We start from the raw sequence: 111,970 nt of genomic DNA on the forward strand, positions 1-111,970 counted from the left end.
TGGGACGGGGACGTCACCCCAAGGAGGTCAGGTACGGCGGGGGGGGGCGGGGGGGGGCGGCTTGGGGACAGGGTGGGGGACGTTGAGGGGGTCTGGTGGGGACGTGGGGTGGGTTGGGGAGGTGAGAAAGGGGTTGGGGACACGGTGGAGGGGACGTGGGATGGGTGGGGGACATGGGGGGACAGGTTGGGGACATCATGGAGGGGACGTGGGACAAGTTTGGGACATGGTGGAGGGGACGTGGGATGGGTTGGGGACATGGGGGGCAGGTTGGGGACATCATGGAAGGGATGTGGGACAAGTCTGGGACATGGTGGAGGGGACGTGGGATGGGTTGGGGACATGGGGGGGCAGGTTGGGGACATCATGGAGGGGATGTGGTATGGGCTGGGGACATGGGGACAGGTTGGGGACATCATGGAGGGGACGTGGGACAAGTTTGGGGACATGGTGGAGGGGACGTGGATGGGTTGGGGACATGGGGGGCAGGTTGGGGACATCATGGAAGGGATGTGGGACAAGTCTGGGACATGGTGGAGGGGACGTGGGATGGGTTGGGGACATGGGGGGCAGGTTGGGGACATCATGGAAGGGATGTGGGACAAGTCTGGGACATGGTGGAGGGGACGTGGGATGGGTTGGGGACATGGGGGGCAGGTTGGGGACATCATGGAGGGGATGTGGTATGGGCTGGGGACATGGGGACAGGTTGGGGACATCATGGAGGGGACCTGGGATAGGTTTGGGACATGGTGGAGGGGACGTGGGATGGGTTGGGGACATGGGGACAGGTTGGGGACATCACAGAGGGGACATGGAATAGGTTGGGGACATGGCGGAGGGGACATGGGATGGGTGGGGGACATGGGGACAGGTTGGGGACATCAGAGAGGGGTTGGGGACATCTGAGAGGGGACATGGGACAGGTTGGGGGACATCAGAAAGGGGACAGAGGGATGGGTTGGGGACATGGTGGGGACGTTGGGATGAGTTGGGGACATCTGAGAGGGGACTGGGACAGGTTGGGGACATTGAGGGACACGGTGGGGGCGTGGGATGGGTTGGGGACATTGGGACAGTCTGGGGACACCACGGAGGGGGTGTGGGATGAGTTGAGGACATCGTGGAGGGGACAGGGAGACAGGCTGGGGACATCATGGGGGGGGGGGAACACGACATTGAGAAGGAACACGGTGGGGATGTGTGACAGGTTGGGGGGACACCAGAGAGGGGGTGGGGACATTGGACTGGCACGTGAGGACAAGTTGGGGACACTGATGGGGACCAGGGAGAGGGGCAGGTTGGGGACGTCATGGAGGCGATACGTTGGTGCCACAAAGGTGGACATCAAGTGACTGGGGACACGGAAGTGGGGACAAGTTGGGCACATCGAGGAGGGGCTGGGGACCAGGGGACATTGGGGACACCAGAAGTGGGTACATGGGGCCGGGTTTGGGACGTTGAGGGGCCGGGGGACGTTGGAGAGGGGGACATGGCGCACCCTGGGGAGCCGGGGACACGGGACCAGGATGTGCTGGGGACATCAGAGAAGGGACCCTTCGCCCTGGGGACACGGGAGCCGCAGCTGGCCGGATGTCCCCGTCCCTGGGGAGCCGCGCTGAGGTGGAGCAGGGACAGGGACACGCTGGGAGGGGATGGGGACATCGGGAGGGGTTGGGGACGTGTGACGCAAGTGGTGACACCGTCCCCATCTGATCTGTGTCCCTGCTGGTCACCGTGTCCCCTCCCCATGTCTGACCCATGCCACCACGGTCCTGCCTTTGCCCCACGTCCCAATCCCCACGTCTTTGTCCCCAGCCCTGTGTCCCTTGTCCCCACGTCCTAGTGTCCCCATCTCAACACTCCTGCTGGTGTCCGACCCGCCCACGTCCCCGTGTCCCTGTGGGTGGCAGTGTCCCCTGTGATGGTGCCCCTGCGGGTGGTGGCATCCCTGTGAATGACAGTGTCCCCGTGGCTGGTGTCCCCATGGTGGTGGTGTCCTCAGGGGTGAGAATGTCCCCGTGGTTCTGTCCCCATGAGTGGTGGCGGCCCATGGACGATGGCGGGCCCCATGGTGATGGTGTCCCCATGGTGGTGGTGTCCCCCATGAGTGATGGCGTCCCCCATGGTGATGGTGTCCCCACGGTGGTGGTGTCCCCCATGAGTGATGGCGTCCCCCATGGTGATGGTGTCCCCCATGGTGATGGTGTCCCCATGAGTGATGGCGTCCCCCATGGTGATGGTGTCCCCCATGGTGGTGCTGTCCCCATGGTGGTGGTGTCCCCCATGGTGATGGTGTCCCCCATGGTGGTGGTGTCCCCATGAGTGATGGCGTCCCCCATGGTGATGGTGTCCCCCATGGTGATGGTGTCCCCCATGGTGGTGGTGTCCCCATGAGTGATGGCGTCCCCCCCTGGTGATGGTGTCCCCCATGGTGGTGCTGTCCCCATGGTGGTGGTGTCCCCCATGGTGGTGCTGTCCCCATGGTGATGGTGTCCCCCATGGTGGTGCTGTCCCCATGAGCGATGTCGTCCCCATGGACGATGGCATCCTCATGGCGGGTGGCGTCCCCATGGGTGACGTCCCCATGACCAACGAGGTTCCCCATACCCTCCTGTCCAGCGGTGTCCTCCGTGCCCGCCGGTGTCCCCCGTGGGTGACGGTGTCCCCCGCACCCCACCACGATGCCGTTCGGGGCGGTGCTGGCGCAGGTCGGGGGCCTGGGACGCTTCCAGTCCTGCAGACGGCGCTGCTGGCGGTGCCCATCCTGCTCATGGCCAGCCACAACCTCCTGCAGAACTTCACGGCCGCCGTCCCCCCCCCACCGCTGCCGCCTCCCCAGTGTCACCCCTGGTCCCGGTGCCACCCCAAGTGTCCCCAGCACCACCCCATGGCCACCTGGAGCCACCCCTGATGGCACCTCGGCGGCCTCTGATGGCAACTCGAGGCCCTCGAACACCATCCCGAGGTCTCCTGGTGGCACCTTGGGGTCCCCTGGGTGGGGGCTGGGGGGGGGGGCACCCTGAGGTCTCCTGGTGGCAACCTGGGGTCTCCTGGTGGCACCCACGTTCCCGGTGCCACCCACGTCACGCTTGATGGCACGCCGGCATCCCCTGATGGCACCCGTGTCCTGCCCGATGTCACCTTGGGGTCCTCCAATGCCACCCTGGAGCCTGCTAGTGCCACCCTGGGGTGGGGCCAATGGCACCCTGGTGTCCCCCGACGCCGCCCTGGGGTCCTGCCGGCGCTACGTGGCCTCGTCCCCTGCCAATGGCAGCGCCGGCCCCCGGCCCCACCGAGCCCTGCCACGACGGCTGGGACTACGACCGCAGCATCTACGTGGCCACCATCGTCACCGAGGTGGGGACGGGGACGTGGGGGATGGGCGAGAGGGATGGAGGGCGGGGAAGGTGACCACAGCGGCCATGTGGCCACCGACAGCTCCGAGGTGGGGCCGGGGATGGAGATGGAGCGGGATGGAGGTGGTGGGACGGGGGTGGACTGACGGTGGGAAGGAGGGGACGGGTCATCCTCACGTCATCCTTGTCCCCATAGTGGGACCTCGTCTGCAGCTACCGGCAGCTCCGGCAGATGGCCCAGTCCATCTACATGGCCGGGGTCCTGGTGGGCGCCCTGGTCCTGGGGGGCCTCTCCGACAGGTAAAGGCAGCCGAAGCTCCCTCCCTCTGCCTCAGTTTCCCCCCGGGGACATTGGCCAGGCCGTTACCCAACGGTGCCCGGTGCCCCCCCCACCGCTGCCTCCCCGTTGCAGGTTCGGGCGCAAGGCCATGTTGATGTGGTCCTACCTGCAGCTGGGGGTGATGGGGACGTGCACGGCCTTCGCCCCCAACTACGCGTCCTACTGCGTCTTCCGCTTCGCCGGCGGCATGGCCCTCTCCGGCTTCGGCCTCAGCATCGCCTGCCTGGGTGAGAGGGAGGGGAGGAACGTGACCACGGGGACCTGGGTGGGGACAATCGGCGTGGCCGTGGATGGAGACGGCCTGATGGCTGTGGGGTGAGGATGACCCAGTGGCCATGGAAGGGGATCACCCGATGGCCTTGGATGGGGGACAACTTGATGGCCTTGGATGGGGACAACCCGATGGCTGTGGATGGGGACGACCTGATGGCCTTGGATGGGGACGACTCGATGGCTGTGGATGGGGACGACCCAATGGCCTTGGATGGGGATGACCCGATGGCCTTGGATGGGGATGACCCAATGGCCTTGGATGGAGATGACCCGATGGCCTTGGATGGGGATGACCCAATGGCCATGGAAGGGGATTACCCGATGGCCTTGGATGGGGACAACCTGATGGCCTTGGATGGGGATGACCCGATGGCCTTGGATGGGGATGACCCGATGGCCTTGGATGGGGACAACCCAATGGCCATGGAAGGGGACGACCCGATGGCCATGGAAGGGGACGACCTGATGGCCTTGGATGGAGATGACCCGATGGCCTTGGATGGGGATGACCCAATGGCCATGGAAGGGGACGACCTGATGGCTTTGGATGGGGACGGGCCTATGGCCATGGGTGGGGACATCACGGTGGCTGTGGAGAGGGATTGCCACGGCCATGGATGTGGATGTCCCCAGTGGCCACAGCTGGGGACATCCCCCTCTGTACAGATGATGACGTCCCTATGGCTGCTGGTGGGGACATCCCCGGGGTCACCGATGGGGACATCCCCGTGGTCACCGATGGGGACATCACCACGGCCATGGCTGGGGAGGCCACGTTCCCAAGGAGGGTCATGGAGATTTTGGGGGGGGGGGATGACGACACCAAGTCACGTGTCCCCGTCGTCCCTTGCAGTGGTGGAGTGGATCCCCACGCCCTACCGCGCCGTCACCGTGGCCATCACCGGCTTCGCCTACACCCTGGGCCAGATCCTGCTGGCCGGCATGGCCTACGCTGTCCCCCACTGGCGCTGGCTCCAGCTCTCCGTCTCCCTCCCCTTCTTCATCTTCCTCCTCTACTCCTGGTAGGACGCTTGGGGCCCTTGGGGAAGGCCAACGGGGACATGTTGGCGAGTCTCTTTGTGCCTCAGTTTCCCCCTCCTTGACTGCAGGTGGTTGGCCGAGTCCGCCCGTTGGCTGGTGCTCTCGGGGAAGGCCGAGAGGGCCGTGAAGGTCCTGCAGCGCGTGGCCAGGATTAACAAGAAAAAGGAGGAAGGGGAGAAGATCACGGTGGAGGTACGGTGGCCCCCATGGTGGGGACGGGTGTTGGTTTCCTGCCCCTGTCCCCCACCAAGTTCTCCCGTTTCCCCCTCTCCCAGATCCTGAGGTCCAACATGAAGGAGGAGTTGGCTGGGTTGAAGTCCTCCTACACCATCTCCGACCTGGTCCGGACTCCCGTCATCCGCCACATCTTCTTCTGCCTCTCCATCGTCTGGTGGGGCTGGGCTGGGCTGGAGAAGTCTGGTGGGGAAGAGGAGGAGGAGGAGGAGGAGGAGGGAGGGGTGAGGAAGTGGAAGGATGGAGAGGTGGGTGGAGAGTGGGAGGGCTGGAGGAAGGGTTGGAAGGATGGTTGGAGAGATAGATGGAGGGATGGTTGGATGGATGGAAGGGTAGATGGATGGGTGGTTGGAGGGATGGCTGGATGGTTGGATAGGTGGTTGGACTGTTGGAGGGATGGAGGAATGGTTGGATGGAGGAAGGGTTGGAGGGATGGTTGGAGAGATAGATGGAGGGGTGGTTGGATGGTTGGAGGGAGAGATGGATGGTTGGATGGAGGGAGGGTTGGATGGATGGTTGGAGGGATGGTTGGATGGATGGAAGGGTAGATGGATGGATGGTTGGAGGGATGGCTGGATGGTTGGTTGGATGGCTGGAGTGATGGGAAGGATGGTTGGAGGGATGGTTGGATGGTTGGATAGGTGGTTGGACCATTGGAGACATGGAGACATGGATGGATGGATGGAAGGGTAGATGGATGGATGGTTGGATGGTTGGTTGTGACGGTTGGAGTGATGGAGGGATGATTGGACGGATGGTTGGAGGGGTGGTTGGATGGTTGGATAGGTGGTTGGACTGTTGGAGGGATGGTTGGATGGATGGAAGGGTAGATGGATGGATGGTTGAAGGGGGTGGGTTGGATGGATGGAAGGGTAGATGGATGGCTGCTTGGAGGGTTGCTCAGACGCAGGGGTGGACGAATGAGAAGATGGGCAGCTGGACGGACCACCAGCGAATCCAACCATCCAACTGCCCTCTTCTCCTCCGGCTGCGCCCCCCGCCCTGGCCCACGCGGTTGGTGACAGCCAGGGAGGTCACGCCGCCCCAAGGTCCCTCCCTCTCTCTGCCTCGCTCCAGGTTCTCCATCAGTTTCTCCTACTACGGGTTGGCCATGGATCTGCAAAACTTTGGTGTCAGCATTTACCTCATCCAGGTGATTTTTGGCGCCGTTGACTTCCCGGCCAAGGTGGTGGTGACCGTCTCCTTGAGCTACATTGGCCGGCGGGTGTCACTCATGGTGACCCTCTTCTTGGCGGGGCTGGTCATCATTGCCAACATCTTTGTCTCCACAGGTGGGTGTGCTGGGGGGATGGGGATCTTCTGCACTTCTCTGTCCAGCCACTGGTGTCCCCACCAGTCCCTCACGCAACTCTGCTTTGCTCTTCACCCATCTGTGCCTTCTCCAGCCGTTGAATTAAGCACCTCCCCCCCCCCTCCCTCCATCCACCCACGTCTCCAACCATCTGTCCCTGCCTCCATCCATCCATCCATGTCTCCAACCATCTGTCCCTGCCTCCATCCATCCATCCATGTCTCCAACCATCTGTCCATGTCTCAAATCACTCATCCATGTCTCCAACCATCCATCCATGCCTCCAACCATCCATCCATGTCTCCAACCGTCTGTCCATGTCTCAAATCACCCATCCATGTCTCCAACCATCCATCCATGCCTCCAACCATCCATCCATGTCTCCAACCATCTGTCCATGTCTCAAATCACCCATCCATGTCTCCAACCATCCATCCATGTCTCCAACCATCTGTCCGTGCCTCCCTCCATCCATCCATGTCTCCAACTATCCATCCATGTCTCCAACCATCTGTCCACGCCTCCCTCCATCCACCCACATCTCCAACCATCTGTCCCTGCCTCCCTCCATCCATCCATGCCTCCAACCATCTGTCCATGTCTCAAATCATCCATCCACATCTCCAACCATCCATGTTTCCAGTCATCCATCCACATCTCCAACCATCCATTCATCCACGCCTCCACTCCACCCACCCACCCACCCACGGCTCCACCCACCCACCCAATTACTTCTCTCGCCACCCAGCCACCCCTCCCTCCCTCCTCCCTCCTTTCTCCTTCCCACCATCCCCCCACCCCTGAGGTGGCTCCTGCCCGAACGCAGTGGCCACCCCGCCCCCCCCTCTCTCCGCCCCAGAGCTGCAGACGGTGCGGACGGCGCTGGCCGTCATCGGCAAAGGTTGCCTCTCCGCCTCCTTCAACTGCGTCTTCCTCTACACCACCGAGCTCTACCCCACTCCCATCAGGTGAAACCCTGTCCCCATGACCCCCCAGTGGGGTGGGTTGTTCCTCCCCCCCCACCGCCACCCACCCGTGACATCCCCAGGGTGGTCTCCGCCCCACGTTGACCCCCCCCTCGCCTCGCACGGCACCGGCAGGCAGACCGGGCTGGGTTTTGGCAGCACCATGGCACGCGTGGGTGGCATCGTGGCGCCGCTGGTGAAGATGATGGATGAGTACTACCCCTTCCTGCCCCCTGCGGTCTACGGGGTGGCCCCCGTGGTGGCAGCCGTGGCGGCCGGCTTCCTCCCGGAGACCCTCAACACGCCGCTGCCCGACACCATCGAGGAGGTGGAGAGCAGGTGGGTGTGGGGGAGGAAGGGGTGGGTGGGTGGATGGATGGTGGATGGACGGAGGGTGGGTGGAAGACGGATGGATGGACAGAGGGTGGGTGGAAGACGGACGGATGGACAGAAGATGGATGGAAGACGGAAGGAAGATGACTGGAAGATGGACGGAAGACCGACGATGGAAGGAAGCTGGAAGATGGATGAAAAATGGATGGAAGATGGAAGATGGATGGACGATGGACGATGGATGGATGGAAGATGGACGGATGGACAGAAGATGGACGGAAGATGGATGGAAGACGGATGGAAGATGGATTGAAAATGGATGGAAGATGGAAGATGGATGGATGACGGATGATGGACGGACGGAAGATGGACGGATGGACAGAAGATGGACAGAAGATGGACGGAAGATGGACGGAAAACAGATGGAAGATGGATGAAAAATGGATGGAAGATGGAAGATGGAAGATGGATGGATGATGGATGGAAAAGATGGACAGAAGACGGAAGACGGAAGGAAGATGAATGGAAGATGAATGGAAGACGGCTGGAAGTTGGAAGGAAGACGAACAATGGAAGGAAGCTGGAAGATGGATGAAAGATGGATGGAAGATGGATGGAAGATGGAAGATGGATGGATGATGGATGATGGATGGATGGAAGATGGATGGAAGATGGACGGATGGACAGAAGATGGACAGAAGACGGATGGAAGACGGATGAAAAATGGATGGAAGATGGAAGGAAGATGATGGCAGGTGGACGGAAGGTGGACGGAAGTCGGAAGGAAGACGGAAGATGGATGGATGATGGAAGACGGACGGAAGATGGACGGAAGATGGATGGACGATGGAAGACGGACGGAAGATGGACGGAAGATGGATGGACCGAAAGACAAAGGGGTTTTGGATGGAGGGACAGACGGGCGGGTTGAGGGACAAGCGGACGGGTGTGTTGACAGAAGAACGAGTGACACGAGTGGCTGAATGGCTGGCCAGGTGGATGGACACGTGGTGGCTGACCCATCCTGCCATGCCCTACGCACCCTCCTCCTCCTCCTCCTCTTCCTCCCTCCAGGGCCAAGCGGAAGAAGACGGATGAGGCCAAAGAGAAGATCCTCCTCCAGCCCCAGGACAAGGCCCCACAGAAGGAGGCCTGAAGGACCACGGGGGGTGGGGGGACAGCACCCTACGCCTGGCCACCAGCAACCGCCCTCCCCCATGGGTCCCTGCGGCCTTGGTTTGGGGGCGGGTACAAATTTGTCGCTGGTGACCTCTGTGTGGGGCAGGGGAAGTCCTTGGAGGAATAAAGCCGCTCTGGTGGGGACAACGTCTCGGGGTGTTATCTCAGGTCACCTCCAACGAGACGACACCCAAGAACCATGGCCGTGGTCACCTCCAGTAGGACAAGAACCGTGTCCTGGAGGTCCCCTCCGATAAGATGGCTCCCCAGAACACCTTGGAGGCCGTCTTCCACGAGGTGACACCTCATAACCTTGTCCCCGAGGTCACCTCTGATACGATGGTGCCCAAGAACCCTACGTTGGAGGTCACCTCCGATAAGATGGCACCCAAGAACACCTTGGAGGTCATCTTCCATGAGGTGCCACCTCATAACCTTGTCCCCGAGGTCACCTCTGATACGATGGTGCCCAAGAACCCTACGTTGGAGGTCACCTCCGATAAGATGGCTCCCCAGAACACCTTGGAGGCCGTCTTCCATGAGGTGACACCTCATAACCTTGTCCCCGAGGTCACCTCTGATACGATGGTGCCCAAGACCCCCACGTTGGAGGTCACCTCCGATAAGATGGCACCCAAGAACACCTTGGAGGTCATCTTCCACGAGGTGACACCTCATAACCTTGTCCCCGAGGTCACCTCTGACAAGACGGCCCCCAAGAACCCCAAACCTCCCCAACTCTTGCCCCAGTAGAGGAGTCCCCCAAATCCCAGTATGGGGAGGGGGGGAAAGGGCAAGAACCTCCCCCATCCCACCCCAGCCCCCTCGGTGCTGCCGCCATGACGCCCCTTCCCCGCTACCCGCCCTCCCCCCCCCCCCAGGCCACCCCAGCCCTTACTCCCACTGCCAACGTGGCCCTTGGCCCCACCCCACCCCCCCCCCCCATCCCCCAAGGAGTCTGACCCCATCAAAAATTAACCCCCCCGGCGGAGGAACGCGCTGACCCACGCAGGGCCACCTCCGTCAGCACCTTTCGGTCCCCTTTCGACCACAAAAATCGCTAAAATTTAACCCAACGGGGCTGCCGGAGGCCATAGGGCCCCCCCAGCCAGGAGAGCCTCCCCCCCCTCCCCCCGCTGCCTCCGGGGTGTCCACCTGAGGGTCCCCCCCGAGCTGGGTGAAGGAGGTTGGTCCCAACGGGCCCCCTCTCCAAAAGCCGCTTTTTCCCCTCAAAAAAAAAACAAAACCCCCCAGCCACGCTGGAAAATAACAAAAAAATTAATTATTTCTTTTCTTCCCGCCACGGGTTGCTCCGGTTTTGCCCCAGTTTTTGGGGGGGCTTTTTGCTCCCACGAGGAGGGGAGAAGTGCCACCCGTGGATGCGGCTCTTGGCCACCATTTGCCGCCACGCGGTGGCCCCCTCCCCTCCCCCCCAGGACACCTTTGCCCTGCCCCGGCCTGGACTTTCGCCTTCTCCTGCTGGAAAAATCACCCAAAAAAACCCACCCCGGGCGTCAAATATTAACCCAAACCCGCCGTCGGGCGGGTTATATAGGAGACCACCCCCGGTGCTTGGGGAGCGAGGCCACCGCGGGAGCGGGAGACGTGGCTTTTTTTGGGGGTGAAATCCCTCCCTTTCGGGGCTCTGCGCGCGTGGGGCGGGTGTGCATGGCTGCGGGGTGTTCCCGGGGTCTCGCGGTGGCAGCATGGCTTTCGCCAGCCTCCTGGAGCACGTGGGGGGCATGGGACGCTTCCAGGTGGCCTCGGTGCTCCTCCTGGCCCTGCCCATCCTCATGATGGCCAGTCACAACCTTCTGCAGAACTTCACGGCCGCCGCCAGCGACCACCGCTGCCGGCTCCGCTGGGAGGCCAACGCCACCGGCCTCGACCCCCGGGATCTGCTGAGGGTCTCGGTCCCCCACGGCGAGCGGTGCCGGCGCTTCGTGACGCCGCAGTGGTGGCTTCTGGAGGTCAACGGCTCGGCTCCCAACAGCAGCTGGCCAGAGACGGAACCCTGCCACGATGGCTGGACCTACGACCGCAGCGTCTTCACCAGCACCATCATCACCGAGGTAGGACGGCGGCGAGGTGGGAGCCGGGGCTGGTGGCACGTTTCGCCCCACCCCCTGCGCGGTTCCCCACCTGGCGGCGCCAGCGGAGGGTCCGCTGGCGTCGTGACGTTGACGTCTTCCAACCGGAGCATCTTCCCCGCTCAACCCTTGGTTGGAGGCACCCAGCGCCGTGAGCGCTCAGGACAAGAAACGGGGGGGGGGGGGGTGGTGAGGGAGCTGGTGGCCATCACGATGGGGGTCCAAAAGGGGCCAGATGACCCCTGGAAGGAGCTTCCAGCCATCGGGGTGCTGGGAAGGGTGGGCAAGCGGCGCCATCTTGGTGTTGACGTTGGCCAGCCGTTGGCCGTTGAGTTGGATCAACCCTACCAGCCACCACAGCCAGTTTCGGAGGGGCAAGAGGGAGACCAGAGGGGACCTGTCGTGTGTGTGGCCCCCCCCCCCCCCCCCCCCCCGATCTTTGTCCCACCCCATGTCCTCGTCCCTCGGCAGTGGGACCTGGTGTGCAGCTCCCGGGGTCTCAAGCAGTTGGCCCAGTCGCTCTACATGGCCGGCATCTTGGTGGGCGGCATCGTCTTCGGGGGTCTCTCGGACAGGTGAGGGGGGGACGACACCCCCCCCCCCCCCCCCCCATCCCCACGGGCAGGTGGTGGGGCAGCGTGATGAGGGTTGCCTCACCTCCCCTCTTCCTCCTCCTCACCTCCCCTCTTCCTCCTCCTCCTCGCCGCCCAGGTTCGGCCGCCGGTCGCTGCTCACCTGGTGCTACCTCCAGATGGGCGCCATGGGGACGTGCTCCTCCTTCGCCCCCACCTTCACCGTCTACTGCCTCTTGCGCTTCCTCACGGGCATGGCCTTCTCCGGCATCGTCCTCAACAGCGTCTCCCTCTGTACGTGGCCACCACCAGCCCCGTGGCACCGGCCCCGGGCACCTCCTTGGGCTGCTCCACATCTCCGTGTGTGTCTCGGCAGCTTTGGAGTGGATGCCCGCTCGCACCCGGGCGCTGGTGGGGACCTTCATGGGTTACTGCTACACCACCGGGCAGTTCCTGCTGGCCGGGGTCGCTTACGCCGTCCCCGATTGGCGCCGGCTGCAGCTCGCCGTGTCGCTGCCCTTCTTCTGCTTCTTCCTCTACTCGTGGTGAGGAGGAGGAGGAGGGGGGCGGGATGGAGCTGTGGGTGGTGGGATGGACGGAGGGATGGTGAGAGGGATGGAGAGGTGGAGGGAGGGGTGGAGGGAGGGATGGATGGATGGTGGGATGGATGGTGGGACGGATGGTGGGATGGATGGTGGGATGGAGGGATGGTGGGATGGTGGGATGGAGGGAGGGGTGGAGGGAAGGGCGGGATGGGGGGATGGAGGGAGGGAGGGATGGAGGGAGAGATGGTGGGATGGATGGTGGGAGGGATGGTGGGAGGGAGGGATGGATGGAGAGATGGTGGGATGGATGGTGGGAGGGATGGTGGGATGGAGGGAGGGATGGAGGGAGGGATGGAGGGAGGGATGGAGGGAGGGATGGAGGGAGTGATGGAGGGAGGGATGGAGGGAGGGATGGAGGGAGGGATGGAGGGAGGGATGGAGGGAGTGATGGATGGATGGGGGAATGGGGGGATGGGGGGAGGGAGGGATGGCTGGAGGGATGGTGGGATGGCTGGAGGGATGGATGGTGGGAGGGATGGAGGGATGGAGGGAGGGGTGGAGGGAGGGATGGACAGACGGCGGGATGGACGGGACGATGGAGGTTTGCACGGCTGGGGGGTGGAAGGAAAGGCGGGTGCAAAGACAGACGGGCGGAAGACCAGAAGGTGCAAAGATGGCTGGAGGGTTGGATGGGTGGAAGAGCGACGGCCGGAGGGGCAGCAGGGCAGGTGGCTGGTGGCGTCCCCCCGCCGTCTGGTGGGACGATCGGGGGGGGCTCCCGTCCCCATCTCCCTCCCCCCCAGGTGGTTGAAGGAGTCGGCTCGCTGGCTGGTCATGGTGGGGAAGTCCCACCAGGCCCTGAAGGAGCTCCAGAAAGTGGCCAGGATAAACGGGAAGAAAGAGGAAGGGGACAAGCTCGACATAGAAGTAAAAGGCTCTGCCTGGGTGCCCTGGGGCGTCTCCGGGTGGTTTTATACCGGGTGGGGGGGAAGTGGCCCCGTTCTCCTGGCCCTCATGTTGAGGGCCAACAGTGGGGGGTCCCCTACACCCATCTTTCCAGCTCCTTAACCACCCAGCCCTGCAGACAACGGGCCATTCGTTGCCATCTGCATCCACCCATCCCCTCATACAACCATCCACCTGTCTGCCCATCCATCGCCCTCCCCATCATCTCCATCTCCCTCCCCAACATCTCCATCTCCCTCCCCAACATCTCCATCTCCCTCCCCAACATCTCCATCTCCATCTCCCTCCCCAACATCTCCATCTCCCTCCCCAACATCTCCATCTCCCTCCCCAACATCTCCATCTCCATCTCCCTCCCCAACATCTCCATCTCCATCTCCCTCCCCGTCATCTCCATCTCCCTCCCCATCATCTCCATCTCCCTCCCCATCATCTCCATCTCCCTCCCCATCACCTCCATCTCCCTCCCCATCATCTCCCTCCCCATCCATCCCACCCCTCTCACTACCACCCACCCACCCACCCACCCACCCACCATCTCCATCCAACCGACCATCTGTCCATCCATCTCTTCCTCCATCCACCCACCATCCCTCCTCCCACCCTACCCAGACCTTAATCCCCACCCCCAGCTCCATCCTGGTCCCCTTCTCTGCTCCTCCCACCGCTGCCCCCCCCCCCCCCCCCCAGGGAGAAGAGGAGCCACAGCGCCCTGTTCCCACCCCAGAGTCCCTCTGCTCTCTCCCTCTAGGCCTTGAGGTCCTACATGCAGAAGGAGATGGCATCATCAAGGACTCACCACACGGCGGTTGACCTGGTCCGGACGCCCGTCCTGCGCCGCATCTCTTGTTGTCTCTGCTTCGTGTGGTACGCTCGGCCGTGGAGGACATCAGTGGGTTGGTCGTCCAGGCGTTGACCCATCCAGCCTGCTACTCACCCCTCCTCAGACACCCACCTTAGCTGGAAAGGGAAACTGAGTCACAGTGCAGGACTCGGTCAATGGAAGTCTCTTGGCCCACACATGCTCCAGGAAGGGACACGGATCTCCTGGTTGGATCCCACAAGCCAGGGGATGGTGTGTGACCCCACCCCCCCCCCTCCAGTTGCCACCCTTCACCTCTTCTTGGCCTAGGTTCTCCACCAGCTTCGCCTACTACGGGCTGGCCATGGACCTGCAAAACTTTGACTTCAACATCTACGTGATCCAGCTCGTCTTTGGGGCCGTGGACATCCCGGCCAAGCTGGTCTCCATCCTCACCATCACCTTCGTGGGGCGACGCTTCACCCAGTCTGTTGCCCTCCTCCTGGCTGGCTTGGCTATCTTGACCAACATCTTGGTGCCACGAGGTGAGGGCTGGGGGTGGTGGCAGTGGCGTCCCCTTCATCTCCAGCCCATAAGGTACCACCTGGGAGGGCCAAAACAAGCTCAACCCCTTGAGGCAACTCACAGGCAGAGGGATTTTAGCTTTTTACGGGCGATTTGCCCAAAATCCTGGTGTTTCGGGGGGGTCTCCTCTCTGCATCACCCACCCCAACTCCAACCAGTGCCACCAAAGTGAGCCCCAGACGTCTCATCTCAACCCCCACAGACCTGCGGATGCTTCGGACCGCCCTGGCCGTCTTCGGGAAGGGTTGCTTGGCCGCGTCCTTCAACTGCGTCTTCCTCTACACGGGTGAGCTCTACCCCACCGTTATTCGGTAAGGAGCGGGGTGCAGGTCGGGGGGAAGCGATGAGGTGGCTGTGACTACGCAGGTGGGTCCCTCAGGGCCTCTCGGTGTCCCACAGGCAGACGGGCATGGGGTTGGCCAACACCATGTCCCGTCTGGGCAGCATCATGGCCCCCTTGGTGAAGATGGCGGGTGAGGCGTTCCCCGCGTTGCCCTTCATCATCTACGGGGCAGCCCCCGTGGTGTCGGGGCTGGTGGCCATCTTCCTGCCGGAGACACGGGACACGGCACTGCCCGAGACCGTGGAGGAGGTGGAGGGCAGGTGGGATTGGAGGGACTGAAGGGCGAGATGGACGGGGGAGGCCACAGGGAGGGATGGTGGGAGAGAAGGATTGGTTGGACACGGGGATGGAGAGGTGGGGGGTCAGTTACGTGTGGGGATGGGCGGGCAGGAGTGGCGGGGAGGGCAGAGCGAGAGGTGGGTGGACGGATGGGAAGATGGGTGGGTGGGTGGATGGATGGATGGATGGATGGGAAGATGGATGGATGGGAAGAGGATGGATGGGAAGAGGATGGATGGGAAGATGGATGGATGGGAAGAGGATGGACGGGAAGAGGATGGATGGGAAGAGGATGGATGGGAAGATGGATGGGTGGGAAGATGGATGGGTGGGAAGATGGATGGGAAGAGGATGGACGGGAAGAGGATGGATGGGAAGAGGATGGATGGGAAGAGGATGGATGGGAAGAGGATGGATGGGAAGATGGATGGATGGGAAGATGGATGGATGGGAAGATGGATGGGAAGGTGGATGGATGGGAAGATGATGGATGGGAAGAGGATGGATGGGAAGATGGATGGGTGGGAAGATGGATGGGTGGGAAGATGGATGGGAAGAGGATGGACGGGAAGAGGATGGATGGGAAGAGGATGGATGGGAAGAGGATGGATGGGAAGATGGATGGATGGGAAGATGGATGGATGGGAAGATGGATGGATGGGAAGATGGATGGGAAGGTGGATGGATGGGAAGGTGGATGGATGGGAAGATGATGGATGGGAAGATGATGGATGGGAAGATGATGGATGGGAAGATGATGGATGGGAAGATGGATGGATGGGAAGGTGGATGGATGGATGGATGGGAAGGTGGATGGGTGGATGGGAAGGTGGATGGGTGGATGGGAAGGTGGATGGATGAGAAGGTGGATGGACGGATGGGAAGATGGATGGATGGATGGGAAGAAGAGTACGGCAACGGGCGGATGAAAGGACGGCCAGAGAGATGGCTATGAAGACGCTGGATGGGTGCTGGCCGGACGGGTCGATGGGGAAGGAGGGGGAACAGCAGCACGAAAACCCACCTAGCCCTTCCCCCAACACCTCCACCTCCATCCTCCCTCTCCCACCAGGACCCGGCCCCAGAAGGACGAAGCCCAACACCTCCAGGTCCCACTCCAGCCCACCCAGCCCAGCGGCACCACGGGACCCTCCTAGCGCCCACCACACTGGGGGACACCCAAAACCCCCCACCCCCCGCCCCCAGACCCCAACGTACCCAGCGGGCGAAGGAGGAGGAGGAAGGTTGGGGCAGCAAAGGGACAGCGATGACCGTGGCCGCCCTCTGGCACGGCCAAGGAGGGGACCCGGGCGCCCCCTTCTCCACGCAGGGGTGGGGGATGGGGCGTCCCCTCCACCCGCCGCTTTCGCAGGGACGGTTTCTCTGCGCTGGAATAAAACCAAGAAAAGCAAAAATCGTGTGAAACGCGGCCGGTGGGAGGGCAAGGGGGTGGGGGGTGGGGCTGGGGGGGGGGTGGGGGGTGGAGGTGGGGGGGGGGATGTTGTTTTCCCACAGCCGCGGGGGGTCCCGCGCAGCCTGGCCGTCCCGCCCCGAAGGCAAATATGGGACCCGGCGGGGGGGCTGCGGCCTCGGAATCACGTCCACACCCACCCCCTGTCCCGTCCCCCCCCCCTCCGTCCCCTTCTCCCTTCTGCCTGCCCCGGAGCTGGGAGGGAGGGAGAGTCACGCTCAAGAGCGTGGGGAGGACCCAGCGATCCCGAGGACCCAGCGATCCCGAGGACCCAGCGATCCCGAGGACCCAAGCGATCCCGAGGAACCAGGCGGCCAAATGCCCAGATGTCCAAAGGACCCAGGGATCCCAAGGACTCACGTGTCCCAAGGACCCGGGTGTCTGAGTTCCCAGGGATCCCAGGAATCCAGGTGCCCAGACGTCCTGAGGACCCGAAGATCCCAAGGACCCAGGAGTCCAAAGGACCCGGGCTTCCGAGCACCCAGGGATCCCAGGAATCCAGGTGCCCAGACGTCCCAAGGATCCAGGGATCCAAAGGACCCCTATGTCCATATGCCCAGGGATCCCAAGGATCCAGGGATCCCAGGAATCCAGGTGCCCAGATGTCCTAAGGATCCAGGGATTCAAAGGACCCCCATGTCCATGTGCCCAGGGATCCAAAGGACCCCCATGTCCATATACCCAGGGATCCCAAGGGCCCAGGGATCCCAGGAATCCAGGTGCCCAGGGATCCCAAGGACCCAGGCGTCCCAAGGACCCCCATGTCCATGTGCCCAGGGATCCCAAGGACCCAGGGATCCCAGGAATCCAGGTGCCCAGACGTCCCAAGGATCCAGGGATCCAAAGGACCCCTATGTCTGTATGCCCAGGGATCCCAAGGACCCAGGGATCCCAGGAGTCCAGGTGCCCAGGGATCCCAAGGACCCCCATGTCCATGTGCCCAGGGATCCCAAGGACCCAGGGATCCCAGGAATCCAGGTGCCCAGGGATCCCAAGGACCCCTATGTCCATGTGCCCAGGGATCCCAAGGACCCAGGGATCCCAGGAATCGAGGCATCCTGGTGCCCGGACGTCCCGAGGACCCACAGATCGCGGCACACAGTGCACCCTCCTCTCCAACCACCCAGGCAGCGAGCACCCAGGCGTCCCACCGCCCCCCTCTCCCCCCCCAGTCCCCCCGGTCACTGCCCCGTCCTGCCTACGCTCCGCTGCCTCCCGCTGCCCTCCTGCCCGGGGTCCAAGGGGCTCCCGGGGATCCGGTTCAGGGCCCCCGGGGACCTTCCCTCGTGAATTATCCACCACGGAGGGTGGAAACGAGCCGGAGGGGGCTGGGGAGGGGGGTGTCCCCATCCGCGTAGGGGTCGGGGGCTTCCTCAGCGAGGAGGAGGATGGAGAGAGGATGTGACGGGAGCCATCAGGCATCCCTGGTTGGGGACCGGCACGGCCGGCGCCGGCATTTCCGCCTGATGATCGTCTCCACCGACCCATAGCGGGATCTGGGGTCACCGGAGTCAAACGTTAACCGGGACCGGGGGTGGCTTTAAATAGGAGCAGGGACAGGGACGGGGACACGGCCGCGGCCATGGGCAGCCGCGGGGCCGAGGGGTGGTAGCCGCCGGCAGACGGCTCTGGGGAGCGGGAGTTGGTGCTGGGAGAAGCCGGGCGATAGCTGGAGCGACGGGCAGGTGAGTGGATCAATGCGGGGGATCGACGCGTCGATCGGGAGAGAGAGCGGCCGCTGGGCTGGGCCGGAGCGACATTAAAGCCCAACAGCTCAATCAAGAGGGAGAAAGACGGATCGATAGAAGGATTATAGGTCAGGAGACTGATTGTCAGAGAGATTAAGATGGAGACGTTGATCAATAGACAGATTATATGTCGATAGGTCGATCAATAGGGAGATGGAAGCTCAATAGATCGATCAATAGGGAGATGGAAGCTCAATAGATCGATCAATAGGGAGATGGAAGCTCAACAGTGAGATCAAAGCTCAATAGGTCAATCAATAGAGACCGACAGACCAGTCAGTAGATAAAGATCGCTATATTGATTACTAGATTGTGGTCAACAGGTTGATCAATGGAGAGAGACCAATAGATCAACCAATAGAGGGATTAAAGGTCAACGAATCAACCAAGAGAAAGATTATGGGCCGACAGATTGGTCAAGAGAGATGCAGACTGATCGATCAAAAGATTATGGCTCAATAAATGGATCGACAGATCAATAGACCGATTGGTGAATCCACAGCTCCATCAATAGAAAACTACAGACCAGTAGATCGATCAACGAGTAGTTACAGATCAATTTATCGGTAATAGAGACACACAGACCACCAGGTGGATCAATACAGACGCTGTAGAACATCAGATTGATTGACAGATCAACAGGCTGATCAACAGACCAGTAGATTGATCAACATATTGACCGATAACTAATAGAGAGATCGCTGATGGACTAATTGATGAGCGACGCGATATCGGTAACAGAGATCAATAATTCCTCAGCAGAGAAAGAACTCGCTGGGCTGATCGACAGGGAGCCCAGCAGATCGATCAATAGGGAGGGGGAGATCAATAGGTTGATCACTAGACCTACATAGATCAGCAGACAGATCGATTTATGAGCAGGGTGAGGAGCCAATAGCCGGGCGACCCGAGCCACCGGCCGGCTGCTGGCTGGCGTGGCTGATGGAGAAGCCCATCGATCGATCGATCGATCGATCAATCAATCCATTGGCTGGCCGAGGGGCGAAGGAGGGCCAGAGGGAGAGCGAGTGGGAGGGGCGGAGGGAGGGAGGGACGGGGGGAGGGACAGAGGGACAGCGGGTGGCCGGAGAGCCTGAGCCGGAGAGCGGCAGGGAGAGGAAGAGGAGGAGGGAACCGGCGGGTCGGGATCGATCCGTCGATCGCGGGGGCTCGTCGCTGGGAAGAACCCACTGAGAGACCGGTAGGACAGAAGGGAGAGGGGATTGATTGATGGATTGATTGATGGATTGATCGATTGATTGATGGATTGGTTGATGGATTGATCGATTGATCATGAGGGGGAGGCGGGAGGGGGAGGGAGAGCAGCGAGGGGCAGAGCAAGAAATAAATGATCAGCGATCGACAGGTCGAGAGCGACTGAGATATTGACAGAATGATGGGCAGATGGATCGACAAGATTGATAATCGATCGATCAATAGATTGATAGACACAGAGGGTGACAGACTGAGCGACTGACACAGCAACAGAGTCCCTGACAGATCAATAGAGATCGATAGATCTCCATCGAGTGATAGACCGGTAGGTAGATGGATCAATGAGATCGACAGATTGATGGATCGACAGATTGATGGATCGACAGACAGACAGATCGACTGATAGGCTGATAGATCAATAGACACCCCGATAGATCCACAGAGGCTGACAGATCGATAGTGACCCTGATCGAGCGATCGGCAGATCAACGGACCGATCGATCGATCGGTAGGGGCACTGATAGATCGATGGGGCAACCAAGAGATCGACGGGAAGCCTGATAGATCGGTGCGTTGATCGACTGATCAACCAACCTCCCGGGGGCCCGACACATCGATGGGCAGATCAATTGATCGATCGATCATCAGACCCCTCGCCCCTTCCACCAAACGGCCCCTTGGCCCTTCCTCCTCCACCCCTTGGCCAACCCCCGGATCCATCCGCTGATTGATCACCCAAACCACCCCTTGGCCCTTCCTCCTCCACCCCTTGGCCAATCCCCGGATCCATCCCTCGCCCCTTCCTCCAAGCCACCCCTTGGCCAACTCCCGGATCCATCCCTCGCCCCTTCCTCCTCCACCCCTTGGCCAATCCCCGGATCCATCCCTCGCCCCTTCCTCCTCCACCCCTTGGCCAACTCCCGGATCCATCCCTCGCCCCTTCCTCCAAGCCACCCCTTGGCCAACTCCCGGATCCATCCCTCGCCCCTTCCTCCTCCACCCCTTGGCCAACTCCCGGATCCATCCCTCGCCCCTTCCTCCAAGCCACCCCTTGGCCAACTCCCGGATCCATCCCTCGCCCCTTCCTCCTCCACCCCTTGGCCAATCCCCGGATCCATCCGCTGATCGATCACCCAAACCACCCCTTGGCCCTTCCTCCTCCACCCCTTGGCCAACCCCCGGATCCATCCCTCGCCCCTTCCTCCAAGCCACCCCTTGGCCGTTCCTTGCCCATCAACCTCTTCTCCTCCCACCCTCCAGCTGACCTGGAACCCCCGCCACCCCCACCCCCCTCCCCACCCCCCAGCTCCATCTCTCATCCCGCCATGACCTTCGTGGAGCTGCTGGCCCGCCTGGGCGGGATGGGCCGCTTCCAGGTGACCTACGTGGCCGCCCTGGCCATTCCGCTGCTCATGCTGGCCAGCCACAACCTGCTGCAGAACTTCACCGCCGGCGTCCCCGAGCATCACTGCCGGCCTCGGCCCGCGGCCAACGACAGCACCGGGGACGTCCCCCTCCTCGTCTCCATCCCCTCCGACGGCCACCGCCGGCCCCAGCGCTGCCGCCGCTACGTGGAACCCCAGTGGCACCTCTTGGAGGCCAACGGCACGGCCAACGGCACGGCCAACGGGGCGGCCACCGAGCCTTGCCGCGACGGCTGGGCCTACCGCGACGGCGTCTTCGCTCACACCATCGTTACCGAGGTGAGGGGCGCCCCACAGCGCCCCCCCCCCCCCCCCCCCGCTCCCCGCCCCGTCTTGGGGACCCACGGGTCCGGGTGTTGACCCCCACGTCCCCTCCTGGTGGCAGTGGGACCTGGTGTGTGAGTCCAAGACGCTGAGGCAGGTGGCCCAGTCCATCTACATGGCCGGGATCCTCCTGGGCTCCGGCCTCTTCGGGATCCTCTCTGACAAGTGAGTGGCCATACCAGAGCTGTACTGGATGAACTGGGAGCTGGGAGAGGGGAGGGGTAGGCGCAGGGATAGCCTTCCCCTCCCTCTGGCCCCTGGTGTCCCAGTGTCCCCAGTGCCCCCGGGGTGGGTCTGTCCCGGTACGGCTTGTCCCACTGTGCCCAAGTCACTCATCCCAGTATTCCCAGTGCCCATTTTCCCCATCCCAGTGTTCCAAATGCCTCGTGTCCCCATCCAGCGCCCCACGTCCCTGACCCAGAACCCCCAGCACCCCGTATCGCCACCATTCCAGTGCCCATGTCCCCACCCCAGTGGCCCCAGCACCCCCGCAACCCCCATCCCAGCGCCCCACCAGCTCGTTTCCCCCATCCAGTGCCTCCAGCACCCCACAGGCCCCATCCCCGTTACCTCCAGCACCCCCATACCCCCCCACCCCAGCATCCCCAGTGCCTCACACCCCTGCCCCAGTGCCCCAAATCAAGCAACCCAACACACCCAGCGCCCCGTGTCCCCCCTCCCAGTGCTCCCAGCGCCCCGTGTCCCCCATCCCAGTGCCCCCAGTGCCGTGTCCCAGCAGGTTCGGGCGCCGGGCGCTGCTGACCTGGTGCTACCTGCAGCTGGGGGTGACGGGGGCCGGCACCGCGGCCGCCCCCACCTTCGTCGTCTACTGTCTCTGCCGCTTCCTGACGGGCCTGGCCATGGCCGGGGTGTCCCTCAACTCCGCCTCCCTCTGTGAGCCGGGGACCCCCTGGGGGGGGGCTTGGTCCCACCACCCCCACCCCACGGGAAGCACCCGGGCAGCCACGCGCCGGCCCTGCCACCCTCGGGGGGGACCCGGGCTCCAGCCCCACCACCACTGACCTTTGGGGGGGTCCCATGCTCCAACCCCACACCGCTGACCCTCGGGGGGGGTCCCACGCTCCAGCCCCCCCACCGTTGACCCTCGGGGGGGTCCCACGCTCCAACCCCAACCATCGCTGACCCTCGGGGGGTCCCACGCTCCAGTCCCAACCACCATTGACCCTTGGGGGGACCCCATGCTCCAACCCCAAACACCGTTGACCCTCGGGGGGGTCCCATGCTCCAACCAACCACTATTGACCCTCGGGGAGGTCCCACGCTCCAGCCCCAACCACCGTTGACCCTCGGGGGGACCCCACGCTCCAGCCCCACCACCAGTGACCCTCGGGGGGGGACCCACACCACCACTGACCCTCGGGGGGTCCCACGCTCCAGTCCCAACCACCATCGACCCTTGGGGGGACCCCATGCTCCAACCCCAACCACCGTTGACCCTCGGGGGGGTCCCATGCTCCAACCCCAACCACGATTGACGTTCAGGGGGGTCCCATGCTCCAACCAACCACTATTGACCCTCGGGGAGGTCCCACGCTCCAGCCCCAACCACCGTTGACGCTCGGGGGGTCCCATGCTCCAACCCCACCACCGCTGACCCTCGGGGGGGGACCCACACCACCACTGACGCTCGAGGGGGTCCCATGCTCCAGCCCCACCACCATTGACCCTCGGGGGGGTCCCACGTTCCAGCCCCAACCACGATTGATGTTCAGGGGGGTCCCATGCTCCAACCAACCACCATTGACCCTCGGGGGGGTCCCACGCTCCAACCCCAACCACCATTGACCCTCGGGGGGTCCCAGGCTTCAACCCCAACCACCATTGACCCTCGGGGGGTCCCAGGCTTCAACCCAGCCACCGTTGACCCTTGAGGGGACCCCATGCTCCAGCCCCACCACCGCTGACCCTCGGGGGGGGACCCACACCACCACTGACCCTCGGGGGGGTCCCACGCTCCAGCCCCCCACCGTTGACCCTCGGGGGGGTCCCATGCTCCAACCAACCACCGCTGACCCTCGGGGGGGGTCCCATGCTCCAACCCCAACCACCATTGACCCTCGGGGGGTCCCAGGCTTCAACCCAACCACCGTTGACCCTTGAGGGGACCCATGCTCCAACCCCACCACCGCTGACCCTCGGGGGGGATCCACACCACCACTGACGCTCGAGGGGGTCCCATGCTCCAGCCCCACCACCATTGACCCTCGGGAGGGGTCCCACGTTCCAGCCCCAACCACGATTGACGTTCAGGGGGGTCCCATGCTCCAACCAACCACCACTGACCCTCGGGGGGGTCCCATGCTCCAACCCAACCACCGTTGACCCTTGAGGGGACCCCACGCTCCAACCCCACCACCAGTGACGCTTGGGGGGGGGTCCCATGCTCCAGTCCCAACCACCATTGTGCTCAGGGGGGTCCCACGCTCCAGCCCCACCACCGTTGACCCTCGGGGGGGTCCCATGCTCCAACCAACCACCGTTGACCCTCGGGGGGGTCCCATGTTCCAGCCCCAACCACCATTGATGCTCAGGGGGGGTCCCACACTCCAGCCCCACCACCGTTGACCCTCGGGGAGGTCCCACGCTCCAACCCCAACCACCGTTGACCCTCGGGGGGGGTCCCATGCTCCAACCCCAACCACGATTGACGTTCAGGGGGGTCCCATGCTCCAACCAACCACCACTGACCCTCGGGGGGGTCCCAGGCTTCAACCCAACCACCGTTGACCCTCGGGGGGGTCCCACACTCCAACCAACCACTATTGACCCTTGGGGAGGTCCCACGCTCCAGCCCCAACCACCGTTGACGCTCGGGGGTCCCATGCTCCAACCCCACCACTGCTGACCCTCAGGGGGGGACCCACACCACCACTGACCCTCGGGGGGGGTCCCACGCTCCAGCCCCCCCACCGTTGACCCTTTGGGGGGGTCCCATGTTCCAGCCCCACCACTGTTGACCCTCGGGGGGGACCCACACCACCATTGACCCTCGGGGGGTCCCACGCTCCAACCCCAACCACCACTGACCCTCGGGGGGGTCCCAGGCTTCAACCCAACCACCGTTGACCCTTGAGGGGACCCCACGCTCCAACCCCACCACCAGTGATGCTTGGGGGGGGGGGGTCCCATGCTCCAGCTTCAACCACCATTGATGCTCAGGGGGGTCCCACGCTCCAGCCCCCCCACCGTTGACCCTCGGGGGGGTCCCATGCTCCAACCAACCACCGTTGACCCTCGGGGGGGACCCCATGCTCCAGCCCCACCACCGCTGACCCTCGGGGGGGGACCCACACCACCACTGACGCTCGAGGGGGTCCCATGCTCCAGCCCCACCACCATTGACCCTCGGGGGGGGTCCCACGTTCCAGCCCCAACCATGATTGACGTTCAGGGGGGGTCCCATGCTCCAACCAACCACCACTGACCCTCGGGGGGGGGTCCCAGGCTTCAACCCAACCACCGTTGACCCTCGGGGGGGTCCCATGCTCCAACCAACCACCGTTGACCCTCGGGGGGGTCCCATGTTCCAGCCCCAACCACCATTGATGCTCAGGGGGGGTCCCACGCTCCAGCCCCACCACCGTTGACCCTCGGGGGGGTCGGGTCCCATGCTCCAGCCCCAACCACCATTGATGCTCAGGGGGGGTCCCACGCTCCAGCCCCACCACCGTTGACCCTCGGGGGGGGGACACACCCACACGCCCCCTGGGATCGTTCCCCCCTCGCTGCGCGCTGACGGCTGCCCGCAGGCATGGAGTGGATCCCGACGGAAGCGCGCGCCGTGGTGGGCACCATCAACGGCTACTGCTACACCTTGGGGCAGTTCGTGCTGGCGGCCGCGGCCTTCGGCCTCCCGCATTGGCGCTGGCTCCAGCTCGTCGTCTCCCTCCCTTTCTTCCTCTTCTTCCTCTACTCCTGGTACGGGGAACCCAGGCGCCTGCCCACCCCCATCCCGGATTTTGGGGGGGGGGGGGGGTCTACGCTCCTTGGAGGGGGTCCTCGGTGGGCGGTGGGAGGTGTAGGGTGGGAGCAGGGACACCCCCACCCCGCCGTAACTCCTCTTCCTCCCCGCGCCCCCGAGGCTCTTCGTGGAGTCCGCCCGGTGGCAGGTGATTTCGGGGAGACCCGACCTGGCCCTCGAGGGGCTCCGCAAAGTCGCCCGCGTCAACGGGAGGAAGGAGGAGGGGGACAAGCTCAGCGAGGAGGTGACGGGGGGGGGGGGTTCCCAGGGCCTCCTGGAGCCCTCCCCACCCCACCAAGATCCCTCTGATCCCCCAGATGCCTCCCAGATCCCCTTGATCGGCTCCCCCAGACCCTCCAGATCCCCCCCAGTCCCCCCTAGATCCCCTCCAGTTCCCTTGTATCCGCCCCTACATCCCCACACGGTCCCTCCCAGATCTCACTGGATCCCCCAAAACCTTCCAGAACCTCCTCGTTCTCCCTAAGATCCCCCCATCTCCTCTCAGCCTAGATCCCCCCCCCCCCGACCCCCTCTATCCCTCATAGATACTTCTGAGCTCCCCCTTAGATCCCTCCTGATCTCTTGGATCCCCCCACATTCCCTGTGTCCTTCTTAGATCTCTCCACACCCCCCCCTCCCCCATCCCTCCAGTTCACCTGGATCCCCCCAAGACCCCTTGCATCCTTCCCAGATCCCTCTGATCCCACCTAGATTCCCGTCTCGGTCCCTCCGATCGATCCCCTCCAGATCCCCTGGATACCTCCTGAGATCCCTCACTCCCTCTTCTCGATCCCACCGGCCCCACCAGCCCCACCCAGGTCCCCATTATCCCCCCTGAGATCCCTCTGATCCCACCTAGAACTGCCCCTCAGATCCCTCCGATCCCCTCCAGATCACCTGGATCCCCCCAAGAGCCCTTGTATCCCTCTGATCCCACCTAGAACCACCCCCCAGATCCCTCCGATCCCCTCCAGATCACCTGGATCCCCCCAAGAGCCCTTGTATCCCTCTGATCCCACCTAGAACCACCCCCCAGATCCCTCCGATCCCCTCCAGATCACCTGGATCCCCCCAAGACCCCTTGTATCCCTCTGATCCCACCTAGAACCGCCCCTCAGATCCCTCCGATCCCCTCCAGATCACCTGGATCCCCCAAGAGCCCTTGTATCCCTCTGATCCCACCTAGAACCACCCCCCAGATCCCTCCGATCCCCTCCAGATCACCTGGATCCCCCCAAGACCCCTTGTATCCCTCTGATCCCACCTAGAACCACCCCCCAGATCCCTCCGATCCCCTCCAGATCACCTGGATCCCCCAAGAGCCCTCGTATTCCTCCCAGATCCCTCCAATCCCACCTAGGTCCCCCTCCTCGATCCCTCCGATCCCTCCCGAGATCTCCCTCTTCTCCATCCCACCGGCCCCACTAGCCCCACCCGGGGCCGTGCGTCCCCTCCCTTCCCCCCCGGGCCCCTCCCCCCCCGGCCACGGATCCCTCCAGATCCCTCCAGATCCCGCCCGATCCCCCCTACCCGCCAGGTGTTGCCCAGGGCGCTGGCCTTGCGACGGGAGCCGCCGCTGCCGGGGGGGCCCTGGCTGCCCTGGGCCGGAGCCGCCGCTGCCGGGGGGGGCCCTGGCTGCCCTGGGCCGCACCCCGGGGATGAGGACGGTCTCCTGCGGCGTCGCCTTCGTCTGGCAAGTGCGGCCACTTTGGGGCCAAACCCCACCTTTTGGGGCAAAAAGGGTCGGGGGGAGGGGTTCAAAACCGACCTTTTGGGGCAAAAACAGTCTTGGGGGGGGTCAAAACCCACTTTTTGAGGCAAAAAAGGTCTTGGAGGGGGTCAAACCCCACCTTTTGGGGGGCCAAAAACAGTCTGGGGGGGTAAAAACTCACTTTTTGGGGTCAAACCCCACCTTTGGGGGCAAAAACGGTCTTGGGAGGGGCCAAAAACCACCTTTTGGGGCAAAAAAAAAGGTCTTTAGAGGGGGGTCGAAAGACACCTTTTTGGGGGGGCCAAAGCCAACATTTTTGTGGGCCAAACCCCAGCTTTTGGGGCAAATCCCATCTTTTTAGGGGGCCAAAAAGACCCTTTTTTGGGGGCCAACCCCACCTTTTTTGGGGTCAAACCCCACCTTTTGGGTGGCCAAAATCACCTTTTTGGGGGCAAACCCCATCTTTTTGGGGGTCAACACCCACCTTTTGGGGGTCAACAAACAACCTTTGAGGGAGGCCTTTTTGGGGTCCAAAACCACACCTATGTGGGGGGCGGCCAAATCCCGCCTTTTTGGTGCAAAACACACCTTTTTAGGGTCAAACCCTACCATTTGGGGAGCCAAACCCACCACCATTTTGGGGGCCAAACCCACCACCATTTTGGGGGCCAAACCCACCACCATTTTGGAGGCCCAAAACCCCCACCATTTTGGGGCAAACCCCACCTTTTTTGGGTCAAGAATCACCTTTTTTGGGGCCAAACGGCACCTTTTTGGTCCCCACCGAGTCATTCCTGGCGGGTTTTGTGTTGAAACGTTGGGTTTTGGGGGCAGGTTCTCCACCAGCTTCGCCTACTACGGGCTGGCCATGGATCTGCAGGGCTTCGGGGTGGACATCTACTTGAGCCAGCTGGTCTTCGGGGCTGTGGACATCCCGGCCAAGCTGGCCTCGGTGCTGGCCATCAGCTGCGTGGGGGCGGCGGGTGGCCCAGGGCGGCGCCTTGGCGCTCGCCGGCGTCTGCATCCTCGCCAACATCGTTGTGCCAACGGGTGTGGGCGCCGGGAGGGACGGAGGGACGGTGGGATGGAGGAGAACGGGACGGAGGGATGGTGGGAAGGATGGAGAGGGGGAGGGGATGGAGGTTGGAGGGGTGAAGGACAGTGGGAAGGAGGAAGAAGAGGTAGAAGGGTAGGGAAGTCGGAGGGACGGAGGCTGGGAAGATGGAGGAGGTGGGAAGATGGTGGAGGTGGGAAGATGGAGGAGGTGGGAAGATGGTGGAGGTGGGAAGATGGTGGAGGTGGGAAGACGAAGGAGGTGGGAAGACGAAGGAGGTGGGAAGATGGTGGAGGTGGGAAGACGAAGGAGGTGGGAAGACGAAGGAGGTGGGAAGATGGTGGAGGTGGGAAGATGGTGGAGGTGGGAAGATGGTGGAGGTGGGAAGATGGTGGAGGTGGGAAGATGGTGGAGGTGGAAGATGAAGGAGGTGGGAAGATGGTGGAGGTGGGAAGATGGTGGAGGTGGGAAGATGAAGGAGGTGGGAAGATGAGGGAGGCTGGAAGATGGTGGAGGTGGGAAGATGGAGGAGGTGGGAAGATGGTGGAGGTGGGAAGATGGTGGAGGTGGGAAGATGGTGGAGGTGGGAAGATGGTGGAGGTGGGAAGACGAAGGAGGTGGGAAGATGGTGGAGGTGGGGAAGATGGTGGAGGTGGGAAGATGGTGGAGGTTGGAAGATGGTGGAGGTGGGAAGATGGTGGAGGTGGGAAGATGAAGGAGGTGGGAAGATGGTGGAGGTGGGAAGATGGTGGAGGTGGGAAGATGGTGGAGGTGGGAAGATGAAGGAGGTGGGAAGATGAGGGAGGCTGGAAGATGGTGGAGGTGGGAAGATGGAGGAGGTGGGAAGATGGTGGAGGTGGGAAGATGGTGGAGGTGGGAAGATGGTGGAGGTGGGAAGATGGTGGAGGTGGGAAGACGAAGGAGGTGGGAAGACGAAGGAGGTGGGAAGATGGTGGAGGTGGGAAGATGAAGGAGGTGGGAAGATGAGGGAGGCTGGAAGATGGTGGAGGTCGGGGAAGATGGAGGAGGTGGGAAGATGGAGGAGGTGGGAAGATGGAGGAGGTGGGAAGACGAAGGAGGTGGGAAGACGGAGGAGGTGGGAAGATGGTGGAGGTGGGAAGATGGTGGATGTGGGAAGATGAAGGAGGTGGGAAGATGAGGGAGGTGGGAAGATGGTGGAGGTGGGAAGATGGTGGAGGTGGGGAAGATGGTGGAGGTGGGAAGATGGTGGAGGGTGGGAAGATGGTGGAGGTGGGTAAGACGAAGGAGGTGGGAAGACGAAGGAGGTGGGAAGACGAAGGAGGTGGGAAGATGGTGGAGGTGGGAAGATGGTGGAGGTGGGAAGATGGTGGAGGTGGGAAGATGGTGGAGGGTGGGAAGATGGTGGAGGTGGGAAGATGAGGGAGGTTGGAAGATGGAGGAGGTGGGAAGATGGAGGAGGTGGGAAGATGGTGGATGTGGGAAGATGAAGGAGGTGGGAAGATGAGGGAGGTGGGAAGATGGTGGAGGTGGGAAGATGGTGGAGGTGGGAAGATGGTGGAGGTGGGAAGATGGTGGAGGTGGGAAGATGGTGGAGGTGGGAAGACGAAGGAGGTGGGAAGACGAAGGAGGTGGGAAGACGAAGGAGGTGGGAAGATGGTGGAGGTGGGAAGATGGTGGAGGTGGGAAGATGGTGGAGGTGGGAAGATGGTGGAGGTGGGAGTTGGTGGAGGTGGGAAGATGAGGGAGGTTGGAAGATGGAGGAGGTGGGAAGATGGAGGTGGTGGGAAGATGAGGGAGGTGGGAAGATGGTGGAGGTGGGAAGATGAAGGAGGTGGGAGTTGGTGGAGGTGGGAAGATGGTGGAGGTGGGAAGATGGTGGAGGTGGGGAAGATGGTGGAGGTGGGAAGATGGTGGAGGTGGGAAGATGAGGGAGGTTGGAAGATGGTGGAGGTGGGAAGATGGAGGAGGTTGGTAGATGAGGAGGTTGGAAGATGGTGGAGGTGGAAGATGGAGGAGGTTGGAAGATGAGGGAGGTTGGTAGATGTGGGAGGTTGGAAGATGGAGGAGGCTGGAAGATGGAGGAGGTTGGAAGATGGAGGAGGTTGGAAGATGAGGGAGAGGGTGGAAGGACGGGTGGAGGTTGGAAGGACGGGTGGAGGTGGGAGGACAGAGGGGTGGGGGGGATGCTGGGGGTTCACTGGGGGGACAGCGATAGAGGTCGAAGGCTGGAGGGTCACTGGGGGGAGCTGGGGACATTCGGGGGTGGCGGTAGAGGTTGGGGGGAAGGGGACCCGTCGGTGGGTCGCCGAGGAGCCGTTTGGGGGCCCGGAGGGACCTTCCCGCCCCGCCCCCAGAGCTGCAGATGCTGCGCATGGCCTTGGCGGTCGTTGGGAAGGGGTCGCTGGCCGCCTCCTTCAACTGCGCCTACATCTTCTCCGGAGAGCTCTTCCCCACCGTCATCAGGTGGGTGGTGGTCACCCCCGGGGGCGGCCGGCACCGCGGCCCGCCCTCCACCATCCCCCTCGGCCGTCCCTCCAGCCGCTCACCCACCGGCCAGGTCACCCTCCGCCCATCAAGCCAAACCGCCCGTCCCGCCGACCAGCCCACCGGCCCACCCACCAACAGTCCAACCACCACCCGCCCACGCCAAAGTCCTGCCACGCACCAACCCAGCCGTCCCTCAACCCGGCCGCCCGCCCACCTCTCCACCCCTCCAACCGCATCTCCACCCATCCCTCGTGGAGCCCTCGAGCCCTCCATCCAACTCTTCGTCCATCCCTCAACCCCCTCTTCATCCACCCAACCCCCTCATCAACCCCACTCCTCCACCATCCCTCATCACCCAACCCCTCCCCCTCTTCATCCACCCAACCCCCTCTCACCACCAACCCCTCTTCATCCACCCAACCCCCTCTTCATCCACCCAACCTCCACCTTCATCCACCCAACCCCCTCTTCATCCACCCAACCCCCTCTTCATCCACCCATCCATCCATCCCTCAACCCCTCCATCCAACCGCCTCTTCATCCATCCAACCACCATCCATCCCTCCCTCCCTCAACCCATCCCTCCATCCATCCATCCATCCATCCCCTCAACCCATCCATCCATCCATCCATCCATGCATCCCTCAACCCATCCATCCATCATCCATCCTCCCTCCTCAACCCATCCATCCATCCATCCATCCATCCATCCATCCATCCCTCAACCCATCCATCCATCCATCCATCCATGCATCCCTCAACCCATCCATCCATCCATCCATCCCTCCCCTCAACCCCTCCATCCATCCATCCCTCCCTCCCTCAACCCACCCATCCATCCATCCATCCATCCATCCCTCCCTCCCTCAACCCACCCATCCATCCATCCATGCATCCCTCAACCCATCCATCCATCCATCCATCCATCCATCCATCCATCCATCCATCCCTCCCTCAACCCCTCAACCCCTCCATCCATCCATCCATCCATCCATCCATCCATCCATCCATCCCTCAACCCATCCATCCATCCATCCATCCATCCCTCCCTCAACCCCTCAACCCATCCATCCATCCATCCCTCCATCCCTCAACCCATCCATCCATCCATCCCTCCATCCCTCCATCCCTCAACCCATCCATCCATCCCTCAACCCATCCATCCATCCATCCATCCATCCATCCATCCATCCCTCCCTCAACCCCTCAACCCCTCCATCCATCCATCCATCCATCCATCCCTCCCTCAACCCCTCAACCCCTCCATCCATCCATCCCTCCCTCCCTCAACCCATCCATCCATCCATCCATGCATCCATCCCTCAACCCATCCATCCATCCATCCATCCATCCATCCCTCCCTCCCTCAACCCCTCAACCCATCCATCCATCCATCCCTCCATCCCTCAACCCATCCATCCATCCATCCATCCATGCATCCCTCAACCCATCCATCCATCCATCCATGCATCCCTCAACCCATCCATCCATCCATCCATCCATCCATCCATCCATCCCTCCATCCCTCAACCCATCTATCCATCCCTCCATCCATCCATCCATCCCTCCCTCCATCCATGCCTCCCTCCATCCATGCCTCCCTCCATCCCTCCACCCACCCCCTCCCTCTCCCCGGCACAGGCAGACGGGGATGGGCCTGGGGGGCACCATGGCCCGCGTCGGGAGCATGGTGGCCCCCCTGGTGCGCATGGCAGCCGACGTGACCCCGGTGCTGCCCCTCATCATCTACGGGGCTGCCCCCATCATCTCGGCCATCGCCACCGGCTTCCTGCCCGAGACCCGCAACGTGCCCCTGCCCGAGACCATCGAGGACGTCGAGAGGCGGTGAGGAGCCCCCGACGGCCACCCCGAGGGCCCCCGGCCCCACCAGATCCCCTTTTCCCCCCCCGAGCCTTTCGTGGTGGGGAGACACACGGGGTGGGGAGAAAGCCCCCTGTCGGGGCGAGATTTCCTTCTGGGGGGAACTCAGAAGGTTTTGGGGTGAGAAGGGATGAAGTTTTGGGGTGGAAAGGGACGAAGGTTTTGGGGTGAGAAGGGATGAAGTTTTGGGGTGGGAAGGATGAAGTTTTGGGGGTGGGAAGGATGAAGTTTTGGGGGTGGGAAGGATGAAGTTTTGGGGGTGAGAAGGGATGAAGTTTTGGGGTGGGAAGGATGACGTTTTGGGGTGGGAAGGATGAAGTTTTGGAGTGGGAAGGATGAAGTTTTGGGGTGGGAAGGGACAAAGGTTTTGGGGGTGAGAAGGGATGAAGGTTTTGGGGTGGGAAGGGACAAAGTTTCGGGGTGAGAAGGGATGAAGTTTTGGGGTGGGAAGGGATGAAGTTTTGGGGTGAGAAGGGACGAAGGTTTGGGGTGGGAAGGGACAAAGTTTTGGGGTGAGAAGTGACGAAGTTTTGGGGTGGGAAGGGATGAAGTTTTGGGGTGTGGAGGGATGAAGTTTTGGGGTGGGAAGGATGAAGTTTTGGGGTGAGAAGGGATGAAGTTTTGGGGTGGGAAGGATGAAGTTTTGGGGTGGGAAGGGATGAAGGTTTTGGGGTGGGAAGGGATGAAGTTTTGGGGTGTGGATGAAGGTTTTGGGGTGGGAAGGGATGAAGGTTTTGGGGTGGGAAGGGATGAAGGTTTTGGGGTGGGAAGGGATGAAGTTTTGGGGTGTGGATGAAGGTTTTGGGGTGGGAAGGGATGAAGGTTTTGGGGTGGGGACAAAGGTTTTGGGGTGGGAAGGGATGAAGTTTTGGGGTGAGAAGGGAAGAAGTTTTGGGGTGAGAAGGGATGAAGGTTTTGGGGTGGGAAGGGATGAAGGTTTTGGGGTGGGAAGGATGAAGTTTTGGGGTGGGTACGAAGGTTTTGGGGTGAGGATGAAGTTTTGGGGTGGGAAGGGACAGAGGTTTTTGGGGGTTGAGAAGGAAAAAAAGGTTTTGGGGTGGGAAGGGACAAGGGTTTTGGGGTGGGGACGAAGGTTTTGGGGTGGGGACAAAGGTTTTGGGGGTTGAGAAGGAAAAAAAGGTTTTGGGGTGGGGACGAAAGTTTTGAGGTGGGAAGGGACGAAGGTTTTGGGGCCAAGAAGGGACAAAGGTTTTGGGGTGGGAAGGGACGAAGATTTTGGGGTGGGGATGAAGGTTTTGAGGTGGGGACGAAGGTTTTGGAGCGGGGATGAAGGTTTTGGGGTGGGGACGAAGGTTTTGGGGTGGGGACGAAGGATTTGGGGTGGGAAGGGACGAAGTTTTTGGGGTAAAGAAGGGACAAAGGTTTTGGGGTCAAGAAGGGACAAAGGTTTTGGGGTCAAGAAGGGACAAAGGTTTTGGGGTGGGAAGGGACGAAGATTTTGGGGTGGGGATGAAGGTTTTGAGGTGGGGACGAAGGTTTTGGAGCGGGGACGAAGGTTTTGGGGTGGGGACGAAGGTTTTGGGGTGGGGTCGAAGGTTTTGGAGCGGGGATGAAGGTTTTGGGGTGGGGACGAAGGTTTTGGGGTGGGGATGAAGGTTTTGAGGTGGGGACGAAGGTTTTGGAGCGGGGATGAAGGTTTTGGGGCGGGGACGAAGGTTTTGGAGCGGGGATGAAGGTTTTGGAGTGGGGATGAAGGTTTTGGAGTGGGGATGAAGGTTTTGGGGTGGGGACGAAGGTTTTGGAGCGGGGATGAAGGTTTTGGAGCGGGGATGAAGGTTTTGGGGTGGGGGACGAAGGTTTTGGAGCGGGGACGAAGGTTTTGGGGCGGGGACGAAGGTTTTGGAGCGGGGACGAAGGTTTTGGGGTGGGGACGAAGGTTTTGGGGTGGGGACGAAGGTTTTGGGGTGGGGACGAAGGTTTTGGGGTGGGAAGGGACGAAGGTTTTGGGGTTTCTCTTCCCCTGGCGCGACCGCAGAGCGGGTCACCTCAAGGACGAGGAGGTCACCGTCCCGCTGAGCACCACCAAGCCCAAGGACGGCAGCACCTGAGGGGGAAGAGGACGGACATCGGGGACACCGGGGTCCCGCTGCGCCAGCGGGGACGGGGGACGGGACCCCCCGGGGGGGGGGGACACACGGACGCGTCCCCACGGCCGAGATCCCCCCCCCTGGACGCTATTTATTTCATCCCAATAAAACCCCGTCGCAACGTCGGCGTTCGAGATCGACCGCTGCCCCCCCCTGGACGGCCGGGGGGGCCCCACAACCCCCCAGGGGAGCCGGGGGGTCCGGGGACCCCCACCCTAAGCCCACCCCCCGAAGGAGGCCAAGGAGGAGTAACGTCCCCCCCCCCCACCTTACCCCGAGGGCGGGGTGGCGGCTCTCCGGCGCCGGCCTTTGCCCCAATTCGGGTGATTTAGCTGCAAAATAAATCTGCCAAGGGATTAATTCGCACGTCAGGCCGGGGCCAGCGAGTGGCAAAAGCCCCTAATGGGGCAGATTTCACCCCAAAAAACAGGGCAGCACAACCCCAACAGGAGCCCTCGGAGAAGCCACAGCCCAGCAGCTAAAATTGGGTTTATTTACCCCAAAACCCAGGGCAGCACAACCCCAACAGGAGCCCTCGGAGAAGCCACAGCCCAGCACCTAAATTGGGTTTATTTACCCCAAAAACCCAGGGCAGCACAACCCCAACAGGAGCCCTCGGAGAAGCCACAGCCCAGCACCTAAAATCAGGTTTATTTACCCCAAAACCCAGGGCAGCACAACCCCAACAGGAGCCCTCGGAGAAGCCACAGCCCAGCACCTAAAATCAGGTTTATTTACCCCAAAACCCAGGGCAGCACAACCCCAATAGGAGCCCTCGGAGAAGCCACAGCCCAGCACCTAAAATCGGGTTTATTTACCCCAAAACCCAGGGCAGCACAACCCCAACAGGAGCCCTCGGAGAAGCCACAGCCCAGCACCTAAAATTGGGTTTATTTACCCCAAAAACCCAGGGCAGCACAACCCCAACAGGAGCCCTCGGAGAAGCCACAGCCCAGCAGCTAAAATTGGGTTTATTTACCCCAAAACCCAGGGCAGCACAACCCCAACAGGAGCCCTCGGAGAAGCCACAGCCCAGCACCTAAATTGGGTTTATTTACCCCAAAACCCAGGGCAGCACAACCCCAACAGGAGCCCTCGGAGAAGCCACAGCCCAGCACCTAAATTGGGTTTATTTACCCCAAAAACCCAGGGCAGCACAACCCCAACAGGAGCCCTCGGAGAAGCCACAGCCCAGCACCTAAAATTGGGTTTATTTACCCCAAAAACCCAGGGCAGCACAACCCCAACAGGAGCCCTCGGAGAAGCCACAGCCCAGCACCTAAAATTGGGTTTATTTACCCCAAAAACCCAGGGCAGCACAACCCCAACAGGAGCCCTCGGAGAAGCCACAGCCCAGCACCTAAAATTGGGTTTATTTACCCCCAAAAACCCAGGGCAGCACAACCCCAACAGGAGCCCTCGGAGAAGCCACAGCCCAGCACCTAAATTGGGTTTATTTACCCCAAAACCCAGGGCAGCACAACCCCAACAGGAGCCCTCGGAGAAGCCACAGCCCAGCACCTAAAATCGGGTTTATTTACCCCAAAACCCAGGGCAGCACAACCCCAACAGGAGCCCTCAGAGAAGCCACAGCCCAGCACCTAAATTGGGTTTATTTACCCCAAAACCCAGGGCAGCACAACCCCAACAGGAGCCCCCGGAGAAGCCACAGCCCAGCACCTAAAATTGGGTTTATTTACCCCAAAACCCAGGGCAGCACAACCCCAACAGGAGCCCTCGGAGAAGCCACAGCCCAGCACCTAAAATTGGGTTTATTTACCCCAAAACCCAGGGCAGCACAACCCCAACAGGAGCCCTCGGAGAAGCCACAGCCCAGCACCTAAAATCGGGTTTATTTACCCCAAAACCCAGGGCAGCACAACCCCAACAGGAGCCCCCGGAGAAGCCACAGCCCAGCACCTAAATTGGGTTTATTTACCCTCAAAACCCAGGGCAGCACAACCCCAACAGGAGCCCTCAGAGAAGCCACAGCCCAGCACCTAAAATCGGGTTTATTTACCCCAAAACCCAGGGCAGCACAACCCCAACAGGAGCCCTCAGAGAAGCCACAGCCCAGCACCTAAATTGGGTTTATTTACCCCAAATCCAGGCATCCCCCAACCCATTTCTGCCCCAAACCCCTCATTTCTGCCCCAAACCGCGCTCACTTCCACACCGCTGCGGTTTTATCCATTTTTATTACGAAAAGAAGCCGTTTTGGTGTCACTTTGTTTTGCTTTTTTTTTTTTTTTTTCCGGATAAGACACAACCGTGAAGCTTTGCCGAGGGGAAATTGGGGTAAAACCCACCCATTTAGGGACATTTCACTGTCCCGCCCCCATCAGGGCACGAAAACAGGGGAAAACCACCCGTTTTTAACCAACACACCTTCATTTCCACCCGAATCGCGCTCAAGGAGGGGGAGGAGAGAAACCACCGGGCTGGAGCCGCTTCACACTCGGATCCAGGGTTGGTTTGGGTTTTTCTGGTGTGGCTGGGGTTTTTTTTGAGAGATTTTGGTCAATTTTGAGCAGTTTTGGTTAATTTGGGGCTATTGCAATCACTTGGAGGCCATTTTGGTCATTTTTGGGGGGCCAGTTTGGTCATTTTGGGGCTATTTCAGTCTTTTGGGGGCCATTTCAGTCATTTTTGGGGGCCAGTTTGGTCATTTTTGGGCTATTTCAGTCTTTTGGGGGCCATTTCGGTCATTTTTGGGGGCCATTTCCGTCATTTTTGGGCTATTTTCAAGTCTTTTGGGGGCCATTTCGGTCATTTTTGGGGGCCATTTCCGTCATTTTTGGGCTATTTCAGTCTTTTGGGGGCCATTTCCGTCATTTTTGGGGGCCATTTCCGTCATTTTTGGGCTATTTCAGTCTTTTGGGGGCCATTTTGGTCATTTTGGGGGGGCCAGTTTGGTCATTTTTGGGCTATTTCAGTCTTTTGGGGGCCATTTCCGTCATTTTTGGGGGCCAGTTTGGTCATTTTGGGGCTATTTCAGTCTTTTGGGGGCCATTTCGGTCATTTTTGGGCCATTTCAGTCTTTTGGGGGCCATTTTGGTCATTTTGGGGCCATTTTGGTCTTTTTGGGGGGCCATTTCAGTCATTTTTGGGCTATTTCAGTCTTTTTGGGGCCATTTTGGTCATTTTTGGGGCTACTTTTTCGCTCACGGGGCCGGTTTCGGGGCTGCTCTGCCACCGTCCGGTTGGCTCCTCTCTTTTGGGGGGTTCAGGGAGGTGAAATTCGGGGGGCGGTGGCAGGGAGGGGGGGTTCGGAGGTAGGTTTTTAAAGTCGATTTTTAGAAAAAACAGGCACATTCAGTCAACGGGACCCTTGGGGAGGGGGGGGAGGGGGCGGACGGGGATATCGGGGTGTCCCCAGAGCCCCAAAACGGCGTCTCCCACCTCTCCCCGTCAGCGGCGTTTTGGGGGTGAAAGCGGCTTCCCCCCTCCCCCAAATAAATCCCCCCGAACCCCAAAACAAACCCTGTGCGACCGTGACGGGGTGGGGGGGGGGGTGGGGGGCGGGGGGGGGGATGGGGGCGAAGCGTTTTTCCCTCTGCACCGTGTGGGAGCAAGGGAAACCCCCCAAATCGAGGGGTTTTGCCCCGTTTTGCGCCAGCTGGAGGAGGAGGTGGGGGAAAACCCCCAAAACGGAGGGATTTTGCCCCGTTTCGTGCCGGCCGGAGGAGGATGTCGGGGTGTAAGGCCTCGTCTGGGGCTGGGCGGGGGGGGAGGGGGGGGATCGGCCGGGCTGCGGGGAGCATCCTCTGAGGCGGGAGAGACAAGAAACGATAAAAATGGGGAGGAAAAAAAGGAAATAAAAATAAAACCAGACAAAAATCCCCCCCCCCGCCCCCCAATCAAAAAATGAACAAAAAATCAGCAAAGGAACAAAAAAATCAAGAACAAAAAAATCAAGAAAGGAACAAAAAAAAATCAAGAAAGGAACAAAAAAAATCAAGAAAGGAACAAAAAAAATCAAGAAAGGAACAAAAAAATCAAGAAAGGAACAAAAAAAATCAAGAAAGGAACAAAAAAAATCAAGAAAGGAACAAAAAAAATCAAGAAAGGAACAAAAAAATCAAGAAAGGAACAAAAAAAATCAAGAAAAGAACAAAAAAATCAAGAAAGGAACAAAAAAATCAAGAAAAAAAACAAAAAAAATCAAGAAAGGAACAAAAAAAATCAAGAAAGGAACAAAAAAAAATCAAGAAAAGAACAAAAAAAATCAAGAAAGGAACAAAAAAAATCAAGAAAAGAACAAAAAAATCAAGAAAAGAACAAAAAAATCAAGAAAAGAACAAAAAAAATCAAGAAAAGAACAAAAAAATCAAGAAAGGAACAAAAAAAATCAAGAAAAGAACAAAAAAATCAAGAAAGGAACAAAAAAAATCAAGAAAGGAACAAAAAAAATCAAGAAAAGAACAAAAAATCAAGAAAGGAACAAAAAAATCAAGAAAGGAACAAAAAAAATCAAGAAAGGAACAAAAAAATCAAGAAAGGAACAAAAAAATCAAGAAAGGAACAAAAAAATCAAGAAAGGAACAAAAAAATCAAGAAAAGGAACAAAAAAATCAAGAAAGGAACAAAAAAAATCAAGAAAAGAAAAAAAAATCAAGAAAAAAACCAAAAAAAATCAAGAAAGGAACAAAAAAAATCAAGAAAGGAACAAAAATTCCCCCCCAACGTGACCCTGGCTGGTGCGGGGCTCTGAATTTTCCCAAGAAAAGGCTGGAGGGGGGCGTGGGGGGTGGGGGGCGGGGGGGGGGGGGGGCAAGTCATTTTTTTGGCACGCCGCCTCGCCAGGGAGGCGCCGGAGCGGATTGGGGGGCGCCTCGTTTTTGGGTGGAAACCCCTGGGAACCGGCGCTGGGAAGGGCAGGGCTGTCCCGTCGTGTGTAGCGGGGGGGGGTGGGGGGGGGTGTCCCCCCCAAAAGCCGTGTCCCCTCCCCCACCGCGGGGGCGGGAGAAAGCGAACGCTGGCGCGGCGAGAAGGGAAGAAACCCCCGGCGCCCCCTCCCCGAGCGATAAAACCCCCCCGCCCCAAAAATCAACCGGGAAAAAAAAAAACCACAACGGGGAAGGTTTTAAAAATGAGAAAACGAAAGAAAAAGAAAGAAAAAGAAAGAAAAAAACCCCAAAAAAAGAAGATAACCCGCGTGAAAGGAGGGCACCGGGGAGCGCGGCGGCGGCGGCGGCGGCGGCGGCGGCGGCATCAGGAGCTGTTCTGGTTCTGGTAGATGGACAGCAGATCCAGACACAAGTGGCAGCTCCAGCTCCCTGCGGAGAGAAGGACGCGGGGGTGGGGCGGCTTCGCCCTCGTTAGGGCTTCGTTAAGGGTCGCGGCTTAATTAGACGTAGGGAGGAAGCGCGGGGGGCGGTTTGGGGGTTTGGGAAGCGTTTCGGGGTGTGGGGGGTGTGAACCCACGAGTCGCCGCCGTTGCCCTCCTCCTCGTTAACCTTCAAGCGAAGGCAGCCAGGGAAAGAGGGCGGTAATTAACCGCTGGGCTAATTAACGAGGCGCCGGGGGGTGTGTGTGTGTGTTTTTTTTGGGGTTGGTTTTGGCGGTTTTGCCTCGACGCCGTGAGTCGGCACGAGAGGAGGAGGAGGAAGGAGAGCGATTCCCCCGCGGCCCGACCGGCCGGTAACGGCGATATTCCGGGGCGTCGGCGATGGGTTTTGGGGCGGGAAAAGGCTTTTCGGCGTCTCCAGCGGAGCAGGGAAGGAATAACGAGGGGAAAGACGCGGATGGACGCCGTCGTGACAAATCCTCCCCCCGCAAATCCCCGGGGAGGAGCGGGGCTGAGGAATATTCTGGGTCGAATTCGGCTCGTTTGGAGCCGTTTGGGAGAGGGGGGAGGGCGGGGAAGGGGGACACTCACCTTCGGGGGGCTCCGACATGGGGGGGGGTCAGACAGTACATGTGGTAGCCGCGGTCGCAGTCGTCGCAGAAGAGCAGCTGGTCCTAAGCCGAGGGCGGGGGGTGGGAGAAACGGGGGGAAATTCGGATGATTCGACACGGTTTTTGGCTCGAGGCCAACGCGGAGGGGACGAGCGTCCCGCTCCGTCGTCCTCCCAGCTCTGTCGGAGCGACCGGAAAGACAGCGCTGGGTCCTCTGGGCTAAAAACCATCTTTTCCCCCCCAAAAAAAAAGGTTTTTACTATGTTCTACGGGCTATGAAAGCCCCAAGGTTTCCCCCAAAAGTCTCCTGCAGACCATCAAAAGCCCAAAGATTTCCCCCAAAACCTCCTGCAGACCATTAAAAGCCCAAAGATTTCCCCCAAAAACTCCTGCAGACCATCAAAAGCCCAAAGATTTCCCCAGAAAACTCTCCAGGGTCCTCCAGACGATGAAAGCCCAAAGATTTCCCCCAAAAGTCTCCTGCAGACCATCAAAAGCCCGAAGATTTCCCCAAAAAAAACTCTCCAGGGTCCTCCAGACTATGAAAGCCCAAAGATTTCCCCCAAAAAAACTCCTGCAGACCATCAAAAGCCCAAAAATTTCCCCCAAAAAGACTCTCCAGGGTCCTCCAGACGATGAAAGCCCAAAGATTTTCCCCAAAAGTCTCCTGCAGACCATTAAAAGCCCAAAGATTTCCCCCAAAAGACTCCTGCAGACCATCAAAAGCCCAAAGATTTCCCCCAAAAAGACTCTCCCATGTCCTCCAGACGATGAAAGCCCAAAGATTTCCCCCAAAAGTCTCCTGCAGACCATCAAAAGCCAAAAGATTTCCCCCAAAAAGACTCTCCAGGGTCCTCCAGACTATGAAAGCCCAAAGATTTCCCCCAAAAGTCTCCTGCAGACCATTAAAAGCCCAAAGATTTCCCCCAAAAAGACTCTCCAGGGTCCTCCAGACGATGAAAGCCCAAAGATTTCCCCCCAAAAGTCTCCTGCAGACCATCAAAAGCCCAAAGATTTCCCCCAAAAACTCCTGCAGACCATCAAAAGCCCAAAGATTTCCCCCAAAAACTCCTGCAGACCATCAAAAGCCCAGATTTCCCCCAAAAACTCCTGCAGACCATCAAAAGCCCAAAGATTTCCCCCAAAAGTCTCCTACGGACCATCAAACGCCCAAAGATTTCCCCCAAAAAGACTCTCCAGGGTCCTCCAGACTATGAAAGCCCAAAGATTTCCCCCAAAAGTCTCCTGCAGACCATCAAAAGTCCAAAGATTTCCCCCAAAAACTCCTGCAGACCATTAAAAGCCCAAAGATTTCCCCCAAAAACTCCTGCAGACCATCAAAAGCCCAAAGATTTCCCCCAAAAACTCCTGCAGACCATCAAAAGCCCAAAGATTTCCCCCAAAAACTCTCCAGGGTCCTCCAGACGATGAAAGCCCAAAGATTTCCCCCCAAAAGTCTCCTGTAGACCATCAAAAGCCCAGATTTCCCCCAAAAACTCCTACAGACCATCAAAAGCCCAAAAATTTCCCCCAAAAAACTCTCCAGGGTCCTCCAGACTATGAAAGCCCAAAGATTTCCCCCCAAAAGACTCCTGCAGACCATCAAAAGCCCAAAGATTTCCCCCAAAAGTCTCCTGCAGATCATCAAAAGCCCAAAGATTTCCCCCAAAAACTCCTGCAGACCATCAAAAGCCCAAAGATTTCCCCAGAAAACGCTCCAGGGTCCTCCAGACTATGAAAGCCCAAAGATTTCCCCCAAAAGTCTCCTGCAGACCATCAAAAGCCCAAAGATTTCCCCCAAAAACTCTCCAGGGTCCTCCAGACTATGAAAGCCCAAAGATTTCCCCCAAAAGTCTCCTGCAGACCATCAAAAGCCCAAAGATTTCCCCCAAAAACTCCTGCAGACGATTAAAAGCCCAAAGATTTCCCCCAAAAACTCCTGCAGACCATCAAAAGCCCAAAGATTTCCCCCAAAAACTCTCCAGGGTCCTCCAGACGATGAAAGCCCAAAGATTTCCCCCCAAAAGACTCCTGCAGACCATCAAAAGCCCAAAGATTTCCCCCCAAAACTCCTGCAGACCATCAAAAGCCCAAAGATTTCCCCCAAAAGTCTCCTGCAGACCATCAAAAGCCCAAAGATTTCCCCAGAAAACTCTCCAGGGTCCTCCAGACTATGAAAGCCCAAAGATTTCCCCCCAGAAGTCTCCTGCAGACCATCAAAAGCCCAGATTTCCCCCAAAAACTCCTGCAGACCATCAAAAGCCCAAAGATTTTCCCCAAAAGTCTCCTGCAGACCATCAAAAGCCCAAAGATTTCCCCCAAAAACTCCTGCAGACCATCAAAAGCCCAAAAATTTCCCCCAAAAAACTCTCCAGGGTCCTCCAGACTATGAAAGCCCAAAGATTTCCCCCCAAAAGTCTCCTGCAGACCATCAAAAGCCCAAAGATTTCCCCAGAAAACTCTCCAGGGTCCTCCAGACATGAAAGCCCAAAGATTTCCCCCAAAAGTCTCCTGCAGACCATCAAAAGCCAAAAGATTTCCCCCAAAAAGACTCTCCAGGGTCCTCCAGACTATGAAAGCCCCAAGATTTCCCCCAAAAGTCTCCTGCAGACCATCAAAAGCCCAAAGATTTCCCCCAAAAACTCTCCAGGGTCCTCCAGACTATGAAAGCCCAAAGATTTACCCCCAAAAGTCTCCTACGGACCATTAAAAGCCCAAAGATTTCCCCCAAAAAGACTCTCCAGGGTCCTCCAGACTATGAAAGCCCAAAGATTTTCCCCAAAAGTCTCCTGCAGACCATCAAAAGCCCAAAGATTTCCCCAAAAGTCTCCTACGGACCATCAAACGCCCAAAGATTTCACCAAAAAACTCTCCAGGGTCCTCCAGACGATGAAAGCCCAAAGATTTCCCCCCAAAAGTCTCCTGCAGATCATCAAAAGCCCAAAGATTTCCCCCCAAAAGTCTCCTGCAGACCATCAAAAGCCCAAAGATTTCCCCCAAAAACTCTCCAGGGTCCTCCAGACTATGAAAGCCCCAAGATTTCCCCCAAAAAAGACTCAAACATCTTCTATACGCTATAAAATCCCAAAGATTTCCCCCAAAAAGCCTCTCCCATGTCCTACAGACCATTAAAGCCCAAAGATTTCCCCCCAAAAAGACTCAGACGTGTTCTACACACTATAAACCCCCAAAGATCTCCCCCAAAAGGCTCCTACGGACCATTTAAACCCCAAAGATCTCCCCCAAAAGACTCTCTGGTGTCCTACAGACGATTAAAGCACGGATTTCCCCCCAAAAAAGGCCCCTGACGCGTCCTACGGGCTTTGCACCCCCCCTTCTCTGTGGGGCTGGACGAGATGACACCCCGGGGCGTCCTCAGGGGGTTCCAGGCTCCTTCTGGGGGGCACAGATGTCATTTTGGGGGCACTCCCACCGCTTTGGGGGCAGCTCCGCCGCTCCTGGGGGCACTCCCGCGATTCTGGGGGGTAATCACGTCGTTTTGGGGGCACTCCTGCCGCCTGGGGGGGGGGCGCTCCTGCCATTTTGGGGGCACTCCTGCCATTCTGGGGGGCAGTTACGTCATTTTGGGGGCACTCCCGCCATTTTGGGGGCACTCCTGCCATTCTGGGGGGCAGTTATATCATTTTGGGGGCACTCCCGCCATTTTGGGGGCAGTTCTGCCATTCTGGGGGGCACTCCCACCATTCTGGGGGGTAACCACGTCATTTTGGGGGGCACTCCTGCCATTCTTGGGGGCACTCCCGCCATTCTGGGGGGTAACCACGTCGTTTTGGGGGCACTCCCGCTGTTCTGGGGGGGGGTTCATCCCACCATTTTGGGGGGCACTCCTGCCATTTTGGGGGCACTCCCGCCATTCCGGGCGGCGCTCCCGCCATTTTGGGGGGCGCTCCCGCCATTTTGGGGGCACTCCCGCCATTTTGGGGGCACTCCCGCCATTTTGGGGGCACTCCCGCCATTCTGGCAGCGCGCTCCCGCCATTTTGGGTGGCGCTCCCGCCATTTTGGGTGGCGCTCCCGCCATTTTGGGGGCGCTCCCGCCATTTTGGGCGGCGCTCCCGCCATTTTGGGGGGCACTCCCGCCATTCCGAGGGGGCACTCCCGCCATGTTGGCGGCGCTCCCGCCATTTTGGCGGCACTCCCGCCATTCTGAGGGGGCACTCCCGCCATTTTGGGGGGCGCTCCCGCCATTCTGGGGGGGCGCTCCCGCCATTCTGGGGGGGCGCTCCCGCCATTCTGGGGGGGCGCTCCCGCCATTCTGGCGGCGCTCCCGCCATTCGGGGGGGCGCTCCTGCCATTCCGAGGGGGCGCTCCCGCCATTTTGGCGGCGCTCCCGCCATTCTGGGGGGCGCTCCCGCCATTTTGGGGGGCACTCCCGCCATTTTGGGGGGCGCTCCCGCCATTCTGGGGGGGCGCTCCCGCCATTCTGGGGGGGCGCTCCCGCCATTCTGGCGGCGCTCCCGCCATTCGGGGGGGCGCTCCCGCCATTCCGGGGGGCGCTCCCGCCATTTTGGCGGCGCTCCCGCCATTTTGGGCGGCGCTCCTGCCATTTTGGGCGGCGCTCCCGCCATTCTGAGGGGGCACTCCCACCATTTTGGGGGGCACTCACTCCCGCCATTTTGGGTGGCGCTCCCGCCATTTTGGCGGCGCTCCTGCCATTTTGGGTGGCGCTCCCGCCATTTTAGCGGCGCTCCCGCCATTCTGGGGGGCGCTCCCGCCATTTTGGCGGCACTCCCGCCATTTTGGCGGCACTCCCGCCATTCTGAGGGGGCGCTCCCGCCATTTTGGGCGGCGCTCCCGCCATTCCGGGGCGGGGTAACCACATCATTTTGGGGGGGGGGGGGACACACAACACTCCCACCGTTGGGGGGGGGGGGGGAGGGGGCGGCTGACTCACGTCGTTCTCGGAGGTGCCGCAGATGTTGCAGCACTTGCACTCGATGCACTGCCAGCGGTACGTCTTGACGGCCGCCATCATCACCGGCGTGAACTGCAGGCAGGAGGGGTGCCCTGCGGAGCGGGCGGGAGGCGGGTGAAGGCCGCGGTGAGGGGGGGGGAAGGCAGCCCACGCCACCACGGAGCTGGGAAAACATCCCCCACCCCCCCCCCGCCTCCGGGTGGGAAGAAACCTCCTTCTCGCCAGCTCTGACCCAAACCGGGGAGGGTTTTGGCGAGGGGGGGGGTTTTGGCGAGGGGGAGGGTTTTGGCGAGGGAGAGGGTTTTGGCGAGGGGGAGGGTTTTGGCGAGGGGGGGGGTTTTGGCGAGGGGGAGGGTTTTGGCGAGGGGGAGGGTTTTGGCGAGGGGGGGGGGTTTGGCGAGGGGGGGGGGTTTGGCGAGGGGGGGGGGTTTTGGCGAGGGGGAGGGTTTTGGCGAGGGGGAGGGTTTTGGCGAGGGGGGGGGGGTTTGGCGAGGGGGGGGGGTTTGGCGAGGGGGGGGGTTTCGGCGAGGGGGAGGGTTTCGGCGAGGGGGAGGGTTTCGGCGAGGGGGAGGGTTTCGGCGAGGGGGAGGGTTTCGGCGAGGGGGAGGGTTTCGGCGAGGGGGAGGGTTTCGGCGAGGGGGGGGGGTTTGGCGAGGGGGGGGGGGTTTGGCGAGGGGGAGGGTTTCGGCGAGGGGGAGGGTTTCGGCGAGGGGGAGGGTTTCGGCGAGGGGGGGGGTTTCGGCGAGGGGGGGGGTTTCGGCGAGGGGGGGGGTTTCGGCGAGGGGGGGGGTTTCGGCGAGGGGGGGGGTTTCGGCGAGGGGGGGGGGGGTTTCGGCGAGGGGGGGGGTTTCGGCGAGGGGGAGGGTTTCGGCGAGGGGGAGGGTTTCGGCGAGGGGGAGGGTTTCGGCGAGGGGGAGGGTTTTGGCGAGGGGGGGGGGTTTTGGCGAGGGGGGAGGGTTTTGGCGAGGGGGGGGGTTTTGGCGAGGGGAGGGTTTTGGCGAGGGAGAGGGTTTTGGCGAGGGAGAGGGTTTTGGCGAGGGGGAGGGTTTTGGCGAGGGGGAGGGTTTTGGCGAGGGGGAGGGTTTTGGCGGGGGGGGGGGGTGGGAGGGGGGGGTTTGGCGAGGGGGGAGGGTTTTGGCGAGGGGGAGGGTTTTGGCGAGGGGGAGGGTTTTGGCGAGGGGGGAGGGTTTTGGCGAGGGGGGGGGGTTTTGGCGAGGGGGGGGGGTTTTGGCGAGGGGGGAGGGTTTTGGCGAGGGGGAGGGTTTTGGCGAGGGGGGAGGGTTTTGGCGAGGGGGAGGGTTTTGGCGAGGGGGAGGGTTTTGGCGAGGGGGAGGGTTTTGGCGAGGGGGAGGGTTTTGGCGAGGGGGAGGGTTTTGGCGAGGGGGGAGGGTTTTGGCGAGGGGGGGGGTTTTGGCGAGGGGGAGGGTTTTGGCGAGGGGGGGGGTTTTGGCGAGGGGGGGGGGATGGTTTCCTCGCCCTTACCCGATCGCCCGCAGTCCGAGCACGACACCAACTCCTCCGGTTGCCCCGTTTTCTTGTTGATTTTGGAGTCGCCCAGGCAGAAATCGCAGTAGTTGTTGGGCAAGGCCAAGCCGTCGGGGCCTTTCTTGGCTGGAAGAGCAGAGCGGGAAGGACCGGCTCAGCCGCGGGAGAACCCTCCCACGGCACAAACCCACCCCCCCCGCCCCCCCCAGGCGCTCGGAGCGGCTTTTTTGGGCGCCCAGCGCCGGGGTGACGCCGTGGGGCTCAAACCCTCCCCCGCCGGGGGGAAGGGAGGCCGCTGGCTCGCAGCTCCGGCCCGGGCGATTTCCCGCCTTTTCCGCCGCTCTCGACACACGGAGGGGGGTTTTGGCGGGAAGCGGAGGGGGAAGGGGGGGCGTTTTACTCACATTTCTGCTCCTCCGACCGCTGCGACACGGGAGTGGGGGGCTGCGAATCGTCCTTGTCGTCGCCTTCTTCCTCGGCCAGGTGGGAATGAGCGTAGTGGTAGCTCAAGCCCGGCCGGTTCTTGTACCGTTTCCCGCAGACTACGGAGAGAAACGGGGGGGGGGGGGGGGGGGGGGAAAAATCTGAGCAAAACCCGGCAGAGCGCGAGGCCCCGCACCCCGAATCATCCAGCGTCCCTCACGCTCTGAGGGCAGACGGCTGCTCCCCCGCTGCCCCCCTCCCCAAAAATCACCTGGAATTAATGAAAACCCCCAAGGAAGACCCGAACGAAGGAGCTGAAGGCTCCGGAGCGGAGCCCGGAGAGGCGCCGCTGCCGCCTCCTCTGCGCGTCCCACGGCAGGAGGCCGAAGCCGATTTGGGGGGGCGATGGGTGCCCCCCCGCGCCCGGCTGACGACGGCAGCTCGTTTGCAGCCCCCGGGGCAGGAGCGAAACCACGGGGGGGGGGGGGGATCAACCCAAGCGGCAAAAACCAGTTGGAAAGATACTGGGAAGGGGCGGAGGGGGGGGCTTTTCCCACCCAAAAGCCACCTCGTCAACCAGCCGGGTCAGAATCGAGGGGAAACTCCTTGGTTTTGGGGGATCCCGAGGGAAAGGGCAGCGGCCACGGGCACGTCTCGGCTCCGCTCCCTCCTCGGCCCCACCTGCCCCGAGCGTGAAATCGCCCCAAACGCCGTCGTTTCGCCCCGTTTCTGCAGGGTCAGGAGTTTCCCCCCTCGGTCCGGCCGCAGGCGCATCTTTGGGGGGGGGGGGGGGGGGGAATCTCCGAGCTCCCACGGACCAGGGAAGCACCTTCCCTGCCGGGCAACGGGCTCCCAGTTCACCCTCACTGGTTTTCTGGGATCTATTTTGGCAGATTTTTAGCGGCGAGGCTCCGAGGACACCCCGAAACCCCCGGAGAGGCGCGGGGCAGGACGAGCACGACGCCGGCGCCGGCCTCGCGCCCTCCTAGCGGGAGCGGAGCAGGGAGGCCGGCCCGGCACGAGGACGGGGTGAAATCCCCCCCCAAAAAAAGAGCCAGAGGGGGATTTACAGGGCCCGGCGGACAGATCTAGCGACGGATTTCCCCCGCATCTTTCCGCAAACGAGGGGAGGGGGAAAAAAGTCGCTTTGGGACGAGATTTCCTGCGCTTGGAGCTTTTCTGGAACATCCCAGACCTTCCTGGATCCACTTCCAGGTCGGGAGGAACCCCACCGGGGCACGTTCCCCCTCTCCCGCCCTCGCCTCGCTCCCAAAATCAGGCGGGGGGGCGGGGGGGGGTAGGGGAGAAGCCCGGCTGTCTGCTCACCCCCAACAAGAGCCCGACGTTGGGGTTTTTTGGGACAAATCCGCAGAGATTCCCGCCGGGACAACGGGGTCCGGGGGGGGAGACGCTCGCTGCCGCGGGGCCCACGCTCGGCCTCGGCAGGTCGGGAACGGCTCGGCCGAGCGGGGGAGGGGAAAAGCAGCCCGAAAAACACCAATTACAACCTCATTACACCCAATCCGGCCTCGCCAGGAGGGCACGACGGGGTCGGCCCCGTGAGCAGCCGCGCGGAGCCGGCGGTTCCTTCCCTGCCCCCCCCCCCACCCCCCCCCCCGCCTCCTCTGCAGCGGGGGGGGGGGGGTGGTTTCAAATTGACCTTTTTCCCCCCCAAAACCAGGCAGGCTGCTGTCGAAACACGACTCGGGTTCCCTGCCCCGCGGCGAGGAAGAGGAAGAGTTCCGCCCGACCCGTTTCGGGGCTTTTTTTTTTTCGGAAAGCCCAAAGGTGGGACTTTGGGAGCGAGGGCGGCAGCGACGGCCTTTGGCACCTCTCAAAAGGAAGGCGGCGCATCCCGGGGGGGCGACTCGGGAGCGAGGGGAAGGGGGTTTGGGGGCGGGAAAACACCGGGGAGGGGGGGATGTGGGGTGTGTTTTTTTTTTTTCCCCCCTCCCCTGCCGCCGCCGCGGGGATGAACCTTTGTTTTCCCTCTCGGGAGGCCGCCCCGCCGGCACGCACGACCGCCCTTCCCGGCTGGAAAAGGGTCAGGCGAGCCCGGCGAGGAGCCGCCGATACGCCGGTGCCGGCGGGGAGGCCAGCTCTGACGTCGCTCGGTGGCCTTTGGCTTCTCCCTCCCGCTTTCTCCCGCGTGTGGCCCCGTCCCCTTCCCGACCCCTCGCCCCCCTCGCCTCGCGCCCCCCCCCCTTTTTGCCCCCCCCCCCCCCCCCCCCCCCTTTCCCGCAGGCTCCGGCAAGGTTTGGTGAAAAATAACAACAACCACAAAAACGTTTCAGGAGAGGAAAAGGCAGGAAGGAAATAAAAAAAAGCAGACAGAGAGTGGACTACCTCGATCGGGAGGTTTCAAGGTATGCTTTTGTTTGTAACTATCTGAAACACAGAAAGAGAGTCGTGAGAAAACACACACGCCCCAGGCCACGCACACGCACCCGTGCCAAGCGACAGACGGACTCTTAAAACAAGAAAAAAGGGGAGGAAAAACACAACTACCGGGGTTGGGGGAGGGGGTGGTGGGGTTTTGTTTTGGAAGAAGCTAGTGGCAGCTGCTGCAGGACAGGAGGAAGAAGAGAGAAAGGTCGTTTCGAAGCCTCGCTTGCCCCTTTGGGTTTCTTTTGCTCCGTTTCACCTACTAAATCGCGGGGTTTTTTCTTTTTTTTTTTTTTTTTTGCCTTTTTCCCCCCCCCTCAGCTTGAGGAGGAGGAAGCCTCGGCAACGGGCCGGGGAGGTCCGCCCTCGGAAATCCAACCCCCGCGCCTCCTGGAGCGGAGGAGGAGGGTTTGGGTTTCGCCGGAGCAGGCCCGGCGCACGGCGCCGCGTTTCGCAGCGGCCAACTCCTGAGTCGGCTCGAACGAGGCAGGAGAGCCCGAAAATCGGGGCGGAGGGAGGGGGGGAGTAAGGGCTGGCGGCCACAAATCCAACTCCGAAGGCGGTTGGGAAAACGGAGGGGGGTGGGGGGTGTGGTTTATCCCCGGGGGTGGTTTATCCCCGGGGGTGGTTTATCCCCGGGGGTGGTTTATCCCCGGGGTGGTTTATCCCCGGGGGTGGTTTATCCCCGGGGGTGGTTTATCCCCGGGGTGGTTTATCCCCGGGGGTGCTTTATCCCCGGGGTGGTTTATCCCCGGGGTGGTTTATCCTCGGGGGTGCTTTATCCCCGGGGGTGCTTTATCCCCGGGGGTACTTTATCCCCGGGGGTGGTTTATCCTCGGGGGTGCTTTATCCCCGGGGGTGCTTTATCCCCGGGGGTGCTTTATCCCCGGGGGTGCTTTATCCCCGGGGTGGTTTATCCCCGGGGGTGGTTTATCCCCGGGGGTGGTTTATCCCCGGGGGTGGTTTATCCTCGTTTCTACATGCCAGGGGGGAGGGGGAGCGGCGGCGCAGCCCTTCGCTCGGAGTGAGACGACCCTCCAGCCACCTTCGATCGGGGGAAGGAGGGCTGAGAGCGCGAGGGGTTCAAACCCACCCCCCTCCTCCCCTGGATGTCTACATCGACTTCTTTTTTTTTTTTGCGCTTTAAACCCCAAATCCCAGCAGAGAAGCGGATGGAGCCGAAAAGCAACGCGGCCCGGCCCCGGCTCCCGGGCGCCACGCGGCGAGGAGCGGTGGCTCGTACTCACTGTCGCAAGCGTAGGGTTTGTCTCGGTCCTCCAATATCGCCGCGTCCAGCTTCTTGCGAGCCCCTCCGACGCCTTTGCCCTGGGAAAAATGAGGGGGGGGGGGGAAAAAAGCCAAGGTTGAGGCAAAATTCGCTCCCAAAAGGCTCCCGGGCGACGCGGCGGCAAAAAGCGCGATCCAACAGTGCCACGTAGTGGGCGCAGCCCGAAGCGGCCGCTGGGCGCGAGCGGCGAGGACACCCACGGATCCCTCGGGATCCCCAGCGCGTCTTTCCCCGCGGGAGATCGCTCCGCCGTCCCCTCGCCCCCACGCGGAAGGTGGCTGTCGGTGACCAACGCTCGTCAGCGGTTTAACGACCGGGGGTTATCCAAGCCCCCCGATGTTGTTTTCTGCCCACGAGGTTATCCAAGCCCCCCGCGTTTTCCCCGCCACGGGAGGTTCAACACGGACAGGGTTGAGCCCCGGCAGGCGTCGAGGCTGTTTCAGCCCCGGCAACGTCTCGGATTTGCCCGGAATCGCCACCAAAACAAAGCCAGGACCCAGCCGGCCCGCCCTCACCTTGGCTTTCCCCTTCCCTCTCCGCTTCGGCGTATCTTCCTCGTAGTCTTCATCGTCCAAATCGTCCAGGAAATCATCCGGCTCGAGAATCCGCTAGGGAAAGAGGAGAGGGGTTATTGCCGATAATCCTCGGTGCAGACCGAGACGCCGCCTTGGGTCGCCCGTCAGCAGCCGAACCCCTTAAGACCGAAGGAGGAGAAAGGCTGTGAAATTCTGGGGGGAGGGAGAAGGGATCTGGTCTATTTTATCCCCCCCCCCAAAAAGCCACGGGAAGGGCCAACGTGGCGCGAAGGCGCTTGAAGAAAAAGTCATCGAGGAAAAGGCAAAAAGAGATGAGGCTGGAAAAGCTTTTCAGGCTCAAAAGCGGAGAAAAGGCCGGGAAGAGGAAAATAGGGGGTTTTATCCACGGGGGGAGGGTTTTATCCAGCTCCAGACTTCAACAGTCTTCCTTTTCCCGTATTCTGGGGCCAGAAATCTCCCTTTTCCCATATTTTGGAGGGCAGAAATGTCTCTTTTTCCATACTCTGGGGCCAGAAATGTCCCTTTTCCCGTATCCTGGGGCCAGAAATGTCCCTTTTCCCGTATCCTGGGGCCAGAAATGTCCCTTTTCCCGTATCCTGGGGCCAGAAATGTCCCTTTTCCCGTATCCTGGGGCCAGAAATGTCCCTTTTCCCGTATCCTGGGGCCAGAAATGTCCCTTTTTCCGTATCCTGGGGCCAGAAATGTCCCTTTTTCCATATTCTGAGACCAGAAATGTCCCTTTTTCCATATTCTGGGGCCAGAAATGTCCCTTTTTCCATATTCTGGGGGCCAGAAATGTCCCTTTTCCCATGTTCTGGGGGTCAGAAATGTCCCTTTTCCCATATTCTGGGGCCAGTAATGTCCCTTTTCCCATATTCTGGGGGCCAGTAATCTCCCTTTTCCCATATTCTGGGGGCCAGAAATCTGCTTTTTCCCATATTTTGGGGCCAGAAATCTCCCTTTCCCCATACTCTGGAGGCCAGAAATCTCCCTTTTCCCATATTTTGGGGGCAGAAATCTGCTTTTTCCCATATTTTGGGGCCAGAAATGTCCCTTTTCCCATATTCTGGGGGCCAAAAATCTCCCTTCCCCTGAATTCCGGGGCCAGAAATCTCCCTTTCCCCGAATTCCGGGGCCAGAAATCCCCCTTCCCCTGAATTCTGGGGCCAGAAATCCCCCTTCCCCTGAATTCTGGGGCCAGAAATCCCCCTTCCCCTGAATTCTGGGGCCAGAAATCCCCCTTCCCCTGAATTCTGGGACCAGAAATCCCCCTTCCCCTGAATTCTGGGGCCAGAAATGCCCCTTTTCCCAAATTTGGGGGCCAGAAACCTCCCTTCCTGAGAACGAGAGGAGTTTCTAACGGGAAGGGAACATCCACCTGCCTCCACGACCTCGCCGGAGGGAGCCAAAACCCAGGCCTCCCGCTCCCTGGTCGCCCCACGAAGCCGGCAGCATCACCTCTGCCCTCCCCAAACCCATCCCAAATCCTTCTGCCGCGGCTAAAAGACGCGGAGAAGACCGAGGGGAAGAGCCAAGGGGTGGAAAATCCGAGCGGCGGCCCCGCAGCCGCCTTCCCCGGCGAGGGGAAGAGCCCCCGCCGCCCCTTCCCGCCGCCCCTGCCGTACCTTCCGCGCGCGGCTGTTGGTGACGGGGAACTCGCCCAGGCTGTCGTCGTCGATGCGGGGGTCCGGGAGGGAACGTTTCTCCAAGGGGTCGGTCCTCAACAGGGCTTCCAGGCTGCTGCCGTCCTGAGAGATCAGCCCTTCCTTCTTCAGGCTCTGCTCGGCGTCTGCGCGGAGCCGGCGGGGCGAGAGGGAAGAGCGAAAATCCAGGGGAGGGGGGGACGGGACACGTCGGCACCAAGGGGTGGTGCCAAGCCCCTTCCCCCCCCAAAAAAAAAACCCCCGTGCAGAACGCGGCGGTGGGAAGGATTTACCTGGTTTGATGGAAGGGAAGGAAAGCCTCGGGTCTTCCGGAGGATGAGCACGGCGTTTCTTCCTCCAGCGGCGCGCGGGGTAGGAGTAGAGCTGCCCGGCGGCTAAACCTGTCCTCAAAAAACCCCCCAAATTATCAGAGGTGTGTTTGGGGGGGGGGGGGCTGGGGGGGATTGGGGTCTGGTTTTGGGGGGGTTTGGGGGGATTTGGGTCTGGTTTGGGGGGGATTGGGGGGATTTGAGTCTGGTTTGGGGGGATTTGAGTCTGGTTTGGGGGGGCTTGGGGGGATTTGGGTCTGGTTTTGGGGGTGCTTGGGAGGATTTGAGTCTGGTTTGGGGGGGCTTGGGAGGATTTGGGTCTGGCTTGGGAGGATTTGGGTCTGGTTTTGGGGGGCTTGGGAGGATTTGAGTCTGGTTTTGGGGGGGCTTGGGGGGATTTGAGTCTGGTTTGGGGGGGCTTGGGGGGATTTAGGTCGGTTTGGGGGGATTTGAGTCTGGTTTGGGGGGTGTTGGGGGGATTTGAGTCTGGTTTGGGGGGGCTTGGGGGGATTTAGGTTGGTTTGGGGGATTTGAGTCCGGTTTTGGGGGGCTTGGGAGGATTTGAGTCTGGTTTGGGGAGGGGCTTGGGAGGATTTGAGTCTGGTTTTGGGGGGGCTTGGGGGGATTTGGGTCTGGTTTTGGGGGGCTTGGGGGGATTTGGGTCTGGTTTCGGAGGATTTGGGTCTCGTTGGGGGGATTTAGGTCGGTTTGGGGGGATTTGAGTCTGGTTTTGTGGGGCTTGGGGGGATTTGAGTCTGGTTTTGGGGAGCTTGGGGGGATTTGAGTCTGGTTTGGGGGGGCTTGGGAGGATTTGGGTCTGGTTTTGGGGGGCTTGGGAGGATTTGGGCCTGGTTTTGGGGGGGCTTGGGGAGATTTGGGTCTGGCTTGGGGGGGATTTAGGTCGGTTTGGGGGGCTTGGGAGGATTTGAGTCTGGTTTTGGGGGGCTTGGGGGGATTTGAGTCTGGTTTGGGGGGGCTTGGGGGGATTTGGGTCTGGCTTGGGAGGATTTGGGTCTGGTTTTGGGGGGCTTGGGAGGATTTGGGTCTGGCTTGGGGGGATTTGGGTCTGGTTTTGGGGGGGCTTGGGGGGATTTAGGTCGGTTTGGGAGGATTTGAGTCTGGTTTTGGGAGGATTTGAGTCCGGTTTTGGGGGGCTTGGGAGGATTTGGGTCTGGTTTGGGGGGGCTTGGGAAGATTTGAGTCTGGTTTTGGGGGGCTTGGGAGGATTTGAGTCTGGTTTGGGGGGGCTTGGGGGGATTTGGGTCTGGTTTTGGGGGGCTTGGGGGGATTTGGGTCTGGTTTGGGGGGGCTTGGGAGGATTTGGGTCTGGTTTCGGAGGATTTGGGTCTCGTTGGGGGGATTTAGGTCGGTTTGGGGGGATTTGAGTCTGGTTTTGGGGGGCTTGGGGGGATTTGAGTCTGGTTTTGGGGAGCTTGGGGGGATTTGAGTCTGGTTTGGGGGGGCTTGGGAGGATTTGGGTCTGGTTTGGGGGGGCTTGGGAGGATTTGGGCCTGGTTTTGGGGGGGCTTGGGGAGATTTGGGTCTGGCTTGGGGGGATTTAGGTCGGTTTGGGGGGCTTGGGAGGATTTGAGTCTGGTTTTGGGGGGCTTGGGGGCATTTGAGTCTGGTTTGGGGGGGCTTGGGGGGATTTGGGTCTGGCTTGGGAGGATTTGGGTCTGGTTTTGGGGGGCTTGGGAGGATTTGGGTCTGGCTTGGGGGGATTTGGGTCTGGTTTTGGGGGGGCTTGGGGGGATTTAGGTCGGTTTGGGAGGATTTGGGTCTGGTTTTGGGGGGGCTTGGGGGGATTTGGGTCTGGCTTGGGGGGATTTGGTTCTGGTTTTGGGGGGGCTTGGGGGGATTTAGGTCGGTTTGGGAGGATTTGGGTCTGGTTTTGGGGGGCTTGGGAGGATTTGGGTCTGGTTTTGGGGAGCTTGGGGGATTTGGGTCTGATTTTGGGGGGGCTTGGGGGGGATTTGGGTCGCTTTTGGGGTGATGTGGGTCTGGTTTGGGGGGGGCTTGGGGTGATGGGGGGGTTACAGGGGTGGCTTCTGTACGAAGCCGCTAGAAGTTTCCCCTGGGTCGGACAGAGGCGACGCCAGCCGGCTCCACGACGGACCCGCCGCTGGCCAAGGCCGAGCCCGTCGGCGACGGCGTTTTTCGCCTCCGGGATGACGGGTTTAAGAGAGCGAAGAAGCGGTTGGGCAGCAGGAATCGCAGCGAGCGAGAGGGGTGAGAACGTGGGAGAGAAACCTCCCGCGGGCAGGGCAGAAGGAGGGGCAGGAGATGCTCCAGGCGCCGGAGCAGCGATCCCCCTGCGGCCTGGGGTGAAGACCCCGGTGAGGCAGGCTGTCCCCCTGCAGCCCGTGGGTGGGGGAGCAGAGGACTGCCTACACCCCGGGGAGGGCCCCCACGCCGGAGTAGGGGGATCCCTAAAGGAAGCTGTGATCCCATGGGAAGCCTGCACCGGAGCAGGCTCCTGGCAGGACCCGTGGGGGGAGAGAGCAGCCCCCGCTGGAGCAGGTTGGCTGCTGGTGACCCCGGGAGGGGGGGCTCACGCCGGAGCAGTCAGTTCCCGAAGGACGGCACCCCATGGAGGAAACCCACCCTGGAAGAGTTCATGGAGAACTCAACCCATGGGAGGACTCACGCTGGAGAAGTCATGGAGACTTTCTCCTGGGAGGGGGGACCCCACATCGGAGCAGGGGAAGCGTGTGGGGAATCCCCCCCCGGAGGAGGAAGAGGCGGCAGAAAACAACAGGGCGATGAACTGACCCCAAACCCCATTCCCTGTTTTCCCCCCTGTGCCGCTGGGGCGGAGGAGGGAGGAAAATCGGGATCAAAGTTAAGCCCGGGAAAGGAGGGAGGGGTGGGGGGAAGGTGTTTCAAGATTTGGGTTCATTTCTCATTCCTCCTCTCTGAGTTAATCGGTAATAAATGACGTTTCCCTTCAGCCGAGCCTGTTTTGCCCGTGGCGCCGAGTGATCTCCCAGTCCGGATCCCAACCCCACGAGCCGGCTGGTATTTTTCTTCCTCTCCCCTGTCCAGTCGAGGAGCGGGAGCGATAGAGCGGCTTTGGTGGCCACCTGGCATTTTGGCCAGGGTCAACCCGCCAACCCTCGTGCGCGTGTGTGTGTGTGTGTGTGTGTGTGTCCCCGCCCCCAGCCCAGCGTTTTCCCGGCGGACCTGGCCCTCGGTGCCGTTTCTCCATCCAGATGTAACAGTTGCTTTGGGCCACCCCGGTCTGGGAGTCGAGGAACGGGAGGCGGACGCTCCTCTCGGCGCACAGCCGGGCGTTGTAGTTGTGGCACTGCTCCATGGCATCCCTGTAGTACTGTTCCCCCAGGCTGGGGGGGGGGGGAAACACAACAAGAGGGGTTCAGCGCTCACCCCAAGCCACCCCGAGCCCCAATTCCAGCCCCGGCACGCGGCCGCCCTTCAGTGCCACATCCCGACGCTCCTTCAACCAGAGGCCGCGGCCGGAACGCCGGGGACGGGGACGCTGAGCTCTTCCCGCCGCGCCAGGGGACGAGCTGCGAGGCTGTTCGGCGGCTGGAGGCCGAGTTTTCCCCTCGCCGGCGCCGGGCGAGGAGCCGCGCTCGTTCCCCGTACCGATACCCCTCGATTTTGGGGCTGAAACGAGCGCACGGAGCCTGAGGAGCCCCGGAACCCCCCCACGCTCCCGAAAATCGCTCGTTTAGACGAGAGAACAACGAGCCAAAAGACGCCCCGGTTGCCTGGGAGGAAGCACGTGAAACATCCTCCCCGGAGACGGGGAAGAAACGGCTTCGTCGCGGGGTTTTCATCCCAGCGCCAGTCGGACGCGCGGGGGGAGACGGCGAGAGGAAACCCAGCGGGCGGAGAAATAACTGAAAAGCAGCAGATATTGGTCAAAAGGGAAGGTGGGGACGGCCACGCTCGTGTCCCTGACGGAGAGACGGGGCTGGGTCCCAGCAGCCACTCCCGGAGGGGGAGCGGTGGCCCAGCAGCCATGAAGAGCGACGAGAAAAGTCCCAAATTGCCTTTTTTTTTTTTTTTTTTCTTTTTTCTCCTCGCTGCTGACTGCAGAGGGAGCCCAAATCCCGGGTTCGGGGGATGGGAAATCCCTCCCGGAGCTTTTCCTTTCCTCCCAAATCCCCGCGTCGCTCCTCGAGGGCTCGATTGGCGCCCCGCCAACCGAGCCCTACAACCCCCTCGTAGGTCCAGGCGGAGGAGGATGGCGCGGAGGGGGGAAAACTTGGGGTTCCTGGTAAGATAAACCCCAAAAGAGGTCAGTTGTCCAACTTATTTCCCTCCTGCTGCCTTGATTTCAGAGCCTGGGGGGCAGGAGGGGGCAGAATGAAGTGAGCAGCCCCCCCCCCCCCCCCCCCCCCCCCCCAACCCATCACTGGCCGTGGTTTAACCGCCAAATAACGGAGGGCTCCTGGGCCGGGGGGGAGAAACGCGCCGCAAACGCCCGAGCAAAGAGCTAAGGGAGGCGGCGGGAACGGCTCTACCGAACCCGGTGACGGCTCCCGGCGGACTCGGCGCAGCCCAAGAGCCGGCGGCGGCTGCCGAGCGCGTCGCCGGCGCCCTCCGAAGCGGCTCCCAGCGAAGCGCGGCGCGGCCGAGGAAACAACCCGGTGGTTTGACGCGTCGTCGGGATGGAAGAAAACAAGGTGACTCCCTAAAAGGGCCAGGAAAAGGCGAAGGGGGAGGGAGGGGAGCGATTTAAAGCCCCCCCCCCCCCCCCCAGTTGCCGGAGGAGGCTGCGCTGTCCCAACCGCCGCCGCCGCTTGGAGAAAAAGCCGGGAGGGGGTCGGTACCAAGCTCTGCGCCGGCGGAGGTACGAGAACAGCGCAGGGAACGGCTTCAAAAAGGGGAAAAAAAAACCCAAATCCTGCCACGTTCCTCCCCACCGTCCTCGCTGGCGAGCGGGAGAAACGCGGCCTCAAATCCCGCCGGCGGCTTCTCAAAGAAACCAAATCCGCTCGCGCGATGCCGGGGAGGGAAGGGGCTGCTTCACGTCCTCACCGAGCGCTGCGGAGCCCCAGGCGCGGGGATTCGGGGCAAAAAGAGTCTGAAAAAGGTGGTTTGGGACTCGGGGTTTGCGCCGCTCTGGGAAAGGCTCCAAGAGAGGGGTCCCAAAACGGCAGCGGCACGCCGCCCCGCGCCCTCCGGCAGCGTCACTGACGCGAGATGGACGGACTCCCGGCCGTCCCGTCTCTTAACGAAGCCCAGCTCGTTAGAGGAGACCCCAGCGCCTCTTAACGAGCCCCCGTCTCATCAGAGGAGACCCGGGGGGGGGGGGTGTGGGGGTGCAAGTCGTACCCCGTTTCGCAGCGACGCCCCACGGACAAGGAAAGTTTCAGACAAGAGTGCGGGAGGGATACGACGGTGCCGGAAGCCAAGGGGTCGCCGGGTAAAGGGAGACGCCAAAAATCCGCGGGAGAGTCCAAAAAACAAAATCCTAGAAATGCCAAAAGTCCTCAGGAAAACCCAAAAGCCCTCAGGGAAAAGCCAAAAGTCCTCAGGGAAAAGCCAAAAGTCCTCAGGGAAAAGCCAAAAGTCCTCAGGGAAAAGCCAAAAGTCCTCAGGGAAAAGCCAAAAGCCCTCAGGGAAAGCCAAAAGTCCTCAGGGAAAAGCCAAAAGTCCTCAGGAAAACCCAAAAGCCCTCAGGGAAAGCCAAAAGTCCTCAGGGAAAAGCCAAAAGTCCTCAGGGAAAAGCCAAAAGTCCTCAGGAAAACCCAAAAGCCCTCAGGAAAACCCAAAAGCCCTCAGGAAAACCCAAAAGCCCTCAGGAAAACCCAAAAGCCCTCAGGAAAACCCAAAAGCCCTCAGGAAAACCCAAAAGCCCTCAGGGAAAAGCCAAAAGTCCTCAGGGAAAAGCCAAAAGCCCTCGGGAAAAGCCAAAAGCCCTCGGGAAGAGCCAAAAGCCCTCGGGAAGAGCCAAAAGCCCTCTGGGATATGCCAAAAGCCCTCTGGGAAAAGCCAAAAGCCCTCGGGAAAAGCCAAAAGCCCTCGGGAAGAGCCAAAAGCCCTCGGGAAGAGCCAAAAGCCCTCTGGGAAAGCCAAACGGCCTCTGGGAAATGCCATAAGCCCTTCGGACAAGCCAAAAGCCCTCTGGGAAAACCAAAACTCCTCTGGGAAAACCAAAAGCCCTCGGGAAACGCCAAAAGCCCCCGGGAAATGCCAAAAGCCCCCGGGAAGAGCCAAAAGGCCTCTGGGAAAACCAAAAGCCCTCGGGAAGAGCCAAAAAACCCGTGGTGAGACGCCAAAAAGGCAACAAACATCTCCAAGCCCCCATATCCCACCCTAGCTGGCTGGGCCTCCCTTATAGAGATCTATAGGGGACCTCCTGCCCCCCCCTTGCTATAGGAGGTGGGTAGTGAAGGGCTATATATGTTGCCAAGGATATATATGCCCCCGGCCCCCCGTGTTGTAAGGCTGTATAGGGGATGGACCCCTCCCATCACAGGCCCATATGGGGAGGGGAACCTCTATAGCTCTCACAAGGGCATACTGAGGAGACACACCCCCCCCCCCCCCCCGCCCCTATAGAGTGCAGCCATATAGGACCATAAAGGACGGACCCCTCTTCCCCCAGGAGGCCCCCCTATGGGGCCGTATAGGGGGGCGCCTCACTCCTAGGGCCACCCACACAGGGGACCATCCACACGCAGGGCTCTAGAGAGCTCCGCCCCCCCACTGGGCCATATGGCGGGGGTCTATAGGGCCCCTCCCAGGGTCATACAAGGGGAAATTCCCACTCTACCGGGCCCCCCTTATGGGAGTAAGACCCCCCCCCCCTCACAGCGATGACTTCCCTCCCCCCCCCCCCCCCACTTTTACATGGGAGACCCCCACCCTTTGGACACTTATAGCCCCCCCCCCTCCAAGGAGACACCACCCCCAGGGTTCTATAAGTCCCTTTAAGCTCCATATGGGGGGGGGGGGGGGGGTGTCCCCCCTCACGGAACCGTATGGAGGGATTCTACGCACTCCCCCCCACCCCAGCAAAGTTCACCCCGAACAATGAACGCGCCCCCCTCCCTCCCTCCCCCCCCCCCCCCCGCCCGCCCACTTGGTCCCACCCGCGACACAGAGGCGCGGGAGAACCCCGCTTCCCGCGCCGGGCTGGACCGCACCATTATCCCCCCCCGGGGGGGGGGGGGGGGGGGCGGGGGGAAAGTGGGGGGGGGGGGGGGTTAGACGCACTCACAGCTTCACCACATTCTGTACCACCGCCGCCATCTTCCCTCCGCCGCCGGGGCCCTGCGCCGCGCCGCGCGCATGCGCGGGGGGAGTTGGGGCGACGAGGGAACAGCCGCTCTGCGCCTGCGCAGGAGCGCGACTGCGCTGGTCTTTGCGGGTATGCGCAGTCGCGCCTTCCCCCCCCCTCCCCACACCCCCACTCCACACCCCCCCCCCCCCCCCGTTGCCATCTTGCGTCGGCGCATGCGCGGAGTGCGCTGCTGTCAGTGCGCGGCGCATGCGTGAGCCTCCCCTAACGCCCGCCCCGCGGCGCTACCTGCGCGCATGCGCGGAGGGAAGGGCGGGAAAAGCTGAGGGGAGAGGCGCGAAGGCGGGGGGAGGTGGACGAGGAGCAAAAGGGAAACGGGAGGGGGGAGGGAAATGAAGGAAAAGGGGGGAAACCAGAGGGAAAAGGGGCAGAGTGAGGGTGCAGGGAGGGGACGGGGGAGGGAAATGAAGGAAAAGGGGGGAAACCAGAGGGAAAAGGGGCAGAGTGAGGGTGCAGGGAGGGGACGGGGGAGGGAAATGGGGAGGGAGGATGAAGGCTGGTGGGGAGGGAAAGCCAGGGGCAAAATTGAAGGGGGGTAAACGAGAGTGAAGACCTGAAGGAAAAGGGGCAAGAATGGAAGGGGGAGGGATGGGAAGGGAGATGAGGAAAAGGGGAGTCAGGGCAAGGGGGAGGGATGAACGGTGTTTGGATGGGGGGGGGGGTAAGGAAGGAGGGGTGCGGCAGGCTGGGGGGGGTGAAGGATGCTGGGAGGAGGTGGCACAAAACAGGGGTGAAGGTCGGGGGAAGGTGAAATGAGGTTCGTCCCCCTCAGATCTCAAGATTTCACTACAGGTGGTTTTGGTTTCAGTGTGTGGTGCCGGCACAACAGCCGTGCCCCAAAACTAACACCACCAACACCCCCCCCCTCCCCAGCCCCTTTATCCTTAGAAATTCGTGTAAAAAAAATAATTTTTTGAGCTCTTTCCCCTTTTTATCAAACGTAAATTAACCAAAGATCTCAAAATTCAGCCCACAGGGCAGAGGGGCAGACGCAAGGTCGCTCACGGTGAGCGTGGCTTGTCCGGTGCCGCCTTCCAGGTGAATTCCTCTCTATTTTTCCTTTGTACTTCCACTTTCCGCGTTTGGTTTGGGTTTTTTTTTTTTCCCTGTTTGCTGGGAAATTAGCTGAAAAAAAAATTCCGTCTCCAAGGTTATCCAGCGCTTTAAACCTTCCTCTCCCTCTGCCCTTCCTCCTCTTAATCCCCCGCCCGCTGTTATTCGCGTGCGCGCAGCCACTCGCCTTTCCTGCCCCGTCAATAAAAATCAACGCTCCGGCGCCGTGATTAACGGTCGCGCGGCGCCGGCTCCAGGCGGGGCGAGGCGGGGGGTCAAACGCCAAATGTCGGCGTAGGCGTTTGCCGAGTTGATTGTGTCGTTAATCCACTGCCCGGAAATCTTGGGATAAGGGAGAAGTTGCGGGGTAGGTAGGACGGCCAACAGCCGAGCATCCCAAACCGTCCGCTTGTGTCCGCCCGTTGCCCACCCTGGAATTAATTAAACCCTTCGTTGACTTATTTTGCTTTAAACCGCCCCGAAAAAGCGAGGGAGAAAGAGGTTGATCGGCACGTGCCGGCTGAGTCACAGCAGGGAACAGCCCGAGTGACTCACGCTTCTTAGAACAGAGAATAAGGAAAAAACCCCAGGTTTTAGCAACAGCCATTTGCGTAAATCGGCACTTTGAGGAGCGATTAATCCATCCGCTGGTTTGTAGCTAATGGAAGGAGCAAAAATGGGGAGAAACGGGGATTTTGGCCGTTGCCGCTGCGGCGTTATTTCCAAACGTGCGGAAGCTGCCAAGATCCGGCAGCGATTGTTTCGCAATTACTGACGGTAATTAAGCGGAGGTGGGAGGGGCAAACTCAAACATCTTCTTCCCGGCTCGCTTTAATTCACTAATTAAGGTGAAATCCATGAAAACAAGCACCTCCGTGTTGTCACAACCCACCCCGCTCCGTGCAAAGGTGTTGGGCCACAAAAAACACCCACCCAAAACCGCCCAAAATGATCCATTCTGGGCTTTTTTTTTTTTTTTCCCTTCAAATTGTTTGCCCGAAGAGCAGCAAGAAAAGAGGGGACTGGGAAACCGAGTCACATCTCCCATCAAAACATGCCGTCACCAGGGTAAATTAATCACAAACGATGCTCTAAACCGCCCCCATCGCGTCACTGGGATTATTTCTGGTAAGAAAAATCCTAAAATAAATAAAACCAACTCATCGCCACGCGGATGGGCGTCGTTCGGAGGAAGCGCCGTCAGTTTCGACCAGGTAAGGGCTGAACCATAACAGCACAAAATCACCCAGGAATTAAACCCAGCGGCTGCCTGGACCGAGCTCAATTAACCCCGTTTTCTTCATTATTTTGCAGACGAAGGCTTGAAAAACTGGTTAAACCTCAAATTTCTGCTGTTTCCACCCATTTTTGGTGGTTTAGCGGGATGCAGATGGGCAAGAGTAAGCAAGAGCCGGGACACAATCGTGACGAGCTACGAGCTCGTTAATCTAATGACTCGTTATTTAACGATACCTGGAAGAAACAGCGATCGGTGAAGTAAAGAAATACCCGGCCAGCAGAAAGGCAGCGTGCTCTTCCGGAGACGCCTTAATTCCTTACTGCGGGGGGGGGGACTCCCAGCCTCATTCTGGGCTAAAACTACCAGGAACGGTTCAAAATGACGCAGTTAATTAACGACGGCGTCTAGGAGACGAGGCCTCGCTCGCTTTTACACCGTTACCGAGTCCAACGGGCCCCTCGCTTCGGAGGTGGGGAAAGGGAACGCGAGGCCTCGCAGCCGGGCGTGAAGGTCTTTCGCCCCGACCTCAGCAGAATCGGCATTTCCAGGCATTTTTTCTTTAATTTTTTTTTTTTTTTATTATTAGTTTTTAAAAGCAGAAGGGATTCGCATTCCTTTCTGCGTGCCGAAGCGTTTCACCCCCTCGTTCCTCCGTCCGTCCAAACAATCTGCGATTGATGGAGACGGCGTCTTTCGGGAGAATGAATTTCACCCCACCGCGCAGGAATCCGGCCGGGTGGTCGCTCACCCTTCCCTTCAAACTTGGCTTGGTTGTTTTTTGGGGGGGTTTTTGGCATCTTATTTACGACTTTACATTCCAACCCCAACCTTCAGCCACGGATTTAGTTACCAAAATACAGCCGAGAGGGTTTTTCTCGCTTCTCTGCGGAGAGCTTTCAGCTCCTCCTGAGAGACGGCGCAACCTGAAAGCCCGACGGAGCCTTTTGCCCCGTAACCGCTAGATTTACCGATTTGTGGGATCTTAAAAAGTGTTAAATCACGTCAAAGGCTGACGTTTGGCATCACCTTGGGGTGGCTGGTCATCACCTTCGCCTCACCTGAGTGCAAACCGCAGCCCCTCTTCCAGGAAAAAAAAACAAACAAACAACCCCAAAACCCCCAAAAATCCCCCCGAATGAGACATTTGGGAATTCAACCGTCGCCGTTTCATCCCGTCCAGTCCAACAAACATTTATAACGCCGCGGTGGCTTATTTTCTACCGGCCGGCGCAGTCCTACGGCTCGATCCGTCGCTAAAGGTGAAGTTGATAGAGGCAAGCGGCGATAGAATCCGGCAGCGAGCGCTGCCTCTTTCGTCCTGGCTTCGTAGGGTGGTTTGGTTGGGGGGTTTGTGGGGTTTTTCTGGGTCTCCCCGCGCCGAGGGAATCGCCGGAGGTCTGCGGGGAGCGGCGCCGAGGATAAACGCTCGCGTCCTGTTTGCACGACGGGCTCTGCGAGAGGAAACAACACATCGCGGTCAGCGCGCCGGCTCGGGGAGACGCGGGGAGTCAAACGGGTGAGTTTGAGCTGGGATTGAAGAGCCACTGGGGAAAAAAAACAACCCCCCACCCCACCCCCACCCCCCCCAAAATAATAAGAATCCATTTCTCAACGTCTTTACCTGCCGTCGCCTTCACGTCAAGATTTCCTGCCTGCCCGAATCCTGTATAGATCCACCCACTCTCTCTGCTTGGTGTTTCTCCATCACTTGCAGGACGTCCTCCAAAATGGACGGCCCCAAATCCACGTGGAGGGAGAGGAGGGAGCCGGCGTGGGAGAGGAAGGGCGGCTCGGCGTTGCCCTTCTCCTCGGTGAAGCCGTTCGTCGAGGCCGCCAAACGGGAGGCGCAGGGCCGCGGCAGCAGGGCGGCGCTCCTGCCCTCGCCGTTCTCCTCCCCGCCTTCCCGGTTTGGCGCCGGCGCGGGGGCTCGGTCGTCGAGGTGCAACCGCGGCGGTTTCGGCGGGGCTTGCGCCGAGGGCAGCGTCAACGCCTGCGGCCCCCCGATGACGGGCAAGGAGATGGCGTTTTTGAGGAGGGGAGAGGAAGTCTCCGAGGACGGCTGCTCGCGTCCGGAGATGGTGGCCGTCCTGGAGAACTCAAACGGCGCCGCGTCGGGGCTCTCCTTGTCGGAGTCGAAGCTGCCTTCAGTCCTGGGGAGGAGGTGAAACTTGCCCTGCAGGAAGGAGATGTCCCCAAACATGTCGCTCTCCCCGCCGCTGCCGATGTGAATCGTGTGCCTGAAGTCCCCCAAGGGCGGGCTGATCATGTCGGAGGAGAGGATGTCGCGGAGCTTCTCCTTCTTCCCCTTCCTGCTGCCCCTCTTCAGGTAGATCGGCACCTTGGTGGACATCTCGGCGCGGAGCAAATCTCTCGCACGTCGACTCGAGGGCCCGTTGTCTTCCTAGACCTCAGCGGCGCCGGCTTTGAAAAGAACCTGCAAAATAAGAATCAAAAAAAAAAAGGAAAAATGCTTAAAAGCAAGTTGTAACGTGTAGGACAGAGATCCTCAACGTCAGCATGTCCCAGGAAATTAATTCCAGCCGCTCGCTGCTGCTCTATCTAAAGCTCGTTGGCTGCGTTATCGATAACAAAACAACCCAGGTAATTAAATCCAGGCGCTCGCGGCCTCTCCTCAAGATTTGTTTCGAGTGGGAGAAAAATCAGGAACAGGGTCAGAGCTGGAAATCCAAGAGGATTTTTATCGGGGGGGGGGGGGGCGGGAATCGGGGTCCGGAGTCGAAGGTTGAGAGAGCACGAGAGCACGGCACCGAAAAGCGGCTTTTCTAACCCAAAAGAGATTTTTTTCATTTCGCTTCCCTCTCCTCTTGGCCAGGCGTAACCCGGCCCCGCCCAACGACGCGCCGAAGTGAAAGATAATAGAGATTAAAGCAGGAGGGGGAAGGAAATTGGGGGGTTTTCCCCCTGTTTTAGTCACATTCACTCAATTCTGATAGTTTACGTGCTCGGTTCCAGGCGTGATTTTTCAGCTGTGGGGAGGAACGAGGCAAAAATGGGTGTTTTGGGCCACGACGACGTCATGCACGACCTCGGGAGATGCCTCGGTGGGACAGAAAAAGGGATGAAAGAGGTTTCAGGCCACCTGAGCGTTACTGTTTAAAATCAGCAAGTGGAAAAGTCTGGAGATTTGGCCTTTCTTGCCGATTTTCTAGGAAAAAGCAACCCCCATCGCTCCGTGTTTCTGTAAAACCGTGTCCCCCGAGCACCGAAGAGTTTGTAAGTGACGTAGAGGCGGGTTCGTCCGGCGCGCCGAGCCCTGCCGCCGCGAAACCCACCCCCCGTCACCGCTTCCGGCCCGGTTTGTCACACGCGTCGCGGTACAGCCGCACCTGGAAAGTGAAAGCCGAGAGCGAAACCGCCGCTGGAACCACCGCAGCCGAGCCCTGCTCCTCGAGCCAACGCCCGCGCCGCCCCGGCAAGAGGTCACGAGCGATTCCCCGCTCGTGGTTTTCCCATCGGCCGCCGCTGCGGAACAAGGCAAAGCCCAGCTGGGAAACTCGTTCCCCTCCCCGTGTTTTACGGCCCCAGCAACCGCGTCAGGCGCTTTCCCCGTCCGAAACCTGCCCCGGCTGGTGCCGAAGAGCCAACAAAAACCAGTCTGCGGCTGACGCCGGATGAATCGAGCCGGGCGACCTCCCTGAGGGCTGGCATTTCATTACCGCCGGAGCCACGCGCCCGGCGGTGTGAAACGCCGCGTTGGTCCGTGGGTGTCGGCTCTTTGGGATCTCAAGGGGCGGTTTCGAGGCGGCGGCACGGTCCCACCGAGACGGCAGAGGGCTGCCGGATGGTCCTGCCCCTTCCCTGAGCCACACCTGACCGCTGCCCCTTCCATTTGTACTCAATAAAGAATCATAAATATCAAAAATGATGATAAAACATCATCATAACGCACAGCGGGACGGAAAATCCCACGTTCACCTTCAACCGCCTCATGCACCGCCGTTACCGTGAGAAAGCGCCGCCGAAACCACCTCCGCGCTCTCGTCCTCTCCACGCTGCTCGCTTTAGGTCGCTTTATTCCCTCCCCACCCCCCAAATTGCCTCTTCTCGGTGCCGAGAAACACCGTCACGTCCCCCAGCCCACGAACGGGGCCCCCCGCCGGGCCGGAGACGCTCCCGAGGTGACGTTCGCTCGACAGCAGCGTGGGGGAGAGGAGATGGAGCGGCAGAAGATCACCCAAACAGCTCGAAACGGAGCGTGGATGAGATGCCGGCGATGCCATCAGCGTCAGGAACGCGGTAATCCCATTCCCGGCGGCTCCGGCCAGGGAAAAATCCTGACGATGCAGAATTCGGCTTCGTTAATCCTGGGCGGATTAAAGCGGGCGGCGTAACGACAGCCTGCGGAGGCGGCGGCTGCGTGAAATACCGGCGCCGTGAGGACACCAGGGAAGGGCGGGGGCGGGGGGGAGAACGTGATGGCGGAGGTGCTGCCGTACGCACAGAGGTGGGGGAGCGAGGGAAGCGCTTCTTCACGGAGATCTGGATTCGGAGGAGCGCCGGCGCTCGCCAAAACGCCTGTCGGATGCGCGGCCACGGGCCGCCCTTGCGCTGCGGAACCGCTGGACGGCGGCGGCTTGGCCGCGAAAAAGCGCTGAAATCGTTACGAAACGAAGCGGATTTGTAGGAAAAAAGGTGTCTTAGTGCTCGGAAATGTTTCAAGTTTTGGGGTTGGGACGGGGGACGATGGGGACGGGGACGAGCGAGCGCCCGCGAGCGACCGCCGCCACCGCCAAAGGGATCGTTTCTCCTCCCGGACAGCCCAGGAGCTTCGGTTCAACGTCTTCCGCCGGCACTGCGCAGAAATCGCTCTCCCTCACCCCAATTTCTCCCCGCTCCTCCTCCTCCTCCTCCTCCTCCTCCTCCTGCTCTGCCCCAGTCTGGGCTCCAGCCGAAAACCCAGCGCCCCACTGGGCTGGGACAAAAGCCGCCTGTGATCGCCGCCACCGCCCGAGCGAGCCCCGGGGCCGGGTGAACGCTGGGAAAGTTCAGGGCTGCGGGTAGCGCCCTTTGTGCTCGGGGAGGAAAAAAACAAAAAGACCTCGAAAAAGGGCATTTGCTGCCGGCGCAGCCTGGGAAAGGGGCAGCGGGCCCCGAAAGCAGAGGGAAGAGGGGTTTTTTTGAGCAGAGAAATCCCCCAAAATCCCTTTTCCCGGCCTTTTCCAGCACTGACGACCACGTAAACCTGCTCAGAGCACGGGAGCGGTACCAGCGCGCCCGAGTCCCTGCCGTAGCGACGCAAAACGGGGCGGGAAGGGGACCAAAACCCAAAAGAAACCCCTCCATGAGTTATTCACGTGGGTTTTCACCGGCGGCCGTGACGGTACGGTCGCTAAAAACTCATGAAATCCCCCAAATAATCCTGCGGAACGAGAGCCGTGGCTGTCGGTAACGAGGGAAACGGGGACAAGCCGATGTTGCGTCGCGGGATAAGAGCGGGCGGCGCTTCGGGAGAAGATCCGAGGACTTAAACTCCACCTGCAGCCCCCGGCGGGCTTCGTTTGCGCTTCTCGTCGTTAAGAAATCGATTTCCAAGATTTACCCTCCCTCCGAGCATCTCCGCCGCCGCCCGCCGCCGGGATATTCGCCCCTTTGCCCAACTTGGCTTTTCGATTCCCCGATTTGTCTCTTTTTTTGCCCGTTTTCATCCTTTCAGGCTTCGGTCCGTCAAATCTTGTTTCTTTTCCTCCTGTTTTTGGCACTTGGGGCTTCGGCCTGCAAAAAGATTTGGTGCTTTTGGGCCCGTTTTCAGGCATTTAGGCTTCGCTACGTGAAAATTTTGTTTCTTTTTCCTCCATTTTCAGCAATTTATGCCTCACCACGTGAAAATTGGTGTCTTTCCTGCCCGTTTTCAGCTATTTAGGCTTCAGGATGCAAATATTTTATTTCTTTTTTGGCCCTATTTCAGCACCTTGGGCTTCACTACACGGAAATTTGTTTCTTTTCCTGCCCGTTCGCAGCAATTTAGACTTTCCTACAGGAAAATTTGTTCTTTTTCCACCCGTTTTCAGCATTTTACGCTTTGCTATGCAAAAACGTGTTTCTTTTAGCCCGTTTTTCAGCGATTTACGCCGCGCTACACGCAGGCCCGGCCCTCCCTCAGCCCGCCGGGCACTCACAGAGCGGCGATTTTCCCATCCCGGCGTCTCCGCCAACGATTTTATCAAGTTCTTGCAAAAACAGCGCTTCAGCGGCGGAAGCTCAAACTCATTTTCCTGCTTGAAGGTGCAGAAATCGAGCGAGCGACCGACTGCCGGGGAAAACGGAACCAGTTCCTTCCGCCTCTCCTCCGCTTGACCCGTTTTGAGCCCTTTCTGAGCCTGTTTTGAGCCTTTTTGTGCCCTTTCTGCGCCCTTTTTGAGCCATTTTGTGCCCATTCTGTGCCCTTTTTGGGCCATTTTACACCCTTTGTGCCCTTTTTGTGCCCTTTTGCGCCCTTTCTGCACCATTTTGTGCCCTTTCTGCGCCCTTTTTGAGCCCTTTTGTGCCCATTCTGCACCCTTTTTGAGCCATTTTACACCTTTTGTGCCCTTTTTGTGCCCTTTCTGCGTCCTTTTTGAGACATTTTGTGCCCATTCTGTGCCCTTTTTGGGCCATTTTACACCTTTTGAGCCCTTTTTGAGCCATTTTGTGCCCTTTCTGCACCCTTTTTGAGCCATTTTGTGCCCATTCTGTGCCCTTTTTGGGCCATTTTACACCCTTTGAGGCCTTTTTGAGCCATTTTGTGCCCTTTCTGCGCCCTTTTTGAGCCTTTTTGTGCCCTTTCTGTGCCCTTTTTGAGCCATTTTACACCTTTTGAGCCCTTTTTGAGCCTTTTTGTGCCCTTTCTGTGCCCTTTTTGAGCCATTTTACACCTTTTGAGCCCTTTTTGAGCCTTTTTGTGCCCTTTCTGTGCCCTTTTTGAGCCATTTTACACCTTTTGAGCCCTTTTTGAGCCCTTTTGTGCCCTTTCTGCGCCCTTTTTGAGCCTTTTTGTGCCCTTTCTGTGCCCTTTTTGAGCCATTTTACACCTTTTGAGCCCTTTTTGAGCCATTTTGTGCCCTTTCTGCGCCCTTTTTGAGCCTTTTTGTGCCCTTTCTGTGCCCTTTTTGAGCCATTTTACACCTTTTGAGCCCTTTTTGAGCCATTTTGTGCCCTTTCTGCGCCCTTTTTGAGCCTTTTTGTGCCCATTCTGTGCCCTTTTTGGGCCATTTTACACCCTTTGAGCCCTTTTCGAGCCCTTTTGCACCCTTTCTGCACCATTTCGTGCCCTTTCTGTGCCCTTCTGCGCCCTTTTTGAGCCTTTTTGTGCCCTTTCTGTGCCCTTTTTGAGCCTTTTCGTGCCCTTTCTGTGCCCTTTTTGAGCCATTTTACACCTTTTGAGCCCTTTTTGAGCCTTTTTGTGCCCTTTCTGCACCCTTTTTGAGCCATTTTGTGCCCTTTCTGCGCCCTTTTGGAGCCATTTTGTGCCTTTTCTGCACCCTTTTCGAGCCCTTTTGGGGCCCTTTTCAAGGCCTTTTGTGCCTTTTCTGCGCCCTTTTCGAGCTATTTTACACCTTTTGTGCCCTTTTTGAGCCATTTTGTGCCCCTTCTGCGCCCTTTTTGGGCCATTTTGTGCCCCTTCTGCGCCCTTTTTGGGCCATTTTACACCTTTTGCTCCCTTTTTGAGCCCATTTTGTGCCCTTTATGCCCTTTTTTGAGCCCTTTTGTGCCTTTTACCAGCGCCCAGAGCAAATCCTCACCTCAAAATCTGCCCCGGAAAGAGGTTTTGCCCTCGCACCCCCCAGGGAGAGAGGCAAACGCGGCCCCTTTTCCCACGGTCCCGGCGCGGGGGCGCGGAAAAGGGGAGCAGCGACCCTTCGGGACGGGGCTTACGGGGTTTTTAGGGAACAGGGATGTTTCAGGGCGACGCCAAGAGCCTTTGGCGGAGGCGCGGGGCCGGCAGCCGTCGGCGGGGAAGGGTTCACCCGCGCTCACCCCGGTGATCGCCAGAACGGCTGAAACGAGGGAATTCGTTTCTCTCCGCAGGGGTCGCGGCGCCGGCACCGTCCTACCTCAAGCACCCGGCGCCGAATCCGGACGAGGGGAGCGCACCGGGTCGGCAGGAGCCGCCGGCGACGTCTCCGCGCCGAGGGACACCGTGGGAAGGTGCGTTGGGGGGCGCTTGTCCCCTCCCGACAGGGTGGGTTTTGGTGTCCGTGTCCCCCCCCCCGCCCAGCACCAGATTTTCACCGATAAGGAAAATCCAAAGGGGAAAGTTGGAGGATGAGGAAATGCCGGCGCACGGTGGCGGCCTCAACCGCAGCCGAACGCCTCCCGTGCCTCAGTTTCCCCTGGCTGCGCCACACCCCCTGCCACAAGGGTGACAAACTGAAGCCGAGAAGGGGGTGTGTGTGAGGGGGGGGGGGTGTGGAGTGTGGTTTTTTTTTTAAAAAAAAAGCCTTAAAACCAGGAAAACCCAAGTCATTCGGGCGGCTCCTCCCGGCCGAGCCCCACCCGAGTTGCCGGGGGAGCGCCGGGAATCCCCGGGTGGGGATCGTGGCGTTCGGGGGTGGGATGAGGGCGCCGGTCGCTCCTCTCTCCCCGCGGCGGGGTCGGAGTTCGCGCCAGCTCTCCGGGGAACTCCTCGAAATAGGAATTTTGTTAAAAACAAACAAAACAAATAATCCGTGAATCCCTGAAAAATCCTCCCTGGGAAAAAAAAAAAAAAAAAAAAAAAATCTCCCGGCGCAGGATCCGGCCCCCTCCCCGCCGGCTATTTCGGGGATCTGGTGGCTAATTTAAGCCGGGGGCAACCGGCGACCTCGCAGCTGGGGGCTAAAATTAAGAGGAGAACCAGGGAGGGGGCGCGAAGGGGGGGAGCGGGATGGGGAGATCCGGCCTTTTCGGCTTGGAAAAAAAGGATGGAATCCCCCCCACCCCCCACCCCCCTTTCCATTGGGGATGTGACAGGGACACAAAACCGGCCTGAATTACATGAAAAAGAATCACCGCCCTCCCCCCCCCAACCCCGCATCCCGCTGGGATTCACGCGCCGGTGCCGTGAGGTGCCGCGAAGAGGCCGAATCCCCCCGTGGCTCCCCCATGTCATCCCCCCCCCCCCCCCAACCCTATGGCGACGCCCGATGATGCCGACCCCGGTGCCGGGGAATCTCTCACCGGAAAATCCAAACCGAGGTGGCGGCCGATCCTCCCCGCGTCTTCCTCCCGCTCTGGCGGTTGAGCCGGAGCCAACGGCGGCCGTTCCCTTCCTCCCAACGCCGGAGCGTCGGCGCGGCCGGCTCCGAGCCAACGTTGCAGGCCCCACCCCGGCACGGGGCCTCGCTTCCCCCTCTCCTGGGGGGGGGGGGCTCCGGGTTGGAGAGGGGGGTTTAACTCCCTTTTCCCAAAAGACGGAGCGACGGCGGGTCGCCGCTCACCGGGATGAAGAGCCGGATTGGCGTCGCCTTTCGCCGGCGTGCCTCGGTTTCCCCGCGGGGAACGACGCGGTGACGCAGCTCTGGGTTAGGAAACAAAACAACAAAAAAAAAAAGAAGAACGTCAAATCCTTGGGGAAATAACAATAAAGCTGGAAAAATTCCTGCGGGGCCCAGAAGGAAGCGGGGGATTCCCTACGGAGCGGCACAGACACCCCCCCGCCCCCAAATCCTTCGGAGCTGCCGCTCGTTTAAATCCCAAATTAGCCTCGTCCTTAAGGATCATCTAATTAAGAGGCAAATGAGATGCCGGGTGCTTCGGGTCTGAGGGGTTTGAATCGAATCCCGCCAAGTTCCGCCCCCCCCCCCCCCCCCTTTGCGTTTTAACCAAAACCGACATTTTTAATGAGGGAAACTGAGGCTGGACGAGGAGCGTCGGAGCTGCAAACAGGGAGAAAACGGGGGTTTGTTCCCCTCCTTCTGCAGCAGGCGAGAAAAAAAGCTGGAAAGTGGAAAAAAAGCAGGAAAAAAAAAACGCTCTTTTACACATTCTGAAAAAAAAAAAGGTGTTTTATTTGGGGTGAGAAGCGCTAAAAACCAGCAAAAGCTCAGAGGAGGAACCAAGCCCGAGGCGACGCGGCTGGAGAAGATCGCGACGCTGCTTTGCGCTGAGATTCGGGGAGAAAACAGACGTTTTCTGGCAAATCCTGCCCAGCTGGATTTACACACAAAACCCGCGAGGGCGCCTCCCTCCCCCGGACCCCGTTTTCCCCTGGTTTTCCCCCAAATACGCCCCCAACGGATTTAAAGGGCGAGCGATAAAGACGCCGCCTCTCGAGGGAGGCCGTAATAAGGCCGGGCAGGTAATTAAGCAGAAAATTAACGAAGGGAGACGCGCGGCGGCTCAGCGCCGACCGACGGGGTTGTCTCCCGGCCTCCCGGCGCGGCGGGGAGTTACCAAACCCCTTCCCCTCCCTCCGCATCAGATTTACCGTTTTTCCAGCCAAAAAAGCTTTTCTTTCCTCCCCGGGAGAGCCGGAGCCGAGCGGAGAGGGAGGGGGTTAATTCATTTGCATCTTCCTCGCCACAAATTTGAGGCAAAAAGCCAGGGAAAACGTTTCAATCCCAAAGCCGACGTTGGTTCGTCGCCTGCGGCCGAGCCAGGAGCTGCGGCAACGCAGCGGCGCAGCCCCCCCCCGGTAAATTAATTGCTTTCTGACTAATTAAGCTCAGAGTCCCATCACGAGGAAGCTCGGCCCAAGCGATGTCACGCAGGAGGTGACTCCGGGACGCCGGATCCCTGGCGGCGGCGGATTGTGGCCCCACCGCGCGCCACGACTCCCCCTTCCCGCGGGTGAATCCGGCCGGATCTTCGTTCGCCCAACGAGAACGACACCGGGAGCCCGCGGCGCCCGTCGGCAGCGCCCCGGCACGCGCCGAACGGGGGGCGGGCGACGGCAGCGCCAGGCGCAACGACAGACACGAAGCGGTTTGGGGTGGTGGGTTTTTTTTTTTTTTTATTTAACCAAAAAAGTGTATTTTCAACGGCGATCCGTTTCCGGGAAGAACCGCGGGAGGAAACTGAGTCTCTGCCCCGGCGCGTCAGATCTTCACGACGTGAGCGGCCACGCACGGGCTCCGCCGCGCGCCCGCCGCCGCCGCCTCCCGCTGCAGGTACAGGCGGCCGTAGGTGCCCCCGACCCGGCCCTTCGTCAGCCGCCCGGGGTTGATGCAGACGCAGCCCAGCACGTCCTGCGGGAACACCGGAGCGACGGAGTTGGATCCGGACGCTGACAGCGACGGGGGTGCCGACAGACAGCCCGGCGATAGCCGGTAGCCCACGGGGGTGCCGACAGGCACCGGCTACAGCCGGCAGCCCACGTGGGTGCTGACAACTGATGCGGGTGCCAACAGCCGTGGGCGACAGCCGGCAGCCCACGCGGGTGCCAACAGCCGGCCCGGCTACAGCCGACAGCCCACACGGGTGCCAACAGCCAGCCCGGCTACAGCCGACAGCCCACGCAGGCACCAACAGCCGGCCCGGCTACAGCCGACAGCTCACACGGGTGCCAACAGCCGGCCCGGCTACAGCCGACAGCCCACACGGGTGCCAACAGCCGGCCCGGCTACAGCCAACAGCCCACGCAGGCACCAACAGCCGGCCCGGCTACAGCCGACAGCCCACACGGGTGCCAACAGCCGGCCCGGCTACAGCCGACAGCCCACACGGGTGCCAACAGCCGGCCCGGCTACAGCCGACAGCCCACGCAGGCACCAACAGCCGGCCTGGCTACAGCCGACAGCCCACACGGGTGCCAACAGCCGGCCCGGCTACAGCCGACAGCCCACACAGGCACCAACAGCCGGCCTGGCTACAGCCGACAACCAACGCAAGTGCCGCCGACAGCCATGGGTGACAGCCAAGCCCACGCGGGTGCCGACAGCCGGCCTGGCTACAGCCACCACTGCCACCCGCCAGCTACAGTCGCTGCCGCGCGCGAGGCCGTGCTTTATTCGCGCTGTAAAACCAGGTTTGGCTCAAATGTGCCCAAACCCCATTTTTTTTAGGGGGGGGGGGGGGGGGAGGGATACCTCAGGAGGTGGCGCGCACCGACCGACCTTAACGAAGTACCGCAGCTCCGAGGGGGTGACGAGGACGTCGGGCGTGACGGGGAGCGCGGCGTAGGCGTCGAAGCTCTCGTAGTCGACGTTCAGCTCCTCCGAGGGGGGGTACAGCGGGTAGTAACTGCCGGCGGGGGGAGAGGTTACCGCAGCCGGCGACAACCGCCCGTCGCGACAAGCCTCGGACACAACCGGCAGATCGTTTTGGGGTAGAAAGAGTTATTTCTGCTTCTTTTGGCTGTTCCCAAGGCGGCTGCTGCCAGCACACCGGGCTGGAGGACTCACAGCGCTAAAACCCTCCGAGTCCTGTTTGTAAAGGGTTGTCGAACCCAAAAAGGAGGGTTTTTAGGTTAAAAAAAATTACGTTAAAGCGGAAGACAGCGAGAACAGTCCAGGATTTCCCTCATTTGGCCCCAAAAATCCCCTTTTTGGGTTCGACTGAGGGTTTGTCCTACGCCCCTCACCTCCTCTGCGTCAGGATGTGCTTGAGGATCCGCGTGAACCTGTCCGAGATCCCCGAGGAGCTGCGGGAGGAAGCGAGCTGTGAAACGGGCACGGAAAGGGAGGAAAAGGGGAAAAACCTCGCGGGCTGTGCCGACGAATTCGGCACGCGGCCTAACGAACCACCCTGCCGCCACGCTGCCAGGCACCGGGAGAGAAACGAGCCGTCCGAGGAGCCAACCGAGGGGCAGAACCCCCCCGGGATGAGGCTTCCTGCCGAAATGCCGCCGGTTTGGGGCCAGATCCGGCCGCTGGCGGGAGGTCCCGGCTCTGACGCGACCCCGAATCCCGGTTTCCCGCCGGCGCCCACCTGCTGATCTCCTCGGCGCCCATGTGGAAGAGCAGGTCGGTGGAGGTCAGGCCGAACACGACGCCGTCGACGTCCAGGGTGCAGGGGTCCGACACGAAGTGCACGCGCTGCCGGGGGGAGAGAGGGTGACGCCGGGCCGGGCCGCGGCTTTGCCGACTGCGCCAGCGCCAAACGGAGCCTAAAACACCCCCCCGAGGTGCCCCGAAACGCCCCTGACACGCTCAGCTTTCCTTAAATGCCCCCAAACCCGCCCCAAAATGCTGCAGTCGCGCTGAGATTTCCTCAAATACCCTAAAATCTGCCAAAACCTGCCCTAAAACACCACAATCGTGCTGAGCTTTCCTTAAACACCCCTAAACCAGTCCTAAAACGCCCCAACCCAGCCCAAAATGCCCCAAACCTGGCCCCAAAACACTGCAGTTGCACAGGGCTTTCTTCAAACGCCCCAAACCTGCCCCAAAACGCCCCAAACCTGCCCCAAAACGCCCCAAACCTGCCCCAAAACGCCCCAAACCTGCCCCAAAACGCCCCAAACCTGCCCCAAAACGCCCCAAACCTGCCCCAAAACGCCCCAAACCTGCCCCAAAACACCACAATCATGCTGAGCTTTCCTTAAACACCCCTAAACCAGTCCTAAAACGCCCCAACCCAGCCCAAAATGCCCCAAACCCAGCCCCAAAATGCCCCAAACCCGGGCCTCAAAACACTACAGTTGCACTGGGCTTTCTTCAAATACCCCAAACCTGCCCTAATCACCCCAAACCTGCCCCAAAACACCACAATCGCGCTGAGCTTTCCTTAAATGCCACCAAACCAGTCCTGAAACACCCCAAAACCCCCCAAACCTGCCCCAAAATGCGGCAGTTGCACTGGGCCTTCGTCAAATACCCCAAACCTGCCCTAAACCACCACAATCGTGCTGAGCTTTCCTTAAAATGCCCCAAACCTGCCCTAAACTGCCCCAAACCTGCCCTAAACCGCCCCAAACCTGCCCTAAACCGCCACAATTATGCTGAGCTTTCCTTAAACACCCCCAAACCCGGCCCAAAACACCCCAAACCCGGCCCAAAACACCCCCAGCCTGGCCCAAAACACCCCCAGCCTGGCCCAAAACGCCCCAAACCCGGCCCCAAAACGCTGCAGTTGCACAGGGCTTTCTTCAAATACCCCAAACCTGCCCTAAAACGCCCCAAACCTGCCCTAAAACGCCCCAAACCTGCCCTAAAACGCCCCAAACCTGCCCTAAAACGCCCCAAACCTGCCCTAAAACGCCCCAAACCTGCCCTAAAACACCACAATCATGCTGAGCTTTCCTTAAACACCCCTAAACCAGTCCTAAAATGCCCCAACCCGGCCCCAAAATGCCCCAAACCCGGCCCCAAAACACTGCAGTTGCACTGGGCCTTCGTCAAATACCCCAAACCTGCCCAAAACGCCCCAAACCTGCCCTAAAATGCCCCAAACCTGCCCTAAAACACCACAATCGTGCTGAGCTTTCCTTAAACACCCCTAAACCAGTCCTAAAACGCCCAAACCCGGCCCAAAATGCCCCAAACCGGCCCCAAAATGCCCCAAACCCAGCCTCAAAACACTGCAGTTGCACAGGGCTTTCTTCAAATACCCCAAACCTGCCCCAAAACGCCCCAAACCTGCCCAAAACGCCCCAAACCTGCCCCAAAACGCCCCAAACCTGCCCTAAAACGCCCCAAACCTGCCCTAAAACACCACAATCATGCTGAGCTTTCCTTAAACACCCCTAAACCAGTCCTAAAATGCCCCAACCCGGCCCCAAAATGCCCCAAACCCGGCCCCAAAACACTGCAGTTGCACTGGGCCTTCGTCAAATACCCCAAACCTGCCCCAAAACGCCCCAAACCTGCCCTAAAATGCCCCAAACCTGCCCTAAAACACCACAATCGTGCTGAGCTTTCCTTAAACACCCCTAAACCAGTCCTAAAACGCCCCAAACCCGGCCCAAAATGCCCCAAACCCGGCCCCAAAATGCCCCAAACCCAGCCTCAAAACACTGCAGTTGCACAGGGCTTTCTTCAAATACCCCAAACCTGCCCTAAAACGCCCCAAACCTGCCCCAAAACGCCCCAAACCTGCCCCAAAACGCCCCAAACCTGCCCCAAAACGCCCCAAACCTGCCCCAAAACGCCCCAAACCTGCCCTAAAACGCCCCAAACCTGCCCTAAAACACCACAATCGTGCTGAGCTTTCCTTAAACACCCCTAAACCAGCCCAAAATGCCCCAACCCAGCCCAAAATGCCCCAAACCCGGCCCCAAAACGCCCCAAACCCGGCCTCAAAACACTGCAGTTGCACAGGGCTTTCTTCAAATACCCCAAACCTGCCCCAAAACGCCCCAAACCTGCCCTAAACCGCCCCAAACCTGCCCTAAACCGCCCCAAACCTGCCCTAAACCGCCACAATTATGCTGAGCTTTCCTTAAACACCCCCAAACCCGGCCCAAAACACCCCAAACCCGGCCCAAAACACCCCAAACCCGGCCCAAAACACCCCCAGCCTGGCCCAAAACGCCCCAAACCCGGCCCCAAAACGCTGCAGTTGCACAGGGCTTTCTTCAAATACCCCAAACCTGCCCTAAAACGCCCCAAACCTGCCCCAAAACGCCCCAAACCTGCCCTAAAACACCACAATCGCGCTGAGCTTTCCTTAAACACCCCTAAACCAGTCCTAAAACCCCCCAACCCAGCCCAAAATGCCCCAAACCTGGCCCCAAAATGCCCCAAACCCGGGCCTCAAAACACTGCAGTTGCACAGGGCTTTCTTCAAATGCCCCAAACCTGCCCCAAAACGCCCCAAACCTGCCCCAAAACGCCCCAAACCTGCCCCAAAACGCCCAAACCTGCCCCAAAACGCCCCAAACCTGCCCCAAAACGCCCCAAACCTGCCCCAAAACGCCCCAAACCTGCCCCAAAACGCCCCAAACCTGCCCCAAAACGCCCCCAAACCTGCCCCAAAACGCCCCAAACCTGCCCCAAAACGCCCCAAACCTGCCCAAAACGCCCCAAACCTGCCCCAAAACTGCCCCAAAACGCCCCAAACCTGCCCCAAAACGCCCCAAACCTGCCCCAAAACGCCCCAAACCTGCCCCAAAACGCCCCAAACCTGCCCCAAAACGCCCCAATTATGCTGAGCTTTTCTTAAACACCCCCAAACCCGGCCCAAAACGCCCCCAGCCTGGCCCAAAACGCCCCAAACCCGGCCCCAAAATGCCCCAAACCCGGGCCTCAAAACACTGCAGTTGCACAGGGCTTTCTTCAAATGCCCCAAACCTGCCCCAAAACGCCCCAAACCTGCCCCAAAACGCCCCAAACCTGCCCCAAAACGCCCCAAACCTGCCCCAAAACGCCCCAAACGTGCCCCAAAACGCCCCAAACCTGCCCCAAAACGCCCCAAACCTGCCCCAAAACGCCCCAAACCTGCCCCAAAACGCCCCCAAACCTGCCCCAAAACGCCCCAAACCTGCCCCAAAACGCCCCAAACCTGCCCCAAAACGCCCCAAACCTGCCCCAAAACGCCCCAAACCTGCCCCAAAACGCCCCAAACCTGCCCCAAAACGCCCCAATCGCACTGAGCTTTCCTTAAACGCCCCCAAAACTGCTGCAGCCACCCTGGACCTTCTACCAGGAGCATCAGAAGCTGCTCCGTAGGGAGAAAAAAAAAAAGAAAAGAGTTAAATTAATGAATTTTAACCCCAAAAAGGGCTGCGAGAGGCACAGGATCGCGGCGAGAGCCCTGCACAGCGCCGGCTCGACCGCCGCGGGCTCCCTGGCGCCGGCACCATCTCCCTGCGTTCATTTAATTCCCCGCTTGCTCATTAAGCCGTGACCTAACGAGCGAGGCGCGGGGACCGCCGGATTCCCGCTCCCAGATCCCTTTTCCCTCAGGAAGTCACAGCTGCGCCGGTATCTGCTCCCAAAGGGGAGGTTTTTGGCAAAAAAAAATCGTTGCCGGATGGACAAAACTGCCGGAAAACGCAAGGGGGGGATTTCACCTCCCCCTCGGCAACTGGTCTTTGCGAGGACGGGAGGGGTTTTCCTGGGAATCCAGCGGGATTTGGCTGCTTTGGGGGGAAAAAAAAAGCGGAATCGCGGGGCTCGTTACCGGCTTGTCGTCCTTCGGCAGCTCGGGGTAGAGGAACGGCGGCTGTGGGTAGACGTAGTCGTGGTGGACGTCCCGCAGCGAGGGGACGAAGACGAGGTGGGAGCCGGCGCTGGAGGGAAAGGGAGGGAAAAACGGGCGATGAGGGGATGAAGACGAGGGGAGAGATGGCACTGGAGAGAAAAATGAGGGAAAAAACGGGCGATGAGGGGATGAAGACAAGGGGAGTGACAGCACTGGAGGGAAAATGAGGGAAAAACAGGCAATTAGGGGATGAAGATGAGGAGAGAGCCGGTGATGGATAGAAAATGAGGGAAAAAAATGGGCAATGAGGGGATGAAGATGAGGGGAGAGATGGCACTGGAGAGAAAAATGAGGGAAAAACCGAGTGATTAGGGGATGAAGACGAGGGGAGAGCTGGCACAGGAGGGAAAATGAAGGAAAAAGGGGCGATGAGGGGAGGAAGACGAGGGGAGAGACGGCACTGGAGAGAAAAATGAGGGAAAAAATGGACGATGAGGGGATGAAGACAAGGTGAGAGACAGCACTGGAGGGAAAATGAGGGAAAAAACAGGCAATTAGGGGATGAAGATGAGGAGAGAGCCGGTGATGGATGGAAAATGAGGGAAAAAACGAGTGATTAGGGGATGAAAATGAGGGGAAAAACGGGCAATGAGGGGATGAAGACGAGGGGAGAGATAGTGATGGAGGGAAAAGGAGGGAAAAACGGGCGATGAGGGGAGGAAGATGAGGGGGAGAGACAGTGATGGAGGGAAAAGGAGGGAAAAACGGGCGACGAGGGGATGAAGACGAGGGGAGAGCCAGCGCCATCAGAAAAAAAAAGGCGGGAAAACCCAGGTGGAGCCACAGCACATTCCACCACCCAGAAACAGCCCTTCCCGCAGAAACGACAGCCGGGCGCCCTCAAAACCAGTCCGTTTTGGCAGCGAGGGGACCCGAAACCTGCTGAAATCCCCTCAAAACGCGCCTCGCCCTGCCCCAAGGTGACGTCTTCCCCGGGGAATCGCAGCCCCCGGAGGGGGGTGACAAAGAATGGGGCCGCGGTCGCAGCGTCCCCCCGCCTCGCGCAGGGCCCTCGCCCAGCCAGGAAAGCCTAAAAAAGCAGCTTAAACCCCGCGTTTTTTAGTGAATTTAAACAACAGCCGCCAGCGAAAGGGTCTGGACGAAAGAGGGGGAGGCCGGGGCGGGCGCGGGGGATGCTGGAGGGGGGCGCCGCGGTTCGGGGCGCCCCCCACCCCTCGAGGCGTCGGGCAGGGCTGTTGACAGCGAGAGGGACGAGGGCGGCGCGGCCCCGTCCCTGCCGGCGTCTGGCAGCGCCCGGCAGGAATTAAAAAAAAAACCCACAAAACCACAAAAAACCCCACAAAAACCCTCACAAAACCCCCTCGCTTGTTCTTTGTCCGTGCCGCCGGGAAGGGCGAAGCGCCGTCAGCCGGCCCCGGGACGACAAGGGGGCAGGGGGAGGGTGGGGGTGGAAAAGCGCCGCCAACCGCTGCCGGTTCCTCCCCTCCTCGGGGTTATTTTGGGGGGAAAAGCCGGGATTCAGCTGTGAGCCCAGCTGGCAGCGGGCAGACCCGAGGCGAAGCCGTTTCGGAGCCCGTGACGAGGATTTCGACCCCGATCGGACACTTTCCTCCCCTCCGCCGCCGGTTTCCCTCGCGGGAATCAGCGGAAACTCCCCATCCGGAGCCCGTTTGGTGCAGAAAGAGGAGATTTTGGGCAAAAACTACCTGTGGAAGCCGTCGCCGTCCCTACCTTCTCGTCCCTTCGATTATCATCCTCAGGCAGAGCTTGAAGACCTCAGCGAAGGACCCCAGGAGCTGGCAGTTCTAGGAATTGAGGAGAAACGACGGGATTTGCACAATTCCCCCTGGTTTTGGGGTGCGCAGGGAGGACGCCGGGACACCCCCACCACCTTCCCCAGCTTCTGGAGTCCGGCACCACGGATCAATCCGCCCAAAACCCACGCGGAGGAAGGCGCTTGGGGGGGGGGAATCAGCCCCTGCGCCGCCCCGCTCGCACGCTGTGGGTCTGATGGAGGTTTTGGGGTGCCCCCCCACCCCCCCCCCCAGGGCGCCCCTCACCTCCACTTGCTCGTGCTTGGCATCCAGGAACGGCCCAAACTGCGAAGAAATGGTGAAAGATCAGAGAAATCCACAGGCGGGGACGGCCCCGTGCACGCTGCCAGCCCCGTGAGGTGGGTTAAGTGCCTTAAACCGCTCAGAAAAAGGTACTTTTTAATTATTTAAGAATATATTCAATATTTTAGTTGCACGTACGTACACGTACGTTCGATAGCGATTAAAAACACCGTTAACGAAGCTCAAGTTTTACCCTGCAACCCCAAAGCTGAGCCCAAAAGCGGGGGGAACTGAGAAAACCCACGGGTCCTTCCCAAGCTTTGGCTGCCGGGGCGCTCAGAAAATAGGTGTTTTCCGTCACTTTAGGGCAAAAAAAAACAGGTGTTTTTGCCACTTTAGGTGAAAAACGGGTGTTTTGGGATGACGCCTGAGCCGCCTCCCTCCTCAGCGCTGGTTGTTTTCTGCCAATTTTCAAGGTTTCGAAGCCTCAAGATGTTTTCGCGGGGTGAGCTCTCGTCTTGGGATACATAATCAGCTTTAATTAAGGTAACGAATCGATTCCCGTAACGGAGGGGGGGGTCCCCCGCCCCTCACCAGGACGCAGACGTCGGGGCGGTCGCGGGCGATCACCTCGAGGAGGTCGGTGAGGGGGTCGTAGGCGAGGCTGTCGGAGGGGGTGTAGGGGCCGCAGGCCACCAGCACCATCCGCTGCTCTGCGGGGGGACAAGGGGGTGTTGGGGGGAGAAAAGGGGGGTTGGGGGAGGGCAAAAAAAGGGCGGGAATTGGGGGCAAAAAAAAAAAAAAGGGGGGCGTAGGGGTGGGGAAAACGGGGGACGTGGGGGTGAAAAGGGGGGGCGTGGGGGTGGGGAAAATGGGGGCAAGAAAAAGGGGGGGATGTGGGGGTGAAAAAGGGGGGGATGTGGGGGTGAAAAAGGGGGGGATGTGGGGGTGAAAAAGGGGGGGGATGTGGGGGTGAAAAAAGGGGGGGGATGTGGGGGTGAAAAAGGGGGGGGATGTGGGGGTGAAAAGGGGGGGGATGTGGGGGTGAAAAAGGGGGGGGATGTGGGGGTGAAAAAGGGGGGTTGGAGAGGAAAAACAGGGGTTAGGGGGCAAAAAAAGGGCAGGAATTTGGGGAAAAAAAAGGGGGGGCGTAGGGGTGGGGAAAATGGGGGACGTGGGGGTGAAAAGGGGGGGCGTGGGGGTGGGGAAAATGGGGGACGTGGGGGTGAAAAGGGGGGGCGTGGGGGTGGGGAAAATGGGGGCAAGAAAAAGGGGGGGATGTGGGGGTGAAAAAGGGGGGGATGTGGGGGTGAAAAAGGGGGGATGTGGGGGTGAAAAAGGGGGGGATGTGGGGGTGAAAAAGGGGGGGGATGTGGGGGTGAAAAAGGGGGGGGATGTGAGGGTGAAAAAGGGGGGGATGTAGGGGTGAAAAAGGGGGGTTGGAGAGGAAAAACAGGGGTTAGGGGCAAAAAAAGGGCAGGAATTTGGGGAAAAAAAAGGGGGGGGTAGGGGTGGGGAAAATGGGGGACGTGGGGGTGGGGAAAATGGGAGCAAGAAAAAGGAGGGGATGGGGGGGCAAACAAGGGGGGGACGTGGGGCAAACAAGGGGGGGACGTGGGGCAAACAAGGGGGGGGACGTGGGGCAAACAAGGGGGGGACGTGGGGCAAACAAGGGGGGGGACGTGGGGCAAACAAGGGGGGGGACGTGGGGCAAAAAAGGGGGGGGACGTGGGGCAAAAAAGGGGGGGGACGTGGGGCAAAAAAGGGGGGGGACGTGGGGCAAAAAAGGGGGGGGACGTGGGGGCAAAAAAGGGGGGATGTGGGGCAAAAAAGGGGGGTTGGAGAGGAAAAACAGGAGTGGGGGGGCAAAAAAAGGGCAGGAATTGGGGGCAAAAAAGAGAGGGGTGCAGGGGTGGGGAAAATGGGGTAATTTGGGGCAAAAAAAGGGGGGGTGGGGGCAATAAAAGCAGGGGGAATTTAGGGCAAAAAAGGGGGGGTTCGGGGCAAAACAGGGGGGGTTTGGGGCAAAACAGGGGGGGGCTCGGGGCAAAACAGGGGGGGGGCTCGGGGCAAAACAGGGGGGGGCTCGGGGCAAAACAAGGGGGGGTTCGGGGCAAAACAAGGGGGGGTTCGGGGCAAAACAGGGGGGGGTTCGGGGCAAAACAGGGGGGGGTTCGGGGCAAAACAAGGGGGGGTTCGGGGCAAAACAAGGGGGGGTTCGGGGCAAAACAAGGGGGGGTTCGGGGCAAAACAAGGGGGGGTTCGGGGCAAAACAGCAGGTTTTTGGAACCCCCCCAGGCCCTCTCCCCGGTCCGGCGGGAGGTTCGGCGCGTCCCGGCTCCCACCCTCCGCGTCGGGGCTCACCTGGGGCCGGCTCCGGCGGCGGCGCGTGGAAAGGCAGGGGCACCCCCTGCGGAGAGACCATCGGCTGCCTCCAAATCCTCCTTTTTTCCCCCCAAAACCAGCCCCCGAACCCCGCCGGCGGGCGCCGCGCCGTCACCTCGTAGAGCTTGGAGACCACCATCCTCCTGCCGGTGCTGTTGGTGCCCTCCAGCGCCACGACCTGCAGGTGGGGGCGAAACGGGCTCGAAACGGGGGGGGGGGGTGGGGGTGCTGCCCCTCCCCCACCCCCCCCACTCCCCAAAATCACCACCTGGCCGGGAAAAAGGGAATATTCCTTCAGCTCCGAGAGGTCGAGGGGGACTTGCCCGCCCGAGGAGTGCTCCCGGTCGCCCTCCAGCACCACCGACTTGGCGTTGAGCTTCCCGTTGCCGTCGCAGCCGATTTGGCCCAGCACCGTCACCGGCTCCTGCGGCAAAACCAAAGGTAAACCCAACCCCCAAACCCAGCCGGTTTTGCCCCAAAATGCCTCGAGATTCCCTCTCCTAAAGTCGAGGGACTCCGCAGAGGCGGGGGCGGGGGGTGTCACCTGCGCCGGGAGCGCCACCGAGGTGAAGTCCTCCAGGCCGTGGCGGCTCCTCAGCGCGTCGCCGAGCTCCTCGATCCGCCACGACAGCACTGGGGAGGGAGCGCGGGCGTTGGCTGCGCCCCCAAAAAACCTGGGGTTCCCCCCCAAAAAAATGGGGTTCCCTCTCCCAAAAAACCCCGGGCTCCCCCCCCCAAAAAAAAACTAGGGTTCCCCCCCCAAAAAAAACCCTGGGGTTCCCCCTAAAAAAAACTGGGGTTCCCTCCCCCAAAAAACCCCTGGGGTTCCCCCCAAAAAACCCCAGGCTCCCCCCCCAAAAAAACTAGGGTTCCCCCCCAAAAAAAACCCTGGGGTTCCCTCCCCCAAAAAAACCCTGGGGTTCCCCCCAAAAAAACCCCGGGGTTCTCCCCCCCCAAAAAAAGAGTTCCCTCCAAAAAAACAGGGTTCCCCCCCAAAAACCCTGGGGCTCCCCCCCCAAAAAACCCTGGGGCTCCCCCCCCAAAAAAAACAGGGTTTCCCCCCCCAAAAAAAACAGGGTTCCCCCCCAAAAACCCTGGGGTCCCCCCCCCAAAAACCCTGGGTTCCCCCCCCAAAAAACCCTGGGGTTCCCCCCCCCAAAAACACCTGGGGTTCCCCCCCCAAAACCTGGGGTTCACCCCCCCCAAAAACCTGGGGTTCACCCCCCCAAAAAAAAACCCTGGTGTTCCCCCCGCTAAAACCTAGGGTTCCCCCCCAAACCCCTGGGGTTCCCCCCCAAAACTCTGGGGTTCCCCCCCAAAAAAACTCTGGGGTCCCCCCCCAAAAAACTCTGGGGTGTCCCCCCCCCAAAAACTCTGGGGTCCCCCCCAAAAACCTGGGGTCCCCCCCAAAAAACTGGGGTTCCCCCCCAAAAAACTGGGGTTCCCCCCCCAAAAAACTGGGGTTCCCCCCCCAAAAGCGAGGCGAGAAGCGGGGACGTCACCTCCCCAAAACACCCCCCCCCGCCCCGCCCCCGGCGTCACCTTCGCGGACGTCGAGCGCTTTCTGGAACATAAATTTGTAGCTTTTGGTCAGATTTTCTTCCGGGCGACCGAAAAGTTTCGGGGTGCAACCGCGGCCGCCCCGACCGCTCCAGGAGGGCCCCTGGGGGGACCCGAACGAGGCCACCACCTCGCCCCGGCCGCTGCGCGACGTGTATTTTTGGGAGGGGGGTGGCGCTGCGGGGACGAAAAACAACACAACCCCCCCCAAAATGAGGCGGGGGAGGATGAGGAGGGCGGCGGCGGCACCGCGGGCGCCGGTGCGGGCGCCATGGTTTACCTCGGGGAGAAGCTGTTGGGGGAGAACAGCGCGTAGGGACTGCGGGAGGAGAGGGGCCCGCTTGCGCCGGGGGTTTTCCGGGGTGGAATCGCTGCGTTTTTGGGAACCCTGAGGGGGGGGAAAAAAAAAATAATAAATAAATACGGGGTTATTTGTTCTTTTCGGCACCGTTTTGAGGTAAAAAAAAGATGAATTTAGGGGTAAGTTTTGGGGTTTGGCGCGCGCCTTGGACGGCGTGGCGTAGGCGTCCAGCAGCTCGTCCTCGTCTTCCTCGTCGAGGCTGCCGGCTCGTTAAGGAGGCCCCAAACGCCCTATTTTGGGGGGACGACCCCTCCCCCCCAACCCCGCAGCCGTCGATCCCTCCCGTTCACCGGCGCTAACGAGGCCTCGTTAACGGGACGCGCCCCACGGGGGGACACCGCGACACCCCGGGGTTTAACTTTTGGGGGGGTTGGGGTTTGGTTTTTTCTTGAAGAACCCCGCTGACACCCCCCAAACAACCTCCCTGACACCCCCAAACCCCCCCCCCAAGACCCCCGCAGGATACAGCTGCTGGAGGGAGCGGACGTCGTGGAGGCCACCGTAGCGGTTGTCCCTCCGCCGGGGGACGCGGCTGCCCCGCTTGGCGAGGACCTGGAGGAGGAAGAAGAGGAGAGGGGTGAGTGTCCCCCCCTTCCCCACCTCTCCCCCCTCCCCCCGAGGATTTTGGGGTGCAGATATCCAGGGGATTTCCCCCACCACCACCCCCGCACCTCGTGCTCGAAGGCGTCGAGGCCGTCGGCGGAGAGCTGGGGGTCGAGGTCTTTGCTGGTGACGAAGGCCAGGAGCTCGTTGGCCAACGCCACCGGGCCCAGCCCGTGGGTCAGGCACAGCTCCACCACTGCGGGGAGGGAGGGGGTTAATGGAGTTGGGGACACCCCCCCCCCGCCCCCGCCCCCTCCAATGTACCCCAAAAGCCACCAGTGGGCCCCCCGTGACCACCCTCTGCACCTTCCTCCTCCTCGTCTCCTTGCTCTGGACCCTCAGAAAGCCCAGTTCCCCCTGCTCCCCCCCAAAACCTGGTGGCTCCCGAAGTCCTGACCCCCCAAACACCCCCCCCTCCCCGTGACCCCCAGACCACCCATCACCCCCCAAACACTCCCGTGACGCCCCTAAACCACCTCGAGCACCTCCTCTGACACCCCAAATTACCCAAAACCCCCAGAAACAAACCCCAGACCCCCCTCAAGCCAACCCAGACCCCCCCCAAACCCCTCTGCCAAGGCCCCAATACACCCCAAACCCCTCAAACCCCTTCACTGACACCCCAAACCCCTCAAACAACCTCCGTGACACCCGGAGACCCCCTAAACCCCCTCAAACAACCCCCCCAACACCCCCAGACCACCCCAATACTCCTTAAACAACCCTCCCAACACCCCCAGACCCCCTAATACCCCCTCAAACAACCTCCCTGACCCCCGCAGTCCCCACCACCAACGTATTGACACCCCCCAGACTCCCCAATACTCCCCCAAACAACCCCCCGACACCCCCAGACCCCCCCAAAACCCCTCAAATAACCCCCCTGACAACCACAGACCCCACAACCAACATACTGACACCCCTAGACCCCCCCAAAACCTCTGAGACAACCCCCTGACACCCCCAGACTCCACAACCAACTTACTGACACCCCCAGACCCCCCCCAATACCCCCTCAAACAACCTCCTTGACACCCCCGGACCCCCCCAAACCACCTCAAACAACCTCCCTAACACCCCCCAGACCCCACAAACAACCTCCTTGACCCCCCCCGACTCCCTCAGAACCCCCTCAAACCACACACCCCGCCCCCCCCCCGACGCCCCCAGCCCCCGCAGGCCGTTCCCCCCCGGTGCCCTCACGCCTGGCGGGCACGTCCTCCCCCTGGCAGCGCAGCTCGAAGAGCCCCAGCTCCCGCAGCACCGCCTCGGCCGACACCGCCTCGGCCGACACCGCCTCCGGCTCCGGCTCCGGCTCCGGCTCCAGCTGCGCCTCCGGCTCCGCCATCTCCGCGGCGAAAAGCCCGCGCGGGCGCGACACCGCCGCGCTTGACGGCAGCGGGGGGAGGGGGGACGACAGGCGTGGGCGGGGCCATGCCTTATAAGGAAATGGGCGCGGCAGCGCAGGTGGGAAAAGAGGCGGGGCTATGCAGATGGAAAGGTCAACAGCCCAACGGGCAGAGGGATGAGGGGAGAGGGGGCGTGGCCGGAGCACACCCACACCCACACACCCCCCCCCCCCGGGAGGGAGGAGGAAAAAGGCGGGAATTTTCCCGCCCTCACGGGTTTCCTCACGGCGCTGAGGCGAGGGGGGGGGGGGGAAGCGGCGCCTCACGGGCACCGACCCGGAGGGACCTGACCGAGCCCCGGAGGGACCGTCCTCGCCCCAGGGGGATCATCCCCGGTGGGAGGGAGACCGCCCCGATCCCCGACAGGATCCGCCCCGGTCCCGGACAGGATCCGCCCCGATCCCGGACAGGATCCGCCCCGGTCCCCGACAGGACCCGCCCCGGTCCCGGACAGGATCCGCCCCGGTCCCGGACAGGATCCGCCCCGATCCCCGACAGGATCCGCCTCGGTCCCGGACAGGATCCGCCCCGATCCCCGACAGGACCCGCCTCGGTCCCGGACAGGATCCGCCCCGGTCCCCGACAGGATCCGCCCCGGTCCCGGACAGGATCCGCCCCGGTCCCCGACAGGATCCGCCCCGGTCCCGGACAGGATCCGCCCCGGTCCCCGACAGGATCCGCCCCGATCCCCGACAGGATCCGCCCCGGTCCCGGACAGGATCCGCCCCGATCCCCGACAGGACCCGCCCCGGTCCCGGACAGGACTCGCCTCGCATCCCCCCCGCCTCCGCCCAGGAGCGCAGCCTGCCGCCAAGTAGGTTTTTATTCAGATCAACCCCCTCTCTAAACACACCCAACCCCCTCTGGAACCCCTAAACGTCCACTCGCTGGGGGGGGGGGTGTTTTTGGCACCCGAGCGGTAAAAGCGTCGTGCCGAGCACCGGCGCTTCTCCTCAGCACCCGGCGGGGCGAAGGGGGGCGGGTGGGATTCGCCCTGAGGCAAAGCTGGGAGCGGGAGGTGTGAGGGAAAAAAAAAAGCTTTGATTTTCAATAACTTGGGATTTTTTTTTCCTCCTTAATTTTAATTTATTCAATAAAAAACCCATCATTACGGCACCTGGTAGGCAGAAGATCCCTGACTGAGGCGCTGGGAAAGAGCGCAGAAGCGAGAGGCGATGGCGGCCGCGCCGGGGGGGTCCCGGGAATCGGATGAGACCCGGTGTCACCCTCACCGCCGGGCTCCTTCGGTAGGAAGAGGCACCAAAACCGTGAGAATTGTCCCCAAAACAGCCGTGCGAGAGGCGAGGCAAGGGGCGTTTCTTTGGCAAAGCGCGAGGGGAGCCCCGTGTCCCGGTTGGGGGTGGCTGCGCCGCCTTCGCCCCCCCCCTCCCACACACCCCCCCTTTTTATGCTGAAAAGCCAAAAAAAAGGGGGAAACCGGCGGGGTTCTCGTCGTCGAAGGCACTGGGAGGGCCGGGGGGTCCGGTCAGGCGAACATGGTGAGCTGGAGCCACTGTGGGGGGGGGGGGGGGGAGGAGGAGGAGGAGGGGATGAGGAAGGTGCGGGGCGGCTGCCGGCCCCCCGCAGCGCCCGCAGGTACCTGCAGCAAGTCGAAGGTGACGACGCCGTCCTGGTCCACGTCCATCGCTTGGAAAAACCCTGCGGGGAGGGAAAACGGTTGGGGTTGGGTTTGGGGGGCAAAGCGGGGGGAATGGGGCAGGATTTAAGGGGAAAAAGTGGGGAAAACCCGGCAGGATTCAAGGGGGAAAATTAGGAAAAGGAGGAAGGATTTAAGGGAAAAAGCTGGGGAAAAAAGCAGGATCCAAGGGGGAAAGTTAGAAAAACGGAGCAGGATTTAAAAGGGGAAGTTGAAAAAACAAGGCAGGATTCAAAGGGGAAAATTAGGAAAAGGAGGAAGGATTTAAGGGAAAAAGCTGAGAAGAAAAGCAGCATTTAAGGGGGAAAATTAGAAAAACGGAGCATGATTTAACAGAAAAAATAAGGAAAATGAGGAAGGATTTAAGAAAAAATAGCAAAACGAGGAAGGATTTAAGAGGAAAAGCTGGAAAAAACCCAGCAGAACTTAAGGGGACAAATTAGAGAAATGGGAAAGATTTAAGAGAAAAAGCTGCGGAAAAACAACATTTAAGGGGGAAAGTCAGAAAAAAACAACCACTTTTCCTGTAAAAGCCTGAGGGTTTTTCTCCAACTTTCCCTGTTCAACTCCGTGGAAAAGTTACATTTTGTGAAAAGTGGGAGAAACCCCACAGGAGTTATAAGGGGAAAACCCCCGCAGCATTTAGCAGGAAAAAAAGGGGAAAAAAGTAGGATTTAAGGAGAAAATTTGGAAAATCACTTTTTTTCCCTGCTAAAAAGTTAAAAAAACCCCAGCAGGGTTTAATGGGAAAAGTCAAAAAACAGGATTTAACGGAAAAATTGGGGGGGGGGGGGGTTCAACTTTTCCCCTTTCTGCTTGGTTTTTTGCACTTTTCCCAGCTTTTTCCTTGACTCCTGTGAGGTTTTTCCAACCTTTCCGTGACAAAAAGTAGAGAAAAACCACCCATTTTAAATCCCCTTTTTTTCCCAGTTGCTCCTGTTTAAGCCTGTGAGAAACGCAGCGCGGTTGGCCAAAACGGTGGGGTTTGGGGGTAAAAGGCCACTCACGGAACATGGTCTCCAGGCGCACGAGGCAGCAGACGAAGTTGTCGAAGTCGATGGCCAGGTCGGGCTCGGCGTAGCGGGTGATGATCAGCTCGTGCAGCTTTTTGTTCAATTTATAGCCTTTTTAGGGGGAAAAAAAAAAAAACCCCACCCCCACCGAGGCGGGTGGGAGAGCGGGGAACTTCCTTCAAACCGAGGCGGCGTTAACGAACGCCGGGGTTAATCACCGGGGCGGGCGGGGCGGGGCGGTACCTGCCGCTTCCAGCGCCATCCGCATCTCGTAGGCGCTCATGCTCCCCGACTTGTCCAGGTCGAACTTGCGGAAGATGGCCTGGCGAGCCAACCCCCCCCCCCAACAAAACAAGGGGGTCACTCATGAGGAGAGAGACCCCCCCGCATTGTACCCCAAAACCCCCCCCCCCGCTCGCCCCCCAACTGCCCCCCAACTCACCAGGTAGTTGCGGATTCTGTTCCACAGGACGTTGAATTCCACCAGCCCCAGCTTCCCGCTGCCGTCTTTCTACGGGGCGGAAGGGGGTTAAGGAAAATGGGGGTGTTAGGGGGGCAGTTGGGGGTGTCGTGTCGTGTCCTGTGTGTCCCCCCCAAAAAAACCCCATCGCCGGCGGCGGAGGATACATCCATGAGGTTGACCATGCTGCGGCAGGACTCAGTGCTGAAGCCTTTGGTCCGGAGATCTTTATCTGCAACGAATCCGGTCGTTATTCGCGGTAACGCATCGAGGGACGGTCAAGGAGGGTCGTCGGGGGGTTTTTTGGGGGGGGGCGGTGAACCCCAAAATCCTCACGTTTGCCGATGATCCGGTTGAGGATGGTCTGAAGCTCCGTGACGCTGATCTCCATGTCCTGCGGGAGGGAGAAGACGGGGTGTTCTCCAGCAGCCCCGCGCCGCCGGCGTCACCGGTGCCGGCGCCCCACTTACCGCCCCTGCCAGCTGCTTGAAGAGCTGCTTGAAGTTGTCGTCGATTTGGCTTTCGGAGAGCACCTTCTGAGGGGGGAAAAAAATGGCTTTTTGGGTAAAAAGGCGACGCCTCGGCACCCTACGGCGGTGCCCACGCCACTCACCTCATCCGGGAGCGTCGCTTGGATCTTGTCATCCATTTCCCTGCGGAGATAATAAAGGAGAGTTCGGCCTCGAGAGTCGCCGGGGCTCGTTAGCGCTAACGAGGCGTCTCTTACTCGGTGCCGGCTTTCTTCTCGGAGAAGACGCGGAGCACGAAGTCTCCTTCCTTGTTGGGCTCGAAGGTGGAGGGCACCACGATGTACTCCCCCGGCGGCAGCCGGAACCGGGTGCTCACCTCCCGCAGGTTGATGAACTGCTCCGAGCGGGCGCGCGAGGCGTTGGCCAGGAAGAAATCCCGCTTCAGGTGGACGCCCGATTTCCCCACGTACTGCCGGAATTTTTATTTAAAAATAAAATAATAAAAAAAAACCACCACACCCAAAATCACCCCAAAAATACCTGGTTCACCGTTACGGTGATATTCTCACCACCGGCGAGTTGTACTCACCTCGGGAGGGACCTGTAGGGAGAGGAGAGGAGAGGTGAGGGCGCGTGGCGACGCCGGTTGACGCCGGGCAACGCTGACGGACGCCAGGCGACGCCGGTGGCTGCCGTTACCTCGTAGACGGCGAATCCGATGGTCTCCATGTCCTTGCCGTAGCGGCGCTCGCGGCGCCGGTGCTTCTGCATCAGCGCCAGCAGGAAGCTGCAGCCGGGCTCGCGCCCGCCGCGCTCATCCCCGTCGTCGTCCGTCTCCTCCAGCTGGATCTTGAACTGCGGGTTTATCCAGAAAGTGGCTGCGGGAACCGAACAAAAAAAAGAGCCAAAAGAGGTTCCATCGATGCCAAAACCAGCGTTTTCGAGGCCAAACTCCTCCCCGGCGGCGCCTACCGGGGTAGTTCCGACAACCGCCGGCCGTGCTGCCGCGCCGCCACGTCCCGTCGTAGAGCCGCGTGTTCCACTTGCGGAATTTGCGGGACTGGAGGGCGTCCGGGGTGAGGTTACAGATCTCCAGGCGGGTGAATTCCCGCAGGAAATCCCGGAAGGACATCCTGGAGGAAGAGGTGGCGCCGAAGTTCGGGAGCGGAAGTTTTCCCTCTTTTCCCGGTGCAAAATGGTCAGGAAAAGGGTTTTTTTTATTATTACTTTTAATCCCCCTTTGCTTACCAAAATTCACCATCCTCCATTTTCACCATCAGCTGCTGCCTCAGCGCCGGCTCCACCGCGTTCCACTCGGACGAGCTGCGGGCGGCAAACGGATCTCACCGCCGGGGCCGAGCCGCGTCGTTAATTACCGCTAACGAAGCCTCGTGCTCCTCACCTGTCGCTCCAAGGGCCCGTCCACTCCACTTCTCCCCAGGGATTGCGCATCCGGATCAGGCCCAGGGACTGCCCGCGGTAGTTGATCTGCGAACGGCGCCGTCAGGGCCCGCGTCCCCCCCCCAAAAAGCGCCGTTTTCTCCCCAAAACGGCGTCCTCTCTCACCTGCTTGGCCCCCGTCACCGAGTACGCGTGTCCCTTCACCAGCTTCTTGAACGTCACCGCCTCCATGTCGAAGGCGCTCGTTATCTGCGAGGAAACGAGGCGGCGGCCGCGTTAACGGCCCGCGCCGCCGGCCTTGTTCTAACGGTGGGTAAAAGACACCCCAAAACTTGATTTTTTGAACCCAAAAAGGCCCCTCACGTCGATGGAGCAGCCGAGCAGGGAGCCGCGCTCCAGCGCCTTGAGGATGATCTGGTAGAGGTCGCCGGGGGGCTTGCGCAGGTCGTACCACTCGGTCACGCCGCCGGTGAAGTCCTCGAAACCCTCCGAGGTGCTGCCGCCCGACAGCGCCTCGTAGCAGCCGTTCACCCTGGGCGGCGGGAGGAAGATTTGACCGTTTTCGAGGCGTTTCGCCCCCAAAACGAAGAGGGGGAAGAGGGCGAGGGCGTACTTGGCGTAGGCTTTCTCCAGCAAGGCGCTCCAGAACTCGGTGCCCTCGGCGGAGTGCACGAAGAGCAGCTTGCCGTCTTTGGTGGGCAGGTAGTCGTCCACCACCACGTCCAGCCACTCGCCGAACTGCCAGATCTGAAGGGAGGGGGAAGGAGGATGAGGAGGAGGCGGCAGCGAGGCTGAAGAGAACCCCCCTCCTTTTTATCCCGCACTTTGGGGAGAAAACGCTCATTTTTGGGTCCCACAGCGCGCATCCCCGCGGCGATGATTCATCAGGGAAACAGCGGCGGCAACAGGCCGGCATCGCCGCGCCGGCAGGTGAACCCAGCGGATATTTCGTGGTGGAAAGCACCTGATTTGCCCCCAAAATGGTGGAGGGGGATCCTCTCAAAATGGTGAAGACCCCCAAAATTTGGTGAGGGGGTTTAAGCCTCTCACCTGGAAGTGGAAGATGCCGGCATAGCCGTGCTGGAAGCTCTGCCCGTGCGGCACCACGCGGTGAAGGATGGTCTCGTTGAGCGTGAGGGAGGCGATGGCCGCCAGCAGCCAGCAGTCACCTGCGGGCACCGGTTTCGTCTCAGTTTTGGGGGAAAAAAGGCAATTTTCTGGTCACTCAACACCCACCTAAAGGACTTTCTACGCTCCGTGGGTCTTTAGGCAGAAGCCACCGCGGGTTCAGCCACGTCCCGCCGGAGAGGTTCGAACCCCCCCCCCCCGGCAGGAACGGCTACGGCGCGCAAACAAGCCTCGATTTGGCAAAACCATCCCCCCAAATCTCCGATTTGAGGCCAAAGAGAAGAGAAAACCAGGCCAACCGCGGCGTCGGCGCTCCCTACCCAGCGCTCCCTGGCAGATGTCGGTGCGCGTGGCCCCGTCCACGATGAACTGCGGGCGCGGGCACAGCTCCTGCGGGGAAACGCCCCCAATTCGGTCACCGGAATTCACCGAAATTCGGCCACCGCCGTTCTTTCCTCGGTGGCGCCGCCGCCGCGATAACGACCGTCGGTTACGCCGAGGGAACGAAAACCCAACCGGCAAACCTCCGAACGCGGCGAGTCAGCGCCCCGCCGTCACCGCGCCGGCTCACCGTTGGCCTCTTCCACTGGACGCCGTGGGTTTTGGCGGAGCCGGGGCCGAGCTCGCGGAAGCCGAGGGAGGCGGGAGCCGGCGGGAAGGTTTGGTCGCGGAAGAGGGTGCCGGAACGCCGGCATTCCTCCACCAAGCGCCCGTAGTCCTGCCCCAGGTACCGCACCGCGTTCTCGTGCTGACCCAACCCCAACGCCTTCGCCCGCTGCCGCTGCACTTGCGCCGAGACGCCGGTGCAGTACACCGGCACGATCGGCTCCTCCGCCATCCTGGGGAGAAAACACGGGGAATCGGTCAAATGGGGGGAAAAACAACCGCCGGAAGCTGGTTTTCCACCGAAGTTTCCTCCTCGGCGCCGCTACTGCGTGCCGCCGCCGCGCCCACCCCCTCCCTCGTGCCGGGACGAAGTCGGGGAGCGCCTTGTGCCCCCCCCAGTTAAACCGGGGGGAGGGGAACTGGTGCACTCAGAGGGGTCCCTCGTTAGCGAGGAGGCGTCGGCGCAGCCTCGGTATCGGGGGGCTCGGCCTGAGCGGGGGAGGGGGATGCGGGGGGGGGGGGGGGGGCTTGGAGCTGCGCACCCTGACACTGCCAGGCATTTGGGGGGGGGATTTGGGGGGGGATTGGGTGATTTTGGGGAGAAATTTGGGATTTTGGGGGGGGATTGGGTGATTTTTCAGGGGGGTTGGGTGGTTTTGAGGGGGGAATTGGGTGGTTTTGAGGGGGATTGACTGATTTTGGGGAGAAATTGGGGATTTTTTGAGGGGAATTGGGTGATTTTGGGGAGAAATTGGGGATTTTTTGGGGGGATCGGGCAATTTTGATGAGGGGATTTGGGATTTTGAGGGGGGGAATTGGGTGATTTTTGGGAGGGATTGGGGATTTTGAGGGGGGATTGGGTGATTTGGGGGGGATTTGGGGATCTTGAGGGGGAAATTTGGCATTTTTGGGGGAGGGAATTGGGTGATTGGGGGGGAACTGGGAATTGGGGGGGGGATTGGGTGATTTTCGGGAGGAATTTGGGATTTTTTGAAGGGATTGGGTGATTTTGGGGGGGAACTGGGGTCTGCTTCAGGCTCCCCACTGTGAGCAGCTTGAAAGAAAAAGGGGGATTCTTCCCCCCAAAAAAGCCCCCAGTTGGGCTTTTTATTAAACCGATTACGATCCCACGGAGATCTTCTTTCGGGGGTGAAAAATGCTAAAAACCACCGTAATTCCCCCAAATTTAGGGTCCTGCCTGGGCTGGGCGGGGCCGGGGGTGATCGGGGCGGGGTTTGTGGGAACGCAGCAGGCGCCGTTTTGGGGTGAAAAGTGGGAACAAAGGGGGTGGGGAAGCTCTCCCGCCCTCGCCGCCCCCCCGCAGCAGCTGCTCCGCCCCCTGTAACCCGAGCGGGCCCAAAATAGTTGGGTTTAACCTCGAAATGGCCCCGGGGTAATAAAAAACCCCCATGACGGCAGCCCCAAATGCTGACAAAATGAGGGGAAACGGCCCCAAAACAGGTCCTGCAGGTTGGGGAGTGTGTCACGGCCAGCGCAGCCCCGAGCGACGCTGCGGGGCCTGGGGTAAACCGGGCAAGGCCTTAAGGAAGCAAGGGGAGCTTAATTAGGCGTCTTAATTAGGCGTTGGGGAGCTTAATTAGGCGTTGGGGAGCTTAATTAGGCACTAAGCAGAGGCACCAGGGGAGTGACCCAAAGCCCAGCACAGCCCCGGGGGGGGGGCAGAGACACCCTAAACCCAGGGATTATGCCCAAAAAAAGCACAAATTATCCCCAAAATGAGGGTTGGGGTCTCCACGCCCGCCCGCCCCCCCCAAGCAGCTTTTTGGGGCACAATCGAGGCCCAGCTCATGGGACCCTGGGGACCCTGTTCCCCCTCCCGCCATTAACAACGTTTAATTAACGAGTTTCCCCATTAACGAGGTTCTCACTAACGAGGTTCCCGCTAACGAGGTGTCCCCCCCCTTGCACACCTGTACCCCGGGAGCCCCTTGGCTTCCCCTCCGCCCCCCCAAAAAAGCGGGAGCCATTTGTGCCCCGCCCCCCCCCCCCCCCCGACGAGCCCCTCCCCACATACAGTTTTGGGGTAAACAGGCCCAAAATCGCCTTTTTTCACCCCGTTTCCAGGAGGGCGGCGGGGCCCCAGCGCCCGGCAGGTGCCGGGGGGTGAAGGTTTGGCCCGGCGGTGGCGGCACCTCAGCGGCTGCTTCTCCTCCCGGCGCGCTGGGGAGAAAACACCACCGAAAATGAAACAAAACCCAGCGAAAACCGCTAAATTATAAAAAGATTAACCCCCCACAAAATCCCCCCTTCCCCCCCCGCCTCCAGGGGGCAGATGTAATCCCCAAACCCCCTCTTTTTCTGGTTGAAACAAAGCTCAGCTGAGGGGGGGGGGGGGGGGGGGGGGAGCCCTCCCTCCCCCAACTCCCTTCCCAGCTCCGACAAAAAGTGGCAAATTGCCCCAAAAGATCTTTTTTTTTTGGCCCATTCACCCCCACCCCCCTGCAGTTGTATAAGCGCCGCCGGCCACAAAGTTGAGGAGAAGGGACGCGCCTCCCGCCTTGTCCCCAGGGCGGTGTCACCCCCCCCCCCCCCCCGGGGGGACACGGGACGTACCTCGGGGGGCGGGGGGGGGCGCTCCTAAACTCGCCGCTTTTGGGTAAAAGGAGGAAAAAAAAAAAAAAAAAAAAGAAGCCGGTCCCAACTCTTCCTTAAGCAGGAAGGCGAGGCCGGGTTGAACATTCCCCCCCCCCCGAGACTCCTCCCTGCGCTGCTCCTCCCTCGGCGGCTGCTGGGAGGGGAAATGGGGGAAAACGGAGGGATTTTGGGGGTGGCGGGGCCCCCGCGGCGGTTTTGGGGCCGTTTCGGAGGGTTTTTGGGGGCCGTTTGGTTTTGGCGCGGCTGCGGGTTCGTCGCCGCATTGCAACGGGCGGCGGGACTGCGGAGGGACGCGGGGCACACGCGTGTGCGGAGGGGGGGGGCACGGGGGCACACGCGTGTGCAGGGCGGGGGCACACGCGTGTGCAGGGGGCTGGGACACGTGTGCTGGGCCGGGACACACGTGTGCGGGGGGCTGGGCCAACTCAGGACATGTGTGCAGAGGGCTTGGGCACATGTGACATGTGCAGAGGGCCCAGACATGTGACACGCATGTTATATGTCCGGAGGGCCAGGTCACACGTGTGACACATGACATGTGTCAAGGGCCAGGACACACGTATGGCATGTGCAGAGAGCCAGAACACACGTATGACACATGTTACATGTCCAGAGGGCCAGAACACACATGTGACACATGACATGTGCAGAGAGCCAGGACACATGTGTGACACACATACTACATGTCCAGAGGGCCAGGACACATGACACACACATCCAGGGGGCCAGGACACACGTGTGACACATGACATGTGCAGAGGGCCAGGACATACATGTGACACACATGTTACATGTCCAGGGGGCCCGGACATGTGACACATGCAGAGGGCCCAGACACACGTGATGCACACGTTACACATCCAGAGGACCAGGACATACATGTGACACACAGAGGGCCCAGACATGTGTGACACATGTTACATGTGCAGAGGGCCAGGACATACATGTGACATACAGAGGGCCCAGACACATGTGACACATGTTACATGTGCAGAGGGACAGAACACACATGTGACACATGACACGTGCAGAGGGCCAGGACACATGTGTGACACATGACATGTGCAGAGGGCCAGGACACATGTGTGACACATGTTACATGTCCAGGGGGCCCAGACACGTGACACATGCAGAGGGCCCAGACACACATGATGCACACGTTACACATCCAGAGGACCAGGACATACATGTGACACACAGAGGGCCCAGACATGTGTGACACATGTTACATGTGCAGAGGGCCAGGACATACATGTGACATACAGAGGGCCCAGACACATGTGACACATGTTACATGTGCAGAGGGACAGAACACACGTGTGACACATGACATGTGCAGAGGGCCAGGACACATGTGTGACACACATGTTACATGTCCAGGGGGCCCAGACACGTGACACATGCAGAGGGCCCAGACACACATGATGCACACGTTACACATCTAGAGGACCAGGACATACATGTGACACACAGAGGGCCCAGATATGTGTGACATGTGACATGCACAGAGGGCCCAGACACATGTTACATGTGCAGAGGGACAGAACACACATGTGACACATGACACGTGCAGAGGGCCAGGACACATGTGTGACACATGACACATGCAGAGGGCCAGGACACATGTGTGACACACATGTTACACATCCAGGGGGCCCAGACACGTGACACATGCAGAGGGCCCAGACACACATGATGCACACATTTCACATCCAGAGGGCCAGGACATACATGTGACACACAGAGGGCCCAGATACGTGACATGTTACATGTGCAGAGGACCAGAACATACATGTGACACATGACATGTGCAGAGGACCAGGAGACGTGTGACATGCACAGAGGGCCCAGACATGTGTGACACAAAAAAGCTCCAAACCCCCCCAAAACCACAGGTGAACAAACACCCCCAAACCCTCCAAAGCCCCCCAAACCCAGCCCCTTCATTCAAGCCCAAGGAGACAAAACCAGCACCCCGCACCCCAACACAAACTGCAGTGTCTAAAACACCAGGTTTGCCCCAAATCTGCTTCCCCCCCCCCCCCGCAGTTTTGAGCCTCGGGCACCTCTCGGTTTCCCCCATCGAGGCGGGGTCGTTAGCGAGCGGTAACGAAGAGGGGCAGCCCCTCTGCACCCCAACTCCCTCCCGCTCCCTTTCCAGACCCCCAAAATTTAGGGGTTTAGGGGTTTGTTGGCTTTTTTTTTTTTGGTTAAAATCAGGAGAAATTGGGGCCAAGGTGAATATGTAAATCAGCCGCTACAGGGGTTTTGTGGAATAACGAGGGCTTCGTCCCCAGGGAAGCCTCAGGTTGGGGGTAACCACCCTCACCGGATTTTCTCCACCTATTCACCATTTTAAATAAGTACTTTTAGGGTAAAAGTAGATACTAATAAAAAAAAAAGCCTCACATTTTGATAAAACCAGGTTTAACTGGTTCTCATCCCACTAAAAAGCAACAGCGCAGAAATTCCCTCCTCCAGCCCCAAAATGGAGTGAAATCAGACGCTGCCTCGTTTCCAAGATGAAAAAATAAAACATTTTCTTTTTAATTTAATTTTGTCCAAAATTAATACTTTTTAGTAAGGTTCAGGGCGCCGAGTTTCGCCTCCTGTTGCCAACCCCCCCCGACCTCAAACGTTTAAAAGCAGCGTCACAACGTGCTGCTCAGCCCCCAATTCCCTCCCTCCTCTCTACCAATTTGGGTTTTTTTTCCCCCCAATATTTCATCATTTCTGTGTTATTTAAGCAGCCCAACGAGGAAAAGAGACTTTGAAAGCTGCACCTTGCGGGAGGAGGAAGGGACACAGAAATCTTCCTGAGCGATACTCTTTAAAAAGCCCTGAAATACCCCAAAGCCTGCTGGGGAAATTAAACCTGCCATTGACAAAAACCACCTTTTTAAAATTAAAATAAATGATTTACAACTCCTGCTTTAGAAAACCAAGGTGCTCTGAAGGGGCCAAAAAGATGTTCTGTAAGACAACCCCCTCCAAATTAAGAGAAAACCCCCTCCCAATTAAGAGAAACCCCCCCCCAATTAAGAGAACCCCCCCAACACCCCCAATTAAGAGAAACACACCCCCCAATTAAGAGAAACACCCCCCCCAATTAAGAGAAACCCCCCCCCAAATTAAGAGAAAACCCCCCCCCAAATTAAGAGAAACCCCCCAACCACAGGAGCGTCTTTGAAGGGTTTAGGTTTTTTTTTTTACACCAGCTACAAGGCTCAGATGCTGAAAGAGATCCCCAAAACCCCCAATAACTAAAACAATTTAGGATCAGAATCATTCTCGTCATAATCAAACTGGTAATAAAAAGAACAGATTTTGCTCCTCCCCCGAATATAAACCATGCTTATCTTCCCCAAAAAGACAAAAAAACCTCTCGGTTCTGCGGGTTTTATTAGCACTGCCCAGCAGTCGGCCTCAAAGGGGCACCACAGCCCGAGGGGACACATCTTGCCCTGGCAGCTGCTCAACTGCCCTAAAAACTACCCAAGAAACAACAGTAATCCTTTTTTTCCTCATTTTAGGGCACTGCAGTAGGATTACCGCCATGGCACGGCTTGCCACCTCCTTGGGATGTAAGGACATTATGGTAGTTTCCTCACAAACGATTAAAAACCCTCTTTTTACTCCCATGTTGGTGCATCCTCCTATTTGAAACACTTGTGCTCAAGGGCACCAAAACTTCGCTTCAATGAGGTAAAAGATGTATAATTTTCCTCACTCTCTTCTTCCTCAGGGGATTTTCCAAGAAAACAGAAAACTTAAAAAGGCTGCACTTGGCTCCTCAACTTTGATCCAAGGCAGGACTAAAAGGAGGTACAGCAGAGCCCCCAGAGCTCAACCCTCCCCTCCACGTTCTCCCAGAAACCCCTCTTCCCTCACCAAAGCGAGGCCCCACCCTACTGTCCCCTCACACATCAAGGGGAAAAGGAGAAAAATAAAGGGATTTACAGAGCTGCTTTCACCTCACAGCATCAGGGCTCGGTCTCCCCTCAGCAGACAGGGTTGAGAGTGGCGAGTTCATCGCACGGCGCCCCCTTTTTCCCCTCAGAAATAGCGGGAAGCGGAGAAATCGCCTCAGGGAGCGTCGACGGCGCCTGGAGGCACCCAACCGCTTTTCCCGCCTTTTCCTCCCCCCCCCCCCAAGCAGAGCATGCGCGGAGAGACCTCCCGGGCACCCCGAGGGAGGAACTAAATTGACTCCGCCCTTTCAGCGGGCGTCGTCTTCTATAGGCAGCGCGCCCGCAGCGCCAGCCAATCAGAAGGCGGAGAAGGCACCCGCCTCTGCCTGTCAAAGGTGGGGGAGGCGGGACGGTGGGCGACGCTAGCCAATCAGAGGTGCGGAGCGGCGGAGGAGGCGTCGCTGATGGGCTGGGCTGTGTGAAGGGGCAAGTGTGAAGGGTGGGGCGGCTGGAGGCAGAGGTTGCGGTACCCCCCCCCCCCCGCTGGGCCGGGTGAGGGATTTGGGGGGTTTCTGAGGAAAAAAGGGGCGGGAAAGCGCCTAGAGAGGACACAAACCCATCGAGCGTGACGTGAGGTATGAAAAAAAAGGGGGAAAACCCCGGCAAATCCGGCTCAATTTGGGTCTCCCCAGGTGGCTGAGAGCGACCCGGGGCCTGCTGCCAGCCCGCGAAGTGGGGAACGGGGGGATTATTCCTCCCGCCAAGGCCGCGCCGTGAGGGGAGCGGGGCGGGCTGAGGCCGAGCGCAACTCATCGCCCGTGCCGCCCTGCCCCTAGCAACAGCCGCTGGTGAAGCGGCGCCGCGCGGAGGAATTTTCTGATTGGCCGAGTGCCGCGGTGGCTGGCCAATGAGAGCGAGACACGGGACCCTTGGCGTTCCCGCCCACTCAAGCGCCGGCTGCGGAGTAGCTCGGACCGTACCAAGTGCGGGCGTGGGAGGGGGGGGGAATCCAGTAGGTTTGGGGGGGGGGTTCGGGACCCCCTCACTCCGCGCGGTGGGGGGCAAGCGGGGAAGGGGGACCCTCAGCATCATCCCTCGGGAGGAGCCGCTGTGGGGCAGCGGGGGGAGGGGGGGGAGCAGCGGGGAAGTGCCTCCCCCCACCCCCCCCCCTTTCGGTTCCACTCCCGGGGCAGCGAGTGGTGCGGCCCAGGCGGAAGTGAGGTGTCGCGCGCTGAGGCGCTTCCGGTGGGGGAGCGGCCTGAGGCGGGGAGGGGGGGGCGCCGGTGCGGCGGCGGGGCTCGATCCGAGTGAGTGCGGGGCGGGGGGGGTGGAAGCACCGGGGGGGGCTTGGGGAGGAGCGGGAGGGAAAAGGGGGGTCCCGGGGGAGGGGGGAAGGGCGGTGACATGGTGGAGACACGGTGGAGCAGAGGATCGGTGGGGAGGGGCACGGATACGGGGGGGGTTACCTGGCGGGGTGGGGGGGGACAGGGTCATGGGGGGCACCTGGAGGGTTGGGGGGGAACGTATGGGGACCGGGGTGGGGGGCGTGGAGGGCTGGGGAGGACATATGGGGACATGGGGGGGACGTGGAGGGGGGGGACAAGGGGGCACGGGGGGGGGGGGGGGGACACGACATGGGGATATGAGGAGCGCCTGAGGGTGCGGGGGGGGGGGGTTTGCATGGGGACAAAAGGGGCGCCTGGAGGGGGGGGGACACGACATGGGGGGACGTGGAGGGCTGGAGAGGGACATGGGAAGCACCTGGAGGGGACACACAGGGGACATGGGGGGCAGCTGGAGGGTGGGGGGGTGTTGGAGGGACTGGGGGCACTTAGAGCAGCAGAGTTTTGGGGGGCATTTGGGGAGCGGGATGAGGGGGGTGGGGACATGGGGGGCATTAAAGTTGGGGCCCAAGGGTGGACAGGGCATGGGGGGCTGGGACATTGTGGGGGACATTAGGGGACACCTAGAGGGATGGGGGACATGAAGGAGGGGGGGCACCTGGAGGACACGGAAGTGGGGACATTGGGGACACCCGGAGAGGCAGGGGATGCGTGGGGGGGCACGGGGGGTTGGGGCCTGCAGTGGGGCAGAGTGGGTGGTCTGGGGGGGGGGACACACGACAGGGGACATTGGAGGCACCAAGTGGGGCAGGGGGGTGTCGGGGGGGGTGGACTGACAGTCACCTGAGGGGTGGGAGGGGGACACGGGACACAGACAGGGGGTCTGGCCCCTGCTGCAGGGAGGGAGAGGGCAGGGGGGCCAGTGAGGTGGGAAGAGATGGGGACAGGGACAAGGAGGTGACATTTGGGGACACGAGCGAAGTGACGTGGGGACGTGGCAGAGTATGTAGGGCACGGGCTGGTGGCACTGCTGGCAGCGGTTTTGGGGCAGAAAAGCTCCTTTTGAAGCCCTGTGGTTTTGTTACCCGTGGGAATCGTTGGCGGGTGAAAAAAGACCGGTTTGGTGGCGGCATCGTTCGGTTTAGGCTCTTCTTTTCCTGTTGGGCTCTGAAATCCCCCCAAGAAGGGGTTTAACCGCGTCCCGGAGATGCGAGGGCGGCCGTTTCACCCCCTCTTTTTAGGGCCAAACCCTCCTTTTTTTTTTGGGTGGTTTTCCCGCTGGCAGGCCAAGCCGGGGCGATGCTCTGCACGGCAGTGGTGATGGCGGGGAGCCTGGCGCTGACGACGGCGGTGGTGGCTCACGCCTATTACCTGAAGCACCAGTTCTACCCCACCGTGGTTTATCTCACCAAATCCAGCCCCAGCATGGCCGTGAGTACCCAGCTCGTTAATTAGCGGCGGGTCATTAAGCCGCACGGTTGGGGTGGGGAACGAGGGAGCTTCGGGGCGGGGGGTGGGAGCTCTCATCGCCGCTCACTTCTGCTTTCGGTGGCCAAAACGGGGCGGTTGCTGCTTCACGGCGCTCCCCCGAAAACGCCGGTGCCCCCCTGGGGAGGGCAGGCACCTGCGGGGAGGGCGGGGAAGACGCCGCTGCCGCCGCCTCCTGCCTCCGTGGGAGCCCTCGGGCAGCCCCAAAACGGGGTTGGGGCCGAGCGGGTCCCTTCTCGCCGTCCCCTGGGGCCCGAATTTGCGGCGGCAAACCCTCCCCTGCATCCGGGCGGCACCGAGACGGGTTTTGGCGGGGGCCGTGGCTTCTTCTCCATCACCTCCTTCCCCTCCCTGTTCCCCCTCCCCGACAGGTTCTCTACATCCAGGCCTTCGTGTTGGTTTTTCTCCTGGGGAAATTTATGGGAAAAGTGTTTTTCGGGCAGCTGCGGGCAGCGGAGATGGAGGTGAGCAACGGCGGGGGGGAACGGTGTCGAGCTGGTGCCCTGAGAGGCCTTTGTGCTGTTTTGGGGGGGATTTTGAACTCCGAGAGGCCTTGAGTGCTGATTTTGGGGGGGATTTCGAGCCCTGAGAGGCCTTTGTGCCGTTTTGAGGGGGATTTTGAGCCCTGAGAGGCCTTTGTGCCGTTTTTGGGGGCATTTTGAGCCCTGAGAGGCCTTTGTGCCATTTTGGGGGGGAGTTTTGAGCCCTGAGAGGCCTTTGTGCCATTTTGGGGGGCATTTTGAGCCCTGAGAGGCCTTTGTGCCGTTTTGGGGGGGATTTTGAACTCCGAGAGGCCTTGAGTGCTGATTTTGGGGGCATTTTGAGCCTGAGAGGCCTTTGTGCCATTTTGGGGGGGATTTTGAGCCCCGAGAGGCCTTGGGTGCCATTTTGGGGGGGGGATTTTGAGTGCTGAGAGGCGTTTGGTGCAGTTTTGGGGGGCATTTTGAGCCCTGAGAGGCCTTGGGTTCTGATTTGGGGGGGGATTTTGAACGCTGAGAGGCCTTTGTGCCATTTTGAGGGGGATTTTGAGCCCTGAGAGGCCTTGAGTGCCGTTTTTGGGGGCATTTTGAGCCCTGAGAGGCCTTGGGTGCTGATTTGGGGGGGATTTTGAACCCTGAGAGGCCTTTGTGCCATTTTGAGGGGGATTTTGAGCCCTGAGAGGCCTTTGTGCCATTTTGGGGGAGATTTTGAGCCCTGAGAGGCCTTTGTGCCGTTTTGGGGGCATTTTGAGCCCTGAGAGACCTTGGGTGCTGATTTGGGGGGATTTTGAACCCTGAGAGGCCTTTGTGCCATTTTGAGGGGGATTTTGAGCCCTGAGAGGCCTTTGTGCCATTTTGGGGGGGATTTTGAACTCCGAGAGGCCTTGAGTGCTGATTTTGGGGGGGATTTTGAACCCTGAGAGGCCTTTGTGCCATTTTGAGGGGATTTTGAGCCCTGAGAGGCCTTTGTGCCGTTTTGGGGGCATTTTGAGCCCTGAGAGGCCTTTGTGCCGTTTTGGGGGGCATTTTGAGCCCTGAGAGGCCTTTGTGCCGTTTTGGGGGGCATTTTGAGTCCTGAGAGGCCTTTGTGCCATTTTTGGGGGCATTTTGAGCCCTGAGAGGCCTTTGTGCCATTTTGGGGGGATTTTGAGCCCTGAGAGGCCTTTGTGCCGTTTTGGGGGGGATTTGAACTCGAGAGGCCTTGAGTGCTGATTTTGGGGGGCATTTTGAACCCTGAGAGGCCTTTGTGCCATTTTGAGGGGATTTCGAGCCCTGAGAGGCCTTTGTGCCGTTTTGGGGGGCATTTTGAGCCCTGGGAGGCCTTGGGTGCCATTTTGGGGGGGGGGATTTTGAGCCCTGAGAGGCGTTTGGTGCAGTTTTGGGGCATTTTGAGCCCTGAGAGGCCTTGGGTGCTGATTTTGGGGGGATTTTGAACCCTGAAAGGCCTTGAGTGCTGTATTTTGGGGGGATTTTGAGCCCTGAGAGGCCTTTGTGCCATTTTGGGGGGGATTTTTAGCCCTGAGAGGCCTTTGGTACAATTGGGGGGGGGGGGGGATTTTGAGTCCTGAGAGGCATTTGGTGCAGTTTTGGGGGCATTTTGAGCCCTGAGAGGCCTTGGGTGCTGATTTTGGGGGGGATTTTGAGCCCTGAGAGGCCTTTGTGCCATTTTGGGGGAGATTTTGAGCCCTGAGAGGCCTTGAGTGCTGTATTTTGGGGGATCTTGAGCCCTGAGAGGCCTTGTGTGCCAATTTGGGGGGGATTTTGAGCCCCGAGAGGCCTTGGTGCCATTTGGGGGGGGGATTTTGAGTGCTGAGAGGCGTTTGGTGCAGTTTTGGGGGGCATTTTGAGCCCTGAGAGGCCTTGGGTTCTGATTTGGGGGGGATTTTGAGTGCTGAGAGGCCTTTGTGCCGTTTTGGGGGGCATTTTGAGTCCTGAGAGGCCTTGAGTGCTGTATTTTGGGGGGATCTTGAGCCCTGAGAGGCCTTTGTGCCATTTTGGGGGGATTTTTAGCCCTGAGAGGCCTTTGTGCAATTGGGGGGGGGGATTTTGAGCCCTGAGAGGCCTTTGTGCCGTTTTGGGGGGGGATTTTGAGCCCTGAGAGACCTTGGGTGCCGTTTGGGGGGGATTTTAACCACTTGAGAGGCTTTTGGTGCTGGTTGGGGGGGGATTGGGGCCCACCGCGCCTCTCCCTGCCTCCCCCTCCCCCGCAGCACCTCCTCGAGCGCTCATGGTACGCCGTGACCGAGACCTGCCTGGCCTTCACCGTCTTCAGGGACGACTTCAGCCCTCGCTTCGTCGCCCTCTTCACCCTCCTCCTCTTCCTCAAGTGCTTCCACTGGTTGGCCGAAGACCGGGTGGACTTTGTGAGTGCCGGGGGAGCGAGAAAATGAGCGTAAAAACGCCTCTTTCGGGGAAAACCTCACCTTTTTCTCCCCTTCTTTTTGCAGATGGAAAGGAGCCCCAACATCTCCTGGCTCTTCCACTTCCGTATCGTCTGTGAGTGTCTCGCCCCTCCCGCCCCCGGCCCCGCCCGCGGGCTCTTTGCCGTTCGGCGCGTTGCCGGCAGCTGGGCGGGGGGGGAGAGAATTTTGGCGCCGTGGGCAGAACCCGGTGCAGCCGAGCGTGCGGCCGTCGGCGCTCGATCGACCTCGTCAGGGCGGCCTCGTTAACGAGGGAGGGGGCGGGACGGGGTCGCGGGGTGAACGTGAACGAGCTCTGGCTTCGCCGGATTCCCCGGCAAAATACACTCCTGCTTCGGGAGAAGGGGATTTTGGGGTGTAAACGTCGTCTTCTGGAGGAGTTTGGTGGGCCAGGAGACGCAGAGGGGGCTTCCAACGAGGCAGCCTCGTTACCGGGCGGCGTTCATGCAGCCCCTCGTTAGCGCAGAGCCCTTCAGCCCCCCTCCCCGCCCCCGATGCTCCTCCAGGGTCCCGCTCGGTCTGGTGGGGGGAGCCGTTTTGGGGCGCGACCCTCCGGAGTTTTGGGGGTTTTTTTTTGGGGGGGGGGTGGGGGTGGTGTCTCCCCGCGCTTCGTTAGCTCCTTCCCTCGTTACCCCTTCTCCCCCCCCCCCTGCCGCAGCCCTGATGTTCCTCTTGGGAATCCTGGATTTCCTCTTCGTCAGCCACGCCTACCACAGCATCCTCACGCGAGGAGCCTCCGTCCAGCTCGTCTTCGGCTTCGAGGTAGGACAAACCTCCTCCTCCTCGGATGGAGGAACCTCCCTGGCCGTCGTCGTGTCCCCCCCCCCCCCCCTGCCGCCGGCGTGGCCGAAGGCTTCCTCGCGCTCTTCCTCCCCGCAGTACGCCATCCTCCTGACCATGGTGCTCACCATCTTCATCAAGTACGTCCTGCACTCCATCGACCTGCAGAACGAGAACCCTTGGGACAGCAAAGCCGTCTACATGCTCTACACGGAGCTCTTCACCGGTACGGTGGCCCCTCCCCCCCTTCCTCCTCCTCCTCCTCCTCCTCCTCCTCCTTCTCGCCCTGTTTTGGGGATGGGGAGGGGCTTTTCTCATCTGGGCGTGGCCCGATAAAGCTGGATCCGTCGTTAGGGAGCTCCATTAGCCATCGGTTAACGAAGAGCTGAAGGGGGGAGGTGGTGCTCGGCGCCTCCTGGAGGTCTGGGCTTCGTTAAGGAGCTGGGGGAGGGGGCAGAGCGGTCGCTCGGTCCGCTTGGCCGGCGACGCCGAACCAAGGGGGAGTTGGTGGATGGGTGGTGGCACCGTCCGGTGGGACCTTTTGTCAGCTGGAGGAAGGGTCCAAGAAGAACCTCACGAGGTTCAACAAAGGGATGGGCCACGTCCCAACGACCCCCCCCCCCCCCCCCCGGCACGAGTGTACGCTGGGCGGGGGTTCAACTGGGCGTTCTGGTGGACGCTGGGTTGAGCGCAGGCCGGCGTCGGTTGCCAGCAGGGGGAGGGAGGGGATCAGGGTGGTGAGGTCACTCCTGGAGACCCGAGTCTAGGCTCCCCAGTCCAAGAGAGACTGGGACGTACTGGAGAATGTCCACCGAAGGGACTGGAGAGGCGGGAGGGAGCCGGGGCTGGTGGCTCAGCTGGTGACACCTCCGTCCTTGGGGATGCTCCAAAGCCGTTGGGTCATGGCCTTGGACAAGGAGCGCGGGGTGGTCTGCTTGAGTAGGTGGCGGGACCAGACGGCCATGGGGGTCCCATCCCACCTCCACCAACCCGGGGTTGTCCTGGAACAGCCCTGGATGACCTTGGGGGTCCCATCCCACCTCCACCAACTTTGGGTTGTCCCAGAATGGCCCCAGATGACCTTAGGGGTCCCAGACGGCCCCAGATGACCTTGGGGGTCCCATCCCACCTCCGGCATGTCCCAGAACGGCCCCAGATGACCTTGGGGGTCCCATCCCACCTCCACCAACCCTTGGTTGTCCCAGAAGGGCCCCAGATGACCTTGGGGTCCCATCCCACCTCCGGCAACCCGTGGTTGTCTCGGAATGGCCCAGATGACCTTGGGGGTCCCATCCCACCTCCGGCAACCCATGGTTGTCCCGGAACAGCCCTGGATGACCTTGGGGGTCCCATCCCACCTCCACCAACTCTGGGTTGTCCAGAAGGGCCCCAGATGACCTTGGGGGTCCCATCCCACCTCCGGCAACCCGTGGTTGTCCCGGAATGGCCCCAGATGACCTTGGGGGTCCCATCCCACCTCCGGCAACCCTTGGTCGTCCCAGAACGGCCCCAGATGACCTTGGGGAACCATCCCACCTCCACCAACCCTTGGTTGTCCCAGAAGGGCCCCAGATGACCTTGGGGGTCCCGTCCCACCTCCACCAACCCGTGGTTGTCCCGGAACGGCCCTAGATGACCCTGGGGGTCCCATCCCACCTCCACCAACCCTTGGTTGTCCCAAAAGGGCCCCAGATGACCTTGGGGGTCCCGTCCCACCTCCACCAACCCGTGGTTGTCCCGGAACGGCCCCAGATGACCTTGGGGGGTCCCATCCCACCTCCACCAACCCTTGGTCGTCCCAGAAGGGCCCCAGATGACCTTGGGGGTCCCATCCCACCTCCACCAACTCTGGGTTGTCCCAGAACGGCCCCAGATGACCTTGGGGGTCCCATCCCACCTCCGGCAACCCGGGGTTGTCCCGGAACGGCCCCAGATGACCGTGGAGATCCCATCCCACCTCCACCAACCCGGGGTTGTCCCGGAACAGGGCTCTGATGTGCTTCTTTCCCCCCCCCTCCCCCCAGGCTTCATCAAAGTCCTCCTCTACATGCCTTCATGACCATCATGATCAAAGTCCACACCTTCCCGCTCTTCGCCATCCGCCCCATGTACCTGGCCATGAGGTGGGTCGACTTGGGCGCGGCCCGCCGGCGCGGCTCCCGGCACGCCGTGGGCTCGAGCCCACCGGGTTCCTCCCCTTCTTTTTCCTTCTTTTTCCTTTCTTTTTCCTTTCTTTTTCCTTTCTTTTTCCTTTCTTTTTCCTTTCTTTTTCCTTTCTTTTCCTTTCTTTTTCCTTTCTTTTCCTTTCTTTTTCCTTTCTTTTTCCTTTCTTTTTCCTTTTCTTTTTCCTTTCTTTTTCCTTTCTTTTTCCTTTCTTTTTCCTTTCTTTTTCCTTTCTTTTTCCTTTTCTTTTTCCTTTCTTTTCCTTTCTTTTCCTTTCTTTTTCTTTCTTTTGCTTTCTTTTTCCTTTCTTTTCCTTTCTTTTCCTTTCTTTTTCCTTTCTTTTTCCTTTCTTTTTCCTTTCTTTTTCCTTTCTTTTTCCTTTCTTTTTCCTTTCTTTTTCCTTTCTTTTTCCTTTCTTTTTCCTTTCTTTTTCCTTTCTTTTTCCTTTCTTTTTCCTTTCTTTTTCCTTTCTTTTTCCTTTCTTTTCCTTTCTTTTTCCTTTCTTTTTCCTTTCTTTTTCCTTTCTTTTTCCTTTCTTTTTCTCTTTCTTTTTCCTTTCTTTTTCCTTTCTTTTTCCTTTCTTTTTCCTTTCTTTTTCCTTTCTTTTTTCCTTTCTTTTTCCTTTCTTTTTCCTTTCTTTTTCCTTTCTTTTTCCTTTCTTTTTCCTTTCTTTTTCCTTTCTTTTTCCTTTCTTTTTCCTTTCTTTTTCCTTTCTTTTTCCTTTCTTTTTCCTTTCTTTTTCCTTTCTTTTTCCTTTCTTTTTCCTTTCTTTTTCCTTTCTTTTTCCTTTCTTTTCCTTTCTTTTTCCTTTCTTTTTCCTTTCTTTTTCCTTTCTTTTTCCTTGTCTTTTTCCTTTCTTTTTCCTTCTTTTTCCTTCCTTTTTCTTCCTTTCTTTTTCTTCCTTCTTTTTCCTTCCTTTTTCCTTTCCTTCCTTTTCCTTTCTTCCTTTTTCCTTTCCTTCCTTTTTCCTTTCCTCCTTTTCCTTTCCTTCCTTTTTCCTTTCCTTCCTTTTTCCTTTCCTTCCTTTTTCCTTTCCTTCCTTTTTCCTTTCCTTCCTTTTTCCTTTCCTTCCTTTTTCCTTTCCTTCCTTTTTCCTTCCTTCCTTTTTCCTTTCCTTCCTTTTTCCTTTCCTTCCTTTTTCCTTTCCTTCCTTTTTCCTTTCCTTCCTTTTTCTTCCTTCCTTTTTCCTTTCCTTCCTTTTTCCTTTCCTTCCTTTTTCCTTTCCTTCCTTTTTCCTTTCCTTCCTTTTTCCTTTCCTTCCTTTTTCCTTTCCTTCCTTTTTTCCTTTCCTTCCTTTTTCCTTTCCTTCCTTTTTCCTCTTCCTTCCTTTTTCCTCTTCCTTCCTCTTCCTTCCTCTTCCTTCCTCTTCCTTCCTTCTTCCTTCCTCTTCCTTCCTCTTCCTTCCTCTTCCTTCCTCTTCCTTCCTCTTCCTTCCTCTTCCTTCCTCTTCCTTCCTCTTCCTTCCTCTTCTCCTTCCTCTTCCTCCTCTCCTTCTTCCTCCTTCCTTCTCCTCCTTCCTCTCTCCTACTCTGATTC

General features: G+C 60.0%; 8 protein-coding genes across 9 annotated transcripts; 4 read left to right on the forward strand and 4 right to left on the reverse strand.

The window, feature by feature from the left end:
• Positions 1 to 3,300: 3,300 nt before the first annotated feature.
• Positions 3,301 to 9,013, forward strand: LOC104354804 (solute carrier family 22 member 6-A-like). The gene is made up of 10 exons (XM_086481434.1): positions 3,301 to 3,360; positions 3,556 to 3,659; positions 3,772 to 3,926; positions 4,826 to 4,994; positions 5,082 to 5,205; positions 5,289 to 5,404; positions 6,325 to 6,539; positions 7,419 to 7,527; positions 7,660 to 7,863; positions 8,932 to 9,013. Exons 2-10 carry the CDS (start codon positions 3,592 to 3,594, stop codon positions 9,011 to 9,013), a joined length of 1,242 nt encoding a protein of 413 aa, XP_086337560.1. The 5' UTR covers positions 3,301 to 3,360; positions 3,556 to 3,591.
• A 1,729-nt stretch (positions 9,014 to 10,742) lies between these two features.
• LOC104341959 (solute carrier family 22 member 6-A) lies at positions 10,743 to 15,218 on the forward strand. Its single transcript, XM_086481435.1, has 9 exons — positions 10,743 to 11,108; positions 11,598 to 11,701; positions 11,838 to 11,992; positions 12,075 to 12,243; positions 13,047 to 13,170; positions 13,961 to 14,076; positions 14,342 to 14,556; positions 14,799 to 14,907; positions 14,996 to 15,218. Exons 1-9 carry the CDS (start codon positions 10,743 to 10,745, stop codon positions 15,216 to 15,218), a joined length of 1,581 nt encoding a protein of 526 aa, XP_086337561.1.
• Positions 15,219 to 20,977: 5,759 nt separating this feature from the next.
• LOC147412371 (solute carrier family 22 member 6-like) lies at positions 20,978 to 34,566 on the forward strand. The gene is given in 11 exon segments (XM_086481436.1): positions 20,978 to 21,355; positions 21,462 to 21,565; positions 22,140 to 22,294; positions 25,171 to 25,339; positions 25,503 to 25,626; positions 26,993 to 27,075; positions 27,928 to 28,066; positions 28,068 to 28,143; positions 30,484 to 30,592; positions 32,258 to 32,461; positions 34,494 to 34,566. Coding segments are annotated over 11 exon segments (1,614 nt in total).
• A 5,253-nt stretch (positions 34,567 to 39,819) lies between these two features.
• Positions 39,820 to 60,760, reverse strand: DPF2 (double PHD fingers 2). Its single transcript, XM_086481433.1, is given in 13 exon segments — positions 39,820 to 39,884; positions 40,487 to 40,511; positions 40,513 to 40,569; positions 45,421 to 45,533; positions 46,924 to 47,052; positions 47,331 to 47,468; positions 49,696 to 49,737; positions 50,982 to 51,060; positions 51,538 to 51,630; positions 53,184 to 53,347; positions 53,495 to 53,602; positions 56,714 to 56,874; positions 60,729 to 60,760. Coding segments are annotated over 13 exon segments (1,206 nt in total).
• Positions 60,761 to 64,735: 3,975 nt separating this feature from the next.
• On the reverse strand, positions 64,736 to 65,452 carry CDC42EP2 (CDC42 effector protein 2). The gene has a single exon (XM_009952128.2). It carries the CDS (start codon positions 65,450 to 65,452, stop codon positions 64,736 to 64,738), a length of 717 nt encoding a protein of 238 aa, XP_009950430.2.
• Positions 65,453 to 74,117: 8,665 nt separating this feature from the next.
• Positions 74,118 to 88,438, reverse strand: POLA2 (DNA polymerase alpha 2, accessory subunit). The gene is given in 20 exon segments (XM_086481437.1): positions 74,118 to 74,267; positions 75,135 to 75,261; positions 75,602 to 75,661; positions 75,949 to 76,055; positions 80,083 to 80,191; positions 81,856 to 81,929; positions 82,185 to 82,223; positions 82,776 to 82,894; positions 84,546 to 84,591; positions 84,682 to 84,744; positions 84,835 to 84,990; positions 85,111 to 85,199; positions 86,109 to 86,295; positions 86,297 to 86,303; positions 86,407 to 86,459; positions 86,461 to 86,514; positions 86,632 to 86,686; positions 86,954 to 87,039; positions 87,159 to 87,286; positions 88,294 to 88,438. Coding segments are annotated over 20 exon segments (1,854 nt in total).
• A 1,480-nt stretch (positions 88,439 to 89,918) lies between these two features.
• On the reverse strand, positions 89,919 to 97,287 carry CAPN1 (calpain 1). Of its 2 annotated transcripts, XM_086481431.1 has the most exons (22): positions 97,270 to 97,287; positions 95,200 to 95,467; positions 94,949 to 95,018; positions 94,551 to 94,669; positions 94,114 to 94,247; positions 93,864 to 94,032; positions 93,666 to 93,749; positions 93,502 to 93,587; positions 93,348 to 93,422; positions 93,072 to 93,232; positions 92,799 to 92,977; positions 92,689 to 92,700; positions 92,357 to 92,568; positions 92,243 to 92,282; positions 92,100 to 92,165; positions 91,966 to 92,023; positions 91,797 to 91,861; positions 91,612 to 91,680; positions 91,413 to 91,491; positions 91,164 to 91,280; positions 90,100 to 90,158; positions 89,919 to 90,012 (listed from the first exon to the last, which is right to left on the reverse strand). In XM_086481431.1, the coding sequence occupies exons 2-22, from the start codon at positions 95,464 to 95,466 to the stop codon at positions 89,986 to 89,988; spliced, it is 2,148 nt and encodes a 715-aa protein (XP_086337557.1). In that variant the 5' UTR covers position 95,467; positions 97,270 to 97,287; the 3' UTR covers positions 89,919 to 89,985. The 2 variants fall into 2 exon arrangements, with proteins under 2 accessions (XP_086337557.1, XP_086337558.1); XM_086481432.1 differs by lacking the exons at positions 92,689 to 92,700; positions 92,799 to 92,977; positions 93,072 to 93,232; ... (7 more) ...; positions 95,200 to 95,467; positions 97,270 to 97,287 and having other exon boundaries at positions 92,476 to 92,497.
• A 7,066-nt stretch (positions 97,288 to 104,353) lies between these two features.
• On the forward strand, positions 104,354 to 110,394 carry SYVN1 (synoviolin 1; the record flags this gene model as incomplete). Its single annotated transcript, XM_086481438.1, is given in 8 exon segments — positions 104,354 to 104,535; positions 104,964 to 105,056; positions 107,282 to 107,434; positions 107,519 to 107,567; positions 108,150 to 108,253; positions 108,371 to 108,497; positions 110,296 to 110,319; positions 110,322 to 110,394. Coding segments are annotated over 8 exon segments (755 nt in total), but the record flags the coding sequence as incomplete, so codon positions are not given.
• Between the last annotated feature and the right edge of the window lie 1,576 nt (positions 110,395 to 111,970).

Source organism: Leptosomus discolor, unplaced genomic scaffold, assembly GCF_034619465.1.
Source record: "Leptosomus discolor isolate bLepDis1 unplaced genomic scaffold, bLepDis1.hap2 HAP2_SCAFFOLD_180, whole genome shotgun sequence".
NCBI lineage: Eukaryota > Metazoa > Chordata > Aves > Leptosomiformes > Leptosomidae > Leptosomus > Leptosomus discolor.

Bases quoted from the DNA above. Each gene is read 5' to 3' on its own strand.
- CDC42EP2 (XM_009952128.2), bottom strand. From the start codon at position 65,452: ATGTCCACCAAGGTGCCGATCTACCTGAAGAGGGGCAGCAGGAAGGGG.
- CAPN1 (XM_086481431.1), bottom strand. From the start codon at position 95,466: ATGGCGGAGGAGCCGATCGTGCCGGTGTACTGCACCGGCGTCTCGGCG. The intron at 94,248-94,550 runs GTGAGAGGCTTA...CCCTCCCTTCAG, and splicing joins CCGGCATCTTCCACTTCCAG to ATCTGGCAGTTCGGCGAGTG. The intron at 90,159-91,163 runs GTGAGTGGCCTT...CCCTCCCCGCAG, and splicing joins GCGCCTGGAGACCATGTTCC to GGTTTTTCCAAGCGATGGAC.
- LOC104341959 (XM_086481435.1), top strand. From the start codon at position 10,743: ATGGCTTTCGCCAGCCTCCTGGAGCACGTGGGGGGCATGGGACGCTTC. The intron at 12,244-13,046 runs GTGAGGAGGAGG...CCTCCCCCCCAG, and splicing joins TGCTTCTTCCTCTACTCGTG to GTGGTTGAAGGAGTCGGCTC. The intron at 14,557-14,798 runs GTGAGGGCTGGG...CAACCCCCACAG, and splicing joins CAACATCTTGGTGCCACGAG to ACCTGCGGATGCTTCGGACC.
- LOC104354804 (XM_086481434.1), top strand. From the start codon at position 3,592: ATGGCCCAGTCCATCTACATGGCCGGGGTCCTGGTGGGCGCCCTGGTC. The intron at 3,927-4,825 runs GTGAGAGGGAGG...CGTCCCTTGCAG, and splicing joins CCTCAGCATCGCCTGCCTGG to TGGTGGAGTGGATCCCCACG. The intron at 7,864-8,931 runs GTGGGTGTGGGG...TCCTCCCTCCAG, and splicing joins ATCGAGGAGGTGGAGAGCAG to GGCCAAGCGGAAGAAGACGG.